The following is a 144,179-nucleotide window of genomic DNA, read 5'->3' as shown; positions in this document are numbered from 1 at the left end:
ACCCTGCAGATTCACTGCCTGGTTTCACAAATATCCTTCAGCACCTTACTTATTCTCAAAATTGGGGATGGTGGACAACAGGAGGGCAACTTGAAGATGCAGTCAACTGGGTTCACATTTCAGATGAACCTGGGGCTGCAACTATACCTCTAATAAACCAGGGGAAACTGGCTAATAACTACTGTAGGTAGAATGGAATCTTAACAGGACTTTTATCCATCAATTACTAGTACTGTGAAATTTATTTTTAAAAATAAGTACCAATAAATAAATAATAATGGGCAATACATAACAAAGGCTCTGTATTGCATGATATAATCATAACCTTCAACTCATCAACCACATACCTGCCACACTCTATTGCATTACAGTATAAACCACATTTTTCAACATCCTGCTTCTCCACTGGCCAAATTTAATAAGGCTGGCACTGTGACATACTTTATCGATTTTGTTACAGGCTCAGCTCACATAACTTTGCTCAAGAGGTCTAAGACAAATATACACAAAGATATTCAGTATATATACAAAAAAGCCTTGCTAAGATAATACAACAATATTTCTCCTATACTTCACCCTATAAATAGTTCACTTATATTCTCTTTTTACCCACCTCTTTACATTTACCCTGCTCTTCTATTCATTCTAATATACATTAATTCTCTTTACAAGTTTTATCATACAATATATACAGAAATTTATTTAGCATCAATGAAACTTACACAACACTCACAATATTACTGTAGCTCGACATGTGAAGAACGACAGAATGGTGGTATACTGTTGCTCATATTGTCATCAGTGAAGAAGACTCCCTGGCATCCCTTCCTTATCAGTTTATATATGTATCTGGTACACTGATAAGTGTTGCATGACATCAGTGCAATCTTTGTCTGGGTAGCCTAAGTGTTGAAGAGAGACGTCATTACAAGGGGACACTGAAACAGCTGAGCAGTGGAGCTACAGCTATGAAAATGTCCCTGACCTCCCTTCCTATCCCATGAAAAATGGAGGGCGGTGACCTGCAGGACAAGGGCAACTTCAGCCTGCAGTCAAAAGTTCACATTTCAAATCAACCTGGAGGTACAAAAACAATTACTATGACTTGTCTGGGGAAAAAAAATACAAATAACATACTAAAAAATAATAAGGTACAATATGCAAGACAAATGTTTAAGTAAGAGATGCTAGAAAGCCTAGTAAGGTGACAAGAATACAATCCTTCAGGCTGGACCCAGTGAGACTGACTCTAGTTAGTTCAGTCTCTTACAAACATTGTCTCTGGCTGACATTACTCTCATTTAAAGTCAAGTAAAATTTGACACTAATGAACAAAAGCAACTGAGTACCAATGGACACCCAGAACTTATAGTAAACTTATAGCTCTTCTTAACCTCTGGAACTTCACATAAATACCATGAGTGGATACATAACTTACTGGGGAATCGTGTAAAACCTATTTTTGCTTCTGACACAATAAAAGATTCACCAATAAAGGAGTATTATATATAAAATGAGATTCATGAAATAATATTAGCTGCACCAGAATACACAAATCAACCAGCCACAAAAGTTGGGAAAACAGAGAAGATGAGTCTTAGCACATCATACTGCACATATGGTATGTAAAAATAAGTTGAGAGCTTGTAAAAAATCTATCTGTCTATCTATCTATTGCCAGACGCCTCAATCCCGTTTGGGGTGGCCACAAACAAATCGCCTTCACGTCGCCCTGTCCCCCGCCATTTTATTGCCCTGCTCCCAACTCACACCCCCCTCTCTCATATACCTCTCCACCCCATCCCTCCATCTCATCCTTGGCCTCCCCCTCCCTCTTCCCCCCTTCACCTCACTCACATACATTCTCTCTGTCAGTCTTTCACCCTCCATCCTCTCCACATGGCCAAGCCACCTCAGTGTGTTCCTCATAACGCTTCCTATCACATCCACATCCACACCACAACGCTCCTTTATATCCTCATTCGTCAGCCTGTCTCTCCATGTGACTCCACAGGCTCCTCTTAAATAACTCATTTCCACTGCTCTCACTCTTGACTTGTGTCCTTCCAACAATGTCCAAGCTTCACTTCCATACGTTAGAGTTGGTAACACAATACTGTCATGTAGTAACTTTTTCACTTCCATGCTCACTTCCCTGTTTCTTATCACTGCTTTCAAAGAACCAGCAACCATTCTTCCCTGCTGTACCCTTTCAAGCACTTCACCCTCCAAACCTCCACCCTTACTCATCATACTACCCAAGTACTTAAATGTACTCACATTTTCCAATTCCTCATCATCCAACCTAGCTGTACATTCACTGACCTCACCCCTCTCAAAGACCATCACTTTACTCTTCCCTACATTCACCTTTAGATTCCATTTCTTACACACTCCCCCAAACTCATCCACCAAGCCTTGCAGCTCTCCTTCATCTTCATTCAACAACACAGTATCATCTGCAAACAACAGTACAGAGAGTTTCCAAACACTATCCTCCGAAAAAAATACAAAATACAAATTTGTGTTGTCATAATAATTAAATCTGCACAAGCCCTACGGCAAGTTTTTGCAAAAAAGGAAAATTGACTTGAAACAGGAAGGCAGGGAGGAAGACAGAAGCAGGAATGGAAGATAGAAGAGGATGGAAAAACTGAGGGAAGTAAGAAGGTAAAGAAGTAAAGAAGGTAGAAGTCCACATGTAGAGATGGAGGAAAGGTCAGAACAGAACGGACTCAAGAAATGTAAAAAAGAAGAGATAACAGAAGTGAAGAAGCAGACATGGGGAATATGACAGAAACTAGGATGAGTTGGAAGTCATGCAGCAGAAAAGGAAAGCTGGAAGGCAGGTGACAATGAAGGACACATGTGATGGCTAACAGGATAAGGGAGAAGAGACTGTGTGAGAGAGTCATATATGAAAAATAACAGAAAGAATTATTCATGTATGTGAATGAAGTGGCTGGTCTATTTGTTGAAAATAATATCAATACTTTCCTATGGTAAGGACATAAGCACACAAGCATGCACACAGGATATGCACATGTGCAAACACACACACACACACACAAATGCATATCCATACAAGGGTACAGATTCCTGTAACCATACAAATACTGTACATGTATATCTAACAATCTATCTATCTATCTGCCAGATGCCTTAATCCCGTAAGGGGTGGCCACAAACAAATCGCCTATATGTTGGCCTGGCCCCCGCCATTTCATTGTCCTGCTCCCAGCTCGCACACCCCTCTCTCATATACCTCTCCATTTCATCCCTCCATCTCATCCTTGGCCTCCCCCTCCCTCTCCCCCCCTCCACCTCACTCACATACACTCTCCTCATCAGTCTCTCACTCTCCATCCTCTCCCCATGGCCAAACCATCCCAGTGTGTTTCTCCTAAAGCTTCCTATCACATCCACATCCACCCCACAACGCTCCTTCACTTCCTCATTCGTCAGCCTGTCTCTCCATGTGACTCCACATGCTCCTCTCAAATAACTCATTTCCACTACTCTCACTCTTGACTTCTGTCCCTCCAACAAGGTCCAAGCTTCACTTCCATACGTTAGAGTTGGCATCACAATACTGTCATGTAGTAGCTTTTTCACTTCCATGCTCACTTCCCTGTTTCTGATCACTGCTTTCAAGGAACCAGCAACCTTTCTTCCTTGTTGCACCCTTTCAAGCACTTCACCCTCTAAACTTCCATCCTTACTCATCACACTACCCAAGTACAGTACTTAAACACACTCAAATTTTCCATTTCCTTCTCATCCAACCTCACTGTACATTCACTGGCTTCACTTCTCTCAAAGACCATCACTTTACTCTTCCCTACATTCACATTTAGATTCTGTTTCTTACACACTCTCCCAAACTCATCCACCGTGCCTTGCAGCTCCCCTTCGTCTTCACTTAACAACACAGCATCATCTGCAAACAACAGTACAGGGAGTTTCCAAACACTGCCCTCTCTTACTAGGGCTGCTCCAACATCCACTGCCCTACCTTGTATCTCTTTTACAACCCCATCCATATACAGACTGAACAGTCATGGAGACATGACACATCCCAGTTTCAATCCAATTTTCAAACAGAAAAATTCACTCAGTTCATTATCCACATGCACTGCAGCCTTAGCACCCTCATACATACTCTTCACGGCCTTCAACAACTTCCCATCTACTCCATATATTCTTAATACTTTCCATAATCCTTGTCTATCGACCCTGTCATATGCTTTCTCCAAATCCATGAAAGCCGCATACAACTTCCTTCCCTTCTTCAGAAACTTTTCCACTAAAGATCTAAGAATGAATATCTGATCTACACAACCTCTTCCCTTTCTAATGCCTCCCTGATCTTCTCCAACCAATTCCTCTGTTCTTTCTCTAACTCTGTCAATCAGTATCCTACCATACACTTTTCCTATTATACTAAGAAGACAAATGCCCCTATGATTACTACACACTTCTTTTTCCCTTTTTCCTTTGTACAAGGGAATAATTATACCTGACTTCCAATCCTCTGGGACTCTATCTTCCTCCCAGGCCAATCTGCACATCTACCACATCCATTCTACTACTATTTCTCCCCCATGCTTCAGCATTTCACCTCACATTCCTTCAATTCCTGGGGCTTTCCCCAATTTAACTTTCTTCATTGCTTCCACAACTTCTATCTTACTGATTTCTTCCTGTCTTCTCACCTCCCTCCTTCTCCCAGCCATTCCCCTGCCACTTATACTCGCATTACTTCCATCCTGTATGTTCAACAATTCCTTAAAGTGTTCTCTCCATCTGTTCACTTTTTTTCCCTTCTCCACTAGTAATCTACCATTTTTATCTTTCACTCCCCTGCTAACTTCACTGCTACCCTGTCTTACTCTCTTCACCTCTTTCCAGAACATTTTCTTACAGTCCCTCCACTTTACACTCAAATTCCTTCCAAATTCCTCATCCACTCTCTTCTTACTCTCTCTTACTAATCTTTTCACCGCTTTCTTTCTTTCTACATATAACTCTCTCTTCTGCCTCTCAACTTCTTCCACGCCCCTATTTCTCATCCATTCATTGTATGCTTTCTTGTTTTGTGCCACAGCCTGTCTCACCTCTTCATTCCATCATGCTGTTCCTTGCACTCCCTTCCGTCTTCTCTTCATCCCACACACCACATCACATGCTGCACATATTTCTTCTGTAAATATCCTGCACACAACTTCCACGTCCCCCATTTGCTCCAATTCATATTTGCCCAATCGTTCCTCCACTTCTCTCTTATATTCTGCCTTTTTCTCATCATCTTGTAACATTTCCACTTTCCTTGCAACTACTCCTTCCTCTCGTCTTTCCCTTCTTCTATTCCTCCATCTTACTTGGATCCTAATTCTGGCCACCACCAAGTAGTGGTCAGAAAGTCCACTCCCCCAACCTCTATAAGCTCTTGCATCCATTACACATCTTCGCATCCTTTCATCCACACACACATAATCAATCATTGTCTTCCTTTCATTCAGTTCAACACCCACCCTTCTCATCACTCGCCATGTATACCTGTGGATCATTTTATGCCTGAAGAGGGTATTGGCTATCACCAACCCCCTCCCAGCACAAATGTCCACTAACACACTGCCATTCTCACCTATCTCAGCAGGCACACCCCACTCACCAACTATTCCATCCACCTTCACATTCCTTACTTCACCATTCATATCACTGATCAAAAACACTCTCTCGTTCCTTCCAAACTTTTCCATGCACACTTCCACATTTGTCCAGAGCTCTTCTCTCACTCTGTTTGCATGATCTTGCGTTGGCGCATACAGGCACACAATCGCCCCCATTTGTATTCCAACTTTCAATCTTACACACACAATCCTTGACCCAACTGATTCATACTCTCTTATGTTCTTCTTCCATCTTTTACTCACAACTATACACACTCCTCCTTTTGCCCTCTCATTCTCACCTACTCCTGCACATATACCCCATCCATACTCCCAGTCTCTCACACTTTCTCCTCTCCATTTAGTTTCAGTTACTCCACATACATCAACTTTCACACCCTGAAGCACCTGGACAATCTCTCTCTCTTTCACCTCATCATTCGCACCTCTTACATTCCATGTTGCAATTACCATGTCCTTTGCCCGGTCTTTGGTCGTCATCTTTTAGTCAGTCCTTGTCCGAGGCTTCTTGTTCGTCTTTTTAGTTAGTTGTTTTCCAGGGACGGGCACTAACCTTCCGCCAACCCTTTTAGTCTCCTTGTACAACAAGCAGGGATACTGGAGGGGTATTCTTGAAAAAAAAAACCCTACCCCTAGGGAGTTTTCCTTTGTACAGGGGAATAATTATGCCTGAATTCCAATCCTCTAGGACTCTACCTTCCTCCCAGGCCAATCTGCACATCTTCCACATCCATTCTACTACTATTTCTCCCCCATGCTTCAGCATTTCATCACACCCTCCAATTCCTGGAGCTTTCCCCATTTTAACTGTCTTCATTGCTTCCACAACTTCTATCCTACTGATTTCTTCCTCTCTTCTCACATTCCTCCTTCTCCCAGCCATTCCGGAGCCACTTATACTTGCATTACTTTCATTCTCTATGTTCAACAATTCCTTAAAGTGTTCTCTCCATCTGCTCACTTTTTCTCCCTTCTCCACTAGTAATCTACCATTTTTATCTTTCACTCCCCAGCTAACTTCTTTGGCACTCTGTCTAAGTTTCTCTACCTCTTTCCAGATCATTTTCTCACAGTCCCTCCACTTTACACTCAAGTTCCTTCCAAATTCCTCATCCACTCTCTTCTTACTCTCTCTTACTAATCTTTTCACCTCTCTCTTCCTCACTACATATAACTCTCTCTTCCATCTCTCAACTTTTTCCACGCCTCTGTTTCTCATCCACTCACTATATGCTTTCTTCTTTTGTGCCACAGCCTCTCTCACCTCTTCAGTCCACCCTGCTGTTCCCTGCATCCCCTTTCATCTTCTCTTCATCCCACACACCACCTCACATGCTGCACAGATTCCTTCTGTGATTATCTTGCAAACACCTGCCACGTCTCCCATCTGCTCCAATCTGTAATTACCCAATCGCTCCTCCACTTCCCTCTTACATTCTGCCTTTTTTCCATTCTCTTGTAACTTTTCCACTCTCCTTGTATGTACTACTTCCTCCTATCCTTCCTTTCTGCTATTTCTCCATTTTATTTGGACTTTAATTCTGACCCCTGCCAAGTGGTGGTCTGAAAGTCCACTCCCCCAACCCCTATATATTCTTGCATCCATTACACACCTTCTCATCCCTCCATCTACACACACATAATCAATCATTGCCTTCTGTTCATTCAGTTCACCACCCACCCTTCTCATCACTCGCCACATATACCTGTGGATCATTTTGTGCCTGAAGAGGGTATTAGCTATCACCAACCCCCTCCCTGCACAAATGTCCACTAAAGCATTACCATTCTCATCCATCTCTGCAGGCATACCCCACTCACCAACTACTCCATCCACCTTTCCTTTCATATCTCCAAACAAAAATGTACTCTCTCACTCCTTTAAAACTTTCCCATGCATGCTTCCACATTTGTCCAGAACTCTTCTCTCACTCTGCTTGTGCGATCTTGCATTGGTGCATACACGCACACAATCGCCCACATTTGTAGTCCAACTTTCAATCTTACCCACACAATCCATGAGCCAACTGATCCATACTCTCTTATATTCTCCTTCCATCTGTTACTCACAACAATACACACTCCTTCTTTTGCTCTCTCATTCTCATCTACTCCTGCACATATACCCCATCCATACTCCCGATCTCTCACACTCTCACCTCTCCATTTAGTTTCAGTTAACCCATGTACTGTACATCCACCTTTGCATCCTCAAGCACCTGGACAATCTCTCTTTTTTTCACCTCATCATTTGCACCCCTTACATTCCAAGTCGCCATCTGTATCATGTCCTTAGTCATCACCTTTTGGTCGGTCCTGGTCCGAGGATTCTTGTTCATATTTTAAGTTAGGCAAGTTGTTTTCCAGGGAGGGGCATTAACCCTCAGCCAACCCAACTGTTGCCAAGTAGGGAACACGTGTTGGTTGGTTATAAGGTTACCACCCAGTGTTGTAAATGTTTTCCTGGTTTACAGGAAATCATTTGGCTTGCCACTTAATGTAGAGCTACCCTAAAAACAGAGTATCACTACACTAAGTGGGTGGATGCTATGTAACCCAGACTATTCAGCTAACAAAAACAAAACAGTGACTGCAACACAACTTTCAAAATCATCACCCATTACCATTAAATCAGGTACGGTACATGGAATCTTAGATTCCATATTTCTGAGAGAATTCCTCTATTTCGGTAATACTGTATTTTGTTTCATTTTTTTTAACTGTCAACTTTCTTCTTTCTTGAATGATAAACAGACTGCTCAAAAAAAAAGTAGTTCAAAATCACAATCTGTATCCTACCTCCATTTTTAAAACACTGCCAGCTTTCCTCTTTCTTGGATCATAACAGTGAAGATGCTATGAAAATACTCAGATAAGACTAGAACAGAGTAGTTAAAAAAAGCATAACCCTGTATTCTACCTCTCATCATCATCATCATTATCATAATCATCATCTTCCATAACTTTTCCCACCATAGGAATTAGGATACCAAGTACAGTATTTTCTTCCATTTGAAAACACAATTAGTTCTCACTAAAGGTCTCGCATGCTGGTACAGGCAAAAAGCTTCCTTAACCCTTCCAGGCCAGATGATGCTCCTGTTAATATTTCTGCTGCTATGGCATGATTTAAATCAACTTAGAAAAGGCTCCTTGTACTGAAAGGGTTTACTCAGGATATATCTACCGTACCCCTTCCAGTGTGAAAAGTCTAACTTATGCTGAATAAAATCATCAATGGCAAATTAAATAAAAAAAAAAATAAATAAATAATAATAATGTTATTTCTGTACACAATGGGTTAAGTGAGGCATGATTCTGGTTCATGAGTCAGGGGTTTAAAAAACAAGCACACCAAATAATTAAAACAATAATAATAATAATCTATCTCTATCTATCTATCTATCTATTGCCAGATGCCTCAATCCCGTTTGGGGTGGCCACAAACAAACTGCCTCCATGTCGCCCTGTCCCCCTGTCCCCCTGTCCCCCGCCATTTCACTGCCCTGCTCCTAACTCACACCCCCATGCTCCCAACTCACACACCCCCTCTCTCATATACCTCTCCATCCCATCCCTCCATCTCATCCTCGGTCTCCCCTTCCCTCTTCCCCCCTCCACCTCACTCACATACATTCTCTTCGTCAGTCTTTCACCCTCCATCCTCTCCACATGGCCAAACCACCTCAGTGTGTTCCTCATAACGCTTCCTATCACAGCCACATCCACACCACAACGCTCTATCTATCTATATACCTAGGCTGCTTCCCCCAGGGAAAGGAAGGTAGCCGAGACAGGACGACACACTCCCAATCTATTCATCCACTCAAACACATTCATTTGCACCTTAGCCCCAAAGGGGCTAAGATGCAAATAATAATAATAACTCATTCATTCATCATCTAATCCTGTGTTGTCCCATGAGGAGTGTAGAAGCCCGGGGCTAGGCAAGTTGGTCCTGACATTAAGATAAGCAACCAGCCTCACTCATCCCTGAGTGGCATTACATGAGCAATAAACCCCAACCACCTCTTGGATATAACCTGCACAGGCTAAATCCCACTGAAGCGCCTTAGTTAGCCACTACACCACCAGGTGCCATAATTTGGTCATACAGTTGCCACCCAGCATAGTAAATGGTTTCCTGGCGAAAAGGAAACCACAGTCATTACTTGTTTTACGATGGGGTTATGTCAGGTCACACCTTATCGTATACCGATTTTATCGTAAATCGGGAGATTGAAACCCATTATAAATGGGGGATTACGTCAACTCAACTTCCCAAAGTCACCTAACCAAGACTGAACCATAAATGACAACCCACCTTCATTCTTTCCTGTGTTGGTCCAAGTCGTCTCCAAGTCGTCCTCCCCGAGGCTGGGGGACAGCCTGTGCTTACAGGCACTAGTGGTCAGCCTCTGAGTCAGACAGGAACAGGTTAGAGGGAGGGGAATCTGGCCCATACCTGCACCAACCTTAGCACTGGGCCCCATACCTGCACCACCCATAGCACTGGGGCCTACACTGGCACTGATCTTACCACTGGGCACACAAATCCACAGTACTGCAGTACGATGTTTGGCTGGGAGGTGACAATAACAGGGGGGCACACATGAACAAGTTGAAAAGACAGGACTTTGAAGGGGTGGCGAGACCTGAACCATAACAATGCCTGCACGCCGGGGCTGCCATCTTGCCTGAGACAAGCGACGGTCACCTTGCGTGTGCCTGGCGCTTTCTGATGGCAAAATCGTTATAGCGGGAAATTTATTGTAAATCGAATTTTGGGGTGGAACTTTTCTATTATCGTTGTAGCGAATTATCGTAAACCGAATCATCGTAAAACGAATAATGACTGCATTTGGCTTGTCATTCAGTGTAGAATCCTCTATAGACAGAAGAAAGAGGAAAGAATGAAGGAAAGAAAGACTGAAGTGGAAGGAAGAAAGGAAAGCAGGAAGGGAAGAGAGTAAAGGGTAGTCACCTGAAAGCTGCACTACAGTGAGTGAGTGGATGGTGATTGCACCCACCTACTACTGAAATGATCTAAATATTCCAGGAATGTGTTAAAACTGACCTAAGTCTTGCTGATAAGCTTAATGTCCCTCACACTAAACTGAAACCCCTACAATACTTTTTGCAGACCTGTAGGTGGGCAGACTGAGGGAGCAGCTGAAACATCTACTGTCACCACATACCGGTACTGTATTTTCTGACGATGATTTGACCTCCCTGTTCCTCTCCGGCAGTTCTACACTTACTTAGGCCTATTTACTCATCATCCTCCTTCCACTCTTTAGGGCTTCATGTTGCATAAGGGCAGTGAACCTCAAGACCTGGGTCCCACCTGTGGGCAAGAGCAAATGTAAGTCTCATCATTACCACTATCCTGACCTCTTTTCCCAGCTACAGATAGGGTGAGGTGGGATCTAGAAAGCATGGACACAGAAAATACGATACAGTGAAAACTATCAACAGCACGCCCTGTGAAAAGAGCCATACATCCACTCACCATTCAAGTTCCCAGAATCTGATTATACCTCACAGGTCTAAACATCTGCATATAATTTTTTATGTATTTTTCTTTACTGATGAGCTTCATATTGCCTGCCACAAACCCAATATGTCTCAAAACTAATACTGAAACATCAAGACCTGTCCATTCTCAAAGAAAACCACAAGACCTCAGGGCACGGCCTCTTTACTCCAGCTTGTCTAGTGAGGTAAAGAGAGGTACACTATATGTAAGGAAGTTAAATCAAAAGTACACAAATGTTACCTGATAAGACGATTTGAAACCCTTCTTGGCATAGGTAACAAAACATGAATTATGATGGTGAATTATATGTATGTGATAAAAAAAGGAGAGAGAGAGAATGTAAAAATGAATTGCGATGGTGAAGTACATGGACAAGTGACAAAAATAAGAAACAAAGCTTCAATTTTGATAATGAGGTACTGTATATGCATATCTCATAAATGGGACTGTTGAACTGTTTGTGGAAAATATGCCAGAAAGCCCAGGAATGTAGAGCTGTATTATATACCCTAAAAAATTTTACTGTTGATTTTTATTTTAATACTGGCAGTGGTGATATACAGAACTGAACATACAAAGTTGCAACGAGGCACACCTGGTAAGAGCAGGATAATTTACCTTGTCTCTATAGAATGGATTTATCTTGCAAGAGATTACAGATATTTATACATGTTGTATTACCTTCTGAATGGAGCTGAGAATTTTTAGTCTGAATGTACACTGAATGGATGTAGAGCCCATTTCACTAATCACCCTAATGTTAAACCTTCCCATCTGCCTGCTTCCTTTTATAGGTCTAAATATTTTACATCGCACACCAATGAAATGTACAAAAGGATAATGATGACAATGACTCTGACAATTACAGAACTGTGCAATATTACCAACCTTGATTTGTTAATGTGTAGTACATTTTGTCACTCCATCCCAATTGCACTCCAAACACAGATGGTGCCTTGCTCGGTGAAGAGGTGGAGAAGGCCAAAGTTGAGAGTCACCAGCAGCTGCAATATTTCACAACTGAAAACCAGTGACACCACATTACTCACTGATACTTGTGAGGAGAAAAATGGTACTCAAGCTTATCTGGCAACATACATTTTATATGTGGCACAGTAATCCCCCAGTTATTAAGCATAATTTGTATCATGCACAGCGAGTGATAACGAAATTGCATGATAAAAAAGCACAGAACGTGGGGGATTAATCCAAACTGAGACTGGGCATACCAAGTGCAATCCAAAATTTTCCCTTTTGGAACAATTTTGACTCAGTGTGGATGTGACAGAAAGTTTTAGGAGAAATACCGTACACTGAGGTGGTTTGGCCATGCAGAGAGGATGGAGAGTGAGAGACTAACTAGGAGTGTATGTGAGAGGTGAATGTGTGTGTGTGGGGGGGGGGGAGAGGGAAGGAGAGGCCGAGGATGAGATGGAGGGATGAAGCAGAGATGTAGTGTACGAGAGAAGGGGGTGTAAGTTGGGGAGAGGGTAGCGAAATGGCAGGGGACAGGGCGACATGGAGGAGAATTGTTTGTGGTCACCCCTTACAGGCTTAAGACATCTGGCTATAGAGGGATAGATGAACAGATACTCTTATGGTAAGTATTAGAAACACACATAGACATGGTTAGATTAATGGGTCGTGATGAAAAGGTCACAATTAGGAGAAAACACCTACCACAGAGATGGGCTTGTGGGAAGGGGTTCTGAGGTTAGGGGGTCAGGGCCGTATTAACCCTGCTGTGGCCTGGTAGGCAACGCAGACAGTTGGCCTGCAACATACAGATCTCTTTTTTCCGTTATTTACAGTGAAATTTTGGCATTAACTATAATGGCCTTTTTTGATGGCCTGATGGGTGATGGCCCTTATTTGGACGCCCAAAGCGTATATTTATTCCACTCTGGAAGTCTGGATGGCCTGTGATGGGCCGTGGACTGGTAGGAAGTTGGCCATTTTGCCTATACCTGGTAATCCGGCTCTGTAGAGGGGCAGAGTTAGTGGTCTTCATCATCTGGGATTAACTTCTAGAGTAGGATTTCATCTCTAAATTCCTCAAATCCATCAGAAACCACAGTCACCGCGCCATCATTGTCGGCAGAACCAACTCAGATGCATGATGTCAACAGGAGTGCCAATTTTCATCTTGCAGTGATAATGAAAACTGCTATAACCACATGCACAATAATCAAAGATCACTGTACTGATCTTATTTCATAAAAATTATGCAACTACGCATGTACTGCAGACTGATAATTCAACTCCCCTTGTTTTGTTTCATTTATAAAGCCTCCAACATGGTTGCATCTGTCAACCTTGATCACCTATTGGCAGCTCTCCACATTGCTTGATATCTAGCAGTCTCTCTAATCAGTCCCTTATCCATGAGGTAACACTCTATGACCTTGCCCAGTCCTTCTCAGTCCGCTTCTTGTAACACTACCTGGAACATTCTTGGCATACACAAGACTACTAATAAAATGCTTAGCTAACAATGGTGATGCAAAGAGAATGCCACCAGTACATGGTATCTATGCCATCTATGTCTTCTGCTGGATTGGACAATAAAAGACAGTACAGTACACTGGCACAATGCACACATCCAACACAAACTGCATACATTCTGGTAAAGAAAAATCATTACCATAATGCTATTTTTGTATACCTGTTGTTGGTGTTGTTGATCAACCCCAGGCTGTCAGGCTGAAGACCCATCGACCACATGCAAGCAATCACTCCTGCAGGACTGTCCCATGCAGTTATGGTATATATTTATATAGCTGTCAGTGGCTGTCCTGCATTGCTGTTATATGTGTGAATGCACCCACACTCTTTGATGACACTGCACACACACTTCCACCATGGTACAATCTGAAATAAAGAGCTACTGTAGCTACAAATAAAAACATTATGTAAAAAGCAAATAGCATCTGCAAAAGCAAACAGGAATATCAAGTGGTGTATTCTGGGAGGAATTCCACTGTGGATAAATAATTTCATTCATCCATCCATACATTATTAAATCATTCACTGTCCCATCAGGAGTGTGTAGAGGCTTGGGGCTAGATTATTCAGTCCTGCCATTAAAGGATAACTATTCACTTGCCAATGAGCACCATCAGCCTGTTTTCTTTTTATTTTTTTTAATGCAAGGAAGGAAGAACCAAAGGCCAGGAGCATTAAACTCCAATCATCCCTGATTTAACCTTTTCTTTCTAACGATGTACTTTCTTATTTTGCTCTTGAATTCTAAGTTGTAACAGCTGAATTAGTTGGAGAAGAACATGGAGGTTTTAGGAAGGGAAGATGTGTAGATCAGATATTCATTCTTAGATCTTTAGTGGACAAGTTTCAAGAGAAGGGAAAGAAGTTGTATGCAGCCTTCATGGATTTGGAGAAAGCATATGACAGGGTGGAAGAACAAGGATTGTGGAAAGTATTAAGAATATATGGAGTAGATGGGTAATTTAATCATAAATTTAATAACAAAGATATAACGGGTATTGCTGTATAGATTCGGGATTTTTTTTTTTTTTTTTTTTTTCACTTTTCAGCTAATTCTTAATGGGTGGATTTACATTTAGCAGAAGAATGCGAACACTGCTGAGCGAGCAGTCACGAACATTCGCATTAAAACAGATGAAGGCTTCAGTATTCCCACTACAGTCGTTTACATATCAGAGGCGCCCACAGAAGTAGGCCTATATTTGGTGGTTCCACATGTTGTAAGGGGACCCAGTTTTCAGGAATGGGGGGTGACGAACAAAGCTAGCCAATTCAGCTTTTTTTTTTCTTTTAAGCTTTGACAGGGTGGATAGACAAGGATTGTGGAAAGTATTAAGAATATATGGAGTAGATGGGAAGTTGTTGAATGCTGTGAAGAGTATGTATGATGGTGCTAAGGCTGCAGTGCGTGTGGATGGTAAACTGAGTGAATTTTTCTCTTTGAAGGCTGGGTTGAAACAGGGATGTGTCATGTCTCCATGGTTGTTCAATCTGTACATGGATGGGGTTATAAAAGAGGTACAAGGTAGGGTAGTGGATGTTGGAGTGGCCCTGGTGAGAGAGGGTAGTGTTTGGAAACTCCCTGTACTGTTGTTTGCAGATGATACTGTGCTGTTGAGTGAAGACGAAGGGGAGCTGGTGGATGAGTTTGGGAGAGTGTGTAAGAAACGGAATCTAAAGGTGAATGTAGGGAAGAGTAAAGTGATGGTCTTTGAGAGAGGTGAAGTCAGTGAATGTACAGCGAGGTTGGATGGTGAGGAATTGGAAAATGTGAGCACGTTTAAATACTTGGGTAGTGTGATGAGTATGGATGGAGGTTTGGAGGGTGAAGTGCTTGAAAGGGTACAGCAGGAAAAAAAGGTTGCTGGTTCTTTGAAAGCAGTGATAAGAAACAGGGAAGTGAGCAAGGAAGTGAAAAAGTTACCGTACTACATGACAGTATTGTGATACCAACTCTAACGTACGGAAGTGAAGCTTGGACGTTGTTGGAAGGACACAAGTCAAGAGTGAGAGCAGTGGAAATGAGTTATTTAAGAGGAGCCTGTGGAGTCACATGGAGAGACAGGCTGACAAATGAGGATATAAAGGAGCATTGTGGTGTGGATGTAGATGTGATAGGAAGCATTAGGAGGAACACACTGAGGTGGTTAGGCCATGTGGTGAGGATGGAAGGTGAAAGACTGACGAAGAGAGTGTATGTGAGTGAGGTGGAGGGGGGAAGAGGAAGGGGGAGGTCGAGGATGAGATGGAGGGATGGGGTGGAGAGGTACCGGGTATATGAGAGAGGGGGGTGTGAGTTGGGAGCATGGCAGTGAAATGGCAGGGGAGAGGTGTCATGGGGTTTTTAAAATACTGTAAATGCAATATTAAATGATAATGTTCAATAATACTGAAGAACAGGGACAATGAAATGTCTTGCTAAAATCAAGCAATGATCACTTTATGCTGGCTTGCTTCGCCGATTCTCTTAGAATGAGAATTTATAAACTTTCTCAACAGTACACAGCAGAGACCAATTCCTCACAACTGCTGTTTATTAGTACTGTTAGCCTCTGGAGAAAGTGACTTCACCCATGACAATAAATAACTAATACTATTAATGATATCAGGTTCTTGCTGATGCTTTAACTCCTAGAAGGCACAACGGATTTTAAGCACAGGCTAACAAGACTAATAAACAGCAATTGTGAGGAATTGGTCTCTGCTGGGTATTGTTGAGAAAGTTTATAAATTCTCGTTCTTAGAGAATCGGCGAAGCAAGCCAGCATAAAGTAATCATTGCTTGATTTTAGCAAGACATTTCATTGTCCCTGCTCTTCAGTATTATTGAACATTATCATTTAATATTGCATTTATTTAAAAACCCCGTGACAACAGGGTGACGTGGAGGCGATTTGTTTGTGGCCACCCCAAACGGGATTGAGGCGTCTGGCAATAGATAGATAGATAGACAATATAAAAGGCTATTTAAGCTTTCATAAGTAATAATATATATATAATGGAAAGTAACAGGCACTCTAGGAGGGAATTATGACTTTTAAAAAATAAACAAAATACAACAGTATAACCTCCAAGTTCTCCATTCAGCTCGGTCTGCTATCAGAGAAAACGTTTTGTTCTTGAATCTGTGGACAGGAAGGGGTTTGCACAGAATCCAGTTTTGCTGACGAAATCCTTGGCAGCTACCACGGTTTCGTGGGCGGTTACCACGATTTCTTCGGCAAACCATGATTTCAGGTACTGTGTGATACCCCTTTAACTTACCCTTCATGGCCCGCAAGAAACGCCAGGTGCGAGTGGAGGAGGTGGAGAATGACAGAGACGCCACAAAAGTCGCCCAAGCCTTCCGTCTTGCAGCCGTGACAGTACAAATGCATTCCGCGTTTAATCGACGATATCGAACCCTGCTGCTTTCAGACAAGCAGGCCTGCCATGTGCGCCAAGCCCGGCGCTTTGCTAACACCACCTGGTGACACTCTTCGGTCCACCACGGGACACCACACCGTGGCGTCCGGCGGGAAGTGACCAGTGAAAACGCATCCTTGCCTGTTGCTACCAACCAATCCGAAAAAGCACCTGCAGTGATATTTAGGGGAAAGTGGAGTACCGGCGAAGAGTCCGTCAAGGCCACGGCAAACTTTGTCCATCCACCGTCCCACAGGTGCCAACGCGGGCTTGCGGGAACCGAGTCGGAAACACATACATCAGGGAAGCGGATTATTAGTGGGAGATGATCACTACTCATAAAGGGTCCCACAGTAAACTCGGCCCCATGAAAGTACTGTACGCATCCCCTATACACAGGTCTAAAGCTGAACCCACTCCTGTGTGTGGATCATAACGGATCTTGAGGCCTGCTGGGGAGAGAAGAGTGTACCTATCCGACTGGAGCAGATAAGAGAACAGGGAAGAACCTGAAGCACTGACAGAGCTACTAGGGAGGTCAGGATCCCACAAGGTGTGACGGGCGTTGAAGTCACCAAAGACCAATGCCGATGAAGGGAGCTGGTCAAAGTAATGCGATAATTCAGCAACTGTAAGAGTGCGGCAGGGGTTGTATTATACAGTTGTAGTAAGGAAACCCGACGTCCCTGCAGCTCTACCTGTGCACCCAAGGTCTCCAATATCCCACTGTGACAAGTGGTGAGGGGAAATGGCCTACAGGGAATACCTTCTCTGACCAGTAAGACCAGCCATCCCCCCTGCTGAGCTGACCTATCCTGTCTAACCAAAGTGTATCCCCTAAGGTTAAAATGGAGATGTGATTGTAGCCACATTTCGCTCACCCCAATAACTGAGGGGAGAAGTTCATTAAAAAACATCTTGAATTCATGGGTTTTTCTCAGTACAGAACGAGCATTCCACACCACCATGGAAAAAGGCGTAAGAGTGGAGTCTAAGAAGATGGCACGAGGGAGAATAGCCTGGGCAACAGTTGCTCACAGATGTCCTTGGGTAAGATTCCCTGAAAATAAACAGAGATGCCATCGATGATGATCTGGAGAAGGGTAGCAAGATCCACAGCGGGGAGGGGTCGCAGCTGGCTACCGAGGAAGGGGGGCAATGAGGGAGGTCGCTGGGTTCTGGCTGTCGGGATACGGGTTGCAGGAGCATGATGAGGGGCCCGTTCCTGTGGTTGACCTTGGGAGGGGAGTGGAGCCGGCATGATCTCATCCATTGGGGTTCTGTCCGCTGGGAGACGTGGTTGGGGACGACGACGATCAGGCATGTGAGGGCGCCTCAACCTTGGGGGTGAGTGGACGACCGCTGAGTAAGACAATTTCTGGGTGGATGTATTGACCTCAGTGATTGGCGAGGGTTCTGAACCCCAGGTCTCGAAGTCCGTCAGTGCAGTCCCATTGTCCTGTTCTTCCAAGGCGCCAAATCAGTTCATAATGGGTATCCCCACTGAGGGACGAGTCAATACCAGTCTTAAGGAAGAGGAACTACTATGGGCAGATCCATGCGAGGGGGCCCAGAAGCTGTCGCGGGGGGTAGTTGTCAGAGGAGCTGGTAGATGCAACACTCCATCAGAGACAGGATGATCCCGATGGTAGGTGGCTGGGACGGCACGCAGGATCTTGTTAATGTCCGTCGTGGGTGTTGAAGAGTTCCTGCCGTCACAATCAACACTTAAGGCCATGCGATATATGGGACACACGTGCAAAACCGGCCTATGGGCACCATAGGAGTAGACTGTAGCACCAGTCGAGCAGGGCAGTACTCCCGAGGTGGATGGAAAGCTGATGACAGGGAGTGCTGGAGCTCCCGTTTCATCAGCCCTCAGGACTAGTTCCTGACCATCCCCCTTTGCTGAACTTTTTCAGTGTCTCAGTTACACAGAGAGTAGGCCAGCATGCTCTCCAGTACAAATTTCTCTAACTATCTTCACCAAACTACATGCACAGTACACACTACACTTCCTATTCAAAATTCACCAAAAATGGCGTCGATTCATCAAGCCTCGGAGTCCCCGGGGGGGGGGACCATAAATGCCCCCGCCATCTGCCCCTCTCCCGGTGACAACTCGAGGTGCCTGGAACCACTGTCTGACTCTCTTCTTCTTCATTTCTGCAACATTCGCGGCCTTTCATCTAACTTGCGCTCTGTTGAGCACCACTTCTCCTCCTCTAAACCTCACCTTCTTTTTCTAACGGAGACTCAGCTGTCTGAGGCAACTGACAGCAAACCCTTTTCTGTATCCTCCTACTTTCTCTATACTCATTTCAAAGCCAAAAGTGGCTGTTGTGTATACATACGCAACGACTTATCTTGCTCTCGTGTTCCTAAACTTGATTCTTCTGAATTCTCCACATTCTGGCTTCGGCTTTCCTGTCATTCTCTGACTAAATATATCTGTGCTGTTTACTTATCCCCTAATTCTACTGACTATCAAAAATTCTTCGACTATCTTACTTCTACAATGGAACACATTCTGTCCATTTCTCCTTTCTCTGAAATCTCCATTCTTGGAGATTTCAATGTTCACCACCACCTTTGGCTCTCCTCTCCTTTCACGGATCCACCTGGTGAACAAGCCTACATCTTTTCTATCCTTAATGACCTAGAGCAGCTTGTACAGCACCCTACCCGTATCCCTGACTGCCTTGGAGAGAACTCCAACACACTTGACCTCTTCCTCACAACTAATCCTTCTGCTTACTCTGTTAATCTTTTCTCTCCGTTGGGCTCCTCCGATCACAACCTTATTACCTTAACCTGTCCTATCACACCGGTACGGCCTGTGGACCCTCCAGGGAAACGTCGCCTGTGGCATTTTGAAGCCGCGGACTGGGAGGCCCTCAGGCAGTACTTCTTTGATTTTCCCTGGAATGATTATTGCTTCCATGGCCGTGAGCCATCTGAGTGTGCCTTGCGCATTACGGAGGTTATTCTCTCGAGCATGGAAGCATACATTCCTTTCTCATATCCTTTGACTAACGCAAGAAAGCCTTGGTTTAATCACGCTTGTTCTAATGCTGTCCGCAACAAGAAGGCCTACAAAAGGTACCGGAGCCAACCCACCCCTGAATCACATCATCTTTACGTTTCTGCCCGGAATCGTGCTAAGTCTGTTCTTCGCTCTACTAAAAATAATTTCATCCATACTAAATGCTCTCAAGTCTCCAACTCGAATTCTTCCCGCTCCTTCTGGCACCTTGCCAAAAATCTTTCTAACAACTTTACCTCATCATCTTTCCCTCCTCTTTTCTACTCTGATGGTTCTGTAGCTATTTCTTCTACTGATAAAGCAGATCTCTTCGCACAGACTTTCTCCTCCAATTCCACCTTAGACGATTCCGGTGCTGTTCCTCCATCACTTCCCCCCTCTGACTTCCTCATGGCTGACATTAAAATTTCTTCAGTTGATGTATTTTCTGCCATCACTGGCCTCAGTACTAACAAGGCATATGGGCCTGATGGGGTCCCTCCTGTTGTTCTCAAGAACTGTGCTTCTGTGCTTACACCCTGCCTAGGCAAACTCTTTCACCTTTGTCTGTCAACTTGTACCTTTCCTTCTTGCTGGAAGTTTGCTCTCATTCAGCCAGTCCCAAAGAAGGGTGACCACTCCCAACCCTCCAACTATCGTCCAATTGCTTTAATGTCCTGTATTTCAAAAGTTTTTGAGGCAATTCTTAATAGAAACATTTTAAGGCATCTTTCCTATTACAACCTTCTTTCCGATTGTCAGTATGGGTTCCGTCAGGGACGCTCCACTGGCGATCTTCTCACCTACCTTTCAGACTCCTGGTCATCCTCCTTTCGGGACTTTGCCATTGCACTTGACAGCTCAAAGGCTTTCGATCGAGTCTGGCATAAATCTTTAATTTCCAAACTGCCCTCCTACGGTTTCTATCCTTCTATCTGTGCCTTCATCGCTAGCTTCCTTTCTGGTCGTTCTATAGCCGCTGTTGTAGACGGCCATCGTTCTTCTCCTAGATCTATCAACAGTGGTGTTCCTCAGGGCTCTGTCCTATCACCAACTCTCTTCCTTTTATTCATCAATGATCTTCTAAGCTGTACATCTAACCCTATCCACTCATATGCTGATGACTCCACCCTTCACCTTTCCATTCGGTTCCCGCAACGCCCATCTCAACAGTTACTTCAAGAAACAAGGGATGAGGCTATGGCACACCTAATGTCTGACTTGGCTCGTATCTCTGACTGGGGTAAAAATAATATGGTTGTCTTTAATGCATCTAAGACTCAGTTCTTACACCTATCAACCCGACAAAATCTTCCACAGGTATACCCACTAATGTTTAATAATATTCAGCTTAATCCTGCATCATCCTTGAACATGCTTGGGGTTTCATTTACTCGGGACTTATCTTGGAAAGATCATATTACATCTCTTGTAAAATCTGCTTCCAAGAGATTGGGTGTGCTAAGCCGACTCTGCTCTTTCTTTACCCCTGCACAATTGTTGACTCTATACCGGGGTTTTATCTGCCCCTGTGTGGAGTACAACTCTCATGTGTGGGGAGGCTCCCCACATACAGCTCTTCTCAATAGGGTGGAGTCAAAGGCTTTTCGTCTCATTAACTCTCCTCCTCTTACTGACTCCCTTCAACCTCTGTCTCTTCGCCGCACTGTTGCATCTTTATCTCTTTTCTATCGCTACTTTAATGGTCACTGCTCCTCTGAACTGTCTGCTTGCATTCCTCCACCTCTATGACGGGCGCGTAGCACCCGTCTGGCAGCAAACTCTCATCCCTTTTCTGTCCAACTCTCTAATGCAAGAGTTAACCGTTACTCCCAGTCTTTCATTTATGCAACAGGTCAGCTCTGGAACTGTCTCCCTCTGTCTGTATTTCCTGCTGCCTATGATCTCCAGTCTTTCAAACGCAGTGTGTCCAGGCATCTCAAAATGATTGGATATTGAATTTGGCTCTCTATTGTATTTTGTTTTTCTCTTGGAGGGAACTGTTACTGCGGGCTCATGGCCTTTGGTTCCTTCTTCCTCGCATAAAAAAAAAAAAACACACACACAAGTAGCAGTGTGGGTCTAAGACACAGGTGGTACCATCCTCCGTCCAAAATTGGTGGTTATCACTACACATGGAACAACGAAAACAGGATTTACACGTGGCGGAACCATGACTGAATGCGTGGCATCGAAAACAACAATAAATGGGGAAAGTATATGGACTTACCCGGAAAGACACCCCACTGTAGACCACACGCAATTGTAGGGGGCCTGCAAACTGAAGCCGTAGGGTCGTGGAAACTTTAGGTTCTCCTGGAGCAGGAAACCTGGCCGGGAGCCGAACCACCTCCACCAGACGACTCGTCTCCAAGGGTCGATCTTGACTGTGATGTAAGATGTTGATTTCCGTGGTATGGTCAGCCACCAAGCAGTTGCGAGCAATAGGACCTATGGTGCCGAAGGTGTAAGTGCCTGTACCTAACTCCCATTCCTGTAACCTTTTAACCTTCTACACTTCACCTTCCAGGGGCCAAGTTCATCTAGCTGTTCCATGGGGGAGTTGATCTTACTCAAGTCCGTCTCCCGGATCTGGACCTCCAAGGTCATACCATTACCCTTGATGAATGTTTTGTCTGCACGGCGCCACTTTGCAAAGGGTGCAGCTACCAGATACTCAGTGATCTTGGTGGGAGCAGTAAAAACCAGGGATGGATCCAGGGGGGAGGATCCATCCCCCCCCACCGGCCATGCATCATTGAATAAAGAGGCAATTTCAACATTGAAATATCTGTATGTCGCATCAAGTCTTTGGTTGAATCAGCGAATAAGACCCCCCCACCGAAAATTCGGTAAATTTTTACAAGTGGACAATACACCCCCCAGGTAGTGCAATATATTTTTGTGGCAGTTTTTGATGCGATTCGAATGTTTCTGACCTTCATTTTTTGTCGGAAATGCCCCTCACCGAACACAATAAAACTAACCAAACCAAACCCAACATACCTAACCTATCTTAGGGGAGTAATAATCAATTTCCGAATAGGGTAATGGGGCTTATTTGTGATCCTTAGGAACTATACTGTACGATAATGGTGCTAAAATTCCAAAACTGCATATTGTCCACTTGTAAAATAATACCTGCCTGGATCCACCACTGGTAAAAACCCTGGGCCCAGAAGCCTCCTGGATGTGAAAAACGGCAAAAGTATCCCCTTGGGGCTCACCTGACAATGCTGGAGGATGGTAAGCATCGCTTTTACCTGCGTGGGATCACCACCAACCCCGGAAGGAGATGAGTCACGGGTCCTCTCGACGCCGGCGGAGTGGTCTTCCATTATGTTGTGGTTGTGGCACGCCCCCTGGATCCACAGGTGGGTCAGACATTCTCTGGCGTCCGCTAGGAAACTGCAGACGAAGCAAATTATCGCAGAAAAGAACTATGTATGAAAGGCAGAACACCGCAACAGACATCCACACGCTATGGTGGTCCTGACGAGACCATTACCGCCTTCGCTTGTTTTCCGATTGTAAACAATGAACCTCCTCTAGCATTCGAAAGGCATAAAATAATAATAATAATAATAATAATAATAATCGGTCGTCTTGTGAGTGTCTTATATAGGAAATTAACCAGTAATAAAACCATTGTTTTATCAAGTAATTATTCGGGTGATCAATTATCCAAAATCTCAAAGAGATACCGAAATGCAGCATTCGACTTTGTATAAAAACAAGATTATGGTAACTAAAGAAAACCATCCCAAACGTAAGGAAGGGGTAACTATTTAATTTTCTATGAAATACCCTACTATATTGTGTGTTCTTTCATTACTTACATAATGATAGAGTTATCAAATTATTTTAATGATGATTGAGTATATGTTTAGGTAATATATCTGATTATATTATAATATTTATTGTTGTTCAATATGAGGTTTACTTAAGTAAGGTTGAGGATATTTCCCTAACAGGGCCCCAGGGGCCCTTTCTTGCCTGGAGGCCATACAGCGGACGCACGTGGGACTGTCGTGGGTCCGGTGCTTCCGCCTGGGGGCATTCGTGTATAACGTTAAGGGAAGAAAGGCAGTTGCATGAGCTCGAATCATTCTCTTTCATGGGCTCTTGGAAAGAAAGCATAATGTATCTACACTCATTCGAACATCAGACAAACTCGTACACGTACGATTATGCTCGCCAGATCGGCAGCGCTTTGCCCACTGCTATGCTCGCTCTAAACATAGGGTTTGGGTGGAGTCAGCCCGTCCCTGCACTGTTGCCATGTTTCCTAATCCTACGATGTATAACGCCTGTGGTTTGTGTAGTAGGAATGATACATAAACATAACTCATACTAATATAACTGTAATGAAAGTGCTGACATGTATCAAGGAAGAATAAAACTATTCTGCATACTATATTATACGATAATAGAGACGCGTGGCATAAAAATTTGGCAGTGTTGCTCTAAAAATATTCTAATTATTATATACTTCCCCAACACTTCTAACATTGCTAATTAATTTAGCAAGTATAATTGCAAGAAAATTTGAAGGGATAAAAGTGGGAAGAGGCGATCCTTTCATAATTAAAATAAATATATCAAACAGCTCTGGGGTGGCAGCACTCACGCGACACGTGTTTGTGTGTACGCTTGGGAGGTCACCAACCCCCTACAGGATTTAGGCCTATTGGGGAAACCTCTATAAAAAAAACGCGCCGTGACTTTTACCTCAAGGGTGGTGCGGAAATAAAGTCAAAATTATAATCCATACATAAAAATGGAAGTAAAAAACCATGGATGACACATAACAAAATCTAGCGAGAGAGAGAGAGAGAGAGAGAGAGAGAGAAATAATAATAATAATAATAATAATAAAACTTTATTTCCACTAAACAGTGGGTATTCTTATACATTATACAGTAGTACAGCATACAGTATGAAAGTTCGATACACAATATAATACAAGTTGATACATATGGTGGAGAATAGTGACAGAGAGGTAAATGGTTTAAAAGGTGTGGGGACACTTAGGTTAAAAATAGATCAATTAAGGGATTTAGGAACGAAGGCAGTGGGAAGGATTAAGACAGATGAGATTGTAAGATTAGGGAGTTTGAGCAATAGGGTAGAATGTATGCTCTCAATAAAAGTATAGCAATTATCAACGGCTAATTATTATACAGGTGTTGATGGTGGGGGTCTATATTTATAGGAGGTGTTGGTGGTGGAGGTATAGCGGGTGTTGTTGATGGGGGTGTTGTTGGGGGTAGGGGTATAGGGGGTGTTGGTGGCAGGGGTATAGGGGGTATTAGAAAAACGGAGATCACAAGAGGGAAACAGTGTCAAGGTCATCGCTGATGGAGAGGTCAGCTCGGAAACGTGGCAACAGTGCAGGGAGGAGCTGACTCCACCAAAACCCTACGTTTAGATTTGTCAGACTAATAGTGTTTGTTCACGTTCGTTCGCCTCGTGTAAATCTACTGACTGCAGGCGACGGAGCCACACATCACATGCCATTGCCCACTTACACCCCTTCACGTAAACTATTTCTACACCCTCGCTCCTGGAGCGAGTGTTTTATATAATATATATATATATATATATATATATATATATATATATATATATATATGTATGTGTGTGTGATATATATATATATATATATATATATATATATATATATATATATATATATATATATATATATATATATATGTGTGTGTGTGTGTGTGTGTGTGTGATATATATATATATATATATATATATATATATATATATATATATATATATATATATATATATGTGTGTGTGTGTGTGTGTGTGTGTGTGTGTGTGTGTGTTCTAACCTTACCTAATTGTATCTTTACAGGAATGAGTCAAGCTCGTACTGTCCCGTGTATTAAACCATTTTTATCATACATATCCTTAAATTTATGAGTAGTTTTGACACACACATTATTTCATTCGGTAGTGCATTCCACTGATCAATTGCCCTAATCGGGAAACTGAATTTCCTTACGTCTTTATCGCCTATCTTTCTATGCAGTTTTTTGCAGTGTCTTGCTGATGCTGCCCCATAGGTTATATATTCATTTATGTCTATTTTCTCTTTCCCTGAGATGCATAATCATGTCTCCCCTTTTCCTCCTCTCTTGTAGTGTTGGCAGATTCAGTTTTTCTAGTCTTTCTTCGTACAGCTTAATGGCATCCTGTCGAAAATAAAAATTATAATTTTGAGCTGAGATTTTTACACAATAAACTAGATTATATAAGGATAATTTTGGTCAAGTTTGAAGGTGATTGAAGCAGAACTTTTTGTATAGGCCCTTATTCATTGTTTTTGTATTCGCAAGGGCCGTTTTGAGTATTTCCTATAGCTGTTACAGTTTTCTTTGTATATATGTTATATACCCATTTCTATTATGCAAAATGTATATAACTGTTCTGCTACATTTGTAAACAGTGTTTTGTCGATTGCTCTATTCTATATGACTACTGAACATTTTTTATAGACTGAGCAAATATAGTTTTTTTTTTTTAATTATCAGATATAATAAAAGATGATAATGTCATTAGAATGGTGTTTCTCTTTATAATTTTACTACATCTATTACTCTTTTGAATACTGCAGACCGTTTGAGAATACATTCACAGGTTATGAAGTTATGCCATCTGTCTATCTATCTATCTATTGCCAGACGCCTCAATCCCGTATGGGGTGGCCACAAACAAATCGCCTCCACCTCGCCCTGTCCCCTCCCCCGCTATTTCACTCCCCTGCTCCCAACTCACACCCCCCTCTCTCATATACCTCTCCATCCCATCCCTCCAGCTCATCCTCGGCCTCCCCCTCCCTCTCCCTCTCCCCCCCTCCACCTCACTCACATACACTCTCCTCGTCAGTCTCTCACCCTCCATCCTCTCCACATGGTCAAACCACCTCAGTGTGTTCCTCATAACGCTTCCTATCACATCCACATCCACACCACAACGCTCCTTTATATCCTCATTTGTCAGCCAGTCTCTCCATGTGACTCCACAGGCTCCTCTTAAATAACTCATTTCCACTGCTCTCACTCTTGACTTGTGCCCTTCCAACAACGTCCAAGCTTCACTTCCGTACGTTAGAGTTGGTATGTCAATACTGTCATGTAGTAACTTTTTCACTTCCATGCTCACTTCCCTGTTTCTTATTACTGCTTTCAAAGAACCAGAACCTTTCTTCCCTGCTGTACCCTTTCAAGCACTTCACCCTCGAAACCTCCATCCTTACTCATCACACTACCCAAGTACTTAAACGTACCGGTACTCACATTTTCCATTTCCTCACCATCCAACCTCGCTGTACATTCACTGACTTCACCTCTCTCAAAGACCATCACTTTACTCTTCCCTACATTCACCTTTAGATTCCGTTTCTTACACACTCTCCCAAACTCATCCACCAAGCCTTGCAGCTCCCCTTCGTCTTCACTCAACAACACAGTATCATCTGCAAACAACAGTACAGGGAGTTTCCAAACACTACCCTCTCTCACCAGGGTCACTCCAACATCCACTGCCCTACCTTATATCTCTTATATTACCTCATCCGTGTACAGATATAAAGGAGTGTTGTGGTGTGGATGTGGATGTGATAGGAATTGTTATGAGGAACACACTGAGGTGGTTTGACCATGTGGAGAGGATGGAGGGTGAAAGACTGACGAAGAGAGTGTATGTGAGTGAGGTGGAGGGGGGAAGAGGGAGGGGGAGGCCGAGGATGAGATGGAGGGATGGGGTGGAGAGGTATATGAGAGAGGGGGGTGTGAGTTGGGAGCAGGGCAGTGAAATGGCGGGGGACGGGACGACGTGGACGATTTGTTTGTGGCCACCCCAAAAGGGATTGAGGCGTCTGGCAATAGATAGATAGAGATGTGCAGATTGAACAACCATGGAGACATGACACATCCCTGTTTCAACCCAACCTTCAAAGAGAAAAATTCACTCAGTTCACCATCCATATTGTTATCAAATAACTTACATTTCGAGAAATCAGCAATTGAAGTTATCACACAGAGCCATAGTTACTCAACCAAAACTATTGTATGTGTCTGATATGGAACAGGTTTTCTAGTCCTGCAGACTTTGATGGAATCTGAAGACAATGATAGTAATCAAATGTGGTGAGAGGTAAAAGAGGTTTTGCATGAGAGTGCTGATGTTACTATCAAGAAAAAGGGAAAAGCGAGAAGGAAAAAGTGGATGTCAGATGAAACATGGAATGCAATTCAGAAAAGGAAAGAAGCGAAGTTAAGAAGTGAAGAACAACATGTTGATGGCCAGGTAGTTGAAGTACTTAGAGCAAATTACTGGAGTTTACATTCTGAAGTAAAAAGACTCGTTAGACGTGATAAGAGGAGGCTATATGATGAAAAGGCAACAGAGACAGAAATTAAATTAAGTAAAAATGACGGTCAGAGCACAAGGCGTATCAGGCCATAAAGGAGTTAACTGGGACTGAAAAGAGAAGGAAGGAAAATACCTGTACGAGATAGAAATGATAATTTGATGACTAAAAATTTGGATATAAAAGGAAGGTGGAAAGAGCATTTTGAATCTGTTCTAAATAGACTAATCCCAGCTGAAGAGGACATTTTGCCAGCCGAGAGAGATTTGCAGATAGTAACAGGGGATATAACCTCGGAAGAGGTAGCAAAATCTATAAAGGAGTTAAAGAATTTTAAGGCCTCAGGAGAGGATGGAATATTTCCTGAAATGCTTAAGGTGGAAAATGATGAGTTGATGAATGCGCTTTTGAAACTTTTTAATGTGGCTTGGGATAATGGTGGAATTCCAGAAGAGTGGAAAAATGGAGTGATTATAAAAATACCAAAAAAGGGAGATTTAAGTGTGTGTGGCAATTGGAGGGGGATAACTTTGACACCTGTAGTTGCAAAAGTCTTTTCCAGAATCTTGTTGAACAGAATGGAGCCAGTAATTGATAAAATTTTAAGAGAAGAACAAGCGGGATTTAGAAAGGGTCGAGGTTGTAATGATCATATTTTTATTGTAAGGCATCTAATGCAACAAGCTAATGAAATGAAAATGCCACTTAGTATGTGTATGTGGATTTTGAAAAGGCGTTTGATAGTGTTTCACGTGGAGCTATGTTGAAAATTATGAGATTCTATGGATACCAGGAAAGTTTGTAAATATTATTAGAAGCCTGCATGAAGGTACTTTTTGTAAGGTAATGGTGGGTGGTTCTTTGAGTGATCCATTTGAAGTTAGGTTAGGAGTGATTCAAGGAGGAGTTCTTTCACCATTGTTGTTTGTTTTGGTTATGGATTATGTTATGAGAAAGGTTGTAAGGAGAACAGGTGCAGGAATCAACTGGAAGGAAAATAGGAAGCTGATGGATTTGGACTATGCTGATGATATTGTACTGATTTGCGGAAGTATTTGCGAGATGCAGAGGGTGCTTGATTGTCTGATGGAGGAAGGAGAAAAAATGGGATTGATAATAAATTGTGGAAAGACTAAAATTATTAATATGAATGTGGAGAACCAAATCGATTGTGTAATTGGGAATACTGTGGTGAAGAATGCAGAAAACTTTAAATATATTGGAACGATTGTATCATCTAATGGATCATTAAACAATGAAATTGAGGAGAGGATTAGACAGGCTTGGCGAGCTGTTGGAATGTTGAAATCTGTTTGGAATAATAATATGCAATCGGTACATACTAAAGTGAAAATTTACAAGTCCATGGTTAGATCAATTTTAATTTATGGGCATGAGTCATGGTACAGTACAATTGCAACAGATCAGAGAGTATTAGGATTTGAGAATAAAATACTGAGAAGGATTCTTATGGTAAAGTGGCAAGACAAAGTTACAAATGAAAGAGTAAGGGATATTACGAGTGGAACCAGTTAACGAATATATGAGACTGTCTCGCTGGAAATGGCTAGGGCACATATACAGAAAAGAAGCCAGTTTAATACAGGATGTGCCAGAGTGGACTGCTAGAGGAAGAAGAGGTAGAGGTAGGCCGAGGGAAACCTGGTTGAGGACATTGAAAAGAGAAACCGGAGAGGAGTGTTGGTGGGACCTGAAGGAGATGGCAAGAGACAAATATTGGTGGAGAGAGTTCATCGAGGCCCTCTGCATCCCGTGGGGTGCCACAGGAAATGATTGATTGATTGTTTGATTGATATGGTGTATCTACATTGTTTGCAGCTCGTTCTGAGTATATGGCACCTGGTCCCATCCTTTTCCAAGGATATTAGGCCTCGAAGGTGCAGGAGTCATGAGGCGCCACCTGACTCATTATCGTCATACAGGTGTAATATTAGGCGTTTTATGAACGCTGGTCATATTTTAGCATAGTTATCCCTAATCGCAGTTTTCTTTGAGGGAGGCATTTACAGAAAATGTAACTTTTTGACCCGGACTACGATATTTTCGTCCAGATTCCCTTGTAGCTGCCCTTTGTATTCAATCTTAACAGTGTGTTTTAATTGAGATAAGGATTCCGACCACTGACGCATACTCCAGGGTTGGTCTGATGAATGATATTATCTTTCTCAGCATGTCTTCATTTATACAGTATATGTGAATGCTATTCTCATATTAGCAAGCAGTGCATTCATGTTCCGTACCTTCTCACTGATGTAGTCAGCTGGAGATAGTCTGTTGTTGATAATCACTCCTAGTGTGTGTGTGTGTGTGTGTGTGTGTGTGTGTGTTAATCAATTATCCGTTTTCATCTAACTAAATGGAAATGAAGAGGGTCAGCCGATGAGGAAATCTACTATTTTTGAGAACATTAAGTCAAAGATGAAGGTCACGGGGTGACGCCAAATGTTCACTAGGCAAGATCAGCTTAAACTGTCTTCATCCAGTTTTGCTCATACTTAAGGGAATGAACTGGAGGAGGGTCAGCAGGGATGGGTGTGGCAAGGTTAGCGCGTATGCTGGTGGGAACTCCGCCAGAGGGTGGAGGTATGGCCAACTCGGAGATGCTAACGAGGGAGGGTAGAGGGATACCGTTTTAATATACAGTCCTGCACTAGCTCGAGATGCGACAGAGACCCTACGGTTGTGCAGGGAAGTCGGTGAGTGGGAAAGTGAGTGAAGTTGGAGCAGTTTGGTTTAAGCAGTGGTGATGAGTAGGCTAATTCACAAGCAGACGCAGCATGGCCACACTTAACTAAAAGACGCTGAATTGTGGCAGGGGACGGGGAAGTGGAAGCAGGGGCGCCCCCAAGGGGGGGGCAAAGGGACCATGGCCCCCCCGAAATTTCCTTTTTTGTAAGAAACGAAGTAAATAAAAGTGACTTGCATTAGATCTTTTTTTTTTTTTTTTAGCCACAATTTTCATTTTTATACCCCCCCCAAAAAAAAAAAATATTCCTGGGTGCGCCCCTGAGTGGAAGCAGATATCATCAGCATAGGTTGATATGGAGGAGAGGACCAAGAGGCTGGACCTGGAGCTAAGGCAGCTAAAGCTAAGCTAAATTTAACCCTACACAGAGAAGTGGGAAAGAAGGGTGGGAGAAGGCGTAAAGGTTGGAAGGGATGAAATACAGTGAGAGTAACCAGTGTGGAGGGCGTTTGCACTGCTGTGGTGTCATACTGTCTAATTGTGTTTTGCTGTTGGGCTTCCTCTCTGAAGGTTTGTGGCTTTGGAGTAGTTAGCGGCTGTTGGCTGGCTTGGGTGTCATGGGTTTGCTGGTGGTGGTTGGGTCGGGGCTTTTATTGACATGCTGAACCACGTTGCAACTGAGAACAACATCAAGGCAGCCACCCTCCCCATGAGTGGGATGGGGAGTGGGGAAAGGATGCAGGTGATCTTAGTGGCAAGTCATGAAGGCGATGACCAATAGGAGAAGCACGGGAACCACCAAATGACGGATGAGAGGCATTGAACTCACCCAAGCAGAAGACAGGTGAGGAGCGGCGGGATGTGGCGGGGTTACCTCCAGCTGGTACATATGTACCAAAGGGCATCATACAAATGGCATCATTGACACTGGGAAGAAGTAAGTGAAAGATAAATAGAAGAGGCTGGCTAACTCTTCCTGGTATGCGGTTATTATTATTATTTTTTTTTATGCTGTGATACAGCACACGAGAGAGAGAGAGAGAGAGAGAGAGAGAGAGAGAGAGAGAGAGAGAGAGAGAGAGAGAAAGCATTACTGTCTTGGACAGACAGCTTAAGAGTAGGGGACAAGATTATTAACACTAAGAGCCACTCAAAAAAAAAAAAAAAAAAAAAAAAAAAAAAAAAAACGGCAGTTTGCAGCATTACATAAAAAAATGTCACCGTGGAGTGACTGATGGTTTCTGATAAGATATGACTATGTAGTAATCTGAAGTGGGTGACTGCCCCATTGCGTCATAAAAACCAAGCAAACAGCTGACAAAGTGTGAACTGGGCCAACTGCAGCCTCAGATGTTTCTACCCACCCGTGACTTGACCTTATTGTTGCCTAGCAGCTTACACATTCCCGAACCAGCTCACATAACAACATACATATTTATTGTTTTTATTATACAAAAATATTCGATCTGTCCTCATAATAATATAACAGTCTTATACTGTGGGCATAATGAAAATTTGAACAACTTCTTGCATTACTCTTTGCAGCTCACCTAGAAGCGGGTATTTCTAATAGCGATGTTAAGGTGATCGGTGAATTCCCAGACGTAGGTAAACAATGATATCAACCTGGCTGTACTGCACCATTAACAATTATGTCACCAGGACTAGCATTCTTGTGTGATTATATTGCTTTAAAACGTACACTACAATGGAACTGGCACTAGGAGAGCGATGTCAGATCTAGAAAATAATTTGATGTTTTGATGGCACGAGTAGTAAGGATGAAGTGCTTGAATGGGTACAGCAAGGAAGAAAGAATGCTGGTTCTTTAAAAGCAATGATAAGAAATAGGGAAGTGAGCATGGAAGTTAAAAAGTCGCTGCATGACAGTATTGTGATACCAACTCTAATGTATGGAAATGAAGCTTGGACCTTGCTGGAAGGACACATTTCAAGAGTGACAGCAGTGGAAATGAGTTATCTGAGAGAAGCATGTGTAGTTACATGGAGACAGACTAAGAAATGGGGAAGTGGAAGAGCGTTGTGGTGTGGATGTGGATGTGATAGAAAGCGTTAGGAGAAACACATTGAGGTGGTTTGGCCATGTGGAGAGGATGGAGAGCGAGAGACTAGCAAGGAGAGTGTATGTGAGTGATGTGGAGGGGGGGAGGGGGAGAGGCCGAGGATGAGATGGAGGGATGGAGTGGAGAGGTATATGAGAGAGAGGGGTGTGAGCTGGGGGGAGGGCAGTGAAATGATGGGGGACAGGGCGACATGGTGCGGATTGGTTTGTGGTCATTCCTTACGAGATTAAGGCGTCTGGCAATAGACAGACAGATAGATAGATAGTACTGCTCTCTTAGTAATCATGGTAACAGTTGCGGTAAAATTACGTCCTCAAGTAATAATTTTATAATCAATTTTATGACAGGAACCCAAATGTTTCCCATGACTATGAACCTGGGTTTTCATACATCTTCAAACAAATTTATTCAGCTTAGTCTCTCTGTCTCCCTCTGTCTGTCTGTCTGTCTGTCTCTCTCACACACACACATATGCTGCATATATAAATATATATATATATATATATATATATATATATATATATATATATATATATATATATATATATGGTATATATCATCAGCCGTTTGAGTATCTACTGCAGGACCGGCCTATCCCGACCGAAGTCGGGACGATACAGCCAATGTATCTCGACCAAGTGGCTTTGGCTGTCTGGTAGAGATTGTATGTAGGGTGAGAAGTGCTTGTAAGTGTTATTGTAGTGTTGGAGTGGCTTTGGATGTGTATGTAGTCTGTCAACCAAGTGTAATCGGCCCGCGCAAGCCGACTGGGTGCAAGCATACTTTATAGTAAGCGACACTGGTTCAACCAGAGCACCCCTTGTGTCCGCCAATGCAGTACGTGGCCCCTGGCGGGGCGCGAACCCTGGCTAACCCGTGTACGAAATGCACACTCTACCACTGTACCACAGAGGCTCTCTCTCTCTCTCTCTCTCTCTCTCTCTCTCTCTCTCTCTCTAGTTAGTTAGAGAAGTTGACCGTCATCCGAAAGGACATGGTTTCTATCCCATGCTGTGCCAGAGAAGAGTGATGCATTGAACCTCATCAAAACAATCTTTACCAGTCTTCTACAGGACCCATCGACACATCCTGAAGGGACTGCTAACAAGCTGCGAGGATTTTAAGAATGATTTGGTCAGACCAAATACAGGAATGTCCCACAGACCCAAGGAGAACTCTTTAGGGGAGTGAGCAATATTTTCCCGAAAGCTTAGGGTGGCCAGGCTAATTCTAAGGGTGGTTAATGTCATTCCGGCTACCTCTCTGGCTACACCAGTGCAACTACTACAATAGTATACACACCAGCACCGAGGCGCTGATGCTGAGTCTATACTTGGTGGCGCTGAGCACCCTTGATGGGGCAGTAGGGCGTCAAAACAGGGGTCAAACTTCACTTTGCTTCCCTGCTCCGCGTCGGGAAGGATCCTGGCTCCACCCTGGAAAGGCGCTGTCTACCACAAGGGGGTGCCGGATCCCTACACGGCGTATGTACTGTACCGTACCTGTAGGACGACCCCACAGAAGCAGTTGCCTGCCTGTGGTCGACGGGTCTGCTCGGCCACACAGACTGACGTTAAGCAGGAACAACAATGATAACAACAAACTGTTCTGAGTGAGACGGACCTAACGAGTAACTTATTCAGTATAGACGGTGGGTATTAGTGCCTAAGTGGTGACATGTGAAGAAGTGTGGCACGTAGGACTCTTGGAGCTTAGGGAACGTACTCAGAAGCGATGAGCATAATTAGAAGACGTAAAAAAAAATAAAAGAGAACTCTAGTTCAAAAACTCTGTCGTGCTAAGTATCCAGTGTTCGTGTGGAGGCGGGAAGGGTGAAGCACTAAAACTGTGAGTCATGGCAGTGAGGGCGTTAACCTGTATGAAGATAAGATCAAACGAGGCTGAGATTCGCCACCTGTTGACTGCTGTTATCAAGGTGGATTTTTGCAGGAAGGACAAGGGAAGGAGAGGGCAGAATCTTCCCATGTCTATTGTTCTTCTTCAAAAAACAAATATTAGGAACGAAAGGAAAATAGGTTTGTGAATCTCAGCAATTGTTTCCCTAATCGCAGGTCGACAGCATCGGCTCCGTCTTATGTGTTATTTGAGTAAAAGTTTTGAACCCCATTTCACACACATGGCAGGTTTCATAAGTTGTTTCCTTGTAGATTTTTTTTTTATTATTACACCTTAGCACTCTCCTGTATTCCACCAGCTCGAGAAGCTAAATAGAAATGACTGAAGATGACAAGAAATTCATATTGTACATAGTATTTTTCATACCATACTACATCTTCAGTGGTACGGTGCTACTGGAACTCACAAGCGCCGCTCCACGTTTTCCAGGTTGGTTGCTCTTCTGACATAGCAATTTACGTAGTTATTTTTTTCTTGTTAGTTAAAAGTCTATATACAGGATTTGTGAGGCAACTTATGAAATCTTCCTGGGAAAACAGTTACCCGGGCATATGAGGAAAATAAACAGTGTAGGTGAACTATAAACAGGTTTTATACAACCCGGGTAAGTAATGATATATATATGTATCATCATCATCATCAGCCGTTTGAGTATCCACTGCAGGACCGGCCTATCCCGATCGAAGTCGGGACGATACAGCCAATGTATCTCTACCAAGTGGCTTAGGCTGTCTAGTAGAGATTGTATGTAGGGTGAGAAGTGCTTGTTAGTGTAATTGTCGTGTTGGAGTGGCTTTGGATGTGTGTGTAGTCTGTGAACCAAGTGTAATCGGCCCGCGCAAGCCGACTGGGTGCAAGCATACCCAAAGTTTATTACCCTGACGGGGCGCGAACCCTGGCTCACCTGTTTACGAAACGCACACTCTACCACTGTACCACAGGGTCTCTCTCTCTCTCTCTCTCTCTCTCTCTCTCTCTCTCTCTCTCTATATATATATATATATATATATATATACTGTATACACACACACACACACCATCACACCATCCAATCCTACATTGCCCCATGAGGAGCGTAGGAGCCCGGGGCTAGGCAAGTTGGTCCTGACAGTTAAGATGAGAGTGACCAGCCTCACTCATCCCTGAGTGGCATCGCGTGAGTATAAAACCCCAAACACCCCTTGGATATAAACCTTCACCGGGTCAATCAGAGTGGAGTGCCTTAATTATCTAATAAACCACCAGGCGCCTCTTTCTCTCTCTCTCTCTCTCTCTCTCTCTCTCTCTATAACGAATGTATAATTCCATCTATGACGTATGGTTGTGAGACCTGGAAATTGACAAAATCAATAGAAAATAAATTAATCCGTTCTCAGAGAGCAATGGAAAGGTCAATGTTGGGAATATCTTTAAGAGACAGGAAAAGATCAACTTGGGTGAGAGGGCAGACTAAAGTCAAAGATATTATAGATGTTATAATAGAACAGAAATGGAGGTGGGCAGGCCATATAGCAAGAATAAGGGATAACCGATGGAGCAAGAGGCTGACTAACTGGACACCAAGAGAATGTAAGCGTAGCAGAAAAAAGGCCAGACAGGAGATGGAGAGATGAGATGGAGAAATTTGCAGGGAAAACGTGGGAAAGATTGGCTCAGTCAAGGAATTCGTGGAAAAGGTTGAGGGAAGCCTTTGTTCAGCAGTGGACTAGTTATGGCTGCTGCTGCTGCTGATGATGATGATGATATATATGTATATATGTTGAACTGACGGCAGCTACAAACTGAAATACCGCGTTAATATTGACACCTCTGTACTTTGAGAGGCGTTTGATTCCGTGGATAGAATAGCCTACAACATCAGTTAAAAAATCATAAGTATCACAGCAAAAATACAGATGAACAGATAGTCTAAACCTCTTTTGGACAGGGAGTTGAAACTGGATTAGGAAAACAATGTTTAACATTCTTTATCTGATCATTTCTTTACAATGGATGCAATGAAACGACAGTTCAATGATAACGGATGAAAAATGGGTATATGACAATTGTGGCACATTGGTCTTTAACACGTTCAGACCTCTATAATAAGAAACACGAATAACTTTCCTTGGAGAAAAAAATAACCTTTGATTCTTAGATATTATTACATACTAGGGAGTCCTTGATAAATGAGCTAGTTCCTATGAAAATCTACAAGACTGTTTGACTTGTTGTTGAGGCTGAGGTAAACATTACGTTTTGGGGATAGGCCTCTTACAGTACATATGTGACGATTTTCCATGAGAGGCCAGTGACCAGTGGCGCCACCAGGGGTCAGATTTTGGGGGGCTGTAGCCCTGGTGTAGGTAGAAGGGGGGGGGGGCAAGCGAAGCGAGCCTATGCAGCTGGGGGGTACGGGGGTTCTTCAGCAGGTATATCATGGTTATCACTTGTGCTGGGCGGTGGCTAAAAAAATAATGAGAAAATATAATATATATTAGAGAGAGAGAGAGAGAGAGAGAGAGAGAGAGAGAGAGAGTTTTAGCCTACTTTCCTACTCTGTACGTTTAGGACAATATATTTGCAACAATGAGAAATAGCCTAGGCCTAGTCAATTTAATAATAAATCAATAAAAAAAATCCTGGCCTAAGCTTCATAAAATGACTACTGAAATAGTTTGATATAGGGCTACTTACACATGTCTGAATGGGTTCAGCTTTGGGGTTATCTGGGGTTGCTTCTGGCACCTCATTCCCAATAACAGCCACTTTTTCTTGGCATTCATCTGAGTCATCTTTGGAGGTGCGGGTGCGAAAGAATTTCCTTATGTCACCCTGTCCCTGAGGATTTTTAAATGACCTTTTCATCACTTGAGTGGCTGCTGGCTGATATCCGTAAATGTATTAATGTAGAATAGCCTATAAAAGGGAAATGACATTCAGTTCTGACAGTCGTGTCGACTGAGCCAAGTACTACTGACTCTTTGTATAGAGTATAGGCTAGATCTCATATCTGTAAAAACAAAAATGAACAGGTAAAGTGAGGTGGCTAGCAATATACCGGAACGTAGTAACGTCTAAACAGCCACTGAAACCAATACATTCAAATAAAACCGAAAACAACACAGGATTTAGCCACAGTTCACAGACACTTCTCAATGTAAACAAACATTCCGAGTTTCGATACTCTGAACATTCGAATTTGTGAAAAATTGCATAGATCAGATATTTAAGACTGCATAATCCAATTTTAAAGCTCCGTGATTAATATGTACCATATTATATATTGTAAATATATAATAAGTCTGATAAATGTAATACAATCTTGCATTCTTTGTGCAATAAATATATTTCACAAGCTTGGAAAAAGTATATGGGAAACTAATATATTATAACTATTATGATTTGAGTCATAGGTTTACGTAAATTGTGAATAACTAATCACATTATATAGCTATAAATAATATTGTATTAAACTAATATGGATGCACGAATAAAAGTGGATTGGCGGTAGGGAGTTGGGGGAAAGCTAGGTGGGCCAATGCCGAGCTGCAAGCATACTATGTAAGCTGGTGACCTTTTATTATTACTATTTTGGGGGGCTGCAATTTTGGGGGGGCTGAGTCCTTGATTTGGGGGGACTAAGCCCCCCCTAGCCCCCCCCCCCCTGGTGACGCCACTGCCAGTGACCAGTGCTGTCAGTTCGCACATCATATGATGCGACTGGTGAAACTGAAGCTTTCCTTCTCTTTGCAGAAACACACATGCTAATGTGTCCAAGCCTGGGCATCCCCTTTTCCGGAAACCGTCCTTCTTGTGTTGGCGAGTGTCTTGGCTATCACTGATCTAAACCCCAAAGAATAAAACTGTTTTGCCGATGGTATTCCACTGATATCAATGTCAGTCTGTACAGCTGCCAGCTGTCGGTTGTGACCATGTCCATAAAATGGAAAAACAGTCAGTGGTAGAACCTGTTTGATCTTATTTTGATTCTGTAGTAAGCTATTAATCCATCTAGGTGCTAAATGCATCTGCAACCTACGTAACACAAGTGGCAGTCTGCCAGGACATTCGTGTTCTTGGAAGATAATAAAGAAGAGTTTCAAGAAATTCCTACAATACACTTTCAGTAGCCTAAGTACAAGGGATGATTTAGGATTCTTCTGAACAGCATGCGTGTTTTACTGATCACCTATAATACAAATTTTACTGACCGCCTATAAAATGCAACAGGCCGTCATCAAAAACTTGCTTCAAGTATGGGAAAGTTTTTTTTTTTTTTTTTTTTTTTCTGATGCTAAAATTGGCACTAGACCTTCCCAATCAGGAGTGCGCTTGGCATTCCCCAGCTCGACGACTTTCCGCACACAGTTGCTCCTTCTTGTTTTGATGGATCTGGGGGGTGGGGGAACCTGCTCTACTTCACTTTCATCTTGTATCGGAGAGAATGTTTTGCAAGCTCAGTAGTTATTCCACAATAAAATACATCTAATAGAGACAAAAATTGTATTAATAATAAGAGCAGGAAGGCGAGACAATGAATCGATACCGGCCCATTCAATGGTATTACAACAATACATCATAAATTCAGCAGGAAATTATCAAAGGAATAGGCAAATAAAATAATAATACTTGAAGATTACCTCACCTCAAAAAAGTTAGCCTTCTCATGAACACAACTATACTGTACCTGTCACGGTCAGAATACGGAGTAGATCGGTCAGGTTCCCCCCAAATTAAAGTTTTCTTTCAACAAACCGTTTTCTAATAGCTCTAAAAGGGAAAACTTCTTTATTTTATCATTCATGCCTCTAAATCCTTCAATCAGGAGTTTCTGTGTCAGGCTGGTATGTTTTGTCCTCAGCAGATGCATCACGATCACTCTCGTATGGTACTGGTTTAATAATAACCTTTCTCTTACTTCTGCTGTAAAAAAGACTGACAATCATTCTTAAAAGTCGACAAAACTACAGTTGGACACACAACCAGAAAATACATGCCATAAATGTCCACTGGATTGCTTCGAATCAAAATGACCAATGTGTCATAAATGATACACTCTGTGCAGACGCTCAGTACTGAGAGATTTATGCAGGTTTCTCTATGCCTGTGAGCCTCCAAACTCAGCGATGATTTAGTAATGCTGAGAAACTGATGGAGATGCAAAAAGTGTACAGCGATAAGCTAAAATGAGTGGAGTAACTCAGCAACTTGCCCACGCCAGATGAATGTTGATCTTGGTGAGGTTTACTTGACCATAGCTCACAGACATGTCATGAAAGTGCTCCATGTGCAGAGAACGGATAAATATGTATGTGACAGTATGTGACACTAGGCTACATTGCCTGAAAACTATCACGTAAACATTTACATATTAAATTTATGTACCAAATATGACCCAGGGGCCAGAAGACGATTACTGTGATAAAAAACATTAACTTAGCGAACATTAAACAACGATGTAATGCATCGACATTTATGAAATCATAAACAGACTAGAACTAGCAAGTAAAGGTTTATGAGTGAACATATAACTCTTTTATGTAACACCACTGCATTTTTTGACTCGCGTTGAGGTGGTGCAGAGGACACATGGACCCAAAAAACCACGAGCTGGTTTAGCCTTCGGGGGAACACTCTGAATAAGGTCTTAGGGCGTTCTAAGGCTTTCGAAAGATTATCGACTGCCCTTGTTTTCACGAGAGTTGGTGTACTACCACTGGCTGCTCTCTCACCAACTGATGATACCATGTTTCTTCTCTCGAGGAAATAAAAAAAAGCAGTGGATGGGTTGAAAAACGGTAGGGCAACTAGTGTTTGTGGCCCCCCCAATGGAAATGATCAAAGCTGGGGGTGAAGTCATGATCAGGACATTACATAGGCTACCATCACAGAAGTCATTTGGCACACTGGTATCATTCCTCGTAACCGGACAAGGGGGTTTGGTCACCCATCTCTGGAAAGGGAGAGAGGACCATTATTACTGTAATAACTACCGTGGTATTACAGTGGTCAGTGTGACAGGCAAAGTTCTTGCACGCATTTTCTTGATGTGTCTCCAGGATCATTTGCTCCAGTTTTAGAGGCCTGAGCAATCCAGATGCACACCCAAGAAGTCCACAATTGACCGCATCCTAGCTCTTCGAGTTCTTGTGGAATGCTGCCTTGAGTATTGACAGGGTCTGCTTGCAGCCTATGTGGATCTCAAGAAGGTATTTGACTCTGTAAATCAATCTGGGGTACTGTGGGAACCCTTACGATTTTGTATGATCCCCGCAAGGATGATCCGACTGATTGTTGGCCTGTAGTCAAGCTCCGAGAGAGCTGTCAAGTATGGAGGAGGAACATCCGACTTCTTCCCAGCAAGTACTGCTGTAAAACAGGGATTTGTCCTTACTCCCACGTTTTTCAACAGATGCAAAGATTGGGTAAATGGTCACTATGAATTATCAACCGGCAGTTTAGGGTTATTGACCTTGACTTTGCTGATGCTGCAGCTATCCGAGCGAGGTCGCTGGAGATACTACTGAGTGCCCTTGAGGAATTTCACGGGAATGCTAAGCCATTGGGATTAAAGGTCTCTTAGGCCAAGGCCAAGGTCCAGGCATTTGGTGGCTTGTTGGATGACGCAGTTCAGTCTGTCCAAGCACGTGGTGAGAATGTGGAAGTCTTGGAAAGATTCATTTATCTTGGTGGCATGATAAATAACAACGGTAGATCAGAAGATGAGATTTCTCGTCTCACTGGTCTGGGCTATGGCGTTATGAATTCACTCAGCTCGGGTATTTGGCGTTTCCGTCTTTTGTGTATAAGGACGAAAATTTGCACTGGAGTTCCCTGTCTTACTCAATGACCGTGAAGCATGTACATTAAACAATGACTTGAAGTGGTGAATCGACTCCTTTGGTACTAAGTGCCTTTGTAGGTATGGCCGGATATGTAATGATCGACTACTCCATGACACTGAGTCGAAGCCTATTACCCACATAATAAATCAGCGTCAACTTCAGTTATAGGGGCACTTGGCTCGTTTTCCTGAGGCTGACTCTGCCCACAGGGTGATCTCTGAGAATGTTTACCCAGGGTGGAGGAAACCAAGGGGGAAGGCCACGGAACTCATGGCTGGAGCAAGTTGATCATTCATGTCGAGAGACACTTAGAGGGGGAAGAGTCGCTACCTGGAAGGTTACACGAAGTGATCCCCGTAGGTGGAGTCGGAGGGTGAGTGAGGTTATGCACCCCAGGGCGTTGCCCCCCCCCCCATGATGATGATGATGCTTTACTGTTATCACTCAGTGCAGGAAGCAGAGGTTAACATTAGGTTCACATGGATGAAAACAAAGAGGTGTGGACTGATAATAAGCAAAGAAAGATGAAATAAGTGATATATATATATATATATATATATATATATATATATATATATATATATATATATATATATATATATATATAATAGGATTAACTCGTAAGCATTGAGAACATCCAAGTATGCGAATCTATCACCTTTCTGGATTTCCAAATATCAAACAACAGAAAATGCTTTGCATTGGTTAAAAGACAAAAATTAACCATGGCACACCAGTTGGCGTGTATGGCACTAAGAGTTGCTGGAAGCTGTTGATGCGAGTCTATAACATTTTTGGTTGTCAAAATAACAAATAAGAGAAAATGCTTTCTGAGTTTAAAAGATAGAGTATGATTAAGACAAACCAGTTAACTTAAATGACTTGTTGCTGGAAGATGCTGTAATAGACTTTTAATTTGAAAAAAAGTTACCAGAAAAGACTGCGGCTGGCAATTGTATTGTATGCAACAGGGAAAAGAAGACAGGTAACATACTGCAAATAGAAAACCAGCATAGCCCACACGTCTATTTTTCAAGTTCCAACATATGCAGCGTGCAGTGCCTTGAAAGGTGGAGGAGGTGCCACTTCTAGCAGTTCAATAGATATGACATTATAATCACTTTTCGCAATGTGCTTATAAAAAAGGGTACAAGTGAACTTGTTAATGAGATTTTTAAAGAAAAAATTAATAGTGGTGAAACAAAATGTATGCAAGTAGTGAAAAGGCATATGAACAATTTGAAAATAAATACTGGAGAGACAGACAGAACAACAAAAGGCAATATAATGGTTTGGGTCGAGAAGTGGGATACATGAAAATGGAGCTGAAACGCAGACAAAATCAACAAGGAAGAACATGTAAACCACGGAACGAGGATAACAGAGATGGAGTGACAATACAGCAGACTCCAAACTACAAATAAGATTATAGAAAGGACTAACACACCCACTTCAAGCACCCACTTTAAGAGGAAAAGCGAGAAATGTCTATGGTCTAACTTAGAAGTGGGAACATTCGATCATTTACCGGACCGCAGAAAATATAATGATGTTAAAAGAATTTCTAGGTTCATAAAAAACTATTCATGTTAAGAGCAGAGAACACAAAATAACAACCATTTTAACATTTAATATATCACAATCTAAGGACACTGAACTTAGGAAACGAATTATTGATAAAATTTAAATTTGAAGAAAGAGCGAGAGATGTTAGGAAGTGTACTGAGAGCTCATTTTTTAACCAAGAAAAAGAATAGTAAGTTAAATTAATAAGCCAATGTACGCAAGGGGCAAAAAAGGAGAAAAAAGAAGAAAAAGTCACAGGCAAGTGGGAGTTGTTACAAAGGCACTCTCACGCCTACTGCGACTTAGTAAACATGTCGATTTACACGTGATATTCTTACTCAATCTTTTTTCTCTTATCACGTGAGGAGTTCAGAGTTCGTGTGTGTGTGTGTGTGTGTGTGTGTGTGTCATACTACCTACCGTACATGCATATTCTTATTCAACCTTTCCTTTCTTACATGTGAACAACGCAGCATTCATGTTTGTCTCTCTCTCTCTCTCTCTCTCTCTCTCTCTCTCTCTCTCCCAAACAAGGTATTCATGTGTGTTTGTCTCGAATTACATGTGATAGGCTAATTTTATTCTCTCTCTCTCTCTCTCTCTCTCTCTCTCTCTCTCTCGATATATATATATATATATATATATATATATATATATATATATATATATATATATATAATCAGACCGAAAGATTAACAGATAGACTGATACAGCTATGAAGACGGATGGATGGACAGACAGATGGATATGGCATAAGAAGCAAAAATTACGTTACAGTATCTTGAGAGTTCTTGCACCTTAATTTTTATGCCTCGCTCCCTGCATGGGACTTAAGCCATTCCTGACCTGGATTTACTAACAAACATAAGATAAATTCTAGTCTTGATTGACCGATTGCACTAAAAGACCTTGGCAGCGTAGCAACTAAGGTCATTGACGCCTGACAGGGAGATTGAAAGCAAACAACGAATTATACATACTGTACATATATATATATATATATATATATATATATATATATATATATATATGTGTGTGTGTGTGTGTGTGTGTGTGTGTGTGTGTGTGATCTATCTATCTATCTATCTATCTCTCTATATATCACATATTAAAATCCATATAAAACGTGAAGGACACACCATGAAACTGTGTATGACAACAAATTTTAAAAATTGCACAAAACAACATAAGCTGACTGAGGAAGCTTGCTTCCTCAATAAAGGTGACTCCTCCCATCGTACATGCCTCCTTTTCATGAACTGCCGTCAGAGGAGAGAAGTCAAGACCCAACTCCCGCCCTAAACCTATGGAGATATAACGACGACAAGCATCCCCTAGACTGGCATGTACACTCAGTCAAGAAGTGCCACACGGTCAATGGGACTAGACAATCATCAAAATAAAGATGGAGTCTTCCCTCCAGGAGATGGCAATGTTTCAGGCGTGTGTGACCACTCCGTAGGCAGGTCACGGCAACTTGCCAGTGACGGGGCATGACTGTACAGGCCCGTGGACCAACTATTGCCATCACCTTCCCGCAGCTTGATGGAAAGGGAAACGTGTTTCGAGCACACTGACTGGAGGTCACGACAGCAGCCTCAATCACAAGGAATTAATCCCTGTAGAGAAGTCTGTTAGAGGCAACAAGGGTAGGCGCTGCCCTTAGTACCTCATCTTCACTTTCATTCCCTTGCAGTCCAACATGGGCTGGCACCCAGCAAAACACAGCCTTCTAGCCATGACGGCCCAGAAGGTTTTTCTAAAATTTTCCAAACCAAATGATGGGAAGAATTAAAATGTTCAAGGACAGATAGGGCAACCTGAAATCACACACACACAAAAAAAATACTATTGGCATTTGGGTAAGGATAAACCAGAGTGCCATCAGAACTGCCGAAAACTTAGCGCTTAAAGTTGAGGCTAAGAAGGTTAGCTGGTATTCCGCGAAAAATAAAAAAACACGATCCCATATCCGTAGAGGATTTGGTAAAAGTGAAGTACACCAATATGAAGGACAACAAGAATTAAAATTGTGTATGAAACACCACATTTGATGTCACAGACTTTGGGGTCGAGATATACCGGCAAAATGTATCCTTCGGTAACATCCAGGGTGGAACAACGGATGTTCCTCACACAAGACTGGAGTATGTAGAAGAAGGGTCAGTCAAAATTTCCTTTACCCTATAGCTAAAGAGGTTAGGAGCTCGCGGCTGGAGCTCATCAAATGGGTGCTCGGAAAAATTAAAAACAGTCATGTGTTGGAATCTCAAGAAGCTTCCGAACCCTGTACCGGCACCTTGTTGTATGGGACCGACGCTGTAGCTCCAGTCCCATCACCCTCGCATCCACAAACAAGCTTGGCATAGGGGAGGTGCGCAATATTCCTGTGGCCAAACGAGGGCCTGTATGATGTACAGGGTGAAAGATGCCTCACCGGGCAGGGGTAGCCGAGGAATATACCTCACACGCCTACTCCAGCTAGGGTAAAACCAAAGCTACCTGGAGCAGGGGGAGGTTACGTCTATCAGCAGCCCACATAGTATGGGTCATAACCTGAAAAGGTTCAAAACCATCAGGCAGGAAGACTTAACCTGCTTTAGATGTGGGATCCAAATAAGACGGGAGTCAAAGGTACGGCCTAAAATCTTCTAGCCTCTTTATAAGCAATCCTCTGGTCATTAAAAAAAAAAATAATAATCTGGGTTATGATGCACTGCACTATATCCTATTAAACTGAGGGAGTAAAAAATGCGCTGCTCGAAACACTCCCCTGATGCACTACCTCGTCCTTAAGTGTACAAGGGAGACAGCTTCCCTCCCGTATGTACCTGAAGCTTCCTTTCAGAGAGGAAGTTCTGAACCCAAATAGGTAATTGGCCCCGGATACTATAAAATGAAGACTGGATAAAATTCCTTGACACCAGGCTGTCATACACCTTCACGATAAAAAACACAATTACACGGTGATGCATGGATGTGTATACAGTGTAGATGGACGAATCAAGACGAAGAAGATTGTCCATAGTGGATATAATCCTTCTAAGGCCACACTGGATTTAAAAAAAAAAAAAAAAACGCTATTTCCAAAAAACAAATAAGGCATACATTTACCATCTCAAGCAGTTTGCAACTGCAAGACGTCAAAGAAATCAAGCAAAAATCGGGCACACTGGAGTAGTCCTTCCCTGGCTTAGGAATCTGGAGTGATTATGGCCAGTCGCCAGCTAGTTGGCATCACCCCTTTCTCCCATATCCTGTTGAACAAAGCCAACAGAAAAACCAGGGACTCCTCCCCCAGATGACGAATCATGCCATACTAGGAATTTCATCATGTCCTGGAGATTTGTCCTTACAGGAAGCTAGGACTGCTCTCCATCCTCTAACGATAAATAAGGTGTTGTAAGACATCCCTCCCTCTGACTGAAAATGCAGCCTCCGTTTCTCCTGACATACACGATAAGTAATATATGGCGATGAGAGATCCAATCTGTAAACAGTATAAAATGGCTCCACAAAAGCAGCAGCGACTTTCTGAGATCCCGAAACAATATCCCCATTGACTCAGCACAGATAGGTTTGATGATGAACATTTTCCCAGAAGTTTCCACACCTGCTTCCAGACGTGGCGCACAGGAGTGCATGAGTTAATGGAAGACACATTCAGGTAGGCCATTCTGGAGCTATGTTGTGCTTTCTTTTTGGTCCAAAGGTATTTTAACACGGGCAAGGCGGAACTGCACCCTCATAATCTGGCTCAGCCAGTGTGCATGCAAACAAAAGTAAGTAGCCACATAAGCCCCATGGGCCATCATACACTCGCTGTTCCATCATGGCACAGACCTATGAGGAAAGATAGCAGTTGTTTGGAGAACTGACCTCTAACCAGCATGGTAAAAAAAAAAAAAGAGGTGAAACATAGTCTAGCTTCATCAACGCTATGAAACTCCACCTATGACCAGAGAACACTAAGATCTCGAAAAAGATACCATCCCACCAGGTTCATACACTAACGAGGACACTGTTGTGTGGGTGGACTGTCTGTTAATCTCTATAAAACAGGGCAGTTGTTTCCACTTTTAAAGTCATTTATGACACTCCGCTTAAAATTTAATGCAAACCCAGGTGGAAATAGAGTAGGACAATAGTCCAAAGGGTACCAGTCTGTACCTGTAAGTATGTAGGATCCCCTGAGATCCCAGTCCCCCACCATTGACACCAACATATACCCTCGTGGAGTAGATAACACATCTCCCCCCCCCAAACGGATGCTGTTCATTCAAATCCCAGAGGAGAATGAACGGCTGGGGCAGCTGCCCAATCAGTCCAACAAATTTCTCACAAAAAGGACTGACATTTGACGGGAGACAGACATTACCCAGCATGTATCTATCCCCCAGAAGCAGGTGAACTGCCACTGCCTGAGGGGGAGACAGTGGAGAGAACAATGCTTAGGCACATCAGGATAGCAGAAGATGGCACAGAGGCCTTGATGACCACTTGCATTGTGTGGCGCTAAGAGTGTACAAGCATATCCCCTGGATGGAGAAAAAATATCGTCCCCCAACAAAGTGTCCTTCAGACAAACACAGAGTAGATGGGTTTCGACTGAGGGCAGCTCAAGTTCTTTCCATTTACCTCTTAGGTCACTATGACTCCACTGTAGGATTATGAATGATTTTCATTAGGTTCCGGGCGAGCTTCTGGGGCAGCTCCAATTTTCATAGGATGAGTGACCCCCTGTTTGTAGCCTCTGTTGGTGGGTGCCAATGGCGATTCAGAGGGCTCAACGATTGGCTTCTTTCTGGCAGCTGAAGTTGGTGAAACAGGTACATGCTGTTGCTTCCTCTTCCTCTCATCGCCAACAAGTTACCCCCCCCCTCCTCCCCATGGGAGATAAAGAAACAGGGATGATTGGTGGTTGTGCATTTGGTTTAGACTTAGTAGTCACAGCAGGGGCAACTACACTACTGTGACGGCCCACAGCCTCGGCACGATGAGCGGTAGCAACCCTTTCCGCCTCGAAGATCGGGCTCAGAGGACGCACGGTGGCAGCGTGTGCCCAGCTGTTGATAGATATTTTCGCCTTCAGGCTGTTTGCAGGGATGCATGGACGGAGGAGGGAAATCCCACTCACGGTTGATTCTCCCACAGAAGAAGGATTGCCTCCCCCAGGTGTAACCACCACAAAGCCTCCTGACCGGGAGATAGTTCACTTACGTCTGAAGTCAATATGCCTATCTATATATCTGTCTATCCATCTGTCTACCAGTCCATCTATCATTCAATCCATCTATTTTTAGCCAGACGCTTCAAAACAAAAAAGGTTGCCCACAAACAAATGGCTTTCATGTCACCCTGCCCGCTACTAGGCTACCCATCTTCCAACTCACAAGACCATCTTTGAATCTATCTCTTCATCCCATCCCTTCACCTCATCCTCGTGCGCTCTACTACTTTTTACTTGCATAAACTCTCCTAGTCAATCGCTCATACTTAATACTCTCCACATGGCTAAACCATCTCAGGAAACTACCAACACTTTCCAGCACATCCACATCAACACCACAATGCTCCTGAACTTCCTCATTTGTCTGTCTGTCTCTCCACGTAACTCCACACGCTCCTTTCAAATAACCCATTTCCATCTACTCTTGCTCTTGACTCGTGTTCAGATTGATGTAGGACAAGACATAAGTAGATCAGTAAATAGATAAAATGGAAAATAAATTAAAGACGTTCTGTATTTTTAAGTATTTGTATTTCCTTTAATCAATTGCCCGGTACAGTGTGGAAGTCCATCTGGCTGACGGTACAGTAAATGATTTATCATATTTACTGAGATGACTTGTTTTATATGTATTACTTCCTGTTGACAATTTTTTATTCAATGGAGGGTCTCTAACTATGAGGGGCTGGTAGAAGCTACATATAACTAATACTGTCAATGTCTCTCCTAAGCTGACAATAATCAAGTGAAGGTATTACGATTGAAAGTAGGGTGACCCAGTTCCCTCAGGTGATGTGTTTCCTTTCTGGGAGACTTTTCAAAATTAAGGGGTCAGATATAGCCTTCATTTGGTCCTTGAATTATAGACTCCACCCTAAGCTGAAAAAAATAATCTAAAATGATCAAACATAAACCACCAAAATACGTCACATAATTGAAGGGAAAGACAGCATTAGCCGCACCGTATTACACTCATGTGGCCAATATCGCGTCTGCCTTTTCTTTTTCTTTGCTTTAGCTTCTAGAGGCTTTTATTTTCCAATGGGGATGTTTTTCGAATGCTAAAAGTCATCTATACCTTTGCAAAGTTGAATAATTGGTTTGAAAGTAGCAGCAGTGAGTTACACCAATACGTTGTCTTAATGTAGGATTAGTTGTAGCCATGACACCAGCCAATGTTTCCTCTCCTGTGGGTAATGTCTGTGCCTTTTCCAACCTGAATACAACCGTGTGGAAGAAACACTGATAACCGGCATTTAAATGGCCAAGGGTCTAGATGGCAGCAGTAGCAGCCAAGATACCAGCGAAAGTTTCCTCTGCTGTGGGCAGGATCTCCTCTTCAGGGAGTAGGAAGCCCCAGGTGCCTTCGTCCCGCAGCTGGATGGTGTTGACGTACGGGATATTGGCAATTTCGTAGGCCCAGTCGTAGCTGGCACCAGACGTCACATCTGCCGTGCAATGCACACATTTGTTTATAATACATTCCCAGTCTTATCTGTTTTTACAGGAAGAACTACATCGTGCAGTTATATGGTGTTTATAATACATTCCCTGTCTTATCTGTTTTTACAGGAAGAACTACATCGTTCAGTTATATGGTGTTTATAATACATTCCCTGTCTTATCTGTTTTTACAGGAAGAACTACACTGTGCAGTTATATGGTGTTTATAATAGATTCCCTGTCTTATCTGTTTTTACAGGAAGAACTACATTGTGCAGTTATATGGTGTTTATAATACATTCCCTGTCTTATCTGTTTTTACAGGAAGAACTACATCGTGCAGTTGTATATTGTAAGCTTATTGGATATTCCAATCGCCTTAAGCCCATGTGGGCAGCAGGATGGGTTCGTGGTAGAGCGTGTGACTCTAGGTCAACAGTTCGCGCCCCGCCCGGGTACCTGCCTTTGCTGGGAGGAGTAGCGCTCTCCTGTAACCCTAGCAGGGTATATGATCTGTCTTGGTCTAGCTACGGAGAATAACCTCTTAAACCCATCACTATGAAAATTACGTAACAGTTCACTGAGGAAAAAATACTATTGTAAATTATATGGATGGGAGTTCTAGTTTTTCACCGTGCTCTCGTGTATGTTATTGCTGCAGACTTTATCGGTATTAAAAAGTTAACATGCAGTCAGTAGTAAGGTGCGGTAGGGAAGATAAATCCTTAAGAAAGAGGTTTAGGAGAGACTCCTACACTGATAGTGATACAGGCGGGAGACAAATGGCAGTCCAGTACTTACACATGGTGTTGGCGACGCTGCCATAAGTGTAGGGTGTGCCAAAGACGGCCTCCAGAGCTTCCACACCCTCCTCCACAACACGGATCTGACAACACAGGCACCGTATCAGTACTGACACCACCACCACTACACCTCTTTCACCTTAACTTGGCCCAAATTATCGTCCTTTTATAGCTTGATTTACGTAGCTCAGTGGCAGAAAAAATAAATGCTACGACTGCACACCCTTTCCATAGTACTGTTCAGTGATGTGCATTGTGTTCACGACGATCTAGTCCTCGTACCCGATATTCAGTCAAAATGGAGAGATGTCAATTTTAGGCCAAGTTAGAGCTGAGTTAAACCGCTAGGTATTGGTGATAATAATACACAAAATACATCATTGTAGTGAAAGGATGAGTACGATATTTTGTCATCAACCAGACCCACAGAATGAGAAGACAATTGCAGGAGAACTATCAAGCATCATGCACAGTGAAATGAATCACATAATTATCAGTGAACCCTTCGAAATTCTGCCTCCACTTCAGTCAAATCTCTCTCTCTCTCTCTCTCTCTCTCTCTCTCTCTCTCTCTCTCATTACGTTTGGATGCACATCAGATACACCTGTGGAATGGAGCAATTTTGTCGAATGGAAAGGCAAAATGCATATCATACTTCCTTCATTCAACCATTGCGATCCCTTGTCAATTCATTTTCTCCATCAGGTTTATTTCCGTGCTTTCTGACACACTCATACGCCATATCCATCCACCTGCTTGACCTACCAACCCTCCTGCCATAAAACTCACTCACGTATACCCGTTTCACCATCCTGGCTACCAATCCTTCCCTCATAAAACACACGTAGTTACCCGTTTCACCATCCTGTCTACCTAATGCTCTCTGCATATAACCATACTGACCAAACACACACACTTCTTCTCTATTATTAACATACGTCCATTCTCCACATCTTTCATGAATCACTGTGGGTCTCTTACCCTGTCCAATTAACGCATGCAACACACATTTATTACCAGTCCTGTTCCCACTGCTCTTACACCTGTACTCAAACCAATGACGTTGGCCTTCTCAGGTCACACTTTAACTTGCTCCACATCTTCATTTTTTTTTTTTAATCTTATTTAACGTTGTTCAGTGACAGCAAAAAGACAATACTGCTACCCTACACTCTTTCCATAGCACTGCATCGTGGAGAGATGGCAATTTTAGTCCAAGTTAAAGTGAGACGAGTATGATTGATATATATTACCATTTCGTCGTAGTCGTCGGGTAAGGCATCGGTGTAGCCGTAGGGAGTCATCCAGTGCTGGGAGTAGGAGTGCAGACTGTAGAACACGGTGACGCGACTGCCCAGGGCCTCAATACCGTCCCTCACTGCCTTCGACTCATCCTCCGAGAACGCTTCCGGGCCTGTATGGGATAGACGGGTGTTTGGCCACTTTGATGATTACCAGCCACCTCTTCCTCAGCGATTTGTTCTGCACATAGCCACTCTGTGCCCCCTTGCGTGTTACTGATGCAAACAGTGTGGATATTAACACGATATTAGCTGCCTGATGCCGTGCTAGGGTGCCTAATCTGATATCATCCTTGTCATGTGTAGTGGATTGGGTGCTATGGGTTTATCTCAGGTTTTACTGCCACTGTTAAACTATGTGATCCTTTCATAGTTATTCCTTTAGCATAAACACTATCTCTCTCTCTCTCTCTCTCTCTCAAACCATCACAATCCTGGGTATATACACTAAGGGGGTTGTTGGGTGCTGGTGGCTCTGATGCATTTAGGTCGTCACAGGCAAACCCATTTGATTGCCCTGAACTTTTTTTTAATATATTGTGGCCTTGTGGTAGACCTGAGGATGTTGACGACTAAAAAAAGGGCACATCATCAGCCTGTGGGGATTCACGTGACACCCTAGTCGTCAAAATCAGGCCAGAATTAAAGTCTTTACAACGCCAACAAACAGACGGACAGATGCAAAATTCTTCCCTCCTGAGCTGGACATTAACTTTGTTTTTGGGAATATAAATAACAGTCCAGAGAATGCTAAGGTGTATGCATAATAAACAGCTCAGAAAGAGTTGCTACCAAGCCTTCTCTCACTATTTCACTGCCACAATATCGATAAGAAGAAAAAAGAATGCAAATGTAAAAGAAAAATGCTTGATTAGTCTGCGGTGCTGATGATTTTGATGTTAATGACAAGAGGATAAATAAGAATTTGTTTTTGATGATGTTGGAAACAAAGTCGCGCAGTGTAATTGGGTTGCATTTGTTTTGTTTCCTGCTAAACAAGATGAAGCAGTCAGAGGTTGCCACACCCGCGCCCCACCATCAGTGTAAAGGCTGGTCCGCACGATCAGTGGCCACCTGTGGCTTCGGAATATGGTTTGGATAACATGTTGGCAAATACTGGTGTAGACGTAATGAATTGACGCAGCTTCCCCGCTTGTGATTACTGTTCATCGTGTGATTCGTCACGTGGTTTGAAACTTGAGCAGCGTGCTCGGACGCGACACGCAGCAATTCTTCAGGTGAATAGAAAGATCCAACGTTTGACCCTGCCCCGTGCCCTTGACCTTTGACCGTTTTCAAACTCGAATTACTTACCTGATCATCATTAACAGATCCACCAAGTTTGGTTTGAATCAGATACAAAGTATTTGAAGATGATGTGACCCTGTGACCTTGACATTTGACCTATATTTCTGAGAAGAGTAATTTAATCATCTCCCAACCTTAAGCCCTTCCACCAAGTTTGATCAAAACCGAATCAGATCTGAGTCAAGAGGCCTAACATTTCGCTTTGCCCTGTTACCTTTACTAATGACCAGTTGTTCTCAAAATCTACTCACTTCACCATTTCTCATCCGTAGCCTTTCCACCAAGTTTGGTCAAAATCGGATCAAAATTCTAAGTTGACCCTGACCTATTGTGTATGACCCCGTCGGCCAAAAAATAATCACGTGTTCCTCTTGTTATCCAAAATCATTACGGCAGTTTTGGTGTAAAGCCAGCCAACAATGTTTTTTATTATCTTGCTCACAGACAGACATACAGATAGACAGACAGAAAAGAACAAAGGTGACCAAACACTGAACCCCTTGGCGCGTGGGTGTAACAGCCTCATGTTTGGTGCTGCATCCCAGTAAGGTGTGGAGGCTGCCCATCACAACTTCCTGAGGCCTAGTACTTCAGTATGCAAACTATGTCCATGTAGCAAAATACAAATGACCTACTGAATAATATTAAATACATTGATACAAAATACATCATTAGGAATGAAAGGTATTAAGAGATTCTGCTAAAAGCATAGGAGAGTACGGCCCTTGACCTCCCTCACCTTGGTAAAGCTCAGAACAAGGTTCATCAGAAGCTCCGGGTTCACCGAAGGCAACCTCAAAGTTGCGGTTGACATCGACACCATGACATTCCACGACACCTTCATGCGGCACACGATTCTTGCGCCACAGCCGGTCCTGTGCGAGGAGGAAGAAGAAGACGGATTAGATTTATACCTGTCAACTGCACCAGAGTTATTCCATCTACTTGTGTATAGCCACAGGCCTTATCGCAGTGGCCATTTTTGGCTAACATGTTAGCTGTTTTTGCTAATCGAAACGGATAATGAAGCGATCTACTCAGCGGGCTCCAAATTGTTCGACTTTTTTTGCTTAAGTTCTTTCTTGTTCTTTGTGGGATTTTTTGACGTTGTAAGTGGTCGAGAATATGTTTTGAGACATTAAATTAGGCTCATCTAGCGCCGCCTAAGATATATTGTGAAAGATACAGGGTGTTTTATTGAGGAACGGGCACCACTTGTTCCTGCACATGACGTAATAGTACAATTTGTATACGTTATATTTTTGTTAAGGTAGAAGAGATTAGTTTCATATCTAAAAAATCGTTTCGGACAACCTACATCATCAAATCAACCCACAAAGGATTTCAAAAGATTTGTGAAAAGAGAAAACCGCCAAAAAAAGAGAGCCCATAAAGTAAATATTGACCAGGCAATCATAACACTGGCGTGTTTTGTTGGCGCGCTGCCTAACAACAAAAAACACTCGGTAGATGGAATTCTGCACGGATTCTACAGTAAGAGATGCTATGACATTCTATCCTATGGGTCTTGCAACTTCTGTCAATTGGTGCTGTGCCTCTAACATACAAATAATACATTTACCAAGAACAGAAGTTGCAAAAGAGGACTTCGTAAAGGTGGCTTGGTGAACATCCTACAATGAGTCTGAGTAATGATATTATAAAACTAGTAAAATTTAAAAGTGATTAATCAGCATAAGATTTTTACATTATTACAAACATCATCGTCATCATCAAACCAGTAACCAAAATGACAGCGGTTGTGAAATATGGATCGGGTTTGACTTACGGTGGTCCAGGAGTATTCGTAGCCATCGGGGTTGACAACGGGTATGATGTGGAAGTCGTATGTGTCAAGGAGTTCTGTGATTTCGCTCTTGGTGCCGTAGCCGGAAGTCAGCTCGTCCAGGATGTACTGACAGACGGCTGGAGAGATCCATTCACGGGCGTGGATGCCACAGTCTATCCAGATCACCGGTCTTGTCTCACCGCCGTCACTTGACACCTGAAAGTGTTAGTGTACCAGACATGTAATTACCTACTCAAGTAACCAGTAGTTTTAAAGGAGAGTTTTCACTGTGTTTTAAGCCGGGTTCATGGCTGGAACTTTGCTGTTTGCCATCACTCACGCTGTGCACTGAGTTTTAGTCAACCGCTAAAAGATGTCTTCAGTATTGTCTTATCTGACGGTAAGTTACCTTACTGGGTTCATTGCATGCATGTCTCGCAGCCAGTCGTTAGCCAAGCACATGACACCATGGATGGAGGCAACAGGAGTGTACAGATTTTATATATCTATTGCTGAAATGACCATCGACCTAAAAGTTCAACAATAGATGGCAAAAACTTTATTTACAATGACGTAAACTTCTTTAGACGGTGTTCATCTTTTTACACAGACGAGGCATTTGTAGTAAAGAACAGCGAGTTACCTTCACCACAAGGACTTGCCAGTTTCTCCTAGTGTCTTGTACTAAGTTTATGTAAAAGGAGATATAATGGAACACAACCCTAAATGTACAATAATGAATATACAGTTACCTGAGCCACAAGTATCTCTCTGCCCTCGTAGGTGGTGCCGGCAGAAGAAATGGTCACCAGGGAAGGGAATTCCTCCTCAACACCTTCAAGGATGGATTCGATCTGTGAACACCAAGTTACCAAGTGAGGCTACTGGCATCATGCAATATACACGATCAAATTTATCAGTCCTTTGAAGGCAATAACAACTGGAGACCTATCCAGCAGGTATCATGGCAACCCATGTATTACCAGTACAATGATTATGAATGGTGAAGTCCAATTTGTTCATTTATATTATAAACAATATACACCAACGTGACAAAAATAGGAAATAAAAGGCAGGTGGTTCAGTACGAATCTTACTACTTAGTATTGAATGTGTGACTATAAATGTGTGGAGTCAACACTTAATATTTTGCGACTGACCACGATATTATGTAAGGCGTAGGGACTAACACTTACTATTGAATCACTGACTATAAATGTGCGGAGTCAGCACTTAATATTACCACACTGCACCATGATATTATATGGCGTAGGGACTAACACTTACTATTGAATCAGAGACAGTAAATGTGTGGAGTCAGCACTTAATATTACCACACTGCACCATGATATTATATGGCGTAGGGACTAACACTTACTATTGAATCAGAGACAGTAAATGTGTGGAGTCAGCACTTAATATTACCACACTGTACCATGATATTATATGGCGTAGGAACTAACACTTACTATTGAATCACTGACTATAAATGTGTGGAGTCAGCACTTAATATTACCACACTGCACCATGATATTATATGGCGTAGGGACTAACACTTACTATTGAATCAGCGACAGTAAATGTGTGGAGTCAGCACTTAATATTGCCACACTGCACCATGATATTATATGGCGTAGGGACTCACCTCTTCCAGGCTGTTGTACTTGTTGTGGTCAAAGGTGCGGGGCAGCGACTTACTGACGGGCCTTTTGGCTGCCTGCTCATCGATGATCCTGCACACACAACACTCAATTATATCATCCACTCTACACACTCCAAGCACTATCAGTAACTATACACTCCATCATTACACATAACAGCCATTACGGACTAAACTCTACACACTCCAACCACCTGACTTACACATTTTATCATCCTTCTACACACGTTAGAATAACCCTCCACTCATATTACTCTTTTTCATGTTACTGTTTTTCATATCAATCTTTTGCATATTGCTCTTTTTTCATATTCTTCTTCTTCATATTACTCATTTTCATATTACTCTCATATTATTCTTATGTTTCTCTTTCTCGTAATACTCCTGCTGCCTACAGACGATTTTTGTCAGCTGAAGAAATGTTTGTGGAATTAGAGGGTTTAGATAGAACCCCTCTAAACCGCGTCAAATACGTCCTCGAGCGTCAGGGGTTTATGAGTAGTCGTAACACCTCCCTTGTGAATTATTATCTATTATTACATCCGAACATTCTCTCGTGTGTTATCTTTATCTTTTATAATAATATAGATTGCATGAACAGCATACTAGAAAGTGTTAAGTTGTCACATGAAGAAACATAAGTGTTAAAGACGAGGTGCTAGTAACGACCTCAGCCAAATGCAATTTAACTTAACGACCTTTGGAGAGAGAGAGAGAGAGAGAGAGAGAGAGAGAGAGAGAGAGAGAGAGAGAGAGAGAGAGAGAGAGAGAGAGAGAGAGAGAGAGAGAGAGAGAGAGAGAGAGAGAGAGAAACGCATCGTCCCACCTCGAGTTACTTTGGGCAACTGGATGAGGCAATGACGATGATGGTGATTGACTCATGCCTGGCTGTTTGTGATTTACGTTGACTGGTCATGCAACATCCCTCTTTAGCACAGCAGCAATGACTGTGGCAGAGCTCGTGTTGACTATGATTCCTTAACACTTCCTCTTCAGCGATTCAGTTTGCATACTTAATCTTCATATACATCTATTTTCCTGATGCAAACTATTGTATGTCGATAGACAATATACAATAACACACGAGAGTATTAAGGAGGGGTAGGTACAGGAAATTGCCATAGGATTATGAATTCCGCTATGTTAGGAACAAGAGGAGTCAATAGTGCAGTGAGTGTGACAACACTGGACAATAGTGCTGTGAGTGTGATAACATTGGACAACAGTGCAGTGAGTGTGACAACATTGGACAATAGTGCAGTGAGTGTGATAACACTGGACAATAATGCAGTGAGTGTGACAACATTAGACAATAGTGCAGTGAGTGTGACAACATTGGACAATAGTGCAGTGAGTGTGATAACACTGGACAATAGTGCAGTGAGTGTGACAACATTGGACAATAGTGCAGTGAGTGTGACAACATTGGACAATAGTGCAGTGAGTGTGATAACACTGGACAATAATGCAGTGAGTGTGACAACATTGGACAATAGTGTAGTGAGTGTGACAACACTGGACAATAGTGCGGTGAGTGTGACAACACTGGACAATAGTGCAGTGAGTGTGACAACATTGGACAATAGTGCGGTGAGTGACAACATTGGACAATAATGCTGTGAGAGTGATAACATTGGACAACACTGCAGTGAGTGTGACAACATTGGACTCACGCCTGCACGTCGGTGATTTTGACTTGGACTGGGATGTGTTTGGCTTGGAGTCCACTTAGGAAGACTTCAACGAGGCTGGGAGGAACCATGACGTCGACAGGGACTTCCAGGCCATGAGGTTCAGTCCACTGTTGCAGCTGCAACTGCTGCACTGTTTCCTGCAACACCTGCGCCTCAGCCGTCGTATGTGGCGTTACACTCACAACCTTGTACCTGAAACATGCACATAGACGTACATGTACATTTACTGTTGCAACTGCAACCGCTGCACTGCATCATGGAACACCTGCACGTCAACTATCAAGTGTGGCGTTACACACAACCTTGTACCTGACAGACACACACAGACGTACATATACGGGATATGCAGCATCTCACATTCACAACTTTGTTCAGTGAACAAAAAAAGTACTCGACCTCTGTGGCAGATGGTTATGGAGGGACCAATGCTGCCAGCGTTGTTTCAGTAGGGTTGGTATGCTTGAATTGCATTTGTGTTTCATACTAACATCGACACAATGTTCAGATTTAGTGAATGTAACATCAATGAACACTTAAAAGTACTTATCACATTTGTATTAAACAGTGTTTAGTATGGTGCTAAAGATTTAGACTCCAAATTAGAATCAGTATCTAGCCCAGTCGCTGTGTTGCCATACAGGCAGCAGGAATATTTACAGTGTTAGAAACATAGGAATGATGCTTTGTATCATCCTTGTTGCGAGGTTTGATATTGTGTCACGTAGAGTACAGGAACCCATGAGTGTCGATATCGTTATAAGGTCGACGCATGTGTGTATATCATATATATATATATATATATATATATATATATATATATATATATATATATATATATATATATATATATATATATATATATATATATATATATATATATATATAGAACATAGGCTTTACTCACATCAGAATGCTTGAAATCATTATCAACGTGGCACTGTTTACTGAAGTCCTAATAGTCGTATGCTTAAAATAACAGCTTGTATAATAAGTCATGTGGGAGACTGTTAACATTTAAAGATGAGAGAGAGAGCAGGATATGGACATGAATAAGTCAATGATTATAATCTTAAGAGTTGTTAATGATGATTGTGAAGCTTGTGTCAGAGTATACGGTAGGTGGTTGTCAAAGCGAGTGGTTTCAAATCAGTGGTGGAGTTAAACAAGGATGTATGATATCACCAATTCTGTTCAATGTGTATATGGATGTGGATATGAGAGATTTAAAAACTAGAGTTATGGAGAGAGTCAGGAGTGTACTAATGAATGGTGAAGGTTGGAGTATCACACACCTGATATATGCAGATGATATTGTGCTATTTGCGAGTGTCACAAAAGACTTTGTATAAACTTGTAGAGAAGTTTTGTAGATTAGTTATATATATATTAGACTTGTGGACGAGCGGTTGTTACACGTGAGTAGTTTGTAAGTAGATAATCTTCGTTCCCATTTGTCATGCAATGACAGGAGAGGTAAAGATGAGTATGGGACTATTTTTATTTGTCTTGGAAATGTTAAAGTCTCTCACACACAAGTGAAGTATAGAGTCCCTCGAGCTAACCTCCCTGTTTCTCTCTCTCTCTCTCTCTCTCTCTCTCTCTCTCTTCCATGTTGCTAAGCCCTTCTCCCTACTACCTGCCGGTTCTATGGCCTGTCTCCTTCTGAGCTCTGCTTCCTAAATTCTGGTGAAGCAGGGGTCGTGTCACGTGTGTTACACTGTGGTTGGAAAGTTCTAGAAACCTGTGTGTGAGTGTGTGTATGTCACTAGGCTTTGTTCGTGTGCTATCTCGCTGACACACTACCTACATCATCCCCTGACTTGCTACTTCCTGTGTATTGTCAACATTTCCTCATTAACTTGCAAGATCATTTCCCTTTCCCAGGCTTGCCTGGAGCTGTCTATCTATCTATTTATCTATCTATTTATTATGATTTGTAATTATAATATGGAGTCCTGACACGAGAAGAGTGAAGAATAACCTTCAGGCAAGCAGAGATTTGTTGGTGACTGTGAGCATCGTTCTTTGTTAGTACATGTAGATAAGGAGTAGAGTGGCGGTTGTCGAGAGAGAAGGTGACCTATATTATAAATGGAAAAAGTCGTAAATTGGTGAGAAAGTTTAAGTACATGGGTGGAATGAGAGAAAGTGATGCTAATGTGTAAAAGAAGGGGAAGCTGGCGTGGCACAGGGAGGAATATTGGCAGGTGCTCTGGAGGCCCTGATACCAGATACCTGAGTACGTCATGAAGGAGATATCGTACCAATGTTAACATATGGATGCGAGACTGATGTGCCAGGAAACTGAAAAGACAGGCATTAATGCGGTGAGTTGGGGTTGCTGAAAAATGTGTGTGAAGTGTGTATACAGTGGATTGGCTAAGAAATAATGTGATTCTTGAACGATGTGGAGTAAAATGGTTTGTGGACAACTGAACTGGGAAGGTTGTGCTTGGATGGTACGGTCATGTGGGGAGAAGTTGTGTAATATTTTGGTGAAAAGGGAATATGTGAGTGAGCATAAAGGTGGGAAAAGTTGTGGTAGGTCAATAAGTTGGCTAGATATGGTGAATGAGTGTGCAAGAGAGAGAGGTAGGCGTCTGATAAGCGACGGAATATGACAAGGAATCGAGCTGACTGGATTACGAAGGAGTGCATCACAAGGGTTTCGTATCCCCTTTTAACCTGACAATCCTCTGATTTGCTCTGCCTGATAGGTAATGATGATGTTTCATGTGTAAGGTGTACCTACCAGGTGCATCCAGGTTCCCGGGTGTTTCTGAACCGTACCGCACCCCACCTACTGGTAAGAAAAGAGGCGGAATGATGATGACGACGATGATGATGACGATGATGGTGGTGGTAATGGTGATATAACTATTAATAACCAGCAAGTTTTTGCATAGGTTAAAGGGGCAATAGAAATATATTATTTCTTGTAGCCACAAAGGTAGATTGTATATTAAAAATTAATTCTGTACACAGTAAATCAGGCATGTACAGTATAATGAGTCAGTTACTAAGTAAATTTACTGTCTACAATCGATCGCCTCTTCAGACTTTCTCCAAGCACTCTCAGACTCCTTGAGCCACATCTGGCTATTAGTTGTGTGTGTGTGTGTGTGTGTGTGTGTGTGTTAATATTCAATAAGAAGAGTACATCAGCCTGATACATAAGGAAGTATACAGTAATGAAGAGTGTGGTCTCACCCATGGTAGGATACAGCGGAGGTGAGGGCGGTCAGTGCCAACAACAGTAGTGCAGTGATTCTCATCTTGTAGGAAGTGTAACATTCATCTTGCACCCCAGCCTTATATATTACACCGACCAGGGAGGGGAGGCGTGAGGATGGGGGGGGGGAATGAGGTGTCGAGGGGAGGGGAAGGGTAGGAAGAGGAGAGAGAAAAGGGGGATTGGGGAGGGAAAAATGAGAGGAGAGGGATGGAGGAGGAAGGGGGGGATGGGATAGTTTAAAGGTAAAGAGGTGGGATGACGAAGTGAGTGGAGGGGAGGGGTGAAGCAAGAGGACAGACCAGGGGTGGGGGATGAGGGGAAAGGGTTCAGTGGCCTTAATCAGTGTAACTTCCTTCAGCTGCGGGATTTTTGAAGAGAACATTTGTCTTTTCCAGCGACAAACACTAAAATCGAATGTTACTTGTTTACTTAACTCACTGCTGACTTGGAATCAAACATAAGATGATTTCCAGGTAGAAACTAAGCTTTGTTTTTTGAAGGATGGAAAAGTAGCCTGGGAAAGTCCTGTAAAGTCCTTTGCTTGTCCTTACTGTAAAATAAAACCTAAGCCCCGTACAGCAGGCCTTGGTAACCTTTCTAAGTCGTGTGTTCGAAGTATGATTTTGGTATCCATCCGCCGGTCAATGTCCTCTTGGAGAAAATCAAAAGATATTTTTTACTACGAAATACATGCTTGTCAATATGAGTTTGTTGGCGTTTATTTTAGTAAGTATTACAGTAACACAATACAAATCCATACAAGTAATAATACGTGATGCTCGATGCCATATGTTGTATTACTGAACATTTTTACTGGCACCGCGATGCACTGGAAACGAAATCTTATCCTTGCATTGCGAATCGAATATTGTTGCTACATGATCAACTGTTATGGAAAGATACACAAATAACTGACCTTTACTTACCCATAATTCGTACGTCAAGTAACAGAGGGAATGAAGATGTATTCCACTTCAATCAGTGTTACTGTTTATGTATGAGACTCTTGGGTTTGCATATCTTTGAGAAGCCCGTCAACATTTGAAGGAATATTTCATGTCGCACGCTACTCCATCCAAACATTAAGGATTACCAATATATTTCCTAAATAACAAAAATACAATAAAAAACATGACACATAAAGATGGATCATAATATTTTTGGTATTATCAATGGACTTAATAATACAGGCGCACCGCTTCATTGCCAAATTTACAGAGTCGTAGCAGACGTACTTATAACTGCTCAGAGAACCAAATCTGGTACATCAACACCAAAAACGTTCAGTTACTGACATTCTTTAGTCCAGGTGAATATTCATGTATTTCACGGTTCGGTTGGCCGTAGGAAGGGTGCACCAGGGCAGCATACAGCCTGCGTGCCACAGTTACCCTTGTCTGCCCTTGTTTGAATTTAGGTTTGCTAATGAAACAGACAAATGCAGTCACATCCCTGTCGTAACTCATACATGCTTTTGCAGGAAGGCCAAGGGAAGCAGATGCAGCTTCTTTCCATCACTCTTATTCTGCCTGCAACAACAAATCAAGGGTCGTATTCTGATTGGCTAAATTTTGTAAAGGATCATCCGTGGCGATATATTTTGCACAATACACCTCCATATCCTGTAGTTTGTTACTGATGTTCATAGTCAGTAAAGGTATTAGTAACATATAAAAGAATGTAAATGTGTAATATGCAAAATGAATCACTGAGGATGAGGTGCTACGAGGCCAGTGAGAATGCACTTGTAATGCTCTCTTAATTTTAACTTAACATCATGAACGCTGTGTTGTAGCAGTAAATTAACACTGTCACATGACCATATGATGCCACTCACGAGATGGTGTTATGGAAAGGATATAGGGAAGTAGCATTGTCTTTTTCCGCCGTTGAACTACGTGAAGTTAACCGCAAACAGACGAAAATATTGGTCGTTAAGGCGAAAGAACTATAGTTAAGATAAGAATTTCATATTGGCCCTCAAACTGGTCTTCATGTGGCGTGTGGTCAGACCACCGAGTCGTCATCAACAGGCCACACTTCTACAGACCCAGGCCACTCCAGAGGACCCTCATTCTACTGTTAACGGACCTTGCCAGTCTATCGGACTTTCTAATACCTCTTTCCCATCTCTGGAGCCGCCAGAAGACATGGAGTGCTGGACAGTGTGTCTACCATAGTCTTGTACCCTATCTACCCAGCTGAAGCAAGGGTAAGGGAGTTTTCGAGAGAGATGTCCTAAGCCCTCCAAGAAAACTTTCCGTCCCACCACAAAGACCATGCATGGCGTCTTTTTACCTGATGATTGCCAGAGCATTCTTGTACTGAAGCTGCCTGAATGTATTTTCTTCTGAGTAGAGAATGCTTCTAAAGACGGACCTGCTCAAGGCTTATAGTCCATCTCCAGTGTTTGTCTCATAGGCAGATGGATATCACCTCGTTGAGGGCAGGGATGCAGATGAAAGCTCCCACGTCCAGGCCATCAAAGGTTTTGCTTCCAAAGAAGTGTACGTCACCCGTCACGCCACACTGAGCCAGACTCGAGGAGTACTCTTCTCAAGAATTTCCACAGGTACACGGAGTTGGACCTCTTGGGGCAGCTGGCTAACCAGGGGATTGTGAAAGTTGAGAGGATCAAGAAGAAGGGAGATGGAGTCATGACAGACACACTTCCATTAATTATGACATTTGACCGGTTGACATTGCTCGATGCCCTCGAGGCAGCTTGGCACCGTCGTCGGGTCATAGCCTACGTGCCAAAGCCTAGGAGGTGTTTCCATGGCAAAGATTAGGGCATGTCAGCCGGTCCTATTGTCAAAAACTGCTGGATGTCCCACAAGTGTATATCAGCTGTGGTGGTGATTCTCATGGTGAGATGGCTTGCCTGAACCCCCACTCCCACCCTCTTGTGTCAGCTGCCTTGTGCTCATCCAGTTTCTTCAGCTCAGAATGACCCATTTAAATTTGACAATGAGATCCTGTCAGTCCAAACCCGTGAGAGGCTTTCATCAGAGGAAATAGACAAGATCAGGGGACTCTTTATCCACACTGGGGTCACCTTTATTTCGGCTTTGTCACGCCGTGAAGAAAACCCAACAGTGCAACGGAATAACCCCTCTTGTTTCTCCGCCTGCCTCTCGAGGCAATCGGTTGCCATGGGCTTCACGGTCAGTGACACCTGGGGAGGCAGTTTCCCCTCCCCACCTCAAAAGTGGGGCTGCCCTCATCTGTCCAGGCATCCCAGAACAATGACCTGGAGGCGGGAAAATCTACAGCTGGACGCATATTCCTCATGTTACTGTTTTTTTTTTTTTTTCATGAAGTGATAGACATGGGAAGATCCTGCCCTCTCCTTCCCTTGTCCTTCCTGCAAAAATCCACCTTGATAACAGCAGTCAACAGGTGGCGAATCTCAGCCTCGGTTTGTTATATCTTGAGACAGGTTAACGCCCTCACTGCCATGACTCACAGTTTTAGTGCCTCACCCTTCCCGCCTCCACGCCATCACCGGATACCCAGCTCATAGCAGACTTTATGAATTCTTTAATTATTTTTTTTTCCGATTATGGTCATCGATTTCAAAGTACGTTCCCAAAGACCAAGCAGTCCTCGTACATGACACACTCCACATGTCATTACTTAGGCACTAATGTCCACCGTCCATATTGAATAAGATATATGCTCCGTCTCTCTCACTCAGAACGGGTGTTTTACTAGTAGTGCTTATTAATGTTGTTGTTGTTGTTGTTATTGCCTAACCCCGGTCTGTCTGGCCGAACAGATCCGTCGACCACAGGTAAGCAGCTACTCTTGTAGGGACATGCTATAGGTAAAGTCGGCCACAGTTCTGGCTGGTACACACAGCGTTGCAACCGCACATCTTCACAGGGAGTGAACCACAGGTGCTTCAGACGTCAGGATTTGGAGCATAGGGAGGGTAGGGCGGGGATGATGCTGAACAAGAGGGAGGGAGGTAGGGTGCGGAGGATGTTGAACAAGAGGGAGGGAGGGTAGGGAGAGGAGGATATTGAACAAGAGGGAGGGAGGTAGGGAGGAGAGGATGTTGAACAAGAGGGAGGGAGGTAGGGAGGCGAAGTGTCTTGGCTAAGGGTAAAGAGGATTAGGAGGTAAAGTTATCATCATCGTCATCCATCATCCAATCCTATGTTGCCCCATGAGAAGCGTAGGATAGTAATGTTATACAATAAGTAAATAAAATGATGCAACGTTTTGTCCAACAAATTACATGTCCACGCTGTATGTTTTTTGATTCGGAAAACATTTATTAGATATACCTTGTCCTGGACGGAATAAAAGTATCATCGTGCCAACACTACTCAGGCCACGCTTACCCCCACTTGTGCACAGGCAGACAGTCCTACCTCTGACTTGCATGGTTTCCACCTCTCACTTTCCCGCCTCTTACAGCACCACTATGAGAAGACGAATTCATTCCTCTGCTGCTAGTGACATTTAGCATGACTGATATAATTAGAACTTCGGGGACCTGAAACTTCTCTCCAACTCGAATTCTTCCCGCTCCTTCTGGCACCTTGTCAAAAATCTTTCTAACAACTTTATCTCATCATCCTTCCCTTCCCTTTTCTATTCTGATGGCTCTGTAGCTATTTCTTCTACTGATAAAGCAGATCTCTTCGCTCGTTCAGACTTTCTTCTCCAATTCCACCTTAGACGATTCCAGTGCTGTTCCTCCATCACTTCCCCCCTCTGACTTCCTCATGGCTGACATTAAAATGTCTTCAGCTGATGCAATTTCTGCCATCACAGGCCTCAATACTAATAAGGCATATGGGCCTGATGGAGTCCCTCCTGTTGTTCTCAAGAACTGTGCTTATGTGCTTACACCCTGCCTAGGCAAACTCTTTCGCCTTTGTCTATCAACTTGTACCTTTCCTTCTTGCTGGAAGTTTGCGCTCATTCAGCCAGTCCCAAAGAAGGGTAACCATTCCCAACCCTCTAACTATCGTCCAGTTGCTTTTACATCCTGTATCTCAAAAGTTTTCGAATCAGTTCTTTATAGAAAAATTTTAAAGCATCTTTCCTGTTACAACCTTCTTTCTGATCGTCAGTATGCGTTCCGTCATGGATGCTCCACTGGCGATCTTCTCACATACCTTTCAGGCTCCTGGACATCCTCCTTTCAGGACTTTGGCGAAAGCTTTGCCATTGAACTTGACATCTCAAAGGATTTCGATTGAGTCTGGCATAAATCTTTAATTTCCAAACTGCCCTCTTACGGTTTCTATCCTTCTATCTGTGCCTTCATTACTAGCTTCCTGTATGGTTGCACTATAGCCGCTGTTGTAGACGGCCATCGTCCTTCTCCTAGATCTATCAACAGTGGTGTTCCTCAGGGCTCTGTCCTATCACCAACTCTCTTCCTTTTGTTCATCAATGACCTTCTAAGCTGTACATCTAGCCCAATCCACTCATAGACTGATGACTCCACCCTTCATCTTTCCATTCGGTTCCCGCAACGCCCATCTCAGCAGTTACTTCAACAAACAATGAGATGAGGCTATGGCACACCTAATGTCTGACTTGCCTCGTATCTCGGACTGGGGTAAAAATAATCTTGTTGTTTTTAATGCATCAAAGACTCAGTTTTTACACTTATCAACTCAACAAAATCTTCCACATGTATACCCACTACTGTTTAATAATATTCAGCTTAATCCTGCATAATCGTTGAACATGCTTGGGGTTTCATTTACTCGGGACTTATCTTGGAAAGATCATATTACATCTCTTGCAAAATCTGCTTCCAAAAGATTAGGTGTGCTAATCCGACTCCGTTCCTTCTTTACCCCTTCACAATTTTTGACTCTATACACGGGTTTTATCCGCCCCTGTGTGGAGAACAACTCTCATGTGTGGGCAGGTTCCCCACATACAGGTCTTCTCAATAGGGTGGAGACAAAGGCTTTTCGTCTCATTAACTCTCCTCCTCTTACTGACTCCCTTCAACCTCTGTCTCTTCGTCGCACTGTTGCATCTTTATCTCTTTTCTATCGCTACTTCAATGGTCACTGCTCCTCTGAACTGTCTGCATGCATTCCTCCACCTCTACGACAGGAGCGTAGCACCCGTCTAGCAGCAAACTCTCATCCGTTTTCTGTCCAACTCTCTAATGCAAGAGTTAACCGTTACTCTCAGTCATTCATTTATGCAACAGGTCAGCTCTGGAACTGTCTCCATCTGTCTGTGTTTCCTGCTTCCTATGATGTCAAGTCTTTCAAACGCAGTGTGTCCAGGCATCTCGAAATGATTGGATCTTGAATTTGGCTGTCTCTTGTATTTTGTTTTTCTCTTGGAAGGAACAGTTATTGAGGGCTCGCTGCCTTTTGTTGCTTCTTCTTCGCATAAAAAAAAAAATAATAACCTGCCTTTTGTTTGCATATACCTGGTTTGCAGATAACACACGCCATTTTTTTTTCCTTCTCAATATACTTCCAAACTTTTATGAACCAACTAATGTAGTATTCGTCGTTGACAATGTTGGAAGTTATGAGCACGGGTGAGATTATCCTGTGGTGGGGAAAGAACTTCATCATGACTTCATTATAATCAATGAATATGGTCTTAAAGTGCTTCTCATTCCCTCTCAGTGTTTAAAGTTGCCGATACGCGATCAGCTTACGCGCGAATTTCAAAACATTGCCTACTGCTGGGGAATGGGATCAGTGTGTAAGGGAGCTGGATCCTGTATCAAATAACTTTCATATGTTTTCTTCGCATTATCCTTCATATCTCTAACACAGACACCTGCCAGTGGCCATCCCTGCTCCCAGCCCCACGCAGACAGTCAGACATTGTGCAGTGGCTTATCCATACATCTATTTAAATTTCAGAACGATGAATCTTTATATTACATTAACTGTTGGTTGTGAAAATATTCACATACCCAAATAACTTCCTCCGTTCGCTGTTCTTAAGGGAAATGTTGGTTTATTATCTGGGATAATATTTATCGGCAGAATAATATAATGGAAGTATTTAAAATGATGTTAATGATAATAATAATTCATCCATCCATCCATCATCCAATCCAACGTTGCCCCATGAGGAGCGTAGGAGCCCGGGGCTAGGCAAGTTGGTCCTGACATTTAAGATGAAAGTGAAATAATAATAATAATAATAAATAATAATAATAATAATAATAATAATACAGCTGCAGGTATTATAATTATTATTATCATCATTATTATTATTAATTATTATTATTATTAATTTTTTTATATTATCATCATCATGATCATCATTATTATTATTTTACGCAACTGCGAGTTTTATGTTTTATTAAGCGCCCGCCCGTGTGTGTGTGTGTGTGTGTCTGTGTGTGTGTGTGTGTCTGTGTGTGTGTGTGTGTGTGTGTGTGTGTGTGTGTGTGTGTGAACGAAATACCTCAAAGACTTTTAAACAAACTTTAACCAAACTCGGTGGAAGAATTGAGGGTTAGCCTGTGAGTCAACCTTTTCTAGGTCAAAGGTCAGGGTCACAGTGCTAGGTCGAATGCTGACCTGGTAAAGTCTTTAAGCAGTTTTTAGCCATTTTAGGCCAAACTTGGGGGAAATGTTGATGGTGAGGCAAGACTGAAGCGATACGTTTTGAAAAGAACCAGTCAGCGGTCAGGGTCACAGGGCAAGGTCAAATATCGACCGGCAGGTGTGGCTGTTGACAAAATAATTCATATAGATTGGATCCGATTTTAACCAAACTAGGAGGAAGGGTGACGGATCAGCGAAGGAGTATACTTACTGTTTTGTGGAACAATATGTCAAAGGATAATGTAGCAGAGTAAGGTCAACTGATGCAGTTTTGTCCGGTGTAAACAAAATTTTGTGCAAGGGTTGAGGATAAGGCATAAAAAGGATTCAATTTGTTAGACCAAGCAGTCAAAGGTCAAAGTCACAGGAAAAGGTCAAAGTCCAAGAGTACCGAGCAAGGCTGAGGCAAACTTTTGTTCTGATTGGAAGGATTAAGGGTAAGACAAGAACAAAGTAATGCAATTGTCACCCAATTGTTATATCTCAGCATTCACGACGGAGAGATGGTATTTTTAGGCCAAGTTAGAGCAGAAAGAGTATAGTCACGAAGAAGTGCAATGGTAAGGACGTAGAGCCTTAGCACTGTGTTTTCGTGCCACTATTGTACGTGAAAAAAAAAAAAAAAAAACTGAGCCAGGTTAAGGTAAAAGACGTATATGTGGTTGGCGGTGCACTGGCTGGGAACACATCGATTAGGCAACTCTTTATTTCGGTCACCATCACCCCAGAGTCTGTGGCTTTGAGGTCAGGGTCCGGGGAAGGCTGGGTTAGGCTTGACGGTCCTAAGATACGTGGCATTGAAGGCTTAGTAGCACCTGTTCCATAGCGATTTATCTCACATATTATGGCTTAACATTCTCTTATACGTTATTGTGTAATGTGAAATGGCGGGGGACAGGGCAACATGGAGGCGATTTGTTTGTGACCACTCCTTACGGGGTTAAGGCGTCTGGCAATAAATAGATAGTGTAATGTGAAGAATAGATCACTATTGGGAGAAATGTTACGAAGTCTGGACAGCCACTTAGGATGCGACCCTGATTCACGTGTAAGAGATCCAGAAAGGAAGGAAGAGAAGCACAAACCATGGAGAACTATCAAACGGCGTGTCCAGAGAAATGGGTTAAATATTTACACACCATCCAACCCTTCCACATGCTGGCTCCATCTCACAGCCAGTACCAGAATTATCTACCTCTCTGTTTTGGTTGTTCACTTTAGACGGTTCACTTACGTCTGAAGTCAGTATGTCTGTCCATATATCTATCAATTTATCTATCAGTCTGTCAATCATTCAGTCCATCTATCTTTAGTCAGACGCTTTAAAACCGAAAGGGTTTCCCAAAAACATATCACCTTCATGTCACCCTGTCCGCTACCAGGCTGCCCGTCTTCCAACTTACACTTTCTTTGAATCTACCTCTCCATCCCATCCCTTTACCTCATCCTCGTGCTGTCCCATTCTACATTTATATAGACTCTCCTAGTCAGTCTCTCATACTCCATGCTTTCCACATGGCCAGACCATCTCAGGAAACTACTAACACTTTCCAGCACATCCACATCAACACCATAATGCTCCTGAACTTCCTCATTTGTCTGTCTGTCTCTCAACGTAACTCCACACGCTTCTTTCAGATAACCCATTTCCACTACTCTTGCTCTTGACTCGTGTTCAGACTGATGTAGGACAAGACATAAGTTGATCAGTAAATAGATAAAATGGAAAATAAATTACAGACGTTCTGTATTTTTTAAGTATTGTGTATTTCCTTTAATCAATTGCCCGGTACAGTGTGGAAGTCCATCTGGTTGACGGTACAGTAAATGATTTATCTTATTTACTAAGATGACTTGTTTTATATGTATTACTTCCTGTTGACAATTTCTTATTCAATGGAGGGTCTCTAACTATGAGGGGGTGGTAAAAGCTATGACTAATACTGTCAATGTCCCTCCTAAGCTCACTATAATCAAGTCAAGGTATTACGATTCAAAGTAGAGTGATCTAGTTCCCTCAGGTGACGTGTTTTCTTTTTGGGAGACTTTTCAAAGTGAAGGGGTCAGATATAGCCTTCATTTGGTCCTTCAATTATAGACTCCACCCTAAGCTGAAAAAATAATCTAAAATGATCAAAAATAAACCACCAAAATACTTCACATAATTGAAGGGAAAGACAGCATTAGCCGCACCGTATTACACTCATGTGGCCAATATCACGTCTGCCTTTTCTTTTTCTTTGCTTTAGCTTCTAGAGGCTTTTAGTTTCCAATGGGGATGTTTTTCGAATGCTAAAAGTCATCTATACCTTTGCTAAGTTGAATAATTGGTTTGAAAGTATCAGCAGTGAGTTACACCAATACGTTGTCTTAATGTAGGATTAGTTGTAGCCATGACACCAGCCAATGTTTCCTCTCCTGTGGGTAATGTCTGTGCCTTTTCCAACCTGAATACAACCGTGTGGAAGAAACACTGATAACCGGCATTTAAATGGCCAAGGGTCTAGATGGCAGCAGTAGCAGCCAAGATACCAGCGAAAGTTTCCTCTGCTGTGGGCAGGATCTCCTCTTCAGGGAGTAGGAAGCCCCAGGTGCCTTCGTCCCGCAGCTGGATGGTGTTGACGTACGGGATATTGGCAATTTCGTAGGCCCAGTCGTAGCTGGCACCAGACGTCACATCTGCCGTGCAATGCACACACTTGTTTATAATACATTCCCTGTCTTATCTGTTTTTACAGGAAGAACTACATCGTGCAGTTATATGGTGTTTATAATACATTCCCTGTCTTATCTGTTTTTACAGGAAGAACTACATCGTGCAGTTGTATATTGTAAGCTTATTGGATATTCGAACCGCCTTAAGCCCATGTGGGCAGCAGGATGGCTTCGTGGTAGAACGTGTGACTCTAGGTCAACAGTTCGCGCCCCGCCCGGGTACCTGCCTTTGCTGGGAGGAGTAGCGCTCTCCTGTAACCCTAGCAGGGTATATGATCTGTCTAGGTCTAGCTCCGGAGAATAACCCCTTAAACCCATCACTATGAAAATTACGTTACAGTTCACTGAGGAAAAAATACTATTGTAAATTATATGCATGGGAGTTCTAGTTTTTCACCGTGCTCTCGTGTATGTTATTGCTGCAGACTTTATCGGTATTAAAAAGTTAACATGCAGTCAGTAGCAGGGTGTGATAGGGAAGATAAATGCTTAAGAAAGAGGTTTAGGAGAGACTCCTACACTGATAGTGATACAGGCGGGAGACAAATGGCAGTCCAGTACTTACACATGGTGTTGGCGACGCTGCCATAAGTGTAGGGTGTGCCAAAGACGGCCTCCAGCTCTTCCACACCCGCCTCAACAACACGGATCTGACAACACAGGCACCGTATGAGTACTGACACCACCACCACTACACCTCTTTCACCTTAACTTGGCCCAAAATTTCCTTTTATAGCTTGATTTACGTAGCTCAACGGAAGAAAAAATAAATGCTACGGCTGCACACCCTTTCCATAGTACTGTTCAGTGATGTGCATTGTGTTCACGACGATCTAGTCCTCGTACCCGATATTCAGTCAAAATGAAGAGATGTCAATTTTAGGCCAAGTTAGAGCTGAGTTAAACCGCTAGGTATTGGTGATAATAATACACAAAATACGTCATCGTAGTGAAAGGATGAGTACGATATTTTGTCATCACCCAGACACACAGAAAGAGAAGACAATTGCAGGAGAACTATCAAGCCTAATGCACAGTGAAATGAACCACATAATTATCAGTGAACCCTTCGAAATTCTGCCTCCACTTCAGTCAGATCTCTCTCTCTCTCTCTCTCTCTCTCTCTCTCTCATTACTATTGGATGCGCATCAGATACATCTGTGGAATGGAGCAATTTTGTCGAATGTAAAGGCAAAATGCATATCATACTTCCTTCATCGAACCACTGCGATCCCTTGTCAATTCATTTTCTTCACCAGGTTTAATTCCGTGCTTTCTGACACACTCATACGCCATATCCATCCACCTGCTTGACCTACCAACCCTTCTGCCATAAAACTCACTCACGTATACCCGTTCCACCACCCTGTCTACCAATCCTTCTCTCGTAAAACACACGTAGTTACCCGTTTCACCATCCTGTCTACCTTATGTTCTCTCCATATAACCATACTGACCAAACACACACGCTTCTGCTCTATTATTAACATACTTCCATTCTCCACATCTTTCATAAATCACTGTGGATCTCATACCCTATCCAATCAACGCATGCAACATACACTTATTATCAGTCCTGTTCCCACTGCTCTTACTCCTGTACTTAAACCCATGACGTTGGCCTTCTCAGGTCACACTTTAACTTGCTCCACATTTTCATCCTTTTTCTTTTTTTATCTTATTTAACATTGTTCAGTGACAGCAAAAAACAATACTGCTACCCTACACTCTTTCCATAGCACTGCATCGTGGAGAGATGGCTATTTTAGTCCAAGTTAAAGTGAGACGAGTATAATTGATATATATTACCATTTCGTCGTAGTCGTCGGGTAAGGCATCGGTGTAGCCGTAGGGAGTCATCCAGTGCTGGGAGTAGGAGTGCAGACTGTAGAACACGGTGACGCGACTGCCCAGGGCCTCAATACCGTCCCTCACTGCCTTCGACTCATCCTCCGAGAACGCTTCCGGGCCTGTATGGGATAGACGGGTGTTTGGCCACTTTGATGATTACCAGCCACCTCTTCCTCAGCGATTTGTTCTGCACATAGCCACTCTGTGCCCCCTTGCGTGTTACTGATGCAAACAGTGTGGATATTAACACGATATTAGCTGCCTGATGCCGTGCTAGGGTGCCTAATCTGATATCATCCTTGTCATGTGTAGTGGATTGGGTGCTATGGGTTTATCTCAGGTTTTACTGCCACTGTTAAACTATGTGATCCTTTCATAGTTATTCCTTTAGCATAAACACTATCTCTCTCTCTCTCTCTCTCTCTCTCTCTCTCTCTCTCTCTCTCTCTCAAACCATCACAATCCTGGGTACACTAAGGGGGTTGTTGGGTGCTGGTGGCTCTGATGCATTTAGGTCGTCACAGGCAAACCCATCTGATTGCCCTGAACTTTTTTTAATATACTGTGGCCTTGGGGTAGACCTGAGGATGCTGACCACTAAAAAAAGGGCACATCATCAGGCTGTGGGGATTAACGTGACAACCTAGTCGTCAAAATCAGGCCAGAATTAAAGTCTTTACAACACCAACAAACAGGCCGACAGATGCAAAATTCTTCCCTCCTCAGCTGGACATTAACTTTGTTTTTGGGAATATAAATAACAGTCCAAAGAATGCTAAGGTGTATGCATAATAAACAGCTCAGAAAGAGTTGCTACCAAGCCTTCTCTCACTATTTCACTGCCACAATATCGATAAGAAGAAAAAAGAATGCAAATGTAAAAGAAAAATGCTTGATTAGTCTGCGGTGCTGATGATTTTGATGTTAATGACAAGAGGATAAATAAGAATTTGTTTTTGATGATGTGGAAACAAAGACGCGCAGTGTAGTTCGGTTGCATTTGTTTTGTTTCCTGCTAAACAAGATGAAGCAGTCACAGGTTGCCACACCCGCGCCCCACCATCAGTGTAAAGGCTGGTCCGCACGATCAGTGGCCACCTGTGGCTCTGGAATATGGTTTGGATAACATGTTGGCAAATACTGGTGTAGACGTAATGAATTGACGCAGCTTCCCCGCTTGTGATTACTGTTCATCGTGTGATTCGTCACGTGGGTTCAAAATTGAGCAGCATGCTCGGACGCGACACGCACCAATTCTTCAGGTGAACAGAAAGATCCAACGTTTGACCCTGCCCTGTGCCGTTGACCTTTGACCGTTTTCAAACTCGAATCACCTGATCATCATTAACAGATCCACCAAGTTTGGTTTGAATCAGATACAAAGTATTTGAAGATGACGTGACCCTGTGACCTTGACATTTGACCAATATTTCTGAGAAGAGTAATTTAATCATCTCCCAACCTTAAGCCCTTCCACCAAGTTTGGTCAAAACCGAATCAGATCTGGGTTAAGAGGCCTAACATTTCGCTTTGACCTGTCACCTTTACTGATGACCAGATGGTCTCAAAATCTACTCATTTCACCATTTCTCATCTGTAGCCTTTCCACCAAGTTTGGTCAAAATCGGATCAAAATTCTGAGTTGACCTTGACCTATTGTGTGTGACCCCGTCGGCCAAATAATAATCACGTGTTCCGCTTGTTATCCTAAAACATTATGCCAGTTTTGGTGTAAAGTCAGCCAACAATGCTTTTTATTATCTTGCTCACAGACAGACATACAGATAGACAGACAGAAAAGAACAAAGGTGACCAAACACTGAACCCCTTGGCGCGTGGGTGTAAAAGCCTCATGTTTGGTGCTGCATCCCAGTAAGGTGTGGAGGCTGCCCATCACAACTTCCTGAGGCCTAGTACTTCAGTATGCAAACTATGTCCATGTAGCAAAATACAAATGACCTACTGAATAATATTAAATGCATTGATACGAAATACATCATTAGGAATGAAAGGTATTAAGAGATTCTGCTAAAAGCATAGGAGAGTACGGCCCTTGACCTCCCTCACCTTGGTAAAGCTCAGAACAAGGTTCATCAGAAGCTCCGGGTTCACCGAAGGCAACCTCAAAGTTGCGGTTGACATCGACACCATGACATTCCACGATACCTTCATGCGGCACACGATTTTTGCGCCACAGCCGGTCCTGTGCGAGGAGGAAGAGGCAGACGGATTAGATTTATACCTGTCAACTGCACCAGAGTTATTCCATCTACTTGTGTATAGCCACAGGCCTTATCGCAGTGGCCATTTTTGGCTAACATGTTAGCTGTTTTTGCTAATCGAAACGGATAATGAAGCGATCTACTCAGCGGGCTCCAAATTGTTCGACTTTTTTCTCTTCAGTTCTTTTTGTCCTTTGTGGGATTTTTTGACGTTGTAAGTGGTCGAGAATATGTTTTCAGACATTAAATTAGCCTCATCTAGCGCCACATAAGATATATTGTGAAAGATACAGGGTGTTTTATTGAGGAACGGGCACCACTTGTTGCTGCATATGACGAAATAGTACAATTTGTAAACGTTATATTTTTGTTAAGGTAGAAGAGATTAGTTTCATATGTAAAAAATCGTTTCCGACAACCTACATCATCAAATCAACCCACAAAGAAATTCAAAAGATTTGTGAAAAGAGAAAACCGCCAAAAAAAGAGAGAGCCCATAAAGTAAATATTGACCAGGTGATCATAACACTGGCGTGTTTTGTTGGCGCGCTGCCTAACAACAAAAAACACTATGTAGATGGAATTCTGCACGGATTCTACAGTAAGAGAAGCTATGACATTCTATCCTGGGGGTCTTGCAACTTCTATCAATTGGTGCTGTGCCTCTAACATACAAATAATATATTTACCAAGAACAGAAGTTGCAAAAGAGGACTTCGTAAAGGTCGTTTGGTGAACATCCTACAATGAGTCTAAGTAATGATTTTATAAAACTAGTAAAATTTAAAAGTGGTTAATCAGCATAAGATTTTTACATTATTACAAACATCATCGTCATCATCAAAATGGTAACCAAAATGACAGCGGTTGTGAAATATGGATCGGGTTTGACTTACGGTGGTCCAGGAGTATTCGTAGCCATCGGGGTTGACAACGGGTAAGATGTGGAAGTCGTATGTGTCAAGGAGTTCTGTGATTTCACTCTTGGTGCCGTAGCCGGAAGTCAGCTCGTCCAGGATGTACTGGCAGACGGCTGGAGAGATCCATTCACGGGCGTGGATGCCACAGTCTATCCAGATCACCGGTCTTGTCTCACCGCCGTCACTTGACACCTGAAAGTGTTAGTGTACCAGACATGCAATTACCTACTCGAGTAACCAGTAGTTTTAAAGGAGAGTTTTCACTGTGTTTTAAGCCTGGTTCATGGCTGGAACTTTGCTGTTTGCCGTCACTCACGCTGTGCACTGAGGTTCGGTCAACCGCTAAAAGATGTCTTCAGTATTGTCTTATCTGACGGTAAGTTACCTTACTGGGTTCATTGCATGCATGTCTCGCGGCTAATCGTTAGCCAAGCACATGATACCATGGATGGAGGCAACAGGAGTGTACAGATTTTATATATCTATTGCTGAAATGACCATCGACCTTAAAGTTCAACAATAGATGGCAAAAACTTTATTTACAATGACGTAAACTTCTTTAGACGGTGTTCATCTTTTTACACAGACGAGGCATTTGTAGTAAAGAACAGCGAGTTACCTTCACCACAAGGACTTGCCAGTTTCTCCTAGTGTCTTGTACTAAGTTTATGTAAAAGGAGATATAATGGAACACAACTCTAAATGTACAATAATGAATATACAGTTACCTGAGCCATAAGTATCTCTCTGCCCTCGTAGGTGGTGCCGGCAGAAGAAATGGTCACCAGGGAAGGGAATTCCTCCTCAACACCTTCAAGGATGGATTCGATCTGTGAACACCAAGTTACCAAGTGAGGCTACTGGCATCATGCAATATACACGATCAAATTTATCAGTCCTTTGAAGGCAATAACAACTGGAGACCTATCTAGCAGGTATCAAGGCAACCCATGTATTACCAGTACAATGATTATGAATGATGAAGTCCAATTTGTTCATTTATATTATAAACAATATACACCAACGCCTGACAAAAATAGGAAAAAAAGGCAGGTGGTTCAGTACGAATCTTACTACTTAGTATTGAAAGTGTGACTGTAAATGTGTGGAGTCAACACTTAATATTTTGCGACTGCCCACTATATTATGTAAGGAGTAGTGACTAACACTTACTATTGAGTCACTGACTATAAATGTGTGGAGTCAGCACTTAATATTACCACACTGCATCATGATATTATATGGCGTAGGAACTAACACTTACTATTGAATCACTGACTATAAATGTGTGGAGTCAGCACTTAATATTACCACACTGTACCATGATATTATATGGCGTAGGGACTAACACTTACTATTGAATCAGCGACAGTAAATGTGTGGAGTCAGCACTTAATATTACCACACTGCATCATGATATTACATGGCGTAGGGACTCACCTCTTCCAGGCTGTTGTACTTGTTGTGGTCAAAGGTGCGGGGCAGCGACTGACTGACGGGCCTTTTGGCTGCCTGCTCATCGATGATCCTGCACACACAACACTCAATTATATCAACCACTCTACACACTCCAAACACTATCAGTAACTACACACTCCACCATTACACATAACAGCCATTACACACTACACTCTACACACTCCAACCACCTGACTTACACACTCTATCATCCTTCTACACACGTTAGAATAACCCTTCACTCATATTACTCTTTTTCATGTTACTGTTTTTCATATCACTCTTTTGCATATTGCTCTTTTTTCATATTGTTCTTCTTCATATTACTCATTTTCATATAACTCTCATATTATTCTTATCTTACTCTTTCTCGTAATACTCCTGCTGCCTACAGACGATTTTTGTCAGATGAAGAAATGTTTGTGGAATTAGAGGGTTTAGATAGAACCCCCCTAAATCGCGTCAAATACGTCCTCGAGCGTCAGGGGTTTATGAGTAGTCGTAACACCTCGCATGTGAATTATTTTCCATTATTACATCCGAACATTCTCTCGTGTGTTATCTTTATCTTTTATAATAATATAGATTGCATGAACAGCATACTAGAAAGTGTTAAGTTGTCACATGCAGAAACATAAGTGTTAAAGACGAGGTGCTAGTAACGACCTCAGCCAAATGCAATTTAACTTAACGACCTTTGGAGAGAGAGAGAGAGACAGAGAGAGAGAGAGAGAGAGAAACGCATCGTCCCACCTCGGGTTACTTTGGGCAACTGGATGAGGCAATGACGAAGATGGTGATTGACTCATGCCTGGCTGTTTGTGATTTACGTTGACTGGTCATGCAACATCCATCTTTAGCACAGCTGCAATGACTGTGGCAGAACTCTTGTTGACTATGATTCCTTAACACTTCCTTTTCAGCGATTCAGTTTGCATACTTAATCTTCATATACATATTTTTCCTGACGCAAACTATTGTATGTTGATAGATAATATACAATAACACACGAGAGTATTAAGGAGGGGCAGGTATAGGAAATTGCCATAGAATTATGAAGTCCGCTATGTTAGGAACAAGAGGAGTCAATAGTGCAGTCAGTGTGACAACACTGGACAATAGTGCAGTGAGTGTGACAACACTGGACAATAGTGCAGTGAGTGTGACAAGATTAGACAATAGTGCAGTGAGTGTGACAACATTGGACAATGACAACACTGGACAATAGTGCAGTGAGTGTGACAACATTAGACAATAGTGCAGTGAGTGTGACAACATTGGACAATGGTGCAGTGAGTATGACAACATTGGACAATAGTGCAGTGAGTGTGACAACATTGCACAATAGTGCAGTGAGTGTGACAACATTGGACAATAGTGCAGTGAGTGTGACAGCATTGAACAATAGTGCAGTGAGTATGACAACATTGGACAATAGTGCAGTGAGTATGACAACACTGGACAATAGTGCAGTGAGTATGACAACACTGGACAATAGTGCAGTGAATGTGACAACACTGGACAATAGTGCAGTGAGTGGACAACATTGGACATCAATGCTTTGAGTGTGACAAAATTGGACTCACGCCTGCACGTCGGTGATTTTGACTTGGACTGGGATGTGTTTGGCTTGGAGTCCAGTTAGGAAGACTTCAACGAGGCTGGGAGGAACCATGACGTCGACAGGGACTCCCAGGCCATGAGGTTCAGTCCACTGTTGCAGCTGCAGCTGCTGCACTGCTTCCTGCAACACCTGCGCCTCAGCCGTCGTATGTGGAGTTACACTCACAACCTTGTACCTGAAACACACACACAGACGTACATGTACATTTACTGTTGCAAGTGCAACCGCTGCACTGCATCATGGAATACCTGCACGTCAACTATCAAGTGTGGCGTTACACACAACCTTGTACCTGACAGACACACATAGACGTACATATACGGGATATGCAGCATCTCACATTCACAACTTTGTTCAGTGAACAAAAAAAGTACTCGACCTCTGTGGCAGATGGTTATGGAGGGACCAATGCTGCCAGCGTTGTTTCAGTAGGGTTGGTATGCTTGAATTGCATTTGTGTTTCATACTAACATCGACACAATGTTCAGATTTAGTGAATGTAACATCAATGAACACTTAAAAGTACTTATCACATTTGTATTAAACAGTGTTTAGTATGGTGCTAAAGATTTAGACTCCAAATTAGAATCAGTATCTAGCCCAGTCGCTGTGTTGCCATACAGGCAGCCGGAATATTTACAGTGTTAGAAACATGTCAGTGATGCTTTGAATCATCCTTGTTGCGAGGTTTGATACTGTGTCACGTAGAGTACAGGAACCCATGAGTGTCGATATCGTTATAAGGTCGACGCATGTGTATATATCATATATATAACATAGGCTTTACTCACATCAGAATGCTTGAAATCATTATCAACGTGGCGCTGTGTACTGAAGTCCTAATAGTCGTATGCTTAAAATAACAGCTTGTATAATAAGTCATGTGGGAGACTGTTAACATTTAAAGATGAGAGAGAGAGCAGGATATGGACATGAATAAGTCAATGATTATAATCTTAAGAGTTGTTAATGATGATTGTGAAGCTTGTGTCAGAGTCTACGGTAAGTGGTTGTCAAAGCGAGTGGTTTCAAATCAGTGGTGGAGTTAAACAAGGATGTATGATATCACCAATTCTGTTCAATGTGTATATGGATGTGGATATGAGAGATTTAAAAACTAGAGTTATGGAGAGAGTCAGGAGTGTACTAATGAATGGTGAAGGTTGGAGTATCACACACCTGATGTATGCAGATGATATTGTGCTATTTGCGAGTGTCACAAAAGACTTTGTATAAACTTGTAGAGAAGTTTTGTAGATTAGTTATATATATATATTAGACTTGTGGACGAGCGGTTGTTACACGTGAGTAGTTTGTAAGTAGATAATCTTCGTTTCCATTTGTCATGCAATGACAGGAGAGGTAAAGATGAGTATGGGACTATTTTTATTTGTCTTGGAAATGTTAAAGTCTCTCACACACAAGTGAAGTATAGAGTCCCTCGAGCTAACCTCCCTGTTTCTCTCTCTCTCTCTCTCTCTTCCATGTTGCTAAGCCCTTCTCCCTACTACCTGCCGGTTCTATGGCCTGTCTCCTTCTGAGCTCTGCTTCCTAAATTCTGGTGAAGCAGGGGTCGTGTCACGTGTGTTACACTGTGGTTGGAAAGTTCTAGAAACCTGTGTGTGAGTATGTGTGTATGTCACTAGGCTTTGTTCGTGTGCTATCTCGCTGACACACTACCTACATCATCCCCTGACTTGCTACTTCCTGTGTATTGTCAACATTTCCTCATTAACTTGCAAGATCATTTCCCTTTCCCAGGCTTGCCTGGAGCTGTCTATCTATCTATTTATCTATCTATTTATTATGATTTGTAATTATAATATGGAGTCCTGACACGAGAAGAGTGAAGAATAACCTTCAGGCAAGCAGAGATTTGTTGGTGACTGTGAGCATCGTTCTTTGTTAGTACATGTAGATAAGGAGTAGAGTGGCGGTTGTCGAGAGAGAAGGTGACCTATATTATAAATGGAAAAAGTCGTAAATTGGTGAGAAAGTTTAAGTACATGGGTGGAATGAGAGAAAGTGATGCTAATGTGTAAAAGAAGGGGAAGTTGGCGTGGCACAGGGAGGAATATTGGCAGGTGCTCTGGAGGCCCTGATACCAGATACCTGAGTACGTCATGAAGGAGATATCGTACCAATGTTAACATATGGATGCGAGACTGATGTGCCAGGAAACTGAAAAGACAGGCATTAATGCGGTGAGTTGGGGTTGCTGAAAAATGTGTGTGAAGTGTGTATACAGTGGATAGGCTAAGAAATAATGTGATTCTTGAACGATGTGGAGTAAAATGGTTTGTGGACAACTGAACTGGGAAGGTTGTGCTTGGATGGTACGGTCATGTGGGGAGAAGTTGTGTAATATTTTGGTGAAAAGGGAATATGTGAGTGAGCATAAAGGTGGGAAAAGTTGTGGTAGGTCAATAAGTTGGCTAGATATGGTGAATGAGTGTGCAAGAGAGAGAGGTAGGCGTCTGATAAGGGAAAGAATATGACAAGGAATCGAGCTGACTGGATTACGAAGGAGTGCATCACAAGGGTTTCGTATCCCCTTTTAACCTGACAATCCTCTGATTTGCTCTGCCTGATAGGTAATGATGATGTTTCATGTGTAAGGTGTACCTACGAGGTGCATCCAGGTTCCCGGGTGTTTCTGAACCGTACCGCACCCCACCTACTGGTAAGAAAAGAGGCGGAATGATGATGACGACGATGATGATGACGATGATGGTGGTGGTAATGGTGATATAACTATTAATAACCAGCAAGTTTTTGCATAGGTTAAAGAGGCAATAGAAATATATTATTTCTTGTAGCCACAAAGGTAGACTGTATATTAAAAATTAATTCTGTACACACTAAATCAGGCATGTACAGTATAATGAGTCAGTTACTAAGTAAATTTACTGTCTACAATCGATCGCCTCTTCAGACTTTCTCCAAGCACTCTCAGACTCCTTGAGCCACATCTGGCTATTAGTTGTGTGTGTGTGTGTGTGTGTGTGTGTGTGTGTGTGTGTGTGTGTGTGTGTGTTAATATTCAATAAGAAGAGTACATAAGCCTGATACATAAGGAAGTATACAGTAATGAAGAGTGTGGTCTCACCCATGGTAGGATACAGCGGAGGTGAGGGCGGTCAGTGCCAACAACAGTAGTGCAGTGATTCTCATCTTGTAGGAAGTGTAACATTCATCTTGCACCCCAGCCTTATATATTACACCGACCAGGGAGGGGAGGCGTGAGGATGGGGGGGAATGAGGTGACGAGGGAGGGGATGGGTAGGAAGAGGAGAGAGAAAAGAGGGATTGGGGAGGGAAAAATGAGAGGAGAGGGATGGAGGAGGAAGGGGGGGATGGGATAGTTTAAAGGTAAAGAGGTGGGATGACGAAGTGAGTGGAGGGGAGGGGTGAAGCAAGAGGACAGACCAGGGGTGGGGGATGAGGGGAAAGGGTTCAGTGGCCTTAATCAGTGTAACTTCCTTCAGCTGTGGGATTTTTGAAGAGAACATTTGTCTTTTCCAGCGACAGACACTAAAATCGAATGTTACTTGTTTACTTAAGTCACTGCTGACTTGGAATCAAACGTAAGATGATTTCCAGGTCGTAACTAAGCTTTGTTTTTGAAGGATGGAAAAGTAGCCTGGGAAAGTCCTGTAAAGTCCTTTGCTTGTCCTTACTGTAAAATAAAACCTAAGCCCCGTACGGCAGGCCTTGGTAACCTTTCTAAGTCGTGTGTTCGAAGTATGATTTTGGTATCCATCCGCCGGTCAATGTCCTCTTGGAGAAAATCAAAAGATATTTTTTACTACGAAATACATGCTTGTCAATATGAGTTTGTTGGCGTTTATTTTAGTAAGTATTACAGTAACACAATACAAATCCATACAAGTAATAATACGTGATGGTGGATGCCATATGTTGTATTACTGAACATTTTTACTGGCACCGCGATGCACTGGAAACGAAATCTTATCCTTGCATTGCGAATCGAATATTGTTGCTACATGATCAACTGTTATGGAAAGATACACAAATAACTGACCATTACTTACCCATAATTCGTACGTCAAGTAACAGAGGGAATGAAGATGTATTCCACTTCAATCAGTGTTACTGTTTATGTATGAGACTCTTGGGTTTGCATATCTTTGAGAAGCCCGTCAACATTTGAAGGAATATTTCATGTCGCACGCTACTCCATCCAAACATTAAGGATTACCAATATATTTCCTAAATAACAAAAATACAATAAAAAACATGAAACATAAAGATGGATCACAATATTTTTGGTATTATCAATGGACTTAATAATACAGGCGCACCGATTCATTGCCAAATTTACAGAGTCGTAGCAGACGTACTTATAACTGCTCAGAGAACCAAATCTGGTACATCAGCACCAAAAACGTTCAGTTACTGACATTCTTTAGTCCAGGTGAATATTCATGTATTTCACGGTTCGGTTGGCCGTAGGAAGGGTGCACCAGGGCAGCATACTGCCTGCGTGCCACAGTTACCCTTGTCTGCCCTTGTTTGAATTTAGGTTTGCTAATGAAACAGACAAATGCAGTCACATCCCTGTCGTAACTCATACATGCTTTTGCAGGAAGGCCAAGGGAAGCAGATGCAGCTTCTTTCCATCACTCTTATTCTGCCTGCAACAACAAATCAAGGGTCGTATTCTGATTGGCTAAATTTTGTAAAGGATCATCCGTGGCGATATATTTTGCACAATACACCTCCATATCCTGTAGTTTGTTACTGATGTTCATAGTCAGTAAAGGTATTAGTAACATATAAAAGAATGTAAATGTGTAATATGCAAAATGAATCACTGAGGATGAGGTGCTACGAGGCCAGTGAGAATGCACTTGTAATGCTCTCTTAATTTTAACTTAACATCATGAACGCTGTGTTGTAGCAGTAAATTAACACTGTCACATGACCATATGATGCCACTCACGAGATGGTGTTATGGAAAGGATATAGGGAAGTAGCATTGTCTTTTTCCGCCGTTGAACTACGTGAAGTTAACCGCAAACAGACGAAAATATTGGTCGTTAAGGCGAAAGAACTATAGTTAAGATAAGAATTTCATATTGGCCCTCAAACTGGTCTTCATGTGGCGTGTGGTCAGACCACCGAGTCGTCATCAACAGGCCACACTTCTACAGACCCAGGCCACTCCAGAGGACCCTCATTCTACTGTTAACGAACCTTGCCAGTCTATCGGACTTTCTAATACCTCTTTCCCATCTCTGGAGCCGCCAGAAGACATGGAGTGCTGGACAGTGTGTCTACCATAGTCTTGTACCCTATCTACCCAGCTGAAGCAAGGGTAAGGGGAGTTTTCGAGAGAGATGTCCTAAGCCCTCCAAGAAAACTTTCCGTCCCACCACAAAGACCATGCATGGCGTCTTTTTACCTGATGATTGCCAGAGCATTCTTGTACTGAAGCTGCCTGAATGTATTTTCTTCTGAGTAGAGAATGCTTCTAAAGACGGACCTGCTCAAGGCTTATAGTCCATCTCCAGTGTTTGTCTCATAGGCAGATGGATATCACCTCGTTGAGGGCAGGGATGCAGATGAAAGCTCCCACGTCCAGGCCATCAAAGGTTTTGCTTCCAAAGAAGTGTACGTCACCCGTCACGCCACACTGAGCCAGACTCGAGGAGTACTCTTCTCAAGAATTTCCACAGGTACACGGAGTTGGACCTCTTGGGGCAGCTGGCTAACCAGGGGATTGTGAAAGTTGAGAGGATCAAGAAGAAGGGAGATGGAGTCATGACAGACACACTTCCATTAATTATGACATTTGACCGGTTGACATTGCTCGATGCCCTCGAGGCAGCTTGGCACCGTCGTCGGGTCATAGCCTACGTGCCAAAGCCTAGGAGGTGTTTCCATGGCAAAGATTAGGGCATGTCAGCCGGTCCTATTGTCAAAAACTGCTGGATGTCCCACAAGTGTATATCAGCTGTGGTGGTGATTCTCATGGTGAGATGGCTTGCCTGAACCCCCACTCCCACCCTCTTGTGTCAGCTGCCTTGTGCTCATCCAGTTTCTTCAGCTCAGAATGACCCATTTAAATTTGACAATGAGATCCTGTCAGTCCAAACCCGTGAGAGGCTTTCATCAGAGGAAATAGACAAGATCAGGGGACTCTTTATCCACACTGGGGTCACCTTTATTTCGGCTTTGTCACGCCGTGAAGAAAACCCAACAGTGCAACGGAATAACCCCTCTTGTTTCTCCGCCTGCCTCTCGAGGCAATCGGTTGCCATGGGCTTCACGGTCAGTGACACCTGGGGAGGCAGTTTCCCCTCCCCACCTCAAAAGTGGGGCTGCCCTCATCTGTCCAGGCATCCCAGAACAATGACCTGGAGGCGGGAAAATCTACAGCTGGACGCATATTCCTCATGTTACTGTTTTTTTTTTTTTTTCATGAAGTGATAGACATGGGAAGATCCTGCCCTCTCCTTCCCTTGTCCTTCCTGCAAAAATCCACCTTGATAACAGCAGTCAACAGGTGGCGAATCTCAGCCTCGGTTTGTTATATCTTGAGACAGGTTAACGCCCTCACTGCCATGACTCACAGTTTTAGTGCCTCACCCTTCCCGCCTCCACGCCATCACCGGATACCCAGCTCATAGCAGACTTTATGAATTCTTTAATTATTTTTTTTTCCGATTATGGTCATCGATTTCAAAGTACGTTCCCAAAGACCAAGCAGTCCTCGTACATGACACACTCCACATGTCATTACTTAGGCACTAATGTCCACCGTCCATATTGAATAAGATATATGCTCCGTCTCTCTCACTCAGAACGGGTGTTTTACTAGTAGTGCTTATTAATGTTGTTGTTGTTGTTGTTATTGCCTAACCCCGGTCTGTCTGGCCGAACAGATCCGTCGACCACAGGTAAGCAGCTACTCTTGTAGGGACATGCTATAGGTAAAGTCGGCCACAGTTCTGGCTGGTACACACAGCGTTGCAACCGCACATCTTCACAGGGAGTGAACCACAGGTGCTTCAGACGTCAGGATTTGGAGCATAGGGAGGGTAGGGCGGGGATGATGTTGAACAAGAGGGAGGGAGGTAGGGTGCGGAGGATGTTGAACAAGAGGGAGGGAGGGTAGGGAGAGGAGGATATTGAACAAGAGGGAGGGAGGTAGGGAGGAGAGGATGTTGAACAAGAGGGAGGGAGGTAGGGAGGCGAAGTGTCTTGGCTAAGGGTAAAGATGATTAAGAGGTAAAGTTATCATCATCGTCATCCATCATCCAATCCTATGTTGCCCCATGAGGAGCGTAGGATGGTAATGTTATACAATAAGTAAATAAAATGATGCAACGTTTTGTCCAACAAATTACATGTCCACGCTGTATGTTTTTTGATTCGGAAAACATTTACTAGATATACCTTGTCCTGGACGGAATAAAAGTATCATCGTGCCAACACTACTCAGGCCACGCTTACCCCCACTTGTGCACAGGCAGACAGTCCTACCTCTGACTTGCATGGTTTCCACCTCTCACTTTCCCGCCTCTTACAGCACCACTATGAGAAGACGAATTCATTCCTCTGCTGCTAGTGACATTTAGCATGACTGATATAATTAGAACTTCGGGGACCTGAAACTTCTCTCCAACTCGAATTCTTCCCGCTCCTTCTGGCACCTTGTCAAAAATCTTTCTAACAACTTTATCTCATCATCCTTCCCTTCCCTTTTCTATTCTGATGGCTCTGTAGCTATTTCTTCTACTGATAAAGCAGATCTCTTCGCTCGTTCAGACTTTCTTCTCCAATTCCACCTTAGACGATTCCAGTGCTGTTCCTCCATCACTTCCCCCCTCTGACTTCCTCATGGCTGACATTAAAATGTCTTCAGCTGATGCAATTTCTGCCATCACAGGCCTCAATACTAATAAGGCATATGGGCCTGATGGAGTCCCTCCTGTTGTTCTCAAGAACTGTGCTTATGTGCTTACACCCTGCCTAGGCAAACTCTTTCGCCTTTGTCTATCAACTTGTACCTTTCCTTCTTGCTGGAAGTTTGCGCTCATTCAGCCAGTCCCAAAGAAGGGTAACCATTCCCAACCCTCTAACTATCGTCCAGTTGCTTTTACATCCTGTATCTCAAAAGTTTTCGAATCAGTTCTTTATAGAAAAATTTTAAAGCATCTTTCCTGTTACAACCTTCTTTCTGATCGTCAGTATGCGTTCCGTCATGGATGCTCCACTGGCGATCTTCTCACATACCTTTCAGGCTCCTGGACATCCTCTTTTCAGGACTTTGGCGAAAGCTTTGCCATTGAACTTGACATCTCAAAGGATTTCGATTGAGTCTGGCATAAATCTTTAATTTCCAAACTGCCCTCTTACGGTTTCTATCCTTCTATCTGTGCCTTCATTACTAGCTTCCTGTATGGTTGCACTATAGCCGCTGTTGTAGACGGCCATCGTCCTTCTCCTAGATCTATCAACAGTGGTGTTCCTCAGGGCTCTGTCCTATCACCAACTCTCTTCCTTTTGTTCATCAATGACCTTCTAAGCTGTACATCTAGCCCAATCCACTCATAGGCTGATGACTCCACCCTTCATCTTTCCATTCGGTTCCCGCAACGCCCATCTCAGCAGTTACTTCAACAAACAATGAGATGAGGCTATGGCACACCTAATGTCTGACTTGCCTCGTATCTCGGACTGGGGTAAAAATAATCTTGTTGTTTTTAATGCATCAAAGACTCAGTTTTTACACTTATCAACTCAACAAAATCTTCCACATGTATACCCACTACTGTTTAATAATATTCAGCTTAATCCTGCATAATCGTTGAACATGCTTGGGGTTTCATTTACTCGGGACTTATCTTGGAAAGATCATATTACATCTCTTGCAAAATCTGCTTCCAAAAGATTAGGTGTGCTAATCCGACTCCGTTCCTTCTTTACCCCTTCACAATTTTTGACTCTATACACGGGTTTTATCCGCCCCTGTGTGGAGAACAACTCTCATGTGTGGGCAGGTTCCCCACATACAGGTCTTCTCAATAGGGTGGAGACAAAGGCTTTTCGTCTCATTAACTCTCCTCCTCTTACTGACTCCCTTCAACCTCTGTCTCTTCGTCGCACTGTTGCATCTTTATCTCTTTTCTATCGCTACTTCAATGGTCACTGCTCCTCTGAACTGTCTGCATGCATTCCTCCACCTCTACGACAGGAGCGTAGCACCCGTCTAGCAGCAAACTCTCATCCGTTTTCTGTCCAACTCTCTAATGCAAGAGTTAACCGTTACTCTCAGTCATTCATTTATGCAACAGGTCAGCTCTGGAACTGTCTCCATCTGTCTGTGTTTCCTGCTTCCTATGATGTCAAGTCTTTCAAACGCAGTGTGTCCAGGCATCTCGAAATGATTGGATCTTGAATTTGGCTGTCTCTTGTATTTTGTTTTTCTCTTGGAAGGAACAGTTATTGAGGGCTCGCTGCCTTTTGTTGCTTCTTCTTCGCATAAAAAAAAAAAATAATAACCTGCCTTTTGTTTGCATATACCTGGTTTGCAGATAACACACGCCATTTTTTTTTCCTTCTCAATATACTTCCAAACTTTTATGAACCAACTAATGTAGTATTCGTCGTTGACAATGTTGGAAGTTATGAGCACGGGTGAGATTATCCTGTGGTGGGGAAAGAACTTCATCATGACTTCATTATAATCAATGAATATGGTCTTAAAGTGCTTCTCATTCCCTCTCAGTGTTTAAAGTTGCCGATACGCGATCAGCTTACGCGCGAATTTCAAAACATTGCCTACTGCTGGGGAATGGGATCAGTGTGTAAGGGAGCTGGATCCTGTATCAAATAACTTTCATATGTTTTCTTCGCATTATCCTTCATATCTCTAACACAGACACCTGCCAGTGGCCATCCCTGCTCCCAGCCCCACGCAGACAGTCAGACATTGTGCAGTGGCTTATCCATACATCTATTTAAATTTCAGAACGATGAATCTTTATATTACATTAACTGTTGGTTGTGAAAATATTCACATACCCAAATAACTTCCTCCGTTCGCTGTTCTTAAGGGAAATGTTGGTTTATTATCTGGGATAATATTTATCGGCAGAATAATATAATGGAAGTATTTAAAATGATGTTAATGATAATAATAATTCATCCATCCATCCATCATCCAATCCAACGTTGCCCCATGAGGAGCGTAGGAGCCCGGGGCTAGGCAAGTTGGTCCTGACATTTAAGATGAAAGTGAAATAATAATAATAATAAATAATAATAATAATAATAATAATAATAATACAGCTGCAGGTATTATAATTATTATTATCATCATTATTATTATTAATTATTATTATTATTAATTTTTTTATATTATCATCATCATGATCATCATTATTATTATTTTACGCAACTGCGAGTTTTATGTTTTATTAAGCGCACGCCCGTGTGTGTGTGTGTGTGTGTGTGTGTGTGTGTGTGTGTGTGTGTGTGTGTGTGTGTGTGTGTGTGTGTGTGTGTGTGTGTGTGTGTGTGAACGAAATACCTCAAAGACTTTTAAACAAACTTTAACCAAACTCGGTGGAAGGATTGAGGGTTAGCCTGTGAGTCAACCTTTTCTAGGTCAAAGGTCAGGGTCACAGTGCTAGGTCGAATGCTGACCTGGTAAAGTCTTTAAGCAGTTTTTAGCCATTTTAGGCCAAACTTGGGGGAAATGTTGATGGTGAGGCAAGACTGAAGCGATACGTTTTGAAAAGAACCAGTCAGCGGTCAGGGTCACAGGGCAAGGTCAAATATCGACCGGCAGGTGTGGCTGTTGACAAAATAATTCATATAGATTGGATCCGATTTTAACCAAACTAGGAGGAAGGGTGACGGATCAGCGTAGGAGTATACTTACTGTTTTGTGGAACAATATGTCAAAGGATAATGTAGCAGAGTAAGGTCAACTGATGCAGTTTTGTCCGGTGTAAACAAAATTTTGTGGAAGGGTTGAGGATAAGGCATAAAAAGGATTCAATTTGTTAGACCAAGCAGTCAAAGGTCAAAGTCACAGGAAAAGGTCAAAGTCCAAGAGTACCGAGCAAGGCTGAGGCAAACTTTTGTTCTGATTGGAAGGATTAAGGGTAAGACAAGAACGAAGTAATGCAATTGTCACCCAATTGTTATATCTCAGCATTCACGACGGAGAGATGGTATTTTTAGGCCAAGTTAGAGCAGAAAGAGTATAGTCACGAAGAAGTGCAATGGTAAGGACGTAGAGCCTTAGCACTGTGTTTTCGTGCCACTATTGTACGTGAAAAAAAAAAAAAAAAAAAACTGAGCCAGGTTAAGGTAAAAGACGTATATGTGGTTGGCGGTGCACTGGCTGGGAACACATCGATTAGGCAACTCTTTATTTCGGTCACCATCACCCCAGAGTCTGTGGCTTTGAGGTCAGGGTCCGGGGAAGGCTGGGTTAGGCTTGACGGTCCTAAGATACGTGGCATTGAAGGCTTAGTAGCACCTGTTCCATAGCGATTTATCTCACATATTATGGCTTAACATTCTCTTATACGTTATTGTGTAATGTGAAATGGCGGGGGACAGGGCAACATGGAGGCGATTTGTTTGTGACCACTCCTTACGGGGTTAAGGCGTCTGGCAATAAATAGATAGTGTAATGTGAAGAATAGATCACTATTGGGAGAAGTGTTACGAAGTCTGGACAGCCACTTAGGATGCGACCCTGATTCACGTGTAAGAGATCCAGAAAGGAAGGAAGAGAAGCACAAACCATGGAGAACTATCAAACGGCGTGTCCAGAGAAATGGGTTAAATATTTACACACCATCCAACCCTTCCACATGCTGGCTCCATCTCACAGCCAGTACCAGAATTATCTACCTCTCTGTTTTGGTTGTTCACTTTAGACGGTTCACTTACGTCTGAAGTCAGTATGTCAGTCCATATATCTATCTATTTATCTATCAGTCTGTCAATCATTCAGTCCATCTATCTTTAATCAGACGCTTTAAAACCGAAAGGGTTTCCCACAAACATATCACCTTCATGTCACCCTGTCCGCTACCAGGCTGCCCGTCTTCCAACTTACACTTTCTTTGAATCTACCTCTCCATCCCATCCCTTTACCTCATCCTCGTGCTGTCCCATTCTACATTTATATAGACTCTCCTAGTCAGTCTCTCATACTCCATGCTTTCCACATGGCCAGACCATCTCAGGAAACTCCTAACACTCCACCACATCCACATCAACACCATAATGCTCCTGAACTTCCTCATTTGTCTGTCTGTCTCTCAACGTAACTCCACACGCTTCTTTCAGATAACCCATTTCCACTACTCTTGCTCTTGACTCGTGTTCAGACTGATGTAGGACAAGACATAAGTTGATCAGTAAATAGATAAAATGGAAAATAAATTACAGACGTTCTGTATTTTTTAAGTATTGTGTATTTCCTTTAATCAATTGCCCGGTACAGTGTGGAAGTCCATCTGGTTGACGGTACAGTAAATGATTTATCTTATTTACTAAGATGACTTGTTTTATATGTATTACTTCCTGTTGACAATTTCTTATTCAATGGAGGGTCTCTAACTATGAGGGGGTGGTAAAAGCTATAACTAATACTGTCAATGTCCCTCCTAAGCTCACTATAATCAAGTCAAGGTATTACGATTCAAAGTAGAGTGATCTAGTTCCCTCAGGTGATGTGTTTTCTTTTTGGGAGACTTTTCAAAGTGAAGGGGTCAGATATAGCCTTCATTTGGTCCTTCAATTATAGACTCCACCCTAAGCTGAAAAAATAATCTAAAATGATCAAAAATAAACCACCAAAATACTTCACATAATTGAAGGGAAAGACAGCATTAGCCGCACCGTATTACACTCATGTGGCCAATATCACGTCTGCCTTTTCTTTTTCTTTGCTTTAGCTTCTAGAGGCTTTTAGTTTCCAATGGGGATGTTTTTTGAATGCTAAAAGTCATCTATACCTTTGCTAAGTTGAATAATTGGTTTGAAAGTACCAGCAGTGAGTTACACCAATACGTTGTCTTAATGTAGGATTAGTTGTAGCCATGACACCAGCCAATGTTTCCTCTCCTGTGGGTAATGTCTGTGCCTTTTCCAACCTGAATACAACCGTGTGGAAGAAACACTGATAACCGGCATTTAAATGGCCAAGGGTCTAGATGGCAGCAGTAGCAGCCAAGATACCAGCGAAAGTTTCCTCTGCTGTGGGCAGGATCTCCTCTTCAGGGAGTAGGAAGCCCCAGGTGCCTTCGTCCCGCAGCTGGATGGTGTTGACGTACGGGATATTGGCAATTTCGTAGGCCCAGTCGTAGCTGGCACCAGACGTCACATCTGCCGTGCAATGCACACACTTGTTTATAATACATTCCCTGTCTTATCTGTTTTTACAGGAAGAACTACATCGTGCAGTTATATGGTGTTTATAATACATTCCCTGTCTTATCTGTTTTTACAGGAAGAACTACATCGTGCAGTTGTATATTGTAAGCTTATTGGATATTCGAACCGCCTTAAGCCCATGTGGGCAGCAGGATGGCTTCGTGGTAGAACGTGTGACTCTAGGTCAACAGTTCGCGCCCCGCCCGGGTACCTGCCTTTGCTGGGAGGAGTAGCGCTCTCCTGTAACCCTAGCAGGGTATATGATCTGTCTAGGTCTAGCTCCGGAGAATAACCCCTTAAACCCATCACTATGAAAATTACGTTACAGTTCACTGAGGAAAAAATACTATTGTAAATTATATGCATGGGAGTTCTAGTTTTTCACCGTGCTCTCGTGTATGTTATTGCTGCAGACTTTATCGGTATTAAAAAGTTAACATGCAGTCAGTAGCAGGGTGTGATAGGGAAGATAAATGCTTAAGAAAGAGGTTTAGGAGAGACTCCTACACTGATAGTCATACAGGCGGCAGACAAATGGCAGTCCAGTACTTACACATGGTGTTGGCGACGCTGCCATAAGTGTAGGGTGTGCCAAAGACGGCCTCCAGCTCTTCCACACCCTCCTCAACAACACGGATCTGACAACACAGGCACCGTATGAGTACTGACACCACCACCACTACACCTCTTTCACCTTAACTTGGCCCAAAATTTCCTTTTATAGATTGATTTACGTAGCTCAACGGAAGAAAAAATAAATGCTACGGCTGCACACCCTTTCCATAGTACTGTTCAGTGATGTGCATTGTGTTCACGACGATCTAGTCCTCGTACCCGATATTCAGTCAAAATGAAGAGATGTCAATTTTAGGCCAAGTTAGAGCTGAGTTAAACCGCTAGGTATTGGTGATAATAATACACAAAATACGTCATCGTAGTGAAAGGATGAGTACGATATTTTGTCATCAACCAGACACACAGAATGAGAAGACAATTGCAGGAGAACTATCAAGCATAATGCACAGTGAAATGAACCACATAATTATCAGTGAACCCTTCGAAATTCTGCCTCCACTTCAGTCAGATCTCTCTCTCTCTCTCTCTCTCTCATTACTATTGGATGCGCATCAGATACATCTGTGGAATGGAGCAATTTTGTCGAATGTAAAGGCAAAATGCATATCATACTTCCTTCATCGAACCACTGCGATCCCTTGTCAATTCATTTTCTTCACCAGGTTTAATTCCGTGCTTTCTGACACACTCATACGCCATATCCATCCACCTGCTTGACCTACCAACCCTTCTGCCATAAAACTCACTCACGTATACCCGTTTCACCATCCTGTCTACCAATCCTTCTCTCGTAAAACACACGTAGTTACCCGTTTCACCATCCTGTCTACCTTATGTTCTCTCCATATAACCATACTGACCAAACACACACGCTTCTGCTCTATTATTAACATACTTCCATTCTCCACATCTTTCATAAATCACTGTGGATCTCATACCCTATCCAATCAACGCATGCAACATACACTTATTATCAGTCCTGTTCCCACTGCTCTTACTCCTGTACTTAAACCCATGACGTTGGCCTTCTCAGGTCACACTTTAACTTGCTCCACATTTTCATCCTTTTTCTTTTTTTATCTTATTTAACATTGTTCAGTGACAGCAAAAAACAATACTGCTACCCTACACTCTTTCCATAGCACTGCATCGTGGAGAGATGGCTATTTTAGTCCAAGTTAAAGTGAGACGAGTATAATTGATATATATTACCATTTCGTCGTAGTCGTCGGGTAAGGCATCGGTGTAGCCGTAGGGAGTCATCCAGTGCTGGGAGTAGGAGTGCAGACTGTAGAACACGGTGACGCGACTGCCCAGGGCCTCAATACCGTCCCTCACTGCCTTCGACTCATCCTCCGAGAACGCTTCCGGGCCTGTATGGGATAGACGGGTGTTTGGCCACTTTGATGATTACCAGCCACCTCTTCCTCAGCGATTTGTTCTGCACATAGCCACTCTGTGCCCCCTTGCGTGTTACTGATGCAAACAGTGTGGATATTAACACGATATTAGCTGCCTGATGCCGTGCTAGGGTGCCTAATCTGATATCATCCTTGTCATGTGTAGTGGATTGGGTGCTATGGGTTTATCTCAGGTTTTACTGCCACTGTTAAACTATGTGATCCTTTCATAGTTATTCCTTTAGCATAAACACTATCTCTCTCTCTCTCTCTCTCTCTCTCTCTCTCTCTCTCTCTCTCTCTCAAACCATCACAATCCTGGGTACACTAAGGGGGTTGTTGGGTGCTGGTGGCTCTGATGCATTTAGGTCGTCACAGGCAAACCCATCTGATTGCCCTGAACTTTTTTTTAATATACTGTGGCCTTGGGGTAGACCTGAGGATGCTGACCACTAAAAAAAGGGCACATCATCAGGCTGTGGGGATTAACGTGACAACCTAGTCGTCAAAATCAGGCCAGAATTAAAGTCTTTACAACACCAACAAACAGGCCGACAGATGCAAAATTCTTCCCTCCTCAGCTGGACATTAACTTTGTTTTTGGGAATATAAATAACAGTCCAAAGAATGCTAAGGTGTATGCATAATAAACAGCTCAGAAAGAGTTGCTACCAAGCCTTCTCTCACTATTTCACTGCCACAATATCGATAAGAAGAAAAAAGAATGCAAATGTAAAAGAAAAATGCTTGATTAGTCTGCGGTGCTGATGATTTTGATGTTAATGACAAGAGGATAAATAAGAATTTGTTTTTGATGATGGTGGAAACAAAGACGCGCAGTGTAGTTCGGTTGCATTTGTTTTGTTTCCTGCTAAACAAGATGAAGCAGTCACAGGTTGCCACACCCGCGCCCCACCATCAGTGTAAAGGCTGGTCCGCACGATCAGTGGCCACCTGTGGCTCTGGAATATGGTTTGGATAACATGTTGGCAAATACTGGTGTAGACGTAATGAATTGACGCAGCTTCCCCGCTTGTGATTACTGTTCATCGTGTGATTCGTCACGTGGGTTCAAAATTGAGCAGCGTGCTCGGACGCGACACGCACCAATTCTTCAGGTGAACAGAAAGATCCAACGTTTGACCCTGCCCTGTGCCGTTGACCTTTGACCGTTTTCAAACTCGAATCACCTGATCATCATTAACAGATCCACCAAGTTTGGTTTGAATCAGATACAAAGTATTTGAAGATGACGTGACCCTGTGACCTTGACATTTGACCAATATTTCTGAGAAGAGTAATTTAATCATCTCCCAACCTTAAGCCCTTCCACCAAGTTTGGTCAAAACCGAATCAGATCTGGGTTAAGAGGCCTAACATTTCGCTTTGACCTGTCACCTTTACTGATGACCAGATGGTCTCAAAATCTACTCATTTCACCATTTCTCATCTGTAGCCTTTCCACCAAGTTTGGTCAAAATCGGATCAAAATTCTGAGTTGACCTTGACCTATTGTGTGTGACCCCGTCGGCCAAATAATAATCACGTGTTCCGCTTGTTATCCTAAAACATTATGCCAGTTTTGGTGTAAAGTCAGCCAACAATGCTTTTTATTATCTTGCTCACAGACAGACATACAGATAGACAGACAGAAAAGAACAAAGGTGACCAAACACTGAACCCCTTGGCGCGTGGGTGTAACAGCCTCATGTTTGGTGCTGCATCCCAGTAAGGTGTGGAGGCTGCCCATCACAACTTCCTGAGGCCTAGTACTTCAGTATGCAAACTATGTCCATGTAGCAAAATACAAATGACCTACTGAATAATATTAAATGCATTGATACGAAATACATCATTAGGAATGAAAGGTATTAAGAGATTCTGCTAAAAGCATAGGAGAGTACGGCCCTTGACCTCCCTCACCTTGGTAAAGCTCAGAACAAGGTTCATCAGAAGCTCCGGGTTCACCGAAGGCAACCTCAAAGTTGCGGTTGACATCGACACCATGACATTCCACGATACCTTCATGCGGCACACGATTTTTGCGCCACAGCCGGTCCTGTGCGAGGAGGAAGAGGCAGACGGATTAGATTTATACCTGTCAACTGCACCAGAGTTATTCCATCTACTTGTGTATAGCCACAGGCCTTATCGCAGTGGCCATTTTTGGCTAACATGTTAGCTGTTTTTGCTAATCGAAACGGATAATGAAGCGATCTACTCAGCGGGCTCCAAATTGTTCGACTTTTTTCTCTTCAGTTCTTTTTTGTCCTTTGTGGGATTTTTTGACGTTGTAAGTGGTCGAGAATATGTTTTCAGACATTAAATTAGCCTCATCTAGCGCCACATAAGATATATTGTGAAAGATACAGGGTGTTTTATTGAGGAACGGGCACCACTTGTTGCTGCATATGACGAAATAGTACAATTTGTAAACGTTATATTTTTGTTAAGGTAGAAGAGATTAGTTTCATATGTAAAAAATCGTTTCCGACAACCTACATCATCAAATCAACCCACAAAGAAATTCAAAAGATTTGTGAAAAGAGAAAACCGCCAAAAAAAGAGAGAGCCCATAAAGTAAATATTGACCAGGTGATCATAACACTGGCGTGTTTTGTTGGCGCGCTGCCTAACAACAAAAAACACTAGGTAGATGGAATTCTGCACGGATTCTACAGTAAGAGAAGCTATGACATTCTATCCTGGGGGTCTTGCAACTTCTATCAATTGGTGCTGTGCCTCTAACATACAAATAATATATTTACCAAGAACAGAAGTTGCAAAAGAGGACTTCGTAAAGGTCGTTTGGTGAACATCCTACAATGAGTCTAAGTAATGATTTTATAAAACTAGTAAAATTTAAAAGTGGTTAATCAGCATAAGATTTTTACATTATTACGAACATCATCGTCATCATCAAAATGGTAACCAAAATGACAGCGGTTGTGAAATATGGATCTGGTTTGACTTACGGTGGTCCAGGAGTATTCGTAGCCATCGGGGTTGACAACGGGTAAGATGTGGAAGTCGTATGTGTCAAGGAGTTCTGTGATTTCACTTTTGGTGCCGTAGCCGGAAGTCAGCTCGTCCAGGATGTACTGGCAGACGGCTGGAGAGATCCATTCACGGGCGTGGATGCCACAGTCTATCCAGATCACCGGTCTTGTCTCACCGCCGTCACTTGACACCTGAAAGTGTTAGTGTACCAGACATGCAATTACCTACTCGAGTAACCAGTAGTTTTAAAGGAGAGTTTTCACTGTGTTTTAAGCCTGGTTCATGGCTGGAACTTTGCTGTTTGCCGTCACTCACGCTGTGCACTGAGGTTCGGTCAACCGCTAAAAGATGTCTTCAGTATTGTCTTATCTGACGGTAAGTTACCTTACTGGGTTCATTGCATGCATGTCTCGCGGCTAATCGTTAGCCAAGCACATGATACCATGGATGGAGGCAACAGGAGTGTACAGATTTTATATATCTATTGCTGAAATGACCATCGACCTTAAAGTTCAACAATAGATGGCAAAAACTTTATTTACAATGACGTAAACTTCTTTAGACGGTGTTCATCTTTTTACACAGACGAGGCATTTGTAGTAAAGAACAGCGAGTTACCTTCACCACAAGGACTTGCCAGTTTCTCCTAGTGTCTTGTACTAAGTTTATGTAAAAGGAGATATAATGGAACACAACTCTAAATGTACAATAATGAATATACAGTTACCTGAGCCATAAGTATCTCTCTGCCCTCGTAGGTGGTGCCGGCAGAAGAAATGGTCACCAGGGAAGGGAATTCCTCCTCAACACCTTCAAGGATGGATTCGATCTGTGAACACCAAGTTACCAAGTGAGGCTACTGGCATCATGCAATATACACGATCAAATTTATCAGTCCTTTGAAGGCAATAACAACTGGAGACCTATCTAGCAGGTATCAAGGCAACCCATGTATTACCAGTACAATGATTATGAATGATGAAGTCCAATTTGTTCATTTATATTATAAACAATATACACCAACGCCTGACAAAAATAGGAAAAAAGGCAGGTGGTTCAGTACGAATCTTACTACTTAGTATTGAAAGTGTGACTGTAAATGTGTGGAGTCAACACTTAATATTTTGCGACTGCCCACTATATTATGTAAGGAGTAGTGACTAACACTTACTATTGAGTCACTGACTATAAATGTGTGGAGTCAGCACTTAATATTACCACACTGCATCATGATATTATATGGCGTAGGAACTAACACTTACTATTGAATCACTGACTATAAATGTGTGGAGTCAGCACTTAATATTACCACACTGTACCATGATATTATATGGCGTAGGGACTAACACTTACTATTGAATCAGCGACAGTAAATGTGTGGAGTCAGCACTTAATATTACCACACTGCATCATGATATTACATGGCGTAGGGACTCACCTCTTCCAGGCTGTTGTACTTGTTGTGGTCAAAGGTGCGGGGCAGCGACTGACTGACGGGCCTTTTGGCTGCCTGCTCATCGATGATCCTGCACACACAACACTCAATTATATCAACCACTCTACACACTCCAAACACTATCAGTAACTACACACTCCACCATTACACATAACAGCCATTACACACTACACTCTACACACTCCAACCACCTGACTTACACACTCTATCATCCTTCTACACACGTTAGAATAACCCTCCACTCATATTACTCTTTTTCATGTTACTGTTTTTCATATCACTCTTTTGCATATTGCTCTTTTTTCATATTGTTCTTCTTCATATTACTCATTTTCATATAACTCTCATATTATTCTTATCTTACTCTTTCTCGTAATACTCCTGCTGCCTACAGACGATTTTTGTCAGATGAAGAAATGTTTGTGGAATTAGAGGGTTTAGATAGAACCCCCCTAAATCGCGTCAAATACGTCCTCGAGCGTCAGGGGTTTATGAGTAGTCGTAACACCTCCCATGTGAATTATTTTCCATTATTACATCCGAACATTCTCTCGTGTGTTATCTTTATCTTTTATAATAATATAGATTGCATGAACAGCATACTAGAAAGTGTTAAGTTGTCACATGCAGAAACATAAGTGTTAAAGACGAGGTGCTAGTAACGACCTCAGCCAAATGCAATTTAACTTAACGACCTTTGGAGAGAGAGAGAGACAGAGAGAGAGAGAGAGAGAGAAACGCATCGTCCCACCTCGGGTTACTTTGGGCAACTGGATGAGGCAATGACGAAGATGGTGATTGACTCATGCCTGGCTGTTTGTGATTTACGTTGACTGGTCATGCAACATCCATCTTTAGCACAGCTGCAATGACTGTGGCAGAACTCTTGTTGACTATGATTCCTTAACACTTCCTTTTCAGCGATTCAGTTTGCATACTTAATCTTCATATACATATTTTTCCTGACGCAAACTATTGTATGTTGATAGATAATATACAATAACACACGAGAGTATTAAGGAGGGGCAGGTATAGGAAATTGCCATAGAATTATGAAGTCCGCTATGTTAGGAACAAGAGGAGTCAATAGTGCAGTCAGTGTGACAACACTGGACAATAGTGCAGTGAGTGTGACAACACTGGACAATAGTGCAGTGAGTGTGACAACATTAGACAATAGTGCAGTGAGTGTGACAACATTGGACAATGACAACACTGGACAATAGTGCAGTGAGTGTGACAACATTAGACAATAGTGCAGTGAGTGTGACAACATTGGACAATGGTGCAGTGAGTATGACAACATTGGACAATAGTGCAGTGAGTGTGACAACACTGCACAATAGTGCAGTGAGTGTGACAACATTGGACAATAGTGCAGTGAGTGTGACAGCATTGAACAATAGTGCAGTGAGTATGACAACATTGGACAATAGTGCAGTGAGTATGACAACACTGGACAATAGTGCAGTGAGTATGACAACACTGGACAATAGTGCAGTGAATGTGACAACACTGGACAATAGTGCAGTGAGTGGACAACATTGGACATCAATGCTTTGAGTGTGACAAAATTGGACTCACGCCTGCACGTCGGTGATTTTGACTTGGACTGGGATGTGTTTGGCTTGGAGTCCAGTTAGGAAGACTTCAACGAGGCTGGGAGGAACCATGACGTCGACAGGGACTCCCAGGCCATGAGGTTCAGTCCACTGTTGCAGCTGCAGCTGCTGCACTGCTTCCTGCAACACCTGCGCCTCAGCCGTCGTATGTGGAGTTACACTCACAACCTTGTACCTGAAACACACACAGAGACGTACATGTACATTTACTGTTGCAACTGCAACCGCTGCACTGCATCATGGAATACCTGCACGTCAACTATCAAGTGTGGCGTTACACACAACCTTGTACCTGACAGACACACATAGACGTACATATACGGGATATGCAGCATCTCACATTCACAACTTTGTTCAGTGAACAAAAAAAGTACTCGACCTCTGTGGCAGATGGTTATGGAGGGACCAATGCTGCCAGCGTTGTTTCAGTAGGGTTGGTATGCTTGAATTGCATTTGTGTTTCATACTAACATCGACACAATGTTCAGATTTAGTGAATGTAACATCAATGAACACTTAAAAGTACTTATCACATTTGTATTAAACAGTGTTTAGTATGGTGCTAAAGATTTAGACTCCAAATTAGAATCAGTATCTAGCCCAGTCGCTGTGTTGCCATACAGGCAGCAGGAATATTTACAGTGTTAGAAACATGTCAGTGATGCTTTGTAGCAGCCTTGTTGCGAGGTTTGATACTATGTCACGTAGAGTACAGGAACCCATGAGTGTCGATATCGTTATAAGGTCGACCCATATGTATATATATATATATATATATATATATATATATATATATATATATATATATATATATATATATAACATAGGCTTTACTCACATCAGAATGCTTGAAATCATTATCAACGTGGCACTGTTTACTGAAGTCCTAATAGTCGTATGCTTAAAATAACAGCTTGTATAATAAGTCATGTGGGAGACTGTTAACATTTAAAGATGAGAGAGAGAGAGCAGGATATGGACATGAATAAGTCAATGATTATAATCTTAAGAGTTGTTAATGATGATTGTGAAGCTTGTGTCAGAGTATACGGTAGGTGGTTGTCAAAGCGAGTGGTTTCAAATCAGTGGTGGAGTTAAACAAGGATGTATGATATCACCAATTCTGTTCAATGTGTATATGGATGTGGATATGAGAGATTTAAAAACTAGAGTTATGGAGAGAGTCAGGAGTGTACTAATGAATGGTGAAGGTTGGAGTATCACACACCTGATGTATGCAGATGATATTGTGCTATTTGCGAGTGTCACAAAAGACTTTGTATAAACTTGTAGAGAAGTTTTGTAGATTAGTTATATATATATATTAGACTTGTGGACGAGCGGTTGTTACACGTGAGTAGTTTGTAAGTAGATAATCTTCGTTTCCATTTGTCATGCAATGACAGGAGAGGTAAAGATGAGTATGGGACTATTTTTATTTGTCTTGGAAATGTTAAAGTCTCTCACACACAAGTGAAGTATAGAGTCCCTCGAGCTAACCTCCCTGTTTCTCTCTCTCTCTCTCTCTCTCTCTCTCTCTCTCTCTCTCTTCCATGTTGCTAAGCCCTTCTCCCTACTACCTGCCGGTTCTATGGCCTGTCTCCTTCTGAGCTCTGCTTCCTAAATTCTGGTGAAGCAGGGGTCGTGTCACGTGTGTTACACTGTGGTTGGAAAGTTCTAGAAACCTGTGTGTGAGTATGTGTGTATGTCACTAGGCTTTGTTCGTGTGCTATCTCGCTGACACACTACCTACATCATCCCCTGACTTGCTACTTCCTGTGTATTGTCAACATTTCCTCATTAACTTGCAAGATCATTTCCCTTTCCCAGGCTTGCCTGGAGCTGTCTATCTATCTATTTATCTATCTATTTATTATGATTTGTAATTATAATATGGAGTCCTGACACGAGAAGAGTGAAGAATAACCTTCAGGCAAGCAGAGATTTGTTGGTGACTGTGAGCATCGTTCTTTGTTAGTACATGTAGATAAGGAGTAGAGTGGCGGTTGTCGAGAGAGAAGGTGACCTATATTATAAATGGAAAAAGTCGTAAATTGGTGAGAAAGTTTAAGTACATGGGTGGAATGAGAGAAAGTGATGCTAATGTGTAAAAGAAGGGGAAGTTGGCGTGGCACAGGGAGGAATATTGGCAGGTGCTCTGGAGGCCCTGATACCAGATACCTGAGTACGTCATGAAGGAGATATCGTACCAATGTTAACATATGGATGCGAGACTGATGTGCCAGGAAACTGAAAAGACAGGCATTAATGCGGTGAGTTGGGGTTGCTGAAAAATGTGTGTGAAGTGTGTATACAGTGGATAGGCTAAGAAATAATGTGATTCTTGAACGATGTGGAGTAAAATGGTTTGTGGACAACTGAACTGGGAAGGTTGTGCTTGGATGGTACGGTCATGTGGGGAGAAGTTGTGTAATATTTTGGTGAAAAGGGAATATGTGAGTGAGCATAAAGGTGGGAAAAGTTGTGGTAGGTCAATAAGTTGGCTAGATATGGTGAATGAGTGTGCAAGAGAGAGAGGTAGGCGTCTGATAAGGGAAAGAATATGACAAGGAATCGAGCTGACTGGATTACGAAGGAGTGCATCACAAGGGTTTCGTATCCCCTTTTAACCTGACAATCCTCTGATTTGCTCTGCCTGATAGGTAATGATGATGTTTCATGTGTAAGGTGTACCTACGAGGTGCATCCAGGTTCCCGGGTGTTTCTGAACCGTACCGCACCCCACCTACTGGTAAGAAAAGAGGCGGAATGATGATGACGACGATGATGATGACGATGATGGTGGTGGTAATGGTGATATAACTATTAATAACCAGCAAGTTTTTGCATAGGTTAAAGAGGCAATAGAAATATATTATTTCTTGTAGCCACAAAGGTAGACTGTATATTAAAAATTAATTCTGTACACACTAAATCAGGCATGTACAGTATAATGAGTCAGTTACTAAGTAAATTTACTGTCTACAATCGATCGCCTCTTCAGACTTTCTCCAAGCACTCTCAGACTCCTTGAGCCACATCTGGCTATTAGTTGTGTGTGTGTGTGTGTGTGTGTGTGTGTGTGTGTGTTAATATTCAATAAGGTTAAGACTACATCAGCCTGATACATAAGGAAGTATACAGTAATGAAGAGTGTGGTCTCACCCATGGTAGGATACAGCGGAGGTGAGGGCGGTCAGTGCCAACAACAGTAGTGCAGTGATTCTCATCTTGTAGGAAGTGTAACATTCATCTTGCACCCCAGCCTTATATATTACACCGACCAGGGAGGGGAGGCGTGAGGATGGGGGGGGGGGAATGAGGTGACGAGGGGAGGGGAAGGGTAGGAAGAGGAGAGAGAAAAGGGGGATTGGGGAGGGAAAAATGAGAGGAGAGGGATGGAGGAGGAAGGGGGGGATGGGATAGTTTAAAGGTAAAGAGGTGGGATGACGAAGTGAGTGGAGGGGAGGGGTGAAGCAAGAGGACAGACCAGGGGTGGGGGATGAGGGGAAAGGGTTCAGTGGCCTTAATCAGTGTAACTTCCTTCAGCTGTGGGATTTTTGAAGAGAACATTTGTCTTTTCCAGCGACAGACACTAAAATCGAATGTTACTTGTTTACTTAAGTCACTGCTGACTTGGAATCAAACGTAAGATGATTTCCAGGTCGTAACTAAGCTTTGTTTTTTGAAGGATGGAAAAGTAGCCTGGGAAAGTCCTGTAAAGTCCTTTGCTTGTCCTTACTGTAAAATAAAACCTAAGCCCCGTACGGCAGGCCTTGGTAACCTTTCTAAGTCGTGTGTTCGAAGTATGATTTTGGTATCCATCCGCCGGTCAATGTCCTCTTGGAGAAAATCAAAAGATATTTTTTACTACGAAATACATGCTTGTCAATATGAGTTTGTTGGCGTTTATTTTAGTAAGTATTACAGTAACACAATACAAATCCATACAAGTAATAATACGTGATGGTGGATGCCATATGTTGCATTACTGAACATTTTTACTGGCACCGCGATGCACTGGAAACGAAATCTTATCCTTGCATTGCGAATCGAATATTGTTGCTACATGATCAACTGTTATGGAAAGATACACAAATAACTGACCTTTACTTACCCATAATTCGTACGTCAAGTAACAGAGGGAATGAAGATGTATTCCACTTCAATCAGTGTTACTGTTTATGTATGAGACTCTTGGGTTTGCATATCTTTGAGAAGCCCGTCAACATTTGAAGGAATATTTCATGTCGCACGCTACTCCATCCAAACATTAAGGATTACCGATATATTTCCTAAATAACAAAAATACAATAAAAAACATGAAACATAAAGATGGATCATAATATTTTTGGTATTATCAATGGACTTAATAATATAGGCGCACCGATTCATTGCCAAATTTCCAGAGTCGTAGCAAACTTACTTATAACTGCTCAGAGAACCAAATCTGGTACATCAACACCAAAAACGTTCAATTACTGACATTCTTTAGTCCAGGTAAATATTCATGTATTTCACGGTTCGGTTGGCCGTAGGAAGGGTGCACCAGGGCAGCATACAGCCTGCGTGCCACAGTTACCCTTGTCTGCCCTTGTTTGAATTTAGGTTTGTTAATGAAACAGACAAATGCAGTCACTTCCCTGTCGTAACTCATACATGCTTTTGCAGGAAGGCCAAGGGAAGCAGATGCAGCTTCTTTCCATCACTCTTATTCTGCCTGCAACAACAAATCAAGGGTCGTATTCTGATTGGCTAAATTTTGTAAAGGATCATCCGTGGCGATATATTTTGCACATTACACCTCCATATCCTGTAGTTTGTTACTGATGTCGATAGTCAGTAAAGGTATTAGTAACATATAAAAGAATGTAAATGTGTAATATGCAAAATGAATCACTGAGGAAGAGGTGCTACGAGGCCAGTGAGAATGCACTTGTTATGCTCTCTTCATTTTAACTTAACATCATGAACGCTGTGTTGTAGCAGTAAATTAACACTGCCACATGACCATATGATGCCACTCACGAGATGGTGCTATGGAAAGGATATAGGGAAGTAGCACTGACTTTTTCCGCCGTTGAACTACATGAAGTTAACCGCAAAGAGACGAAAATATTGGTCGTTAAGGCGAAAGAACTTTAGTTAAGACAAGAATTTCAAATTGGCCCCCAAACTGGTCTTCGTGTGGCGTGTGGTCAGACCACCGAAATGGGAGAAATGGAGTTCCCCCGAGCTAAGCCCTGTATTGGACTATATAGCCCCGCTAGGGTTACAGGAGCGAGCTACCACTCCCTGCACGGCAGCCCGGGCGAGGCTTGAACTCGCAATCCCCCGATTACGAGTCCAGCGCGCTACCACTGTGCTACCGCGCCCCCGGTCAGACCACCGAGTCGTCATCAGCAGGCCACACTTCTCCTACAGACCCTGGCCACTCCAGGGGACCCTCATTCTACTGTTGACGAACCTTGCCATTCTATTGGACTTTCTAATAACTCTTTCCCATCACTGGAGCCGCCAGAAGACATGGAGTGCTGGACAGTGTGTCTACCATAGTCTTGTACCCTATCTACCCAGCTGAAAGAAGGGTAAGGGGAGTTTTCGAGAGAGATGTCCAAAGCTCTCCAAGAAAACTTTCCGTCCCACCACTAAGACCATGCCTGGCGTCTTTTTACCTAATGATTGCCAGAACATTCTTGTACTGAAGCTGGCTGAATGTATTTCCTTCAGGTTCCTGAATGCTTCTAAAGACCGACTTGCTCAAGGCTTCTGGTTCATTTCCAGTGTTTGTCTCATAGGCAGATGGATATCACCTCGTTGAGGGCAGGGATGCAGATGAAAGCTCCCACGTCCAGGCCATCAAAGATTTTGCTTCCAAAGAAGTGTACGTCACCCGTCACACCACACTGAGCCAGACTCGAGGAGTACTCTTCTCAAGAATTTCCTCAGGGACACGGAGTTGGACCTCTTGGGGCAGCTGGCTATCCAGGGGATTGTGAAAGTTGAGAGGATCAAGAAGAAGGGAGATGGAGTCATGACAGACACACTTCCATTAATTATGACATTTGACCGGTTGACATTGCTCGATGCCCTCGAGGCAGCTTGGCACCGTCGTCGGGTCATAGCCTACGTGCCAAAGCCTAGGAGGTGTTTCCATGGCCAAGGATTAGGGCATGTCAGCCGGTCCTATTGTCAAAAACTGCTGGATGTCCCACAAGTGTATATCAGCTGTGGTGGTGATTCTCATGGTGAGATGGATTGCCTGAACCCCCACCCCCACCCTCTTGTGTCAACTGCCTTGTGCTCATCCAGTTTCTTCAGCTCAGAATGACCCATTTAAATTTGACAATGAGATCCTGTCGATGCAAACCCGCGGGAGGCTTTCATCAGAGGAAATGGACAGGATCAGGGGACTCTTTATCCACTGGGGTCACCTTTGTTTCGGCTTTGTCACGTCGTGAAGATAACCCAACAGTGCAATGGAATAACTCATGTTTCTCCATCTGCCTCTCGAGGCAATCAGTTGCCACGGGCGTCCTGGCCAGTGACACTGAGGGAGGCAGTTTCCCCTCCCCAGGGTGGGGAGGAAGGGATCAAAAGTGGCGCTGCCCTCTTCTGTGCACGCGTCCCAGTACAGTGACCTGGAGGCGGGAAAATCCACAACTGGACGCACGTCTGGTGTCCTTTCGGCTATTGCCCTCACCTTATCTTCACACAACTGTTCGCTAGATACAGTGCTGAATGTCTTTAGTGACTTCCAGGGTAATAACCACTAACCTATTTTATTATGCTCAGCTGGCAGTCCACCCACACCATGACCTCATCTTTGGTGTCTGAAGCTGGTGGACTGTTACCTCTTTCGTGATCTGAGTGTTCGCTGGTCACTGTTGGAGTTTCATGGTGTTGATGAAGCGGTACTGTGTTTCATCTTTACATTTCATCAGGCAGATCTGAGGACAGGTCCCCAAACAACTGGCTCCTTTCTTCGTACGTCTGTGCCATGCTGGATCTGCGAGTATGCAACGACCCAAAGAGCTTAAAGGGCTGCGTACTCTCATTCCGTGCACACAGGCAAAGCGAGTTTTTATATGTGCAGTTCCGCCGTGCCCTTGGTAATCTGTTGGACCATAAAGAATGCACGGCGTAGCTCTTGAGTGGCCTATGCATCTTCCATTAACTCCTCTACTCTTATGGTCCAGCCTTGGAAGCTGGTACGGAGGATACAGAGGAAACAATCATCATCAAACCCACCAGTGCTGAGGATCAATGGTGATGCTGTGTTTGGAACTCGAGAATTCGTTGCTGCTTTTGTTGAGCAGATTTATATTGTTTGCAGGAGAGATCCTTCAACACCATACTTTCTTGATCGTATTTGCGTAAGGAGAGCCTGGGGATGGATTCTCAGTCTTAGTGAGGGAAGATTTACAACACCTTATTCTGTGAGAGAACTGGGAGTTGCCCTTGTTTCCTGCAAGGATATGATGGTATTCCATATGCCATGATTCGTCGTACAAGGGAGGAGGCCCGGCCTTTCAACTGACCTTGTTCAGCAGGGTGTGGGAGGAGGGAGTGATGCCATCTAGGTGACGGCCTACCATAATCCTATCCATCCCTATGCCAGGGAAGGACCTGGCTTACAGCCCTATATCTCTGACGCCTTGTATTTCTAAACTATTGAAGAAGATGGTGAATGTACACCTTATTAGGTGTTTATAGAATAGTGTATTCTTTCCTAAACCCCAGTGTGAGCTTCAGAGGATGATATCCACTATGGACAATCATCTTCGCCTCATCAGTCTGCACTACATACGCTTCCAGGCAACACCATCTAACAGTTTTTTTTTTTTTTTTTTTTTCTTGGAGACGGCGTATGACACAACTTCGTGACATGAAATATTACCCAGTCTCCATTTTTGATGGTCGACGGGCCAATTACGCATTCTCATTCTGAACTTCCAATCTGAGAGGAAGTTTCAGGTGCGTGAGGGATATGAGTTGTCTCCCCGAGACACTTAATAGAAGGGGGTCCTTCTGGGGAGTGTTTATTGTGGCATTATTTGTTGCTGCAATTAATGGGACTGTGGAGATCCTACCAGAGGGAGTGAAGAGCTGCCTCTGCAAAGATGACTTCTGTATCTCAGTGGCAGAATGTCGACTACATCTTGCAACAGACCAGTCTTTTACCTGGACTCAGAAGCCATGTATTAGATTCTCCTTCTCTAATACATGCAGTGTAGAATGTCGACTGCAACTTACAACAGACCAGGCATTTACTCGGAGTCAGAAGCCTGGTTTTAGATTCTTCTTCTCTAATACTTGCAGCGAACTTCTTTTGTTTACGCGGTGTACATCCTGACTCAGATTTGTTTTGAATGGTCCAACCACTGCTTGTGAGGAGGTGAGGTTTTTAGTCCTCACCTTTGACCCCCGTCTTACTTGAATCCCACATCTAAAGTAGGTTAAGGCTTCCTGCCTGAGGGTTTTGAACCTTTTCAAAGGGCGGTAACAGACGTAACCTCCTACTGCTTAAGCAAGCTTTTGTACAATCCAAGCTGGAGTATGCCTTTGATGTATATTCCCCAGCTACCCCTGCCTGGTTATGCTCCTTGCATTCTGTACTCACACGGACTTTCGTTTGTCCACAGGAGCATTTCGCACCTCCCCTGTCCCCTGCCTACTTGTGGATGCAGGGGTAATGGCGTTGGAGCAACAGCATCAATCCCACATAGCGGTGTGTTGGTACAGAGGCCTTTTAAGACTTCAACACATGCCTGTTTTTAACCTCCATTCGCGACTTCCTCGTCCCTTCATTTACAGGGTAAAGTAGGTTTTGACTGACCTCTGTCTTCCACGTCCTCCAGTCCTGTGTGTGGGACATCTGTAGTTCCGCCCTGGGTGTTACCTGAGGATAGATTTTACCGATATGTCACGACCCAAAAGGCTGTGGTGTCACATGTGCTAATTCGCACCCAGTTTTTAGCTGATGCTGTCCTTCATACTGGGCCTATGAGTAGTTCAGTTTCTACAGATGGCTGGTCTACGTTTGATGCTGGCTTCAGATTTTGGGTCGTCTTCCAACATTTTAACTAGAACGGCATCTTCCCTCCTGAGTCTCAATTTTTACTGCTGAGTTGTCAACAGTTTTGGTGGCCAAGTATTCGTAATTACAGGGCAGACTTCTCTGCCTTGAACATTTTAAGTCTCTCCAGTTCTTGGCTTAGCAAGTTTTAGCAAAAAAAAAAAAAAAACCTTCTCCTGGTCTGTCGTGGCCATAGGATTTCTTTTAGTTGGGCGCCAGTCTATGTTGGATTACTAGGAAATGAGAGTGCAGCAGCGACCCTTCCCGCCCCTATCAGATCCCATCCCAACCAGGTGATAAAGGCTGCTGTCCAGGCCTCCTACTAGCGTGCTACAAGTACACTTTCTTTTCCCAGCAGTGAGAAGCACTTTAAGACCATATTCACTTCTTATAATGTAGTCATGATGAAGTTCTTTCCCTACCACAGGATAATCTCACCCGTGCTCATAACTTCCAGCATTGTCAACGACGAATTCTCCATTAGCTGGTGCAAAAAAGTCTGGAACTAAGGGAAAGAAAAAAAAAAAAAAAAAAAAGGCCTCTTATCGTGTTGTATTTCATCCCACGTATACGCAAACAGAAGGCAAAAGTGCCAGATTCCTTAAGTTCTAATTATATTAGTCACGTTAAATGTCACAAGAAGCATGGGAATGAATTCGTCAAAGTGACGCTGTGGAGGCGGGAAAGTGATAGGAGGAAACAAACCAAGGTAGAGGAAGGATTGTCTGCATGTGACCGAGTGAGAGCACTGTAATGTTGGCACTATGATGAATTCTTTAATCCACTCTAGAACAATGAATATCTAACAAATGTTTGCCTAATCAAAAGAGAGGTACCACGTGGACATGTCATTTGTTAGACAAAACTTTGGATCATTTTATTTATTTATTGTATTACGTTACCTCCTTATCCTCGTTAAACCTTGATCACCATAGTCCCCCTTCCTACCTACCTCCCTCCTGTTCAACATCCCTACCCTCCCTATGCTCCAAATCCTGACGTCTGAAGCACCTGTGGTTCACTCCCTGTGAAGATATGCGCTTGCAAGGCTGTCTGTACCAGCCAGAACTGTGGCCGACTTTACCTGTTGCATGGCCCTACAAGTGCAGCTGCTTACCTGTGGTCGACGGATCTGTTCGGTCAGACAGACCGGGGTTAAGCAACAACAACACAACAACAACAACAACATTAATAAGTACTACTAGTACACCACCCGTTCTGAGTGAGACAGACGGGAGCATGTAACTTGTTCAATATGGACGGTGGATATCAGTGCCTAAGTAATGACATGTGGAATGTGTCACGTAAGAGGACTGCTAGGTCTCGGGGAACGTACTTTGAAATCGATGACCATAATCGGAAAAAAATATAATTAAAGAATTCATAAAGTCTCCTATGAGCTGGGTATCCGGTGATGGTGTGGAGGCGGGAAGGGTGAGGCACTAAAACTGTAAGTCATGGCAGTGAGGGCGTTAACCTGTCTCAAGATATAACAAACCGAGGCTGAGATTCGCCACCTGTTGACTGCTGTTATCAAGGTGGATTTTTGCAGGAAACACAAGGGAAGGAGAGGGCAGGATCTTCCCATGTATATTGTTCTTCATGGAAAAATAAATCACTAACGAGGAAAATTACCAGAAATCTGTGACTCTCAGTAATTGTTTCCTAATTTTTTTGTGGCCAAAGATCGGTTCCGTCTTATGTGTTATCTGAGTGGCAGTTTTGAACCCCATTCTCGATTATAAGGTAGACTTCATTGCATATTTTCCTTTACGAATTATTATCCACATGACACCTTATTATATGCCGAATAGAACGGCCTACTTCGTACATCTCCCAAGCTGAATATAATCGAATGGTGATGCAGTAAATAAACAAATACTATATTAAACAGTACCTGGCGCTTCATTTTGCATATTGCACCTTAGTATCTGGGGTGTGGTGCTGCCGCAGCTCACAGAAGTGCCGCTCCATCACGTCCATCTGGGCTGTCCTCAAGAGAAATGCTTAACTTTAATTAATGGTCTAGCAGAAGAATCAAAACGTTCAGAACCAAAATACGATTAATTTTTATAAGGCAAATTCCTACAGTAATTACTTACGTATATACTGATTATTTTCAAAGCAGTAAAATGTCTAAATAGAAGATTTATAAAGGCAAGCGTGTGAACAGCGCAATGTGCTTGCGTACGTCTCACTCGACTTACACGTGATGCTCATACTCTAACGTTCATTCACTTCCTCTCTTCATGTGATGGTTAGCGCACCGTTCCTGTGTGTGTTACATTCAGCTTACACGTGTTCATACTCAGTGTTCTCTCTCTCTCTCTCTCTCTTTCTCTCTGATTATATATATATATAAAGAGACACAGGCAGACAGGTAGATAGAAATATAAATCGATATAAACAGACTGATATAGATGGTACAGTTATGGCATAAGACGCAAAAATTAAGCTACAGTAGATTACGAGCTCGTAGACCTTCATGTTTGTCACGGGACCAGTGTTTAGTGTTGCCTTGTTTGCCGGCCGCGATATTACACTGTATTAGGCATCACAGCGATGAAAATGATGTTGTTCGTGGGTGTTACTTAAGCCACGGATAACCTGGATTTACGAACATTGTTGCCTTGAGTGATTACTACAATAAAAGATCTTGGCAGCGTAATAACGTAGGTCACTGTTGCACTGGAGCAAACAGAAAACCAATGATTTTATATATATATATATATATATATATATATATATATATATATATATATATATATATATATATATATATATATAAATAACAAAAGCAATCCTCACACATTACAATCCATATAAAACGTGAAGGATACACCACAAAAAATGTACATAAATAAACAAATTATCACCTAAGCATAAAACCACCATAGTTGAATGAAGAAGCCTGTACCCTCAACAAAGGAGAAGGTGGCTCCTGCCATCATACACACTTCATCTCCAGGAACTGAGGAGGTAAAATCTGTCTCCTGCCATAAACCTGGAGAGGCATCGCCAGCCACCATCCCCTAGATTAGGACACTCTGACAAGAGGTGCCGCACAGTCAATGGGAAAAGACAGTTTCACAATAAGGAGGGGATCTTCCCTTCAGGAGATGCCAATGTGTCAGGCCTGAATGATACATCCGTTGGCAGATCAGTGCAATTTTCCAGAGACGGGGCATCGGTCTATACGCCACTGGAATAACTACCGTCATGATCTCGTGGAGGTTGTTGGAAAAAGAAAGTGTACCTGTAGCACGCTAGTAGGAGGCCTGGACAGCAGCCTTTATCACCTGGCTGGGATGGGATCTGATCGTGGCGGGAAGGGTCGCTGCTGCACTTTCATTTCCTAGTAATCCAACATAGACTCCCTTGTACGACGAATCATGGCATATGGAATACCATCATATCCTTGCAGGAAACAAGGGCAACTCCCGGTTCTCTCACAGAATAAGGTGTTGTAAATCTTCCCTCACTAAGACTGAGAATCCAGCTCCAGGCTCTCCTTACGCACATACGATCAAGAAAATATGGTGTTGAAGGATCTCTCCTGCAAACAATATAAATCTGCTCAACAAAAGCAGCAACGAATTCTCGAGTTCCAAACACAGCATCACCATTGATCCTCAGCACTGGTGGGTTTGATGATGATTGTTTCCTCTGTATCCTCCGTACCAGCTTCCAAGGCTGGACCATAAGAGTAGAGGAGTTAATGGAAGATGCATAGGCCACTCAAGAGCTACGCCGTGCATTCTTTATGGTCCAACAGATTACCAAGGGCACGGCGGAACTGCACATATAAAAACTCGCTTTGCCTGTGTGCACGGAATGAGAGTACGCAGCCCTTTAAGCTCTTCGGGTCGTTGCATACTCTCAGATCCAGCATGGCACAGACGTACGAAGAAAGGAGCCAGTTGTTTGGGGACCTGTCCTCAGATATGCCTGATAAAATGTAAAGGTGAAACACAGTACAGCTTCATCAACACCATGAAACTCCAACAGTGACCAGCGAACACTAAGATCTCGAAAGAGGTACCAGTCCACCAGCTGCAGACAACAACGATGAGGTCATGGTGTGGGTGGACTGCCAGCTGAGCATAATAAAATAGGTTAGTGGTTATTACCATGGAAGTCACTAAAGACATTCAGCATTGTGTCTAGCGCACAGTTGCGTGAAGATAGGATGAGGACAATAGCCAAAAAGGTTCCAGTCTGTACTATTATGTGTAGGATTCCCTGTTTTGAGGACACACACATCCCAGTCCCCCACCACTGACACCAGTAAGTCCCTTCGTTGATTGGATATCATACCTCCCAACAAAGAATGCTTTCCGCTCAAAGCCCGAGGAGAATGTACGGCCAGCGTAGCTGGTGAACCAGTCTACCAAAGACTTTATGACAATACATTTGGCTGCAGACAGATATTACAAACTAAGTAACACCTCCCCAGGTGCGGCTGAACTTCCTCTGCCTGGAGGGGAGAATGCGGAGAACACAATGTAAAAAGCACATGAGAATGGAAGAATATGGCACGTTCACCCTGATGACTGCCTGAAGGTTGTGGGGTGATAATATGCCTTCATATCCCCTGACTGGGGTAACTGTCCAGTCCTCCAACAAAGGTCCTTCACAAGTATACAGACTGGATGCGACACGGCTAAGAGCGATTGAAGCTCTTTCCAGTTACCTCCAAGGGCTTTTCATCAGGTTTCGGGCCAGGTTTTGGGGCAGCCCCATTCTTCATAGGAATGATAACCTTCTGCCTGGAGCCTCTACTGGTGGGTACTGATGGCGATGAAGAGTGTCCAAGACCTAGCTTTTCTGCCACCTAAGGAGGGAGAAGCAGCAACATGCTCCTCTTTCTCACATCCCTAACAATCTGCGACCCCTCAACAGAAGGTGAAAAAGCAGGGGTGATTGGTGTTGGTACTGCTGGTGTAGGTTTAACAGCCACAACAGGGCAACCACATCCCTATGACGAGCCACATTGACACGAGAGGAGACAGCAACTTTCCTCGCCTCAAAGGTCAGGCTTAGAGGACACACGAGGTGGTAACGTGAGTCCAGCTGTTGATTTTCCCACCTCCATGTCATTGTACTGGGACGCGTGGACAGAGGACGGCAACCCCACTTTCGATCCCCCCCTCCCCACCCGGAAACTGACTCTCCAGGTGTCACTGACCGAGTTTTCTTCACGACGTGACAAAGCCGAAACACAGGTGACCCCAGTGTGGATAAAGAGTCCCCTGATCCTGTCCACTTCCTCTGATGAAAGCCTATCACGGGTTTGCATCGACAGGATCTCATTGTCATATTTAAATGGGTCATTCTGAGCTGAAGAAACTGGATGAGCACAAGGCAGTTGGCACAAGAGGGTGGGGGTGGGGGTTTAGGCAATGCATCTCACCATGAGAATCACCACCACACCTGATATACACTTGTGGGACATCCAGCAGTTTTTGACGATAGGACCGGCTGACATGCCCTAATCTTTGGCCATGGAAACACCACCTAGGCTTTGGCACGTAGGCTATGACCCGACGACGGTGCCAAGCTGCCTCGAGGGCATCGAGCAATGTCAACCGGTCAAATGTCATAATTAATGGAAGTGTGTCTGTCATAACTCCGTCTCCCTTCTTCTTGATCCTCTCAACTTTCACAATCCCCTGGTTAGCCAGCTGCCCCAAGAGGTCCAACTCCGTGTCCCTGAGGAAATTCTTGAGAAGAGTACTCCTCGAGTCTGGCTCAGTGTGGTGTGACGGGTGACGTACACTTCTTTGGAAGCAAAAGCTTTGATGGCCTGGACGTGGGAGCTTTCATCTGCATCCCTGCCCTCAACGAGGTGATACCCATCTGCCTATGGGACAAACACTGTAGATGAACCAGAAGCCTTGAGCAAGTCGGTCTTTAGAAGCATTCTGGACTCTGAAGGAAATACATTCAGCCAGCTTCAGTACAAGAATGTTCTGGCAATCATCAGGAAAAAAGACGCCAGGCATGGTCTTAGTGGTGGGGCTGAAAGTTTTCTTGGAGGGCTTAGGACATCTCTCTCGAAAACTCCCCTTACCCTTCTTTCAGCTGGGTAGATAGGGTACAAGACTATGGTAGACACACTGTCCAGCACTCCATGTCTTCTGGCGGCTCCAGTGATGGGAAAGAGGTATTAGAAAGTCCAATAGAATGGCAAGGTTCGTCAACAGTAGAATGAGGGTCCCCTGGAGTGGCCGGGGTCTGTAGGAGGAGAAATGTGGCCTGTTGATGACGACTCGGTGGTCTGACCACACGCCACACGAAGACCAGTTTGGGGCCCAATTTGAAATTCTTGTCTATAGTTCTTTCGCCTTAATTTGACCAAGATTTTCGTCTGTTTGCGGTTAACTTCCCTTAGTTCAACGGCGGAAAAAGACAATGCTACTTCCCTATATCCTTTCCATAACGCCATCTCGTGAGTGGCATCATATGGTCATGTGACAGTGTTAATTTACTGCTACAACACAGCGTTCATGATGTTAAGTTAAAATTAAGAGAGCATAACAAGTGCATTCTCACTGGCCTCGTAGCACCTCTTCCTCAGTGATTCATTTTCCATATTACACATTTACATTCTTTTATATGTTACTAATACCTTTACTGACTATGAACATCAGTAACAAACTACAGGATATGGAGGTGTATTGTGCAAAATATATCGCCACGAATGATGCCTTACAAAATTTAGCCAGTCAGAATACGACCCTTGATTTGTTGTTGCAGGCAGAATAAGAGTGACGGAAAGAAGCTGCATCTGCTTCCCTTGGCCTTCCTGCAAAAGCATGTATGAGTTACGACAGGGAAGTGACTGGATTTGTCTGTTTCATTAACAAACCTAAATTCAAACAAGGGCAGACAAGGGTAACTGTGTCACGCAGGCTGTATGCTGCCCTGGTGCACCCTTCCTACGGCCAACCGAACCGTGAAATACATGAATATTTACCTGGACTAAAGAATGTCAGTAATTGAACGTTTTTGGTGTTGATGTACCAGATTTGGTTCTCTGAGCAGTTATAAGTACGTTTGCTACGACTCTGGAAATTTGGCAATGAATCGGTGCGCCTGTATTATTAAGTCCATTGATAATACCAAAAATATTATGATCCATCTTTATGTTTCATGTTTTTTATTGTATTTTTGTTATTTAGGAAATATATCGGTAATCCTTAATGTTTGGATGGAGTAGTGGGCGACATGAAATATTCCTTCAAATGTTGACGGGCTTCTCAAAGATATGCAAACCCAAGAGTCTCATACATAAACAGTAACACTGATTGAAGTGGAATACATCTTCATTCCCTCTGTTACATGACGTACGAATTATGGGTAAGTAAAGGTCAGTTATTTGTGTATCTTTCCATAACAGTTGATCATGTAGCAACAATATTCGATTCGCAATGCAAGGATAAGATTTCGTTTCCAGTGCATCGCGGTGCCAGTAAAAATGTTCAGTAATACAACATATGGCATCCACCATCACGTATTATTACTTGTATGGATTTATATTGTGTTACTGTAATACTTACTATAATAAACGCCAACAAACTCATATTAACAAGCATGTATTTCGTAGTAAAAAATATCTTTTGATTTTCTCCAAGAGGACAGTGACCTGCGCATGGATACCAAAATCATAATTCGGACACACGACTTAGAAAGGTTACCAAGGCCTGCCGTACGGGGCTTAGGTTTTATTTTACAGTAAGGACAAGCAAAGGACTTTACAGGACTTTCCCAGGCTACTTTTCCATCCTTCAAAAAACAAAGCTTAGTTTCTACCTGGAAATCATCTTATGTTTGATTCCAAGTCAACAGTGACTTAAGTAAACAAGTAACATTCGATTTTAGTGTTTGTCGCTGGAAAAGACAAATGTTTTCTTCAAAAATCCCGCAGCTGAAGGAAGTTACTCTAAGGCCACTGAACCCTTTCCCCCCACCCCCCACCCCTGATCTATTCTCTTGCTTCACCCCTCCCCTCCACTCACTTCGTCATCCCACCTATTTACCTTTAAACTATCCCATCCCCCCCTTCCTCCTCCATCCTTCTCCCCTCATCTTTCCCTCCCCAATCCCCTTTTTCTTTCACCTATTCCTAACCTTCCCCTCCCCTCGTCACCTCTCTTCCCCCTCCCCTCCCTGGTCGGTGTAATATATAAGGCTTGGGTGCAAGATGAATGTTACACTTCCTACAAGATGAGAATCACTGCACTACTGTTGTTGGCACTGACCGCCCTCACCTCCGCTGTATCCTACCATGGGTAAGACCACACTCTTCATTACTGTATACTTCCTTATGTATCAGCCTGATGTAGTCTCAACCTTATTGAATATTCACACACACACGCACGCGCACACGCACACACACTTAGTAACTGACTCATTATACTGTACATGCTTGATTTACTGTGTACAGAATTTATTTTTAATAAACAGTCCGTCTTTGTGACTACAAGAAATAATATATTTCTATTGCCCCTTTAACCTATGCAAAAACTTGCTGGTTATTAACAGTTATATCACCATTACCACCACCACCATCGTCATCATCATCGTCGTCGTCATCATCATTCCGCCTCTTTTCTTACCAGTAGGTGGGGTGGGGTACGGTTCAGAAACACCCGGGAACCTGGATGCACCTCGTAGGTACATCTTATACATGAAGCATCATCATTACCTATCAGGCAGAGCAAATCAGAGGATTGTCAGGTTTAAAAGGGGATACGAAATCCTTGTGATGCACTCCTTCGTAATCCAGTCAGCTCGATTCCTTGTCATATTCCGTCCCTTATCAGACGCCTACCTCTCTCTCTTGCACACTCATTCACCATATCTAGCCAACTTATTGACCTACCACAACTTTTCCCACCTTTAAGCTCACTCAAATATTCCCTTTTCACCAAAATATTACACAACTTCTCTCCACATGACCATACCATCCAAGCACATCCTTCCCAGTTCAGTTGTCCACAACCCTTTTTACTCCACATCGTTCACGAATCACATTATTTCTTAGACTATCCACTCTATACTCACTTCACACACATTTTTCAGGAACCCCAACTCACCGCATTAACGCCTGTCTTTTCAGTTTCCTGGCACATCAGTCTCGCATGCATATGTTAACATTGGTACGGTATCTCCTTCATGCCGTACTGAGGTATCTGGTATCAGGGCCGTCAGAGCACCAGCCAATATCCCTCCCTGTCCCACGCCAGCTTCCCCTTCTTTTGCCCATTAGCATCTCTCTCTCGCTCTCTCTCTCATTCCACCCATGTACTTAAACTTTATGAATTTATGTCTTTTTCCATTAATAATATAGGTCATCTTCTCTCTCAACAACCGCCACTCTACTCCTTATCTACATGCACTAACAAAGCACGGTGCTCACAGTCACCAACAAATCTCTGCTTGCCTGGAAAGTTATTGTTCACTCTTCTCGCAAATAGCACAATATCATCTGCATATATCAGGTGTGTGATACTCCACCCTTCACCATTCATTAGTACACTCCTGCCTCTCTCCATAACTCTAGTTTTTAGATCTCTCGTATCCTCATCCATGTGCACATTGAACAGAATTGGTGATATCACACATCCTTGTTTAACTCCACCATTGATATGAAACCACTCGCTTTGACAACCACCTACCGTATACTCTGACACAAGCTTCACAACCATCATTAACAACTCTTAAAATTGTAATCATTGACTTATTCATGTCCATCTCCTCACCTCTCTCATCTTTAAATGTTGGCAGTTTCCCAGATGACTTATTATATAAGCTGTTATTTTAAGCGTACAACAATTAGGACTTCAGTACACAGCGCCACGTAGATAATGATTTCAAGCATTCTGATGTCAGTAAAGCCTCTGTAGTGACAAAATCGTGCAATATATATGTATGTATGTATGTATGTATGTATCTATCTATCTATATACGGTATATGATATATAAACACGCGTCAGCCATATAACAATATCATCCCTAATAGGTTCCAGTATGCTACGTGGCACAGTATCAAACCACGCAACAAGGCTGCTACAAAGCATCACTCGTATGTTTCTAACACTGTAAATATTCCTGCTGCCTGTATGGCAACACAGCGACTGGGCTAGATACTGATTCTAATTTGGAGTGTAAATCTTTAGCACCATACTAAACACTGTTTGAATACAAACGTGATAAGGATTTATAAGTGCTCACTGATGTTACATTCACTAAATCTGAACATTGTGACGATGGTAGTATGAAACTCAAATGCGATTCAAGCATACCATCCGTACTGAAACAACGCTGGCAGCATTGGTCCCTCCATAACCATCTGCAAAACAGGTCGAGAATTTCTTTGGTTCACTGCACAAGGATGTGAAAGTGAGATGCTGTATATCCCGTACATGTACGTCTATGTGCCATTTCAGGTACATTGTTGTGTGAAACGACACGTACGACGGTTGAGGTGAAGGTGTTGCAGGATGCAGTGCAGCGGCTGCAGCTGCAACAGTAAATGTACATGTACGTCTATGTGCATGTTTCAGGTACAAGGTTGTGAGTGTAACGCCACATACGACGGCTGAGGCGCAGGTGTTGCAGGAAGCAGTGCAGCAGTTGCAGCTGCAACAATGAATGTACATGTACGTCTATGTGTGCGTTTCAGGTACCAGGTTGTGAGTGTAACGCCACATACAACAGCTCAGGCGCAGGTGTTGCAGGAACAAGTGCAGCAATTGCAGCTGCAACAGTGGACTGAACCTCATGGCCTGGGAGTCCCTGTCGACGTCATGGTTCCTCCCAGCCTCGTTGAAGTCTTCCTAAGTGGACTCCAAGCCAAACACATCCCCGTCCAAGTCAAAATCACCGACGTACAGGCGTGAGTCCAATGTTGTCACCCTCACTGCAGTGTTGTCCAATGTTGTCACACTCACTGCACTATTGTCCAATGCTGTCACACTCACTGCACTATTGTCCAGTGTTGTCACACTCACTGCACTATTGTCCAGTGTTGTCACACTCACTGCACAATTGTATAATGCTGTCACACTCCCTGCACTATTGTACAGTGTTGTCACACTCACTGCACTATTGTATAATGCTGTCACACTCCCTGCACTATTGTCCAGTGTTGCCAATGTTGTCACACTCACTGCACTATTGTCCAATGTTGTCACACTCACTGCACGATTGTCCAATGTTGTCACACTCACTGCACGATTGTCCAATGTTGTCACACTCACTGCACAATTGTCCAGTGTTGTCACACTCACTGCACAATTGTCCAGTGTTGTCACACATACTGCACTGTTGTCCAGTGTTGTCACACTCACCACTTTTGTCCAATGTTGTCACACTTACTCCACTATTGTCCAGTGTTGTCACACTCACTGCACAAATGTCCAGTGTTGTCACACTCACTGCACAATTGTCCAGTGTTGTCACACTCACTGCACTGTTGTCCAGTGTTGTCACACTCACCACTTTTGTCCAATGTTGTCACACTCACCACTTTTGTCCAATGTTGTCACACTTACTCCACTATTGTCCAGTGTTGTCACACTGCACTTTTGTCCAATGTTGTCACACTTACTGCACTGTTGTCCAATGTTGTCACACTCACTGCACTGTTGTCCAGTGTTGTCACTCACTGCACTATTGTCCAGTGTTGTCACACTCACTGCACTATTGTCCAATGTTGTCACACACTGGACTATTGTCCAGTGTTGTCACACTCACTGCACTATTGTCCAGTGTTGTCACACTCACTGCACTATTGTCCAGTGTTGTCACACTCACTGCACTATTGTCCAGTGTTGTCACACTCACTGCACTATTGTCCAATGTTGTCACACTCACTGCACTATTGTCCAGTGTTGTCACACTCACTGCACTATTGTCCAGTGTTGTCACACTCACTGCACTATTGTACAGTGTTGTCACACTGATTGCACTATTGTCCAGTGTTGTCACACTCACTGCACTATTGTCCAGTGTTGTCACACTCACTGCACTATTGTCCAGTGTTGTCACACATACTGCACTATTGTCCAGTGTTGTCACACTCACTGCACTATTGTACAGTGTTGTCACACTGATTGCACTATTGTCCAGTGTTGTCACACTCACTGCACTATTGTCCAGTGTTGTCACACTCACTGCACTATTGTCCAGTGTTGTCACACTCACTGCACTATTGTCCAGTGTTGTCACACTCACTGCACTATTGTCCAGTGTTGTCACACTCACTGCACTATTGTCCAGTGTTGTCACACTCACTGCACTATTGTCCAGTGTTGTCACACTCACTGCACTATTGACTCCTCTTGTTCCTAACACAGCGGACTTCATAATTCTATGGCAATTTCCTATACCTACCCCTCCTTAATACTTTCGTGTGTTATTGTATATTGTCTATCGACATACAATAGTTTGCGTCAGGAAAATAAATGTATATGAAGATTAAGTATGCAAACTGAATCGCTGAAGAGGAAGTGTTAAGTAATCATAGTTAACAAGAGATCTGCCACAGTCATTGCTGCTGTGCTAAAGAGGGATGTTGCATGACCAGTCAACGTAAATCACAAACAGCCAGGCATGAGTCAATCACCATCATCGTCATTGCCTCATCCAGTTGCCCAAAGTAACCCGAGGTGGGACGATGCGTTTCTCTCTCTCTCTCTCTCTCTCTCTCTCTCTCTCTCAAGGTCGATAAATTACTTTTTTTTTTTTTTTTTTTTTTTGGCTAAGGTCGTTTACTAGCACCTCGTCTTTAGCACTTCTATATCTGCAAATCACAACTTAACACTTTGTAGTATGTTGTTCATGCAAACTATGTCATTATAAACGATACAGATAACACACGAGATATTGATAACACATGAGAGAATAACACGAGGTATAAATAAAACATGAGATAATGTTCAGGAGAAAAAATGGAAAATAATTCACAAGGGAGAAGGTGTTACGCCTACTCATAAACCCCTGACGCTCGAGGACGTATTTGAAGCGGTTTAGGGGGGTTCTATCTAAACCCTATAATTCCACAAACATTTCTTCAGCTGACAAAAATCCTCTGTAGGTAGCAGGAGTATTGTAAAAAAGAGTAATATAAAGCCATATGAGAGTAATATGAAAAAGAGTAATATGAAGAAGAACAATATGAAAAATGGATAATATTCAAAAGGGTGATATGAAAAACAGTAACATGAAAATGAGAAATATGAGTGGAGGGTTATTGTGGAGTGTGTAGAAGGTTGGTAGAGTGTGTAAGTTAGGTGGTTGGAGTGTGTAGTGTGTAGTGCGTAATGGCTGTTATGTGTAATGGTGGAGTGGGTAGTTACTGAAATTGGTTGGAATGTGTAGAGTGCAGTGTGTAATGGCTGTTATGTGTAATGGCTGTTATATGTAATGGTGGAGTGTGTAGTTACTGAAGGTGGTTGGAGTGTGTAGTTACTGAAGGTGGTTGGAGTGTGTAGTTACTGAAGGTGGTTGGAGTGTGCAGAGTGTAGTGTGTAATGGCTGTTATGTGTAATGGTGGAGTGAATAGTTACTGATAGTCGTTGGAGTGTGTAGACAGAATGATATAATTAAGTGTTGTGTGTGCAGGATCATCGATGAGCAGGCAGCCAAAAGGCCCGTCAGTCAGTCGCTGCCCCGCAACTTTGACCACAACAAGTACCACAACTTGGAAGAGGTGAGTCCCTACGCCATATAATATCATGGTGCAGTGTGGTAATATTAAGTGCTGACTCCACACATTTACTGTCGCTGACTCAATAGTAAGTGTTAGTCCCTACGCCATATAATATCATGGTGCAGTGTGGTAATATTAAGTGCTGACTCCACACATTTACTGTCGCTGACTCAATAGTAAGTGTTAGTCCCTACGCCATATAATATCATGGTGCAGTGTGGTAATATTAAGTGCTGACGCCACACATTTACTGTCGCTGACTCAATAGTAAGTGTTAGTCCCTACGCCATATAATATCATGGTGCAGTGTGGTAATATTAAGTGCTGACGCCACACATTTACTGTCGCTGACTCAATAGTAAGTGTTAGTCCCTACGCCATATAATATCATGATACAGTGTGGTAATATTAAGTGCTGACTCCACACATTTACATTCAGTGACTCAATAAGTGTTAGTCCCTACGCCTTATATAATATCGTGGGCAGTCGCAAAATTGTAAGTGTTTACTCCACACATTTACAGTCACACATTCAATACTAAGTAGTAAAATTCATACTGAACCACCTGCCTTTTTTTCCTATTTTTGTCAGACGTTGGTGTATATTGTTTATAATATAAATGAACAAATTGGACTTCATCATTCATAATCATTGTACTGGTAATACATGGGTTGCCATGATACCTGCTGGATAGGTCTCCAGTTGTTTTGCCTTCAAAGGACTGATAAATTTCATCGTGTATATTGCATGATGCCAGTAGCCTCACTTGGTAACTTGGTGTTCACAGATCGAATCCATCCTTGAAGGTGTTGAGGAGGATTTCCCTTCCCTGGTGACCATTTCTTCTGCCGGCACCACCTACGAGGGCAGAGAGATACTTGTGGCTCAGGTAACTGTATATTCATTATTGTACATTTAGGGTTGTGTTCCATTATATCTCCTTTTACATAAACTTAGTACAAGACACTAGGAGAAACTGGCAAGTCCTTGTGGTGAAGGTAACTCGCTGTTCTTTACTACAAATGCCTCGTCTGTGTAAAAAGATGAACACCGTGTAAAGAAGTTTACGTCATTGTCAATAAAGTTTTTGCCATCTGTTGTTGAACTTTTAGGTCGATGATCATTTCAGCAATAGATATATAAAATCTGTACACTCCTGTTGCCTCCATCCATGGTGTCATGTGCTTAGCTAACGATTGGCTGCGAGACATGCATGCAATGAACCCAGTAACATTACTTGCCTTCAGATAAGACAATACTGAAGACTTCTTTTAGCGGTTGACCGAAACTCAGTGCACAGCGTGAGTGACGGCAAACAACAAAGTTCCAGCCATGAACCCGCCTTAAAACACAGTGAAAACTCTCCTTTAAAACTACTGGTTACTCGAGTACGTAATTACATGTCTGGTACACTAACATTTTCAGGTGTCAAGTGACGGCGGTGAGACAAGACCGGTGATCTGGATAGACTGTGGCATCCACGCCCGTGAATGGATCTCTCCAGCCGTCTGTCTGTACATCCTGGACGAGCTGGCTTCCAGCTACGGCACCAAGAGTGAAATCACAGAACTCCTTGACACATACGACTTCCACATCATACCCGTTGTCAACCCCGATGGCTACGAATACTCCTGGACCACCTTAAGTCAAACCCGATCCATATTTCACAACCGCTGTCATTTTGGTTACTATTTTGATGATGACGATGATGTTTGTAATAATGTAAAAATCTTATGCTGATTAATCACATTTAAATTTTACTAGTTTTATAAAATCATTACTTAGACTCATTGTAGGATGTTCACCAAACGACCTTTACGAAGTCCTCTTTTGCAACTTCTGTTCTTGGTAAATGTATTATTTGTATGTTAGAGGCACAGCACCAATTGACAGAAGTTGCAAGACCCATAGGATAGAATGTCATAGCTTCTCTTACTGTAGAATCCGTGCAGAATTCCATCTACCTAGTGTTTTCTGTTGTTAGGCAGCGCCCCAACAAAACACGCCAGTGTTATGATCGCCTGGTCAATATTTACTTTATGGGCCCTCTTTTTTTGGCGGTTTTCTCTTTTCACAAATCTTTTGAGATCCTTGGTGGGTTGATTTGATGATGTAGGTTGTCGGAAACGATTTTTTAGATATGAATCTAATCTCTTCTACTTTAACAAAAATATAACGTATACAAATTGTACAATTTCGTCATGTGCAGCAACAAGTGGTGCCCGTTCCTCAATAAAACACCCTGTATCTTTCACAATATATCTTAGGCGGCGCTAGATGAGGCTAATTTAATGTCTGAAAACATATTCTCGACCACTTACAAGGTCAAAAAATCCCACAAAGGATAAAAAAGAACTGAAGCGAAAAAAGTTGAACAATTTGGAGCCCGCTGAGTAGATCGTTTCATTATCCGTTTCGATTAGCAAAAACAGCTAACATGTTAGCCAAAAATGGCCACTGCGATAAGGCCTGTGGCTATACACAAGTAGATGGAATAACTCTGGTGCAGTTGACAGGTATAAATCTAATCCGTCTGCTTCTTCCTCCTCGCACAGGACCGGCTGTGGCGCAAAAATCGTGTGCCGCATGAAGGTGTCCTGGCATGTCATGGTGTCGATGTTAACCGCAACTTTGAGGTTGCCTTCGGTGAACCCGGAGCTTCTGATGAACCTTGTTCTGAGCTTTACCAAGGTGAGGGAGGTCAAGGGCCGTACTCTCCTATGCTTTTAGCAGAATCTCTTAATACCTTTCATCCTAATGATGTATTTCGTGTCAATGCATTTAATATTATTCACTAGGTCATTTGTATTTTGCTACATGGATATAGTTTGCACAGTGAAGTACTAGACCTCAGGAAGTTGTGATGGGCAGCCTCCACACCTTACTGGGATGCAGCACCAAACATGAGGCTGTTACACCCACGCGCCAAGGGGTTCAGTGTTTGGTCACCTTTGTTCTTTTCTGTCTGTCTATCTGTATGTCTGTCTGTGAGCAAGATAATAAAAAACATTGTTGGCTGGCTTTACACCAAAACTGCCATAATGATTTAGGATAACAAGAGGAACACGTGATTATTATTTGGCCGACGGGGTCATACACAATAGGTCAGGGTCAACTCAGAATTTTGATCCGATTTTGACCAAACTTGGTGGAAAGGCTACGGATGAGAAATGATGAAGTGATTAGATTTTGAGACCATCTGGTCATTAGTAAAGGTGACAGGTCAAAGCGAAATGTTAGGCCTCTTAACCCAGATCTGATTTGGTTTTGACCAAACTTGGTGGAAGGGCTTAAGGTTGGGAGATGATTAAATTAGTTTTTTCTCAGAAATATAGGTCGGTCGAGGTCACAGGGTCAGGTCATCTTCAAACACTTTATATCTGATTCAAACCAAACTTGGTGGATCTGTTAATGATGATCAGGTAAGTGATTCGAGTTTGAAAACAGTCAAAGGTCAAGGGCACAGGGCAGGGTCAAACGTTGGATCTTTCTATTCACCTGAAGAATTGGTGCGTGTCGCATCCGAGCACGCTGCTCAAGTTTCAAACAACGTGACGAATCACACGATGAACAGTAATCACAAGCGGGGAAGCTGCGTCAATTCATTACGTCTACACCAGTATTTGCCAACATGTTATCCAAACCATATTCCAAAGCCACAGGTGGCCACTGATCGTGTGGACCAGCCTTTACTCTGATGGTGGGGCGCAGGTGTGGCAACCTCTGACTGCTTCATCTTGTTTAGCAGGAAACAAAACAAATGCAACCGAACTACACTGCGTGTCTTTGTTTCCACCATCATCAAAAAGAAATTCTTATTTATCCTCTTTCGTTAATATTTAAATCATCAGCATCAGTCACTAATACAGCATTATTTTTCTTTTATTTTTGTATTTTTCTCTTCTTATCGCTACTAAGGCCGTGATCTAAGTGAGAGGAGCCTTGGCAGCAACTCTTTCTGACCGATTTATTTTGCATACACCTTAGCATACTCTGAACTGTTATTTACATTCCCAAACACAATGTCGATGTCCAACTGAGCAGGGAAGAATTTTGCATCTGTCCGTCTGTTTGTTAGCATTGTAAAGGCTTTCATTCTGGCCTGATTTTGACGACTAGGGTGTCACGTGAATCCCCACAGGTTGATGATGTGCCCTTTTTTTAGTGGACAACATTCTCAGGTCTACCCCAAGGCCATATCATATTAAAAAAAAAAAATCAGGGCAACCAGATGGGTTTGCCTGTAAAGACCTAAATGCATCAGAGCCACCAGACACCTAACAACCCCCTTAGTGTACCCAGGACTATGAATGTTTTAGAGAGAGAGAGAGAGAGAGAGAAGGAGAGAGAAAGAGAGAGAGATACTGTTTATGCTAAAGGAATAACTATGAAAGGATGACATAGTTTAACAGTGGTAGTATAACCTGAGATCAACGCACTGCACCCAATGCACTACACATGACAAGGATGATACGAGGTTAGGCACCCTAGCTCGGCCTCTGGCGGCTCCTGTAATGGCGCTCCCTACGCGCTGGTTGACGTGTATAGCCCTCACAATTTGGGGTGTGGAGCAATGCCGGTTGACGTGTATAGCCACAAGTGTCTTCCCACCAACCTTTGAACTTTAACTCATCCTCACTCATCGATGGGACCATCTGGAGACATGGGTTTACTTTCATTTGAAAGAAGAGTTGGTGAGTCTTATGTATCTTATCTCTTATGTTGGTAAGTCTTATGTATATTAGGGTCTGAAATAAGGGTATTTTTCTCCATCAGGAATTATACCCTGTAGGGAAGAGTGTGCAACATCAGAAAACCCCCAGCACGTAGGGGTTAATATACACATTGTTTGCATCAGTAACACGCAAGGGAGCACAGAATGGTTATATGCAGAACAAATCGCTGAGATAGAGGTGACTGGTAATCATCAAAGTGGCCAAACACCCGTCTATCCCATACAGGCCCGGAAGCGTTCTCGGAGGATGAATCGAAGGCAGTGAGGGACGGTATTGAGGCCCTGGGCAGTCGCGTCACCGTGTTCTACAGTCTGCACTCCTACTCCCAGCACTGGATGACTCCCTACGGCTACACTGATGCCTTACCCGACGACTACGACGAAATGGTAATATATATCATTTATACTCGTCTCACTTTAACTTTGACTAAAATTACCATCTCTCCACGATGCAGTGCTATGAAAAGAGTGTAGGGTGGCAGTATTATCTCTTTCCTGCCACTGAAACACGTAAATAAGATTAAAAAAAACAAAAAAAAGGATCAAAATGTGGACCAAGTTAAAGTGTGCCCGAAGCAGGCCAACGTCATGGGTGTGAGTACAGGAGTAAGAGCAGTCGGAACAGGAATGGTGAGAAATGCGTGTTGCATGCGTTGATTGGATAGGGTAAGACGTCCACAGTGATAAGATATGGAGAATGGAAGTATGTTAATAATAGAGTGGAAGAGTGTGTGTTTAAACAGTATGGTTCTGTGGAGAGAGCATAAGGTAGACACGATGGTGAAACGGGTAACTGTGTTTTATGAGAGAAGGATTGGTAGACTGGATGGTGAAACGGGTATACGTGAGTGAGTTTTATGACAGAAGGGTTGGTAGGTCAAGCAGGTGGATGGATATGACGTATGAGTGTGTCAGAAAGCACGGAAATAAACCTGGTGAAGAAAATGAATTGACAAGGGATCGCAATGGTTCGATGAAGCAAGTATGATATGCATTTTGCCTTTACATTCGACAAAATTGCTCCATTCCACAGGTGTATCTGATGTGCATCCAAAGGTAGGAGAGAGAGAGAGAGAGAGAGAGAGAGAGATCTGACTGAAGTGGAGGCAGAATTTCGAAGGGTTCACTGATAATTATGTGGTTCATTTCACTGTGCATTAGGCTTGATAGTTCTCCTGCAATTGTCTTCTCATTCTGTGTGTCTGGTTGATGACAAAATATCGTACTCATCCTTTCACTACGATGACGTATTTTGTGTATTATTATCACCAATACCTAGCGGTTTAACTCAGCTCTAACTTGGCCTAAAATTGACATCTCTCCATTTTGACTGAATATCGGGTACGAGGACGAGATCGTCGTGAACACAATGCACATCACTGAACAGTACTATGGAAAGGGTGTGCAGCCGTAGCATTTATTTTTTTCTGCCATTGAGCTACATAAATCAAGCTATAAAAGGACGATAATTTGGGCCAAGTTAAGGTGAAAGAGGTGTAGTGGTGGTGGTGTCAGTACTCATACGGTGCCTGTGTTGTCAGATCCGTGTTGTTGAGGCGGGTGTGGAAGCGCTGGAGGCCGTCTTTGGCACACCCTACACTTAGGGCAGCGTCGCCAACACCATGTGTAAGTACTGGACTGCCATTTGTCTCCCGCCTGTATCACTATCAGTGTAGGAGTCTCTCCTAAACCTCTTTCTTAAGCATTTATCTTCCCTACCACACCTTACTACTGACTGCATGTTAACTTACCTTAGTGCTCTTAGTATCGGTGATAAACTCTCGCCTCGTGTGGAAACCCTCTACAGCAGTATTTTATCCGTTGTTGTTGTTTTTTGAGATGACTGGTGGTGGCTTGAGTGTTGCTGGTCTGCATCTTGGCGGCACAGCAGCCAGTCTCGCCCTCCTACTGGTCATTTCCCAGTTTGTCAAGGCTTTTGAGCAGCAGCTGCCGCTTCCAATAATCGTCATTTTAACAATCTTTGAGCTCTGGACTGTACCCGATCCGCAAAGCAGTGGTTTGTTCGCCAGTCCACAGCCACGGTAACACAGCGGTCTTGCTGTATACCACTTAAATATCACAACACATTCAGTATTAGTTGTTTCCTCGGGATTTACCTGCCATAAATGAGTCATACAATTATGAAACTTAGTTCCTGTCATAAAATTGTCATTCTTTGTGAATGGTAACTCTCGTAGACTCTGGCCAATAATATTAAGGTGGCATATGCGAAAATAAACAATAATATTATTAAGGTGGGATATGGTGAAATAAGTAATGATATCATTAAGGTGGCATATGACAAAATAAAGTGTTAAGGAAGTGGCACTGTAAAACCCTATGGTGGCCAGAATAACACCTGCCCTTTGTATACACGTCACCCTGCCAGCACCTCTATCTTAGCTATGTATATTGTATATTGCAGCTTATTTTCTTCTAATGGTATTTACATCTTTTTGGCACACTTGACAGCTATCTTTTAGTTCGATTTTAAGTCATTTCTCAACAATGAACATTCAAAACTTTGCCACCTGTAACTGTGGTTTTATTCATTGCAACAGGTGAAAGAGTTGTTTTAGGCATTATAACGCACCGTGTTATGTATCTCTGGATGACATATACAGACTCAAAATACTGTACAATACAGCGGCGTACACAGGCATAGGAACAATAGGTACGTTCCTATTGTGTAATTCGTGGAACCAGTTTGGTTTTCGCGGAGGGAGAGCGACTGGACTTAAGGCGGTTGGAATATCCAATAAGCTTACACCATATAACTGCACGACGTAGTTCTTCCTGTAAAAACAGATAAGACAGGGAATGTATTATAAACACCATACAACTGCACGATGTAGTTCTTCCTGTAAAAACAGATAAGACAGGGAATGTATTATAAACAAGTGTGTGCATTGCACGGCAGATGTGACGTCTGGTGCCAGCTACGACTGGGCCTACGAAATTGCCAATATCCCGTACGTCAACACCATCCAGCTGCGGGACGAAGGCACCTGGGGCTTCCTACTCCCTGAAGAGGAGATCCTGCCCACAGCAGAGGAAACCTTCGCTGGTATCGTGGCTGCTGCTGCTGCCATCTAAACCCTTGGCCATTTAAATGCCGGTTATCAGTGTTTCTTCCACACGGTTGTATTCAGGTTGGAAAAGGCACAGACATTACCCACAGGAGAGGAAACATTGGCTGGTGTCATGGCTACAACTAATCCTACATTAAGACAACGTATTGGTGTAACTCACTGCTGGTACTTTCAAACCAATTATTCAACTTAGCAAAGGTATAGATGACTTTTAGCATTCGAAAAACATCCCCATTGGAAAATAAAAGCCTCTAGAAGCTAAAGCAAAGAAAAAAAAAAGGCAGACGTGATATTGGCCACATGAGTGTAATACGGTGCGGCTAATGCTGTCTTTCCCTTCAATTATGTGAAGTATTTTGGTGGTTTATTTTTGATCATTTTAGATTATAGTTTCAGCTTAAGGTGGAGTCTATAATTGATGGACCAAATGAAGGCTATATCTGACCCCCTCACTTTGAAAAGTCTCCCAGAAAGAAAACACATCACCTGAGGGAACTGGGTCACCCTACTTTCAATCCTTATACCTTCACTTGATTATTGTCAGCTTAGGAGAGACATTGACAGTATTAGTTATAGCTTCTACCACCCCCTCATAGTTAGAGACCCTCCATTGAATAGAAAATTGTCAACAGGAAGTAATACATATAAAACAAGTCATCTCAGTAAATAAGATAAATCATTTACTGTACCGTCAGCCAGATGGACTTCCACACTGTACCGGGCAACTGATTAAAGGAAATACACAATACTTTAAAAAATACAGAACGTCTATAATTAATTTTCCATTTTATCTATTTACTGATCTACTTATGTCTTGTCCTACATCAATCTGAACACGAGTCAAGAGCAAGAGTAGTGGAAATGGGTTATCTGAAAGAAGCGTGTGGAGTTACGTGGAGAGACAAACAGACAAATGAGGAAGTTCAGGAGCATTGTGGTGTTGATGTGGATGTGCTGGAAAGTGTTAGTAGTATCCTGAGATGGTCTGGCCATGTGGAAAGCATGGAGTATGAGAGACTGACTAGGAGAGTCTATATAAGTTAAGAATGGGACAGCACGAGGATGAGGTAAAGGGATGGGATGGAAAGGTAGATTCAAAGAATGTGTAAGTTAGAAGACGGGCAGCCTGGTAGCGGACAGGGTGACATGAAGGTGATATGTTTGTGGGAAACCCTTTCGGTTTTAAAGCGTCTGACTAAAGATAGATGGACTGAATAATTGACAGACTGATACATAAACAGATAGATATATAGACAGACATACTGACTTCAGACGTAAGTGAACCGTCTAAAGTGACCAACCAAAACAGAGAGGTAGATAATTCTGGTACTGGCTGTGAGATGGAATGAGTCTCCTTGGTTACTATCCTGATTTACAGCTAAAATCTGAAGCTAGTCATGAACAAGTGCTATGACTCTCCTTGGTTACTAGATTGCATTTACTCTAACTTGGCCTAAAATTGCCATTTCTCCATCTTGAATACTAAAATGTATTATCAGAGTAACACTAGAATATGAGGCTAGTCACAAAGTAGTACTATGGGATGAGTGTACAGCCATGCCATTGCTTGTTTCTGCCAATGAGCTATGTGAAATCATTTACAAAAGAATGAAAATCTGGGCAAATTTCTTGAGTCTCCTTGGTTACTAGCCAAATATAGGATTTACATCTAACTACACGACCATAAACTAACTGAAAAGAGTTAGGGATCTTTACAAAGCCTTGGTCATGAGAAAAGAATGAGTCTCCTTGGTTACTAGTCAATATTACCATGCCAATCTGACTGCTTCACTCTAAACTGGAAATTACGAATCTTTATGAAGTGCCTTTGTCATGGGTAGGGAATGAGTCTCCTTGGTTACTAGTCAAAATTGCTCTCCCAATCTGACTACGTTTGGCCATAAAGTAACTGAAAAAGGACTGGGGATCTTTACAAAGGGCCTTGGTCATGAGTAAGTAGTCTCCTTGGTTACTAGCCACAATTAATTCTAACAAGGCTTGGCCATCAGCTAACTGAAAAGTGGGTAGGGATCTTTATACAGTTGTTGCATGGATTTTGAGCCTTGGTTAATGAATGGGTATCCTTGGTTACTAGCCAAAATTAGCATCTCAATCTGACTACACTTGGCATAAACTTACTGAAAAGGAGTTTGGGATCTTGAAGAGATTTTTGCATGGAATAAGATAAGCCTTCAAGGAATGAATTTCCTTGGTTACTAGTCAGAATTACCTTCTCGATCGGACAACACCGCCATAAAACTAACAAATGTAAAGGGGCTGGAGATCTTATTAAAAACTTGTTAAATTATTTTTAAAATAGTTATAAAAGTTAATATACCTAACCCCTCCAGAAAAGCCATACGGAAGTGACAAGCATAAAATATGGTAAACGTACCCTTCATTAAAGACAGTAGAAGCATCTTACCAAATCAGTTCTTCCTGATAGTCATTTTTCCGACTTTCTGGGTGTGACACAAAAGTTTCTTGTTATACGTTTCCCCGTTATTTTTTAGTTGTTCCTCTGTGACAACTCTTGTTTGGTTCATCAGTGTATTGACAGAGCCGCAGAAGAGACTGTCTACTAAATGTTTAACCCTAACCTAACCTAGTTCCTGTACGTAATAATTTACCCTAACCTAAGCTCCATTTGGGAAATTGGGAAACGAAATCCACCTTTGAGTACATTGAGTTTCTCCCATTTCGCCGGAAAACAATAGTAGGTACGGCATGGGGTAAATTTTTCAGCAGGAAAAGGTAATTTACCTCCCAGAGAATAACTTACAGAAAAACTGGAGGAATGAAATGAATTGGAGAAGTCCTACCGCCTCAAGTAAAGCGTACATTAACCAATAATAAAATTAATACCGGTAATAATAATGAACTGAAAAGGCTTTCGGATACTCACCAACTTATTATCCAGTTAAATGTTCCCTCCAAAGTGATGGCTGTCGTTGTGGTGGTGGTGGTGGTGGTGGTGGTTGTGGTAGTTCTGGTGGTTACCATCAACAGCTAAATGCTTTGATGCCGGAAAGGGTGCCCATAAATTCACCTCCAAGTCATTTTCCCCTTCGCTATCCTCCACCTCAACTCACACCCCTGAAAAAGAAAATCCTTATAAGCCATCACACTAAAAAGTCCATAAAAACAACCATAATATATCCATAAACGTACTGAAAACCAAAATTCCATGCATACAGCTGAAAATCTACAAATACCAATCTCCACACACCCTGATCCACACTCAGCTCTGTTATCCCGTTTTAATATGATTTCAGTTATCTGACTAAGCTTTAGAAATAGGAATGTTTACATTGCAAACTAAAATCAATATCATATAAGCAATTAATGAGGAGAAAAAGGGGAAAAAAATATCTTACCAAAAGCGTTTACGCCGTCCCCTGTGACAGCTCCAGCCAGATTGCCCAAACCAGAAGCTGGGGTGAATTCCACCAACCCCCACATTCTTTCCTTCCCCCTCCAGCCCCCCACTAGTTCGTCCACCCCCCTCCACCTCCTCCCTCCCTCCACGGCCTGTCTTTCCTCCACCCCTCTCTCTATATCTCTCCTTTCTTCGTATTCCTCCTTTCCTTTCCTTCCTTACTCCTTGTCTTGCCACCTCTTGTCATCCTTCTTCCTTCCACCTCCTTGAAAAGCACGTTTCCTCCCTCTTCCCCTTTACGTCCTCTCTCCCCTTCTTCCCCCCACCACCTCCCCCCTCCCTCTTCCCTTCCCTCCTCTCTCCTCTCCATCTCCTCCTTTCTCCCCCCTCCCTTCCTTCCTCTTTCCTCTCCACCCCCTCCTTCCTCCCTTCCCTCCTCTTTCCTCTCCACCCCCTCCTTCCTCCCCCCCTCTCGTTAATCTCTCCAGCGTTGTACAATATTCGACTTCGATATTTTATTTAAGGGACACACACACACACACACACATCTATAGGATGATGATGATAATAATGATTACACCATTAATAATGGCTGAATAATTTCAAACAGGATTATTATCACCAACCACCATCACTACCACCACCACGAACAACTACAACCATTGCCACCACCACCACCACGACAACAACAACATCGCCACCACCACTACAAACCACCATCACCTCCCTCCCTTCACCCCTTCTTCCCTCGACCCCTATCTCTCTTTCCTTCCTTCCTTTTTCTCCTTTCCTTCCTTCCTCCCCCCCCCCTTGTTTTTCTCCTTCCCTCCACCTCTTCCTCCTCCCTGAAAAGCACCCTTCCTTCCTTCCTCCCTCTCCATTCTCCCTCCCTCCTTCCCCCCTTACGTCCTCGCTCCCCTCCACTCACCCCTCCTACAAACAACTACCACCATTACAAATACCACAACCACCACCACCATTACCAAAACCACCACCTACAATCACAACCAAACCATTCACCACCACAACCAAAACCACCACCTACAATCACAACCAAACCATTCACCACCACAACCACAACCAGCACCACCACCACAGCGAACTACCACCACAACAACCACCACCACAACAACCACCACCACAACAACCACCACCACAACAACCACCACCACAACAACCACCACCACAACCACCTACCATCATCACAACCAATAACGAAAATAAATCCATACCTGCGAGCAAAAAATACTCAAATACTTTTAGCTTCGGTATGTGAGTGTAGTAGTAGTAGTAGTAGTGGGCTAGTAGTAGCAGCAGTAATAGTAATAGTAACAGTAGTAGTAGTAGTAGTAGTAGTAGTAGTAGTAGTAGTAGCAGCAGCCCCAGGTTCATTTGGAATGCTAACGCAGTGGAATGCAGGCTGAAAATGCTCCTCTCCTCTTCCTTTCAGGGGACTGTGAGGAGGCTGAGGATGTTTGTACAACCAGGCAGCGAAGCCACCAGTCATATCAGTGCCACCACATGAAGGCATCCCTCTCCAGCTCCTTTTAATGCATGTATAAGTGAATTAAGACAAGCATATAAAAGCCTCAGTTGTATATATGCTCAAGAAAATTTATAAGCACGACCCCACTGTTGTAATATTTCGTCATCAGTGTACATTATGTACTTTATATTTGTTTACGGATTCACAAAGGACAGAATTACACACACACACACACACACACACACACACACACACACACAGCCTTGCCCTTAGATCGGACTATATGAGCTCGCAGCTCCCTTCCGGGAGGGTAAAAGCTGACGATCACGACCATCAAGTGATCCTGACCCACCCGGTGAATTACACACACACACACACACACACACACACACACACACACACACACACACACACACACACACACACACACACACGCACACACACACACACACACACATACGGGCACTGAGATACTCGCAAGCATATTTAGATTTTACACACACACACACACACACACACACACACACACACACACACACACACACACACACACTCTGAGCCCAGTTTTTAGTATATATAAATGAAATAGAAAGGGACATTGGAAATTGAATCTATCTAAATATGTGTGCTGATGATATAAAATACAAAAGAGAATTACAAACACAGGCTCTTGCAGACAGCTACAAGAAGAAAGAGCTTTGATCATTAATGGAGCAATAGCTGGCAAATGGAATTCAATGTGGACAAATGACATGTTTGGTATAAGTGGAAAAAGACCAGATTGGGATTATAAGCTAGGAAGCTGAAACCTACACATATCAGAAAGGAGAATACCTAGGAGTGATTATCAATTAGATTAACTCCGGGTGACCACATAAATGAGAAGGTGCGGAACATACGCACGCTACTAATATGTGAATAGCATTCACATATATAAATGAAGACACGCTGAGAGTGATAGCACCATCATTCATCAGACCATCCCTGGAAATATGGATCAGTGGTCTGGAACCCTCATCTCAAAAAGCACAAAGATAAGACTGAAAAAACACAAACAGCCGCTACAAAATGGGTGCCAAGCTTAAAGGATCTAAGCCATGAAGACTAGAAAAACTGAACATACCAACAGTACAACAGAGAAGGAAAAGAGGAGACATGATTACGCTACATAAATGATCTCAGGGAAAGAGAAAATAGACATCAGTGAGTATATAACCTATGGGGAGGCATAAGCAAGAAGACACTGCAAAAAACTGCGTAAAGGAAAAGAGGTGACAAAGGCGTAAGGAAATTCAGGGCAATGATCAGTGGAATGCACTACCTAATGAAATAGTGTGTGCCAAAACTTTTCACAAATTTAAGGATATGTGTGATAAAAATGGTTTAATACACGGGACAGTACGAGCTTGACTCATTCCTGTAAAGATACAATTAGGTAAGAACACACACACACACACACACACACACACACACACACACACACACACACACATTGTATGTACATTCACACACACATACACACTATAGACACAGGACCAGGCCGTTGTTGATGTATGGGCGTCGTTTATGAATTAACATGTACACGCACATACACTAAAACGTGCACACACATACATACACAATACACAAAGAAACACTACACACACACCTCGATCACTGATAACGTGAGGGGTTTTACACACACACACACACACACACACACACACACACACACACACACACACACACACACACACAGTCATACGGAACAGGGCAATACCACACACTGCCACACCACACTACAACACTACGCACTGCCACACCTCACACTTCTGCACCCCATACTGCCCCACCACATACTGCACGACCACACAACACACTGCCATACCACACAATGTCACACAGCACACTGCTACATCTCACATTTCCACACCTCACACTGCCACACTCCATACTGTCACATCACACACTGCCACACCAAATACTGAATCACCACACACTGCCATATCAGACACTGCTACACAAAACACTGTCATACCACACACTGTACGATCTCACACTGCCCCACCACACACTGTTAAACTTCACACTGCCACACCACGCACTGTCATACCACTCAGTTATACCTCACAGTCATACCACATACTGAACCCTAGCATTATGGGTTTGGCAGCTTCGTAGTAAAACATTTCAGTCCCCGAGATTGTTTTTATGCTCCTACCCTTTTTCTTTGGACAATGATGCGACTCTCATATACCAGGGGTAACGAAGGAAAAATAAAGCAGGACAAGCCATCATTGATTTCCTGTGAATCTGTAAGCTAAATGGTTTATAATAAGTGGGAAAGTAGTAAAGCATTCCATTGAGAAGGTTAACAATATGGTAATCAGAGAGTTGGGAGTAAGGTAATCAAAGGCCTTGAAGGTAATTAATGGATTTGCAATAATTAGTGGGCTTATAAGCTGGCAACTAAAGACTTATTCAGAGGTTATTAGACGGTTTATAAAAGGGTCATTAATAAAAGGGTCATTAGAGGGGCTGTAACGACGTCACTGGAGGAGTTATGGTGTAATTAGAGGGTTCATATTGAGGTAAGTGCTGGAGAGGGACGCCTTCCCGTGGTGGCACTGATATGACGGGGTGGGGGGGAGGGATTCACTGCCCAATTATATAAACGTCCCTCGTCTCCCTCCCAGTCTCCCCAAAGGAGGATGGTGGACTGACTGAAAATGACATCAGCCTGAAGTCCACTGGGTTCACATTGAAGGTGCTTCTGGGGCTACACCTACGCATTACCACTACATAATTGGGGTAATTAGGATATGAAGTAGGTAACTGAAGGGGACATAGGATGGTAATTTGAAGGTTAATAATAAGATAGTTAATGGGTTTACAAGGAGGCAATTAGATGGTAAAAACAATGATGCGATTAGTGTGTGTAGAATAATTTCGTGCATGGCTTTAACTTTCAGACCGATGATGTCTTTCCAGTTTTGTTCCATAGTTCCTTTACATTAATTAAGCAGAAATACCCATCCTATTACAGCTATTTCCCGCCCCTCAGTGGCAAAGGGGAAAGAAATAAGGACCTGCTAATTTTTTCATAGTACTTTTGCGTGGCTAGCACCGTATTCTAATGTTAAATTTTCCTTCCAGCTCAGTATTCAAGAGAGAGAGATGTCAGTTTTTTGCCTAGTTAAAGGAAGGAAGGAAGGAATAATAAATTAGCACCAAACCATAATATGGCTATATGGGACTGTAGTAGAGGGAAAATAAAGGCCGGAAGAAGCACGGAAATGTCGAGACGAGAGGTAGGACAGAAAAGCAGAAGAGGACAGTAAGGAGAGAAAGACAGCATGGAGACAAAAAGGCCCCTTTTAGTCGCCTCTTACGACAAGCAGGGATACTGGGGAAGTATTCTGTCCCCCCATTCCCAAGGGGGTTGCCTAGTTAAAGTGAACAGAATATAGTGGTGTTATCACAGGGTTTTTTTTTTGTTTAGTTGTTAGGATTGCGAGGGAATTGAATGGGGACTGAATGAATCTGTGGCCTACTTAACTGAATTTTTTTCTAGCTCTTTCTATCCGATTGTTTTTCTCTCTGGTCTCTATTTCAGCCTATCCTTCAGTGAGAAAAGAAGCCTTGATGATGATGATGATGATGATAATGATGATATGATGATGATAATAATTGAAATACCCGCCGCCGCCGGACGACTCACCCCGCCACCCTCAACCCTACCACCGAGCCACCACCACACCATCACCAGTGGCGTCACCAGGGGTCAGATTTTGAGGGGGCTGTGGCCCTGGTGTAGGTAGAAAGGGGGGGGGAAGCGAAGCGAGCCTATGCAGCTGGGGGATACGGGGGGGCGCTGTAAGCCCGCCCGTAAAATTTTTCGGAAATTGAGCAGTTTTAGGGGAATTTTTAAGGCCTATAGATGAAGAAAAAGTAAAATAAGGTCTCACAGGCTATTAATAAGAAACTTATAGGACACATGAATATTGATGGGCCTAATACTAGGTATCAGTAAACCTTATAAAATGTGTACAAGGTAATTGTATAAAGCTTTTTTGCAGATAAGTTTTTTCTTAAGCTGCTAGTATTATGTGGTATCATAACGGTTTCTTAGACTTACCATATTAAATTTGATAATTCAAAGAAGCTCAATGTATATAGATATAATTGCCAAGATTTATCTTCCATTACCGGTACTGTGATAGGAAAACAAAGCCATTCACTTTCCCACTCTGTAGGTTTAGGACAATATATTTGCAACACTGAGAAATAGCTTAGGCCTAGTCAATTTAAAAATAAATCAATTAAAAAAATCCTGGCCTAAGCTTCATAAAATGACTACTGAAAAAGTTTGATATAGGGCTACTTACATGTCTGAATGGGTTCAGCTTTGGGGTTATCTGGGGTTGCTTCTGGCACCTCATTCCCAATAACAGCCACTTTTTCTTGGCATTCATCTGAGTCATCTTTGGAGGTGCGGGTGAGAAAGAATTTCCTTATGTCACCCTGTCCCTGAGGATTTTTAAATGACCTTTTCATCACCTGAGTGGCTGATGGCTGATATCCGCAAATGTATTATTGTAGAATAGCCTATAAAAGGGAAATGACATTCAGTTCTGACAGTCGTGTCGACTGAACCAACTAAGTACTGCCGACTCTTTGTATAAAGTATAGGCTGGATCTCATATCCGTAAAAACAAAAATGAACAGGTAAAGTGAGGTGGCTAGCAATATGCCGGAACGTAGTAACGTCTATACAGCCACTGAAACCAATACATTCAAATAAAGCCGAAAACAACACAGGATTTAGCCACAGTTCACAGACACTTCTCAATGTAAACAAACATTCCGAGTTCTGATACTCTGAACATTCGAATTTGTGAAAAATTGCATAGATCAGATATTTTAGACATCATAATCCAATTTTAAAGCTCCGTGATTAATATATACCATATTTTATATTGTAAATATATAGTAAGTTTGATAAATTTAATACAATCTTGCATTCTTTGTGCAATAAATATATTTCAAAGAAAACCAAGCTTGGAAAAAGTATATGGGAAACTAATATATTATAATTATTATGATTTGAGTCATAGGTTTACGTAAATTGTGAATAACTTATCACATTATATAGCTATAAATAATATTGTATTAAACTAATATGGATGCGCAAATAAAAGTGGATTGGCGGTAGGGGGTTGGGGGAAAGCTAGGTGGGCCAATGCCGAGCTGCAAGCATACTATGTAAGCTGGTGATTTTTTATTATTATTAATTTAGGAGGCTTCAGTTTTTTGGGGGCTGAGTCCTTGATTTGGGGGGGCTAAGCCCCCCCTATCCCCCCCCCGGTGACGCTACTGACCACCACCCCAGGAGGACACCACGGCGGGGTTAGTGACCCAGGACAAGAGGGTCACCAGGACACCTATTCCAAGAGCCCCTCTTCCCCGCAACCGTCACAACACCAGGTGAGCGGCAAAAGGCAACGACCCTGCCAGCAGGGCAACCCTCGGAAGGTTCGGGGGGGGCTGATCAAGAGTCAGTCCCAGGCAACACCGCGGTACGACCAACGTATGTACCGAGGAAGGAGCGGCCACCGTACGCCCTTTACGAAGTAGTTGTTTCCCCCTGTGACACCGCCATCACGGCCACCGTACGTGAAGGGGGAGGGAGCGGCCACCGTACGTCCCTCAGTCACAGCCACCTCTGGGGACGGCCTCGGGGCGTTAGTTATTGAATGCGCCCCGACTGGCAGAGAGAGGAATAGAGGAACCGAGTTCACGGCCACCGTACGTGACGGGGAGAGAGCAGCCACCATACGCCCCTCATCCACTATTACCTTCTACGGGAGTATCGCCTCAGTTACTTCCCAAAGGGCAGGCAGGCCCACGGCTACGGCCTTAGTACGTGCAAGGGTAAGCAGACCCTTGGCTACGGCCTCAGCACGTACTGGAGAGGGCGCTGCCTCTGTGCACCCCTCTCCTGCCTTTTCCTCCTGTGGGGGCAACACCGTGTTCACGGACACCGTACGTGACGGGGAAGGAACGGCCACCGTACGCCCTTCAGTTGCTTCCCACCAGGTGGGTAGGCCCACGGCTACGGCCTTAGTGCGTGAGAGGGTAAGGTGACCCTCGGCTATGGCCTTAGCACGTACTAGAGAGGGCGCTGCCCCCATGCACCCATCTCCTGCCTTTTCCTCCTGTGGGAGTAACACCGCGTTCATGGCCACCGCATGTGACGGGGAAGGAGCGGCCACCGTACGCCCTTCAGTTACCTCCCAGCAGGTGGGCAGGCACACGGCTACGGCCTTAGTGCATGACAGGGTAAGGAGACCCTCGGCTATGGCCTCAGCATGCACCGGAGAGGGCGCTGCCCCTGTGCACCCCTCTCCTGCCTCTTCCTCCTTTGGGAGCTGCACCGCATTCACAGCTACCGTACATGACGGGGAAGGAGCGGCCACCGTACGCCCTTCAGCTGTGAGCCCTAGGAGTCACGGAACCGCGTTCACGGCCACCGTATGTGACGGGGAGGGCGTGGCCACCGTACACCCCTCATTCATGACTCCGAAGGGTCTCCCGGAGCAGGAGGTCCCTTGCGCGGCCGACCCCTTTCCTCTCGGCTGCGTGGGACGCCCTTTGTCTCCCCACCAGAGCGATTCCCCAGAGGTGCTGGCGGAGTGGTGGCGTGGCCCAGTCCAAACCCTACCTCTGTTTCAGTA

The 144,179-nt window shown here is 43.0% G+C and overlaps 3 protein-coding genes and 1 pseudogene across 3 annotated transcripts; 1 reads left to right on the top strand and 3 right to left on the bottom strand.

Moving 5' to 3' along the window:
* Positions 1–50,162: 50,162 nt before the first annotated feature.
* LOC145413783 (carboxypeptidase B-like) lies at positions 50,163–62,164 on the bottom strand. Its single transcript, XM_080283441.1, has 9 exons — positions 62,100–62,164; positions 58,869–59,081; positions 57,181–57,268; positions 56,288–56,389; positions 55,536–55,751; positions 54,477–54,621; positions 52,391–52,542; positions 51,135–51,219; positions 50,163–50,338 (listed from the first exon to the last, which is right to left on the bottom strand). The coding sequence occupies exons 1-9, from the start codon at positions 62,162–62,164 to the stop codon at positions 50,163–50,165; spliced, it is 1,242 nt and encodes a 413-aa protein (XP_080139567.1).
* A 10,031-nt stretch (positions 62,165–72,195) lies between these two features.
* On the bottom strand, positions 72,196–83,657 carry LOC145413772 (carboxypeptidase B-like). The gene is made up of 9 exons (XM_080283431.1): positions 83,593–83,657; positions 80,446–80,658; positions 78,842–78,929; positions 78,130–78,231; positions 77,378–77,593; positions 76,327–76,462; positions 74,218–74,378; positions 72,973–73,057; positions 72,196–72,371 (listed from the first exon to the last, which is right to left on the bottom strand). Exons 1-9 carry the CDS (start codon positions 83,655–83,657, stop codon positions 72,196–72,198), a joined length of 1,242 nt encoding a protein of 413 aa, XP_080139557.1.
* Positions 83,658–93,693: 10,036 nt separating this feature from the next.
* On the bottom strand, positions 93,694–105,201 carry LOC145413761 (carboxypeptidase B-like). Its single transcript, XM_080283420.1, has 9 exons — positions 105,137–105,201; positions 101,934–102,146; positions 100,332–100,419; positions 99,621–99,722; positions 98,869–99,084; positions 97,817–97,952; positions 95,706–95,866; positions 94,471–94,555; positions 93,694–93,869 (listed from the first exon to the last, which is right to left on the bottom strand). The coding sequence occupies exons 1-9, from the start codon at positions 105,199–105,201 to the stop codon at positions 93,694–93,696; spliced, it is 1,242 nt and encodes a 413-aa protein (XP_080139546.1).
* Positions 105,202–119,279: 14,078 nt separating this feature from the next.
* Positions 119,280–132,602, top strand: LOC145413750 (carboxypeptidase B-like; annotated as a pseudogene).
* The last annotated feature ends 11,577 nt before the right edge of the window (positions 132,603–144,179 follow it).

Source organism: Coenobita brevimanus, chromosome 12, assembly GCF_032717465.1.
Source record: "Coenobita brevimanus isolate Jiangsu-jjx chromosome 12, ASM3271746v2, whole genome shotgun sequence".
In the NCBI taxonomy this organism is placed as follows: Eukaryota; Metazoa; Arthropoda; class Malacostraca; order Decapoda; family Coenobitidae; genus Coenobita; species Coenobita brevimanus.
Note: the sequence above shows the minus strand (reverse complement) of the source record. Positions and strands in the feature narration are given on the sequence as shown.

What these genes read in the sequence shown, in the direction of transcription:
- LOC145413783 (XM_080283441.1), bottom strand. Translation starts at nt 62,164, where the DNA reads ATGAGAATCACTGCACTACTGTTGTTGGCACTGACCGCCCTCACCTCC. An exon ending in TCCGCTGTATCCTACCATGG is followed by an intron (nt 59,082 to 62,099) that starts GTGAGACCACAC and finishes TGCATGTTTCAG; the next exon opens with GTACAAGGTTGTGAGTGTAA. An exon ending in ACGAATACTCCTGGACCACC is followed by an intron (nt 54,622 to 55,535) that starts GTAAGTCAAACC and finishes CTCCTCGCACAG; the next exon opens with GACCGGCTGTGGCGCAAGAA.
- LOC145413772 (XM_080283431.1), bottom strand. Translation starts at nt 83,657, where the DNA reads ATGAGAATCACTGCACTACTGTTGTTGGCACTGACCGCCCTCACCTCC. An exon ending in AGTACAACAGCCTGGAAGAG is followed by an intron (nt 78,232 to 78,841) that starts GTGAGTCCCTAC and finishes TGGTGTTCACAG; the next exon opens with ATCGAATCCATCCTTGAAGG. An exon ending in ACGAATACTCCTGGACCACC is followed by an intron (nt 76,463 to 77,377) that starts GTAAGTCAAACC and finishes CTCCTCGCACAG; the next exon opens with GACCGGCTGTGGCGCAAAAA.
- LOC145413761 (XM_080283420.1), bottom strand. Translation starts at nt 105,201, where the DNA reads ATGAGAATCACTGCACTACTGTTGTTGGCACTGACCGCCCTCACCTCC. An exon ending in TCCGCTGTATCCTACCATGG is followed by an intron (nt 102,147 to 105,136) that starts GTGAGACCACAC and finishes TGTGTGTTTCAG; the next exon opens with GTACAAGGTTGTGAGTGTAA. An exon ending in CCGACGACTACGACGAAATG is followed by an intron (nt 94,556 to 95,705) that starts GTAATATATATC and finishes CTGTGTTGTCAG; the next exon opens with ATCCGTGTTGTTGAGGAGGG.